Source organism: Mastigoproctus giganteus, chromosome 2 (genome assembly GCF_048544385.1).
Source record: "Mastigoproctus giganteus isolate SK-2022 chromosome 2, ASM4854438v1, whole genome shotgun sequence".
Lineage (NCBI taxonomy): Eukaryota > Metazoa > Arthropoda > Arachnida > Uropygi > Thelyphonidae > Mastigoproctus > Mastigoproctus giganteus.
In genome coordinates this window covers 48266490-48410668 of record NC_143576.1, presented here as the reverse complement: position 1 = coordinate 48410668, position 144179 = coordinate 48266490, and the positions used below count along the sequence as shown (strand labels likewise).

At 38.8% G+C, this 144179-nt stretch overlaps 1 protein-coding gene across 1 annotated transcript; it reads left to right on the top strand.

Moving 5' to 3' along the window:
• Window positions 1-28826: 28826 nt before the first annotated feature.
• On the top strand, window positions 28827-115363 carry LOC150089293 (CAP-Gly domain-containing linker protein 1-like). The gene is made up of 3 exons (XM_090389935.1): window positions 28827-28916; window positions 83956-84065; window positions 115168-115363. The coding sequence occupies exons 1-3, from the start codon at window positions 28827-28829 to the stop codon at window positions 115361-115363; spliced, it is 396 nt and encodes a 131-aa protein (XP_090246061.1).
• The last annotated feature ends 28816 nt before the right edge of the window (window positions 115364-144179 follow it).

The following is a 144179-nucleotide window of genomic DNA, read 5'->3' as shown; positions in this document are numbered from 1 at the left end:
TGTAACAACCTATTAACCTGTCGTTCTAAGCTGACTGGTGGATTTCTCCGGGTAACTCTATATGTGGAACTATCCTGTAGAAGATCTAAGGCTTTTTTTTGAAATATTTCTCTTTATCCATTATCACAGTTGATCTGCCTTTATCGGCAGGTAAGACTATAATTTTGTCATCCTGTCTAAGTTCTATGAGGGCTTTTCTCTGACTGAGGAAGACTTTGTGACATTTGTAAAGCAACAGAGTATAGAAGAGGGTGAGACTATGATATCTTTTGATGTAGTGTCTCCATTTATGTGCATTTCCATTGAACATGGAGTACGATGTGTAAGAATGGCCCTAGAGAAAGATGATACCCTAAGTATCAGAACTCTCCTTAATGTAGAAGATATTTGTAGTGGTGTTGAGCTTTGTTTGTCCAGCACCACTATGGTATTTCAGGATGTTATGTATAAGCAGGTTCACGGCGCAGCAATGGGTTCTCCCATAAGTACCATTGTAGCAAATTTGGCTATGGAAGAATTGGAAACCAGGATTTTTGATGGGTTGGATCCCCCCATGCGCAAATGGAAAAGATATGTCCATGACACGTTTACCATTATTCAGAGGGGGAGAGAGGATGAGGTACTCAGTTTTTTCAATAGCTTCTCCCTGTTCATTCAGTTTACCTCGGAGGTGGAAGTGGATGGTACCCTCCCGTTCCTTGATGTATTGGTCTATAGAGAAGGCCTTAGGTTAAAAACCAGAGTCTATAGGAAGCCTATGTGCTGAGGCCAATACACTCATTATAGTTCGGCACAAACTAACCAACATAAGAATAGTGTCGCTAAAGCACTATTGGATAGGGTTGGGTCCCACTGCAGCACCCCCGGGGACAGAGAAGAGGATTGGTTGGTTTGGTTTTATTGGCGAATTAGCTACTAAGGCTATAATGCGCCCAGAGAAGAGGAAATTAGACGAGTCACAGCAGACCTCAAGAAATGCAGCTACCCCCAGAAGGTCATGGACAGATACATTAGAGGTGTGGAGTATCACAGAGAGCCTTTCACACCAGTTGCCATGGCCTACATTCCCTACTATCCGGCCCTTACTGAGCGCTTAGCACAAGTATTACGGGATTGCCAGACATGTTGTGTGCAGCTTCTGGGATGGAGGCTGCACACAGTGGTGTCCCAGGTTAAGGACCCCATAACAAAAGATTGTAGTAGTGGGGTAGTCTATGAGATTAAGTGCCCGGATTGTGGGGAGTGTTATGTTGGTGAAACAAGGCGCCGGTTCAAGGATCATCTGGGGGAACATATGAATGCTATAAAGACCATGGATTATGCGAAGTCTGCTGAGGCAGAACATTTTTGGGAGAAGCATCATCAGATCTCCCCTGACGAGGCTGTCATCGTCGACTGTGCTCATAGATCTTGTGACCGCAAATGGCGTGAGAGTTTACGAATTTGTTCATCCGAGAACAATACCATTAACAGAGACAGGGGAGTTCGTATGCATCCCCTCCTTGAGGCTGTAGTACTCGGACGGGATGATCGATTCTGCCTAGCACGCTCCCAAGCTATTTCCGGTTCTAGTACGCATGAGGGGAATACCGCCCATGCACCTGTGGAACCACGTGAGCCGTGAACCTGCTATTTAAGGATGTGTTACAATTAAAAATGTATTGTTGAGAAAGGAGGAGGATGCCTCTAAAAGCTTCGGAATCTAGTATTTTAAGTATTTTAACGTATTTTGTTTTAACATATTTTAACATATTTTAACGTTTTATAATACTTATTGCTCTTATTTTATTTTATTTGTATTATATTTTATTGTAAATAGTTTTAATTGTTTTAATAAATATCTATGTTATGTACATTTATTTTGCAGTATTAAATTATTATTTTAATACAAAACGGTTGGTTTGCTTATGAATATGAATTCTCCCGACCTCATAGGCCTATTTGAAGATATAGTTCCTGATCAATGCCGGATTAAGGCACAAGCTAACAGGGTAGTCACCCAGAGCGTCATTCTTACAGGGGCTTCAGAAAAAAAAAGACTTTATTATGGTCTCCCGGGATAGATTACATCTACCCATGTCTTTTTCTCTCTGTAAATTGCATGTGTTGTCTGGTCAATTTGCCTGTTGTTGTTGTTGCTGGATGAAAAACCCCAATTTCTGGGGAAAATACCTTGCAATCTCTACGCCTTAGGCCGACTAACTCAGCCATGGAGTGAAAAAAACCCCATCAAAGTTTCTCGCACCATTAACAGGATTTGAACTCGGGCCTTTTCCGCCCTGTATGCAGAAATAATGATGGCAATACTACTGTGCTACTGTGGAGACAAAGAATAGATAAAAAAAATAAATTATTAAAATAAAATAAATCTACAGCAGTGAGTAACATATAGTAACCCCAGGGGCTCAAATCTGGTGAGTATATGCTTGGTACACCCAGGGGCCTGACCTGGATATCATCATTCTTCTCTTTTTTGGTGATTCCCCTCTCTCTCTCTCTCTCTCTCTCTCTCTCTCTCTCTCTCTCTCTCTCTCTCTCTCTCTCTCTCTCTCTCTCTCTCTCTCTCTCTCTCTCTCTCTCTCTCTCAGGGTAACTTGGGGAATTTTTTTTGGCTGGTGCAACATAAGCTTCAGGCTTCCTTGCACCATATGGCTAATAATATATTATTATTATTACAAACTATACAACATTTGACGATCGCTAACATCATGGACCATTCCTAATTTGTGAATGGCCTATAATGTAAACTGATGAAAACTAGAATAATAAATTATTCACATACATTTAATAATAAAATCACTTATTACAGAATTACTACAAAGATGGCATTGCATTTCGCACAAAGCAAATCAATGCAATTCAGAGGTAAGCATTCATTGTTCACTAAGCACAAAAAAAAAAAAAAAAAAAGACAAGAAAATAGCATTTTGAAATTCATATTATATCTTTCTCTGATCTGTAAATGATCCTTCAGCAAATTTTCAATAAAAAAAAGACAAGAAAATAGCATTTTGAAATTCATATATCTTTCTCTGATCTGTAAATGATCCTTCAGCAAATTTTCAATAAAAAACAATTACTGACATCAGAGTAATAAAGTTAAAAATTGTTCTGTCAAATGGCAACAGAATGCAAAGAATAGTAAAATAAATAAATCTACAGCAATGAGTAACATATACTAGAATCAAAACTAGACAACACCATGGATCATTTATAATTTGTGAATGGCCCACATTCACAAATTATGAATCCACAATTCGTGAACAAAAACTGGAAACTAATTAAAGCTGGAATAATAAATTTACCTACATCTATCACAAGCCTTTCTATCACAAGTTGGAAAAAGAATGGTGGTAATGAGTAAATTATTTCATGTTCTGAGAAACTTAAAAATGTAGAATCACTGCACTTGAAAATGTTCAATCACAGAATGTACATGATGCTTGATAAGAGCTGCAGAACTTTTTCTGCCAAAAAAGCAAAAAGAAAATCTGTGATTGGCTGATTTATTTTTATTTTATTTCCTACTCTCTTTTCCCAAGTTACTCCTTTAATTAACTTTGCAACAAATTTTCCCACCACAAATGAAAACAGAACAGATAGAGTACACATAAAATGGTTATAAAATGTATTATTCATTGCCAGTAACAAAGTCCAGATCTTGTTGGCTGTATAGAAACAGGGCAATAGACAAGGGTAGAATTTTTTGTGAAAACGGCAAATGGACCTCAAAACCATAAGCTTAATGAAACTTAATTATTTGTAGTGACCAAAAAAGAAACTTTACTCTGCCTGGTGATTGCTTATTTCTTCTCTGAACACTACCAGATGAACACTAATAATGGGATGGGTCCCCTCCCAATACACTTTTCAATTCAGAATGCCATATTAGCATTAGCATTAGCATTAGTAGAGGCATTTGATGCAAGAAAGCAAGCTTATGCAGCATCAGCCAAAAAAAAAAAAAAAACCCACTTCCACTTCACCCCTCTGTTCGTTCAAAATGCCTGTCCAGCTGAGCCTTAAACTTATTTAGGCTATCAACCTCCACCACAAGGGATGGCAGTCTGTTCCACCAACCAACCACCCGCTGGCTAAAGGCAAATTTCCGCACGTCTATCCTACATCTGTCCTTCCTCAATTTGAATTTATGCCCTCTCAGGTGATTTTTCTGAGCTAGAGGAAGAATCCCATCAGCATTGAGCATGCTTAAACCATTCAAGGCTTTATACACCTCTATCAGATCACCTCGCCGTTGCCTAGTCTCCAGACACTGTAATTTGCAAAACTTAAGCCTTTCTTCGTAAGAGCACCCCTTTGTTCCATTCACTAATCTTGTTGCCCTTCTCTGTACTCGTTCCAGCAGCTCTACATCCTTCTTGAAATGAGGCCTCCAGACCTGTATACAGTACTCTAAGTGTGGCCTCACCATTGCCTTATACAATGGAATAATAACCTCCTTATTCCTGCTGGAAAAATTCCTGTATATCATTGACAATACTACATGAGCTACTCTTGCAGCCCATCTGCACTGCTCAGAGAACTTCATATCTGCCTGCACAATCACCCCCAAGTCCCTTTCATTCTTTACCACTGTCAGTGTAGTACCACAGAGTTGATACGTTGCTCTGGGGTTGCTTTTTCCCATGTGTAGTACTTTACATTTGTCAATGTTAAACTTCATTTGCCACCTCTCAGCCCATCTGCTCAACCTTTCCAGATCCTGTTGCAGCAGCATAGTGTCAGTAGTGTCCTTGACAACCCTGCCAACCTTTGTATCATCTGCAAACTTGGACATTAAGCTTGATATACCATCATCAATATCATTTATAAATACAGAAAACAATAATGGACCCAACACTGAGCCCTGAGGGACGCCACTAATAACATTAGTCCACGATGAGCAGTGTCCATTGATTACCACTCTCTGTCTTCTCCCCCTCAACCACCCCTTTATCCATAGCAGCAATTTGCCTCCAATGTCACACTGCTCCAATTTGTGTAGCAGTCTTCCATGTGCAACAGTATCAAAAGCCTTTCTAAGATCCAAGTATATAATATCAAAGTTATTCCCTGCATCCAGTTCTTTTGTGACTGCATCGTAGTATCCAATCAAGTTGGTCAGGCAAGACTTCCCCTTAACAAAACCATGCTGTGTCTGAGCTATAACTGAAGTCTTGTCTAAATGATCCTGCAGTGCTTCTTTAACCAGTGCCTCCATTAATTTTCCTGGAACAGAAGTTAAGCTCACAGGTCTATAATTACTTGTGTCAGCCTTTGATCCTCCTTTGTGAATTGGGGTCACATTTGCACATTTCCAGTCTATGGGTACCTCCCCTGAGTCCAAGGAAGCTCTCATAATTATGGCTAAGGGTTTGCTTACTTCCTTTGCTGCCTCCTTTAATATAACTGGATAGATCCCATCCACCCCGGGTGCCTTTCTTGTGTTTATCTTCAACAGTTTCTCCTCCACTTTACTCGCAGTTATTTCAAGATTCTGTAGCTTACTGCTAGAGTTGAATACACCTCTGGCATTCCCCTTGCTGAATAACTCCTCATGTGTGAATGTCGATGCAAAATATTCATTTAGTTTGTTAGCTACCTGAGCAGGATCATCAACAGTTGACCCATCAATATCAAGTGGACCAATCTGATTCATCCCCTTCCTTCTAGAGTTTACATAAGTAAAGAACTCTTTGCTGTTTTTCTTTGCATCCCTTGCCAAGGATTTCTCGTAATCTGCCTTCGCCTGCCTAACCTCCTTTGTAACTTGGTTGCATATCAACTTGTATCTATCATAGGCTTCTGTGTCATGTGTTAATTTGTAAGTATCCCATGCATTTTTCTTCTCTGCCATATGCCTCATTAGTTCATCTGACATCCATTTTGGCCTAAACCTTGAACAATATTTCTTAGTTGGTATGTAAAGCCTAGTAGCTTCCAAGATAAGTTCTTTGAATGCTTCCCATTTTGAATTTGCTGTTGGTAACATCATCAGTTGGTCCCACTGTATAGAATTTAAATACTGTCTCAGTCCATCGTAGTCGCCTTTACGGAAGCAATAACCCTTCCCTTTACCCCTAATGGTAGTTACCTCTTTCAGTAAATCCCACTTCAGCACACTGTGATCACTGCCACCTAGTGGTTCATTTATCTGCAGATTCTTAATGCATGAAGAATCACTGTTGATAATCAAATCAAGAGTATTACTCCCTCTAGTTGCCTCCCGAACATGCTGATGTAGAAAACAATCATCCAATAAATCCACAAAAGCCCTGCTAGTGTGTGAGTAACCAGCCCCCAAATTCCAGTCAATATCTGGGAAATTAAAATCTCCCATTATAAGACTCTCTGATTTACTGGCCCACTCTATTTCCCTGTACAGTTCCTTATTATACTCATCAGAGTCATTAGGCCTATAGCACACTCCTACTCTCAATTTTGATCTCCCAATGCTTATGTCACACCAAACTGACTCAACACTGCACTGTCCAGCGATGTCGACTGGCTTCACTTCCTTGGTTTTTATGTGTTTCTTAACTAATAGCATAACCCCTCCCCCCTTCCTATCCTGTCTATCCTTTCTATAGACGTTGTACTCCCCAAATTGCATTTCTGCATCCCTTATATCTGTGTGACACCACGTCTCTGATATCCCAACAATATCTGCCTTTGATGTTTTGAGCAATACCTCAAATTCATCAAATTTATTTACTAAACTCCTAGCATTGGTGTACACGCAAGTATACCTGCACCTGTTTCTATTCTTAGCTACCCTAACACAACCCATGTGTTTACTTGTACCGCAATGGCTCCCAGCAGTCTCTGAAATACCATGCATCTTGTTTTTCAGGCTTCTGCTCATTCTAATAGAAGCAGTGCAAGAATCTCTTTCACCTCTGCCAGTGGCTACTGTCAATCTATTGGTCTTTGTCTCCCCCCAAGCTAGCAGTTTTCCGACCCACCTAACACTGCCTCGAGGATCAAAGGATCGCCGATTCAGATGTGTCTCTTGTTAGCATAGTAATAACTCATTCCTAGCCTTGCAGTTTTTTCATTTCAGATAAAAAAAAAAGAAAAAAAAGGAAGCCAAATCTAGCGCAAAAGGCATTAAAAATGACAACACTGTTCATAACCAGACTGTTATGCAAAAAATTTGTGTATTGTAAAATAAAGGATCAAAGGATCGCCAGAGGTAGAGGTAGAGGAGATCGTAGAGGTAGCAAGATTATACACTAGCTGATCCGGAAGCTTCCTAGAGAGTTACCAATAGGTTCAGTCTGGTGAACTAACTAGTGGCCGGCCTGCGAATACCGTTTTAGAGCTGTACCCTCGAAATGTTAGGAATATTGGATCTCGCCACGACGTTCATCATAACCTCAAAAGTCATCAATCATACTGCATGATGGAAGAGATGGGGAAGGGTTGACTGGAACTTAGCTCTAGAGACTAAACATGGGTTCCACTACTTCAAGCCTCCAATAAGCAAAGTGGTGGTATTTCACCGGTTGATGAGCGTCATCTACCACCTAGTACTGCCTGGTAACATAGAGGGGCAGCGTTCCTCCATGTGGTGTGGGCGCCACACCTTGACCCCTGCTTACGTTGGTACACACCTGGGTGGTCACCCACCATGTACTTGTGCTTGGAAGTTATACCCAGGATTACTAACAGTGCCACCATCGTGAAGGTACAAGCAGAGGATTTGGCTGTCACAGACCGTCCGGACTTTGCCGAAATTGGGTCCACTTGACTTGAGTGTCACCTGAATATCATTTCCATCAGCGTTTTAGACTCCCAGGTAGCAAGTACAGCTTGTCTGGCATATCTGAGAGAATGTCTATAACAACCTCAAGGACCATGGTGAATATGATGCAAGAAAGCAAGCTTATGCAGAATCAGCCAAAAAAAAAAAAAAAAAAAAACCACTCCAATTTCACCCCTCAGTTTGTTCGAAATACCAGTCCAGCTGAGCCTTAAATTTATTTAGGCTATCAACTTACACAACAAGGGATGGAAGTCTGTCCAAACAACCAACTACCCACTGGCTAAAGGCAAATTTCCGCATATCTATCCTACATCTGTCTTCCTCAGTTTGAATTTAAGCCCTCTCAGGTGATTATTCTGAGCAAGAGCAGGAATCCCATCAGCATTGAGCATGCTCAAACCATTCAAGGCTTTATACAACTCTATCAGATTACCTCGCCGGTGCCTAGTCTCCAGACATTGTAATTTGCAAAACTTAAGCCTTTCTTTGTAAAAGCAACCCTTTGTTCCATTCACTAATCTTGCTGCCCTTCTCTGTACTCATTCCAGCAGCTCTACATCCTTCTTGAAATGAGGCCTCCAGACCTCTATACAGTACTCAAGGTGTGGCCTTACCATTGCCTTATACAAGGGAATAATCACCTCCTTATCCCCGCTAGAAAAATTCCTGTATATCATTGAAAAGACACCATGAGCTACTCTTGCAGCCCATCTGCACTGCTCAGAGAACTTCATATCTGCCTGCACAATTACCCCAGGTCCTTTTCATTCTCTACCACTGTCAGTGCAGTACCACAGAGTTGATACATTGCTCTGGGGTTACTATTTCCCATATGTACTACTTTACATTTGTCAATGTTAAACTTCATTTGCCATCTCTCAGCTCATCTGCTCAACCTTTCCAGATTCTGTTGCAGCAGCATAGCATCAGTAGTGTCCTTAACAACCCTACCAACCTTTGTATTATCTGCAAACTTGGACATTAAGCTTGATATACCATCATCAATATCATTTATAAATACAAAAAACAATAATGGAGCCAACACTGAACCCTGAGGGACTCCACTAATAACATTAGTCCACAATAAGCAGTGTCCATTGATTACCACTCTCTGTCTAAATAGTATCAATAGCAGCAAAGAATTATTACCGGAACATTCTATGGGAGAGTAAAGAACTTAATGGCCAAGAAGAAGCCAAAATATTAAATAATGGACAACTTTGAATTAAAAGCCTAGGCTTATTAGCATTAGCATCAACATTAGTAGAGGCATTTGATGCAAGAAAGCAAGCTTATTCAGCATCAGCAAAAAAAATAAATAAATAAAATAAAAAAAAAAACAAATAAATAAAAAATAACCTCTTCCACTTCACCCCTCTGTTCCTTCGAAATACCTGTCCAACTGAGCCTTAAACTTATTTAGGCTATCAACTTCCACGACAAGGGATGGAAGTCTGTTCTACCAACCAACCACCTGCTGGCTAAAGGCAAATTTCCTCACGTCTATCCTACATCTGTCTTTCCTGAATTTGAATTTAAGCCCTCTGAGGCGATTATTCTGAGCAAGAGGAAGAATCCCATCAGCATTGAGCATGCTCAAACCATTCAAGGCTTTATACACCTCTATCAGATCACCTCCCTGGTGCCTAGTCTCCAGACATTGTAATTTGCAAAATTTAAGCCTTTCTTCGTAGGAGCACCCCTTTGTTCCATTCACCAGTCTTGTTGCCCTTCTCTGTACTCGTTCCAGCATCTCTACATCTTTCTTGAAATGAGGTCTCCAGACCTGTATACAGTACTCTAGGTGTGGCCTGACCATTGCCTTATAGAAGGGAATAATCACCTCCTTATCCCTGCTAGAAAAATTCCTATATATCCTCGACAGTACACCTTGAGCTACTCTTGCCGCCCATCTACACTGCTCAGAAAACTTCATATCTGCTTGCACAACCACACCCAGGTCCCGTTCATTCTCTACCACTGTCAGTGTAGTACCACAGAGTTGATACATTGCTCTGGGGTTGCTGTTCCCCATATGTAGTACTTTACATTTGTCAATGTTAAACTTCATTTGCCAGCTCTCAGCCCATCTGCTGAACCTTTCCAGATCCTGTTGAAGTAGCATACTGTCAGTAGTGTCCTTGACAAACCTGCCAACCTTCGTATCATCTGCAAACTTGGACATTAAGCTTGATATACCATCATCAATATCATTTATAAACACAGAAAACAATAATGGACCCAATACTGAACCCTGAGGGACTCCACTAATAACATTAGTCCACGATGAGCAGTGTCCATTGATTACCACTCTCTGTCTTCTCCCCCTCAACCACCTCTTTATCCATAGCAGCAATTTGCCTCCAATGCCACACTGCTCCAATTTGTGCAGCAGTCTTCCATGTGCAACAGTATCAAAAGCCTTTCTAAGATCCAAGTATATAATATCAAAGTTATTCCCTGCATCCAGTTCTTTTGTGACTGCATCATATTATCCAATCAAATTGGTCAGGCAAGACTTCCCCTTAACAAAACCATGCTGTGTCCGAGCTATAACTGAAGTCTTGTCTAGATGATCCTGCAACGCTTCTTTAACCAGTGCCTCCATTAATTTTCCGGGAACAGAAGTTAAACTAACAGGTCTATAGTTACTTGTGTCGCCCTTTGATCCTCCTTTGTGAATTGTGGTTACATTTGCACATCTCTAGTCCATGGGTACTTCCCCTGAGTCCAAGGAAGTTCTCGTAATTATGGCTAATGGTTTGCTTACTTCCTTTGCTGCCTCCTTTAATATAACTGGATAGATCCCATCCACCCCAGGTGCCTTTCTTGTCTCGGTGATTGTCCAACAATTTCTCCTCCACTTTACTCTCAGTTATTACTAGATTCTCTAGCTTACTGCCAGAGTTGAATACACCTCTGGCATTCCCCTCACTGAATAACTCCTGATGTGTGAATGTCGATGCAAAATATTCATTTAGTTTGTTAGCTACCTGAGCAGGATCATTAACAGTTGACCCATCGATATCAAGTGGACCAATCTGATTCATCCCTTTCCTTCTAGAGTTTACATAAGTAAAGAACTCTTTGATGTTTTTCTTTATATCCCTTGCCAAAGATTTCTTGTAATCTGCCTTCGCCTGCCTAACCTCCTTTGTAACTTGGTTACAGATCAACTTTTATCTATCATAGGCTTCTGTGTCACATGTTAATTTGTATGTATCCCATGCATTTTTCTTCTCTGCCATATGTCTCATTAGTTCATCTGACATCCACTTAGGCCTAAACCCTGAACAATATTTCTTAATTGGTATATAAAGCCTAGTAGCGTCCAAGTTCTTTGAATGCTTCCCATTTTGAATTTGCTGTTGGTAACATCATCAGTTGGTCCCACAGTATAGAATTTAAATACTGTCTCAGTCCATCGTAGTCGCCTTGACAAAAGCAATAACCCTTCCCTTTACCCCTAATGGTAGTTACCTCTTTGAGTAAATCCCACTTCAGCACACTGTGATCACTGCCACCTAGTGGTTCATTTACCTGCAGATTCTTAATGCATGAAGAATCACTACTGATAATCAAATCAAGAGTATTACTCCCTCTAGTTCCCTCCCAAACATGCTGAAGTAGAAAACAATCATCCAATAAATCCACAAAAGCCTTGCTAGTGTGTGAGTGACCAGCCCCCAAATTCCAGTGAATATCTGGGAAATTAAAGTCCCCCATTATAAGACTCTATGATTTACTGGCCCACTCTATTTCCGTGTACAATTTCTTATTATACTCATCAGAGTCATTAGGCCTATAGCACACTCCTACTCCCAATTTTGATCTCCCAATGCTTACGTCACACCAAACTGACTCGACACTGCACTGTCCAGCAATGTCGACTGGCTTCACTTCCTTAGATTTTATGTATTTCTTAACTAATAGCATAACCCCACCTCCCTTCCTATCCTGTGTTTCCCTTCTGTAGACATTGTACTCCCCAAATTCCAGTTCTGCATTCCTTCTTTCTGTGTGACACCACGTCTGTGAAATCCCCACAATATCTGCCTTTGATGTTTTGAGCAATACCTCAAATTCATCAAATTTATTAACTAAACTCCTAGCATTGGTGTACACAAAAGTATACATGCACCTGTTCTTTTTCTTAACTACCCCAACTCTGCGCCAGGCAATGAGTACAAAACCCTGTAAAGATTTATGTAGGTTAGTGAATATTGGTGTGGGAATGTGTTAGTTGTGTTGTTCATCTGGTGCCTAGGGGCCTGTGTTTTAACACCAAATAAATAAATAAACAAACTACCCACTTCATATTTCTATCATTTCTAAACATTTTTAATTCTTCCTTAAATTTATTCAAGTTACTCACTTCCACAAAACCATACGGTACTTTCTTTCAACAATCAACTACACTGGCTGAAAGGAAAAAGTTGTTGGGATTTCAATGTAAATTATGTGTTATGAGGTTACTTTCTTTCAACAATCAACTACACTGGCTGAAAGGAAAAAGTTGTTGGGATTTCAATGTAAATTATGTGTTATGAGGTAGTGTTAGGTTGGTCAGAAAACTGCTAGATTGGGGGGATACAAGGACTAATAGGTTAACAGTAGCCACTGGCAGAGGTGAAAGTGATTCTTGCACTGCTTCTATTGTAATGAACCGCAGCCTGGAAAATAAGATGCAGGATATTTCAGAGACTGCTGGGAATCATTGGGGTACAAGTAAACAGATGGGTTGTGTTAGGGTAGTTAAGAAAAAGAACAGGTGCATGTATACTTGTGTGTACACCAATGCTAGGAGTTTAGTAAATAAATTTGAGGTATTGCTCAAAACATCAAAGACAGATATTGTGGGGATTTCAGAGATGTGGTGTCACACAGATATAAGGAATGCAGAACTGGAATTTGGGGAGAACAATGTCTACAGAAAGGTTAGACAGGATAGGAAGGGAGGAGGGGTTATGCTGTTAGTTGAGAAATACATAAAATCCAAGGAAGTGAAGCCAGTTGACATAACTGTACAGTGCAGTGTCGAGTCAGTTTGGTGTGACATAAGCATTGGGAGATGAAAATTGAGAGTAGGAGTGTGCTATAGGCCTAATGACTCGGATGTGTATAATAAGAAACTGTACCGGGAAATATAGTGTGGCCAGTAAATCAGAGAGTCTTATAATGGGGGATTTTAATTTCCCAGATATTGAATGGAATTTGGAGGTTGGTCACTGACACACTAGCAAGGCTTTTGTGGATTTATTGGACGATTGTTTTCTACATCAGCATGTTCGGGAGGCAACTAGAGGGAGTAATACTCTTAATTTGATTATCAGTAGTGATTCTTCATGCATTAAGAATCTACAGGTAAATGAACCACTAGGTGGCAGTGATCACAGTGTGCTGAAGTGGGATTTACTCAAAGAGGTAACTACCATTAGGGGTAAAGGGAAGGGTTATTGCTTTCGTAAAGGCGACTACGATGGACTGAGACAGTATTTAAATTCTATCCAGTGGGACCAACTGATGATGTTACCAACAGCAAATTCAAAATGGGAAGAATTCAAAGAACTTGGAAGCTACTAGGCTTTACATACCAACTAAGAAATATTGTTCAAGGTTTAGTCCTAAGTGGATGTCAGATGAACTAATGCGACATATGGCAGAGAAGAAAAATCATGGGATACATACAAATTAACACGTGACACAGAAGTCTATGATAGATACAAGTTGATCTGTAACCAAGTTACAAAGGAGGTTAGGCAGGCGAAGGCACATTACGAGAAATCTTTGGCAAGGGATGCAAAGAAAAACAGCAAAGAGTTCTTTACTTATGTGAACTCTAGAAGGAAGGGGATGAATCAGATTGGTCCACTTGATATCGATGGTCCACTGTTGATGATCCTGCTCAGGTAGCTAACAAACTAAATGAATATTTTGCATCGACATTCACACATGAGGAGTTATTCAGCGAGTGGAATACCAGAGGTGTATTCAACTCTGGCAGTAAGCTAGAGAATCTTGTAATAACTGAGTGTAAAGTGGAGGAGAAATTGTTGAAGATAAACACCAGAAAGGCACCTGGGGTGGATGGGATCTATTCAGTTATATTAAAGGAGGCAGCAAAGGAAGTAAGCAAACCCTTAACCATAATTATGAGAGCTTCCTTGGACTCAGGGGAAGTACCCATGGACTGGAGATGTACAAATGTGACCCCAATTCAAAAAGGAGGATCAAAGGGCAACACAAGTAATTATAGACCTGCTAGTTTAATTTCTGTTCCGGGAAAATTAATTGAGGCACTGGTTAAAGAAGCACTGTAGGATCATCTAGACAAGACTTCAGTTATAGCTCGGACACAGAATGGTTTTGTTAAGGGGAGTCTTGCCTGACCAATTTGATTGGAAACTATGATGCAGTCACAAAAGAACTGGATGCAGGGAATAACTTTGATATTATATACTTGGATCTTAGAAAGGCTTTTGATACTGTTGCACATGGAAGACTGCTGCACAAATTGGAACAGTGTGGCATTGGAGGCCAATTGCTGCTAGAGGATAAATGGGTGGTTGAGGGGGAGAAGACAGAGAGTGGTAATCAATGGACACTGCTCATCATGGACTAGAGTTATTAATGGAGTCCCTCAGGGTTCAGTATTGGGTCTATCGTTGTTTTCTGTATTTATAAATGATATTGATGATGGTATATCAAGCTTAATGTCCAAGTTTGCAGATGATACGAAGGTTGGCAGGGTTTCCAAGGACACTACTGACACTATGGTACTTCAACAGGATCTGGAAAGGTTCAGCAGATGGGCTGAGAGGTGGCAAATGAAGTTTAGCATTGACAAATGTAAAGTGCTACATATGGGAAACAGCAACCCCAGAGCAATGTATCAACTCTGTGGTACTGCACTGACAGTGGTAGAGAATGAAAGGGACCTGGGGGTGGTTGTGCAGGCAGATATGAAGTTTTCTGAGCATTGCAGACGGGCTGCAAGGGTAGCTCATGGTGTATTGTCAATGATATATAGGAAATTTTCTAGCAGGGATAAGGAGGTGATTATTCCCTTGTATAAAGCAATGGTCAGGCCACACCTAGAGTACTGTATACAGGTCCGGAGGCCTCATTTCAAGAAGGATGTAGAGATGCTGGAACGAGTACAGAGAAGGGAAACAAGATTAGTGAATGGAACAAAGGGGTGGTCATAGTAGCCAGTTATTGTCGGTGACTATTGTGAGAGAAACAGGAAATATATTGTGCAAAAAGATAGGTGAAATAGGAACAAATGCAGAATTGGAATTTAGGGTGTAAAATGTCTAGAGAAAGGATAGACAAAATTGGAAGGGAGGGTTGTGCTGTTAGTTAAGAAACACATAAAATCTAAGGCTGTCCATCCGGTTTACATGGGTAGACAATGCAATTCTGAGTCAGTTTGGTGTGACATAAGTGCTAGGAAAGCAAAAATGAGAGTAGGTGCTGTAGGCTTAATGACTCTGATGAGTATGGCAAACAACTGTACAGAGAAGTAGATTGGGCCAGTATATTTGAATGTCTTATAATGGTTGATTTTTAACTTCCAACAATCATCCAATAAATTCACAACAGTTTTGTGAATTTATTGGATGATAACAATCATTGTACAGCAGTATGTTCGAGAGGCAACCAAAGAGAGTAATTAAAAAATCAGATTTTTTAATTACTCTCTTTATTCAGAGATTTTTTAATTACTCTCAACCAGAGAGAGTAATTAAAAGATCTCTATATCCCAAAATACACTCTTCCTTTAAAATCAGCTTTGATCAAAATGATTTAGAACTGATGAAATATAAACACAACTTCCCTGATGGGGGTAACAGTTAAGGTCTTTAGGTTTAAAAAGCACAATAAGGATAACAAATATCTTTCCCACATACCTTCTACAACAATTGTAAAAATGCCCCATTTTAATTCCTTTGAGGACATCTACCCTAGTCCTGAAACTTTCATCAATGCCCATCAGAACTGAGTTGGCACCTAATTTCTACACACTGTTTGCACCTAGCACACACAAAGACATCCTCCTTGGCTAGATCATGTCCTGTTCCAGGAAGGCTTGCAAACATTTCACTAGTTGCACAAATTTTTAGGATGTGATGTTTTGGAGAATCACCCCCTTCAGATGTCCCCCTAGCCACAGCACTGCCGCTACTTTGTGCCCATTGCTTTGCTGCTCTGGTCTGGTCTTTCTTCTACAATAAAACCTACTACAATTCCATGCATTTTTCTTCTCTTGGCAGAGAAGAAAAATGCATGGGATACATACAAATTAACAGGTGAAACAGAATTCTATGATAGATACAAGTTGATCTGCAACCAAGTTACAAAGGAGGTTAGGCAGGCGAAGGCAGATTACGAGAAATCTTTGGCAAAGGATGCAAAGAAAAACATCAAAGAGTTCTTTACTTATGTAAACTCTAGAAGGAAGGGGATGAATCAGATTGGTCCAATTGATATCGATGGGTCAACTGTTCATGATCCTGCTCAGGTAGCTAACAAACTAAATGAATATTTTGCATCGACATTCACACATGAGGAGTTATTCAGTGAGGGAATGCCAGAGGTGTATTCAACTGTGGCAGTAATCCAGAGAATCTTGTAATAACTGAGAGTAAAGTGGAGGAGAAATTGTTGGACAATCACCGAGACAAGAAAGGCACCTGGGGTGGATGGGATCTATCCAGTTATATTAAAGGAGGCAGCAAAAAAAGTAAGCAAACTCTTAGCCATAATTATGAGAGCTTCCTTGGACTCAGAGGAGGTACCTACCTACTGGAGACGTGCAAATGTGACAGCAATTCACAAAGGCGGATCAAAGGCTGACACAAGTAATTATAGACCTGTGAGTTTAACTTCTGTTCCAGGAAAATTAATGGAGGCACTTGTTAAAGAAGCACTGCAGGATCATCTAGACAAGACTTCAGTTATAGCTTGGACACAGCATGGTTTTGTTAAGGGGAAATCTTGCCTGACCAATTTGATTGGATACTATGATGCAGTCACAAAAGAACTGGATGCAGGGAATAACTTTGATATTATATACTTGGATCTTAGAAAGGCTTTTGATACTGTTGCACATGGAAGACTGCTGCACAAATTGGAGCAGGGTGACATTGGAGGCAAATTGCTGCTATGGATAAAGGGGTGGTTGAGTTGGAGATGACAGAGAGTGGTAATCAATGGACACTGCTCATCGTGGACTAATGTTATCAGTGGAGTCCCTCAGGGTTCAGTGTTGGGTCCATTATTGTTTTCCGTATTTATAAATGATATTGATGATGGTATATCAAGCTTAATGTCCAAGTTTGCAGATGATACGAAGGTTGGCAGGGTTGTCAAGGACACTACCGACACTATGCTGCTGAAACAGGATCTGGAAAGATTGAGCAGATGGGCTGAGAGGTGGCAAATGAAGTTTAACATTGACAAATGTAAAGTACTACATATGGGAAATAGCAATCCCAGAGCAATGTATCAACTCTGTGGTACTACACTGACAGTTGTAGAGAATGAAAGGGACCTGGGAGTGGTTGTGCAGGCAGATATAAAGTTCTCTGAGCAGTGCAGATGGGCTGCAAGTGTAGCTCATGGTGTATTGTCAATGATATATAGGAATTTTTCTAGCGGGGATAAGGAGGTGATTATTCCCTTGTATAAGGCAATGGTCAGGCCACACTTAGAGTACTGTATGGAGGCCTCATTTCAAGAAGGATGTAGAGCTGCTGGAACAAGTACAGAGAAGGGCAACATTCAAGATTAGTGAATGGAACAAAGTGGTGCTCTTATGAAGAAAGGCCTAAGTTTTGCAAATTACAGTGTTTGGGAGGCTAGGCATCAGCGAGGTAATCTGACAGAGGTGTATAAAGCCTCGAATGGTTTTAGCATGTTCAGTGCCGATGGGATTCCTCCTCTTTGCTCAGAATAATCACCTGAGAGGGCATAAATTCAAATTGAGGAAAGACAGATGTGGGATAAATGTGCGGAAATTTGCCTTTAGCCAGTGGGTGGCTGATTGGTGGAACAGACTTCCTTCCCTTGTTGCGGAAGTTGATAGCCTAAATAAGTTTAAGGCTCAGCTGGACAGATATTTCGAACGAACAGAGGGGTGAAGAGGAATGGGTTTTTTTTTTTTTTTTTGGGTGATACTGCATAAGCTTGCTTTCTTGCATCAAATGCCTCTACTAATGCTAATAAAACTGGCCTTGGAATTGTAGATAATAACCAGACTAAACAGCAATTAATTGATAAAAATACATAGGGCAGATAGAAAGAGAAAGGAATTTTCATTAACATATACCTCCAAAACTGTAGAAGTATCATTGAAAAGTTCAATAAACTTAAAAAAGAGGAAAGCCAATCTGGCTTTGATATTTGGCTCCTTATAGAGACCTGTCTTACTCCTGACATCTTATACTCAGAAGTTTGTCCCCCAAATTTTCAAATAATTAGAAGAGATAGGGTAAACAAAAAAAGGGAGAACTAATGATATTACTCCACTGAGAAATAGCCATCTCAGATATCATCCCCTTAGATGATATTGAAGGCATTTATTATCAGAGCAAAAATTGGTAACATAACAGTGCAATTCGTAGGAATCTACCTGCCACCCCCAGTCAAAAAGACAACCTTAAAAAAACTTGAGCAGGGTCTTGAATCCATACTTATTTCCTCCAGAGTGATGTTAAACAATAGTGCTAGGTGATTTTAATATACACTATGATTATGAAATGGGAAAGAAAAACTCTAACAACAAAAATACCTATTTATTGCAGTTTCTGAAAGATATGTTCCTTAGACTGATAATTTAAAACAAAAATGCAAACTCTCTACCAGAAAAGATAAACTCCTTGACCTAGTATTCACAAATTTCGAAATAAATATAAATTATGTTACCAGTTACTTCTAATCGGATCATCAAACATTACTGCTCGACTTTGATCTCAAAATTTGAATGAATAAACGAGGAAGATGAAAAATTGGTGCTGTGAGTTTTAAGTTGGACAGTAAATGGATGTTGGCTGGTGGCGGCACATGTTTGGAGACTGTTTTGAAAGTGAGAGTGGGAATTATAGAAGCCAATTCAGAAGAACAGTGCTCATGGAAGTATCTGTAGAAAAGGCATGCAGCAGAAACAGAACGTTGAGGAAAGACAGACAGAGAGTGGAGAAACTCTGTTAGAAATCAGTCATTAATTAACCTAATTGCCCTCTTCTGAATGGAATCTGGAAGCCTGAGAGAAGTTTTGAGATCACCACCCCAGATGTGAGAACGATATTCCATGGTAGGGCAGATTTGCAATTTGTACAGAGTGAACAGCTGTTTGGAAGAAAAGTAATGCCGAGAGCCAAAGAGAAAACCAAGTTTTTTAGATGCTGAGGAAGCAATATTTGTAATGTGCCAAGAGATTTTTGAAGTCGGGGTAATCCCCAAAGGAGATATATCATCTTGTGTAGAAATCAGAGTGTCACCAAAGATAAGCATAGGAGCAGAAGAATACTTTTTGCGAGATATAAGACAGAATTGAGTGTTAGAAGGATTGAAATCAACTAAGTTGTCTTTGCTCCACTGGAGAATTAGCTGGATATCAGCATCTAAGGAATTGGTAGTGGATATTTGTGAAGTTGAAGCTGATTGAGCAGGGTGAGGTTTCTCAAACTGGAAAGTGGAATGCAGTGTGCTATCATCAGCAAAACTATGAATAGGATTTCTGGTCAATGGAAGAAGGCCATTAATATACAAGAGGAAAAGAGTGGGGGAAAGGACTGAACCTTGGGGGACACCAGCATTAGTGGTAAAGTTAGAAGACAGAGAGCCACCTTCAGTGAGCGAGTGGTCAGAGAAAACTGGATAATCAATTACAAAAACAGTTGGCAAACCATAAGTTGGAACCTTGTTTAGAAGTCATTTATGCCAAACACAATTGAAAGCCTTTGAGGTGTCAAGAGCAACTGCTTGTGTTTCACCAAAATTTTTCATAGAATTTGTAAATAAATGGGGTAACATAAGCCAGAATACCACCAGTGGATTGACACTGACGGAATCCATACAGGCGATCGTTGATGCGATGAAAGGTTTCTAGGTAGTTTAAGAGTTAGTGGTTAATTGATTTCTCCATTACTTCTTGTAGAGTAGAAGTAAAGGCCGCCGTAGCCTAGTGGTCAGGCGCGCGGGTGCATAAGTAGACGTGCCTTGAGTGACCGGGGTTCAAGTCCGTGACTGCTGAATACGGTGCTGTTTCTTGTATTCTCTCTATCTTGTGAACTCCTCTGACCATTTGGTCATACCGGAGTATAAACAGAAAATTAATTTTATTTATTAATTGCAATGGGACGATAATTGGATGAGAGTGATTTGTCATCCTTTTTAGGAACTGTTTGTATATGAGAAAATTTCCAAGCAGATGGAAAAACACCTTTGGAATAAGAAAGTGAAAAAAGGCGGCAAAGAACAGGAGTAAGTTCAGGAGCACAGATTTTGAGAACAAGTGGAGAAACACCATCAGGACCTGGAGCTTTCTTAGCATCAAGATTCATCAATATCTTTCTGACATCCTTTTGATGGAAGACCACAGGAGGCATTGAATGGAGCGTGTTGGGAATGATGGGATGTGTTTTACCAAGATCATTAATACATGAGCTGGAAGAAAAATGGGATGCTAGCGGGTCAGCTTTATCCTTGGCTGAAGTGACAATAGAACCATCTGGTTTTGACAGAGGTGAGCAAAAATTGTAGCTAACAGTATTTGGTAAGAGACAAGAATGCTTGGCAACCATTAGGGCAAGAAGCGAGTTTTATACTCTTAGCCTGTTCAAAATCTAGTTTGGACTGATTAATTGCTGCTTTGCAATTGTTGCAAGCTTTGGTGTAATCAGAAAATGAAACTGAAGAATTGGAAACAAGCCAATTGCAATATGCGACGTTCTTCTCTTGAACAGCATTAGCACATTTACTGGAAAACCAAGGTTTAGATAAAGGATGAGATTTTAAAGTGGAGTGTGGAATAAAGGATTCCATTCCTACAAGAATAATTTCACTGACACGATCTGAGGAAACATTGATATCAGAAGTTTTGAAACAGTAATCCAAACAAGGAAAAGAAGAAAAGAAATCTAGCAGGCCATCCCATCTTGCATTCTTTAAAGATAAACAACACAGGGTTGGGAATGGCCATGAAATAAAGGCTCCATTGGAGAAGAGACAATCACCAAGTTTTGATCTGAGGTGCCTAAATGACCACTCACATTGACCATGTACTTAGAAGGGTTGTTTGTGTGAAAAAGATCGTGTGTTGGCTGTATGGTTAGGATTGTCCGTTATTCTGGTAGTTGAACAATCTGTGTGAGGTCATTAGTAATTGCAAAAGCCTCAGCACCTCGACCAGCTGGGTCTGTGTGACTACAGAACAGAAGCAAGCTGGAGTTGTGAACATTAAAATCACCAAGGAAAATTACCTCACTGTTAGGAAAGTTGGACTGGAGAAAGTCAAGTTGCAAAGAGAAGAAGTCAAAGAGCTCCAAGTGATCAGTGGAGTTAGGAGAATGATAGAGATAACAGATGAATTCAATAAAATGAGGTAGAGAAAATCAAAAAGTGGAGATTACAAATTACCAAGTCTCTCACATTGAACTATGCACAAGTAAAGGTATCATACAGCGAACAATTTTGGCTACTGAGATGAGCAGTGGTTTAATCAACCATAACTGAGATTCTGTCAGAAAAAGTATATAGGATTTGTCAGACTGTATGTGGAAATGAACATCGTTGAATTTAGAATTGAGACCACGTAAATTTGTGAAATGAACTAGGAAGTGTTTGAGAGGTTAAATCTTTTCGTTAAATAATTAAATTTAGCAAAAATTTCTGGATATGTCGTACACATGGTAAGAACATACATAGATCCTTGACATAATGTGGTCTCGACAATGCCCCCCCCACATACACACTACTCGGACTCCCTCCAGTCACTATCTGGCAGAGTAAAGGTAGCGAGATTATACTCTAGCTGATCCGGAAGCCTCCTAGAGAGTTACCAATAGGTTCGGTCCAGTGTACTACCTAGAGGCCGGCTTGCAAACTGTTTTAGAGCTGTACCCTCGAAATGTAAGGAAGTTTGGATCTTGGTATGGTGTTCATCATAACCTCAAAACACATCAGTCATACTGCATGATGGAAGAGATGAAGAAGGGTTGACCGGAACTTAGCTCTGGAGACTAAACATGGGTTCCGCCACTTCAAGCCTACGATAAGCGAAGTGGTGGTATTGCACTGGTTGATGAGAGTCATCTACCACCTAGTATTGCCTGGTAACACAGAGGAGCTGCATTCCTGTTCTACATCTCCTCTGTCAGGAGATGTAGAAGCTGTTCCTGTGAAATTTCTCATAATCCATTTTGGAAAAGTGGTTCTCTTTTCAGACTTATACTGTAGTAACATCTGCTTTTATCACATCAAGACATGTGTATCACTTGTCATACCATGCACACAGTAGAGTTAATTTATACAGTGACTCTAAGTAGTATATCCATACACACCCTGGTTTTATTTTTGCAACTTTTTTTGTGCAGAAATTAAATATTTGAATGGTCTAGAGCAGCGGTTCCCACAAGAAATATTTTTTTGGCCACAGTTGTTCAAATTTCTATAATTTTACTATAAATCAACCTATAGTTATTTTTAAAACTGAATTCATTTGATGATAAACCTAAAAAAAGTAATAGATGATTGATATTAATCCATTAACTAAACAAAAATTATAGTGAAAGCAATCATTTATATACCCTGTAGTACATACTTCTCAAGCAGTAACATATAATTCCTAACTATTTGCATTTTAATTTAAATTTTGCAAAATTATTCTTAAAAGTGTTTCAGAAAATAAATGAATATTTTTTAATGAGGCAATGATATTTTTCACATTTATATTTCTTATTTAATAAGAAATATAAATGTGAAAAATATGTTATATGTTAAGATTTTAAACATAATTGAAAATATCTAAATATTACAATGGTTAATCATACAAGAAATACCACATTAAAAAAATGTTTTATTACAATATTATTATTATCAGCCATATGGTGCTAGGAAGCCTCAGGCTTATACTACACCAGCCAAAAAAAAAAATTCCCCAGTTACTTGTGAAAGGAAAATTAGACACACTTCTCTCTTCTAAAGCATGATACATTGCTGACTGTAGGTTTTGATCAGTAATTTTATTTCTGAATTTGTTTTTTTATGGTATGAACTGTGCTAAATGGTCTTTCGCACATAACTGTTGTTGGAAATACACTTAAAATTAATACAGAAATAAGAGCAACTTCTTTATAATGCTCTGAGTGTTGATACAGATCATGCCAAAAACTTACTACTGTGGTAATTTTATGATGAAAAAAAGTATACATTTGTTTGTCTCTGCGAAGTTCCATCAGTGTAAACTTTATGTTGCTCCAATTGGTTCCTATTCCATGTAAGGATGAAAGTCTGTTTTGCATTTCTAGGAAATTATGATTAATCTTTTGAAATGGTGACAGGGTAACAGTGTATGGTATTTGTGAAAAACTCTTCAAATGTATTTTCCAATTCATCACACAATATTTCAAGATGCATTATTATTTTGTTTTATTTAAGTCTTAATGGCTAGTGATTTATCTGAAAGGAACTCAGTAACTTTTAAAAAATTGTAGAGATCATCAACTATTTTTATTTGAGTAAATATGTCAGCAGAAGCATTTTTGAATCTCTTGATTACTGAAAGTGCATCAATAATTGTCTATTTTGAAGTTGACAATTTATGGAACTAAGATTTTGTAAAATGTCTCTTAAAAGTAGGATGAAACCACAAATGGAGGTTTGTCGCAATTCTAGCACAATTTTTTGGAGTCAACTATACTACACTGGTCAACACATAAAATGTTATGAAAATGAAATACACAAATCTTGACTAATTTTATGCTGCTGAACATGAAAATTACATTAAAATTTGTTGATTGGCTCTTGTTTTTGAATTAAAGTTGGGGTCTCATATTAGTGAGTTACTCTACATTATATCTCTAACTATGGCTCTTGGCAAAATGCATGTTAACACTGCAGTTTCAGTATCACGACACTCTTATCACGTGATTGGCAAATGTTGCCTCGCTCTGCATCATGTGATAAGTTGTCGCCTCAAATGTGTCTTCAACTTTGTTGCAGTAATCCACGAATACGGCTTGGTATTGGGTGATTTGTTCTCAGTTAATGGTTGTTCTCTATGAGATTCCTACTTTTTGCCCAGTATTTGTGTCACGTAAGATTAATATGCCCTATAATTGTGTGAATAGTCCGATGACTTCTGTTACGTAGGTGGAGAACTCACGTTAGTTTCAAGAAAGCGTCCCTTAACTCAAGCCTTAAAAAAGTCCTACTTTTGGTGTAAAGTAGGTGACAAGGACAAGAATTGGGCTCCACACATATGCTGCTCTACCTTTTCATCAAAACTCAACATGTGGTGAATGAAGAGGGATGTATTATGCCTTTTGCAGTGCCCATGATATGTTGGGAGCCAACAAATCAATTCACAGAGTGTTACTTCTGTATGGTAACTCCTATTAGCTTTGTTTGTTTGTTATTTGGTTTTTAGGAGCATTAGCAACTAAGGCCATATTGCTCCGTGAATATACGGTGGTCATTCCTGACCTTTCCGTATCCTCCGTATTTGGTGGTGACGGGCTCGAACCCCGGTCTAATCAAGAAGCGTGTGCTATGCACTGCTGCTCCTTCCCACCTGGCTACGGAGGCGCCCTCCTATTAGCATTAGCATTAGTAGAGGCATATGATGCAAGAAAGTAAGCTTATGCAGCATCAGCCAAAAAAAAAAAAAAAAAAAAAACAGTCCCATTTCACCTCTTCGTTCATTCCAAATACCTGTCCAGCTCAGCCTTAAATTTATTTAGGCTATTAACTTACACAACAAAGGATGGATGTCTGTTCCACCAACCAACTACCTACTGGATAAAGGCAAACTTCTGCACATCTATCCTACATCTATCTTTCCTCAATTTGAATTTATGCCCTCTCAGATGATTATTCTGAGCAAGAGGAAGAATCCCATCAGCATTGAGCATGCTCAAACCATTCAAGACTTTATACACCTCAATCAGATCACCTCATAGATGCCTAGTCTCCAGACACTGTAATTTGCAAAACTTAAGTCTTTCTTTGTAAGAGCAACCCTTTGTTCCATTCACTAATCTTGTTGCCCTTCTCTGTACTCGTTCCAACACTCTAAACCAATTAAAATGAGGCCTCCAGACCTGTATACAGTACTCAAGGTGTGGCCTGACCATTGCCTTATACAAGGGGATAATCACCTCCTTATCCCTGCTAGAAAAATTCGTGTATGTCATTGACAAGATACCATGAGCTACTCTTGCAGACTGTCTGCACTGGTCAGAAAACTTCATATCTGCCTGCACAATTACCCCCGGGTCCTTTTCGTTTTCTACCACACTCAGTGTAGTACCACAGAGTTGATACATTACTCTGGAGTTGCTGCTTCCCATATGTAGTACTTTACATTTGTCAATGTTAAACTTCATTCGCCACCTCTCAGCCCATCTGCTCAACTTTCTAGATCCTGTTGCAGCACATCTGCAACAGGATCTAGCTAGAAAACTAGCTAGATCCTAGAAAACTAGCTAGATCTAACAGGATCCTGCTAGAAAAATTCGTGTATGTCATTGACAAGATACCATGAGCTACTCTTGCAGACTGTCTGCACTGGTCAGAAAACTTCATATCTGCCTGCACAATTACCCCCGGGTCCTTTTCGTTTTCTACCACACTCAGTGTAGTACCACAGAGTTGATACATTACTCTGGAGTTGCTGCTTCCCATATGTAGTACTTTACATTTGTCAATGTTAAACTTCATTCGCCACCTCTCAGCCCATCTGCTCAACTTTCTAGATCCTGTTGCAGCACAGTACTGTCCTTAACAATCCTGCCAACCTTCGTATCATCTGCAAACTTGAACATTAAGCTTGATATATCATCATCAATATCATTTATAAATACAGAAAACACAATGGACCCAACACCGAACCCTGAGGGACTCCACTAATAACAGTAGTCCACGATGAGCAGTGTCCATTGATTACCACACCCTGTCTTCTTCCACTCAACCATCCCTTTATACATAGCAGTAATTTGCCTCCAATGCCTCACTGCTCCAATTTGTTCAGCAGTCTTCCATGTGCAACAGTATCAAAAGCCTTTCTAAGATCCAAATATATGATATCAAAGTTATTCCTTGCATCCAGTTCCTTTGTGACCACATCGTAGGATCCAATCAAATTGTTCAGGCAAGACTTTCCCTTAACAAAACCATGCTGTGTCCGAGCTATAACTGAAGTCTTGTCTAGATGATCCTGCACTGCTTCTTTAACCAGTACCTCCATTAATTTTCCTGGAACTGAAGTTAAACTAACAGATCTATAATTACTTGTGTCGCTCTTTGATCCTCCTTTGTGAATTGGGGTCACATTTGCACATCTCCAGTCCATCGGTACCTCCCCTGACTCCAAAGAAGCTCTCATAATTATGGCTAAGGGTTTGCTTACTTTCTTTGCTACCTCCTTTAATATAACTAAATAGATCCCATCCACCCTGGGTGCCTTTTTTATGTTTATCTTCAACAATTTCTCCTCCACATTCCTCTCAGTTATTACAAAATCATTTAGCTCACTGCCAGAGTTTATTTCACCTCTGACATTTCCTTGTCTGAATAACTTCTCATGTGTGGATGTAGATGCGAAATAGAAAGGCAAGTTTGTTAGCCAATTAAATGAGTTAGCCAACTATTAGAAAAGGGATGACAATGAAGAAAAAGTGGATGGTGACATAGCCAAATATACCATCCTGAATTCATTCCATGCCTCACAGTGAAGTACTACCCAACCGTTTTTCTGCACACTGATGAAAATGAAGACACTGATGAACATCAACTTGATATAAACGAAGAAGTATGGCAGCCATCTACTTCAAGGAATGCACCATTTTGTCCATACATAAGATCACAGAAAGTGTGCTTAATCACCTCATCAGGGATCTCAAACTGCCAAAGAATAATGCAGAGCTTTTGGCTTTGAGGCTACTGCAGTGGAATTTTCTAGATCATTCTGTGAAAGTGACAACATTTCATAGTTGAAATAAAGACTGCGATAAATTCTATCAAAAAGAAGATGAACTCACTGTTTGTAAGGATGTTGATGGTTTAATGGCAGCAATGAACATGAGTCACATTCCTGAAGAATGACGACTATTTATGTTGCCTTAAGGATGAGCAGTGAAGGCAACATATTTCCATTGTGTTATTACACAATGGAAATATGTTACCTTCAATACCTTATGCATATGCTGTCTACAAACAAGAAAATACACAAACATGGAGAACATCTTCTTAGGTATACACTATCAGAAGTATGACTAGGATATGTGGTAATCAGCATTTTATTAGGATTACAAAAGGATTACACTACGTATTGTTGCTTTCTTTGCAAGTGGGATAGTTATGTCCAGGATATGCTCTGGTAGATCCAAATAAAGTTTTGCTGTCACCACACCGCATCAAACTGGGGCTCATGAAATATTTTGTGAAGGTTCAAGAAGTGAACAGTCCTGCATTTTCATATACTTTCAAGAGAAATTCCCAAGACTTTGTACAGAGAAGATTAAGGCATTTTCATTGGTCCACAAATAAGGCAACCTTTCAAAGAAGAACAGTTCAAATGTGACTTTAATGATAGCGAGAAATCAGCATGGAAAGTCTTTCAAAATGTTTTGATTGGTTTTCTAGGAAATGTTAAAGTTGGTAACTACAGGCAGCTTGTGGAAGATCTCATCAGTTCTTATGAAAAATTGGGGTGCAACACGTAATTGAAGATGCATTTCTTGCTCGCACACCTAGATTTTTTCCCGTCAAACAGTGGTGCTGTCAGCAATGAACATGGTGAGTGCTTTCACCAAGACAATTGCAGCGATGGAGCAAAGATACAAAAGCAGGAGTGCCACCACGTTAGCTGATTATTGTTGGATGGTGAAAAGGGATGCTCCCAAAGCTGAATACAATTGAAAGGCAAAAAGGCCTTGTGCCTGATACAGGTATGTGTAGCTACATTTTAGTGCCATATAAATAAAAATAAAAATATAAATATAAATATAAAAAACTACTTTTTTCAAAAACAAGAGCAAATCCACTATTTCCATGTTTGGCACCCCAAAATCTAATAAGTAAACTTTCATAACAAGATATGACCCAAAATTTGTTGTTCAGTGTTATCATAAAGCTCACACAGTCTCTGCACACTTGAATCAAAATTTAACCAGCAGATATGGTTGTAGTTTAGAAGTATTTTATGCCTTACAATCAGTCGTTGTTAGTTGTTTGTTATTTTGGTTTTTAGGAGCATTAGCAACTAAGGCCATATTGCTCCCGGATATGCGGTGGTCATTCCCTGACCTTTCGCATCCTCCGTATTTGGTGATGACGGGCTCGAACCCCGGTCTAATCAAGAAGCGTGTGCTACGCACTGCTGCTCCTTCCCACCTGGCTACAGAGGCGCCCTACATCAGACGTGTTACATAAGGATTGAGTATTATTTCTAAGAATGCTGGTAGTATTTATCACATTAATAATGTTTTTTACTGTTGGTTTTATATTGTCCATTGATTTTTAATAGATTGCAAATCTATTAAAAATAGATTTGCAATCTATTGCAAATTTATTGATTTTATTGATTGCAAATCAAGCAATTCTTGATGGACAAAACAATGTAGATAAAATATCAAACTTTGACAGTCATTGTTAAGGAGGCTCAGTACATTGCTTCTTTGGCTCTTCATCACATTTTTTTTTGGGTGACGTTTTTATATGGCACTGTTTTGGTACAGCACCACAATCTTTTAAATTTAGATGTAGTAAAGTAAAAATCTAAAAAACTAAAGTGTGCTTTTTTTTTTAATTATGAAGTTATGCTGAAACTATAATGGAGAATAATTCTCTTCAAGTAAAGATAAAAGAAATAGAAACTCAGAATGATGAAAATATAAAAGAAATGGCAAAGTACGAACAAGAGGTAAGATTTAGTTGATATTACAGCAGATATATTGGCAAGGTTCCATTAAAAATACTAGTGTCATTATTATTAATGTTCTCATGCTGTTACTTTATTTGAAATCAGGTTCTTAACATGGGAGGCTCATCTGCTGAAGAGAGGGGAGATAGGGATTTAGATCAGATGGGAAGGCTCCCCAAAATGCATCTTTTTTTTTTTTTTTTTTTCTTTTTGCTTCTTTCTCAAGTTCTCAAATTTGAAAGTCACATTATAATGTGACATTCAAAGCTGAACTTCCTAAGTATGTATTTACAATTCTTGAAACTAGAATAAGGTGGTAGGGAAATACTGGAAGAGAATCCTGTCTAAACAAGAGAATTTTAACATTTTTTCAATGCAGAAACATTTTTGCAAACACAAATTTTCTTTAAAACTGCAGCATTATACTAGGAATCTCCACCTCTAAATAATGGAGACACTGTTTAAAGAAGTAATGTAGGAGCTCCAGACAAGGCTGCAATTGTACTTCAGACAATATTTCCATTTAACTGTATGTTACAGTACACTGGGGGTATTGTCTGACCAATGTGATTGAATACTATGATGTGGGCACAAAGGAACTGAATGCAAAAATTAATTTTGATATCATATACTTGGATTTCAGAAAAGCTTTCGATACTGTTGCACATGGAGGACTACTGAACAAATTGGAGCAGTATGGCATTAAGGACAAATTACTGCTGTGGATAAGGGGATGGTTGAGTGGGAGAAGACAGGGAGTGGTAATCAATGGACACTGCTCTTCATGGACCAAAGTTATTAGTGGGTTTTGTGCTGGGTCTGTTGGTGTTTTCTGTATTTATCAATGATACTGATGAACGCATATCAGGCTTAATGTTGGAAGGGTGGGTAATGGGAGTAGTGATGGTATGCTACCAACAGGATCTAGAAACATTAAGTAGATGGGTAGAGAAATGGCAATTGAAGCCAAAAATTGACAAATGTTAGGCTTCAGTTAGCAGTAACCCCAGAGTAACATTCCAACTGTGTTGTCCTGCACTCAGGTTAGTTGAAAATGAAAAATACCTGGGGGTAATTAATTGTTCAATCAGGTATGGAGTTCTCTGAGTAATGGGACAGGATGCCAGGGCAGTTCATTTGATTTTGTCAATAGTATACAAGAATTTTGCTAGCAGGTGATTATTATATTGTATAAGGCAATTGTTGGGTCATATCTTGAGTACTGCATATAGATCTGGAAACTTCATTTTAGGAAGGATATAGAGCTGCTGAAATGTATACTATGAGATTGGTGTGTGGAACAAACAAGAAAGGCTTCATTTCTGGAAATTGCAGAATCTGGGGACTAGGCACTTGCAAGGTGTTTAAGGATTGAGGTGTTTAAGGCATTGAATGGAATCTCAATGCCGATGGAATTCTTTCTCTTGTTCAGACTTGCTCAATTTGAATTTGTGCTCCTGTGAGGGACACAAATTCAATCTGAGGAAGGACAGTTGCACAATAGATGTAGAGAAGTTTGACTTTAGCCAACGGGTGGTTGACTTTTGTAAAAAATTTCCATCTGTTGTTATTGTTGTGGAAGTTGATAGCTTAAATGAATTCAAAGAAGTAACTATTAGAGGTGACGGAAATGGGAGTTTTGTTTTGTTTTTTTGCTTATGCTATATAAGTTTGCTTTCTTGCATTTGCCTCTACTAATGGTAATGCTAATTTTTATGCATAGAGTTTGAAAATAATTCTTAAAATTTGATACAGCATTACAATTTCTACAGGTTCCCTAGGATCCAAAGATGCTGTCATAATTATGGCTAAGAGTTTGCTTACCTCCTTTGCTGCCTCCCTTAATATATTTGGATAGATCAAATCCGCTCCAGGTGCCTCTTTTACCTTTACACAAATTCAACAAGTTTAACAATTTCTCTTCCACTTTCCTTCCAGTTTTCACAAAATCACCCACTTCCCTTTAGAATTCCTCAATTTGTCAGCAAGCTACTAGGATCTTCAGCAGTTAAACCATTCATATCAAGTGGATTAATATGTTTCATCTCATTCCTTCTAGTGTTGATATAAGTAAATAATTCTTTGCATCTTCTAACATTTACATAATAAATAAATCTTTGCACCCTTGACAAAAACTTCTCATAATCTTCCATAACTTGCCTGACCTCCTTTGTGAATTAATTGCAGGCCAGTTTATATCTATCACAGGCTTCCATATCATCTGCTAATTTATACACATCCCACGAATTTTTCTTCTCTGCCATGAGTCACCTTTAGAAAACCAAAAGCCCTTCTCTTTACCAGTGACAGTAGTAATGTCTTTATGTAAATCCCACATCAGACACTGTGATTACTGTGTGCCCAGTCAATCTTTTATCTGAAATTCTTATTGCATGAATAATTATTGCTGATAACACTAGCCAACACAATTTTTACTTCCAAGAACTTAAGTGCTGTTTTTAACCAATTTTTATGCATAGATTTTGAAAATCACCATGATAGTTTCACATCACATCACAGTTAATAAATATAGTGGGAGTTACATTTTACAAAAATATGCCAATTTTGCATAATCTAACCAATAAGGCCCCGAGTGCCAAGCATTAGTGTCCAAGCGATTTTTCCTGAGAAATAAACAGAGTGATTTTCCCAGAGACTTCATTCTGTTTAATTTCTAGTGCTTTTCAAACTCTCAGTTTATTATAAGTGGTTCTGTACTTTACAGATATTGAGTAAGAAACCCAGAAAGGGAAATCACCTTTCTTTTTCTTATTATATATATTAATTTTTCACTAAAAAAATAATTTCTCCAGCCTTTTGGTCACTAGGTGACACCACTCCTGCCTCCACATTGGCAGGGCCGATAACCTTCATGGCAAAAAGGAGTAACCATGGATATAAATGACTATCTACCTCTACAGCCTTCAAGCTCAAGGCCAGTAACATCCAATGATAATGAGTTGAATCAACCCAAAAGACTTCGAAGAGAAGCACAGTGTCCTACCCTACCTAATTTTCTGGTAATACACTCTCTGTCTACTCAGCATGTGGGAAAGTTATCACCATTTATGATCCAAAAATACTTGGAATCAATTGCAGTATCATCCAAAATGGTGAAGAGACTTCAATCAGGAGACTTCCTTGTTGAAACAGCCACAACCAAACATTCTGAGTGGCTATTAAAGACAACTACATTTGGTAGGCTGCCAGTATCTGTTACTTCCCATAATACATCGAAAATACCTTAATTCATCAAAAGGCATCATCACCTACTTGTAGTGTCTGAAGAGGAATTAGTCCAAGAACTTTTAGTAATCAGAAGGTAGTCAGTGCAAAGTGAATAATGATTAAAAAAGATGGAAATCTCGTCCCAACTCGATCCATCATTTTAACCTTCAGCACTCCTGATTTGCCATCCTCGGTAAAAGCTGGCTATTTAAACTGCCAAATTCGGCCATACATCCCGAATCCTCATCGCTGTTTTAAATGCCAAAAATATGGCCACTCTCAGCAGGCATGCAAAGGTAATGCCATCTGTCCTATACGTGGCTCTAAGGATCATACACAAGCAGATTGCTCAGCCTCAACTCCCTTGGATCCCAACTGCAAAGGAAGTCATGATTTTGAAAAAGCGTTTGAAAAAGATTTTTCAAAATCATGTGATATGTGGAAAATTGTAAAGAAAATTCAAAGATACAAAATAGAACATAAAGTGATTGAGTGAGTGATGGGGGTTTAATGGCGCACGAGCTGCTGGGGCTATAGTGCACCTATATATTGGATAAAAATCAAATTTCAGATATAATCAATTTATGGTTTATTAGAGTGATGTTTTAGAATTTATGATACATTCCAATTTTTTTCAAAAAGGAGAAGAATTCATTGATGTTTGCATCTTGACCAATAATATGTTTTAATGTCTTTGGTTCCGAAAGATTTTTTAGGGAAAGGAAGATGGATATTCTGTCCTGATCATAGTGAGGGCAGTCAACAAGAATGTGTTTGGACTGATAAGTGCGAGGAACAGTGTGGACATTGAGGAGGATCCTCTCCTGTAAGTAGATGAAGGTGAGTCAGATATGTATGTCCTATCCATGCACGTGCAAGCACTACTTCTTCTCTTCGTACTGTTTTGGTGCTAGAGCGCCAAAGCTGTGGATCCTGTTTCAACTGATAAAGTTTATTATTGGTTTGGGTGTGCCATAACTCTTTCCACATTGCAAGACATGTTGTTTGTATGATATGATCATAATCATAGATTGGAATAGGAGCAAGCGTTAAATCATAAGTTGATGGATTTTTGGCAGTTTTGTCAGCCAGTTCATTCCCTTTTATCCCTGAATGGGCTGGGATCCAGCAAAAGGTCACTGATTGATGACGTTCCTCAATTTTTAATAATAGGCTTCTGATTTGGTTTAATATAGGATGAACATTGTAAGAAAAGTTTTGTATTGCTGTAATTGAGCTTGTAGAGTCAGTGTATACAATATATTTTAGAGATGGGTAGAGATTCAGGTTTTCTAAAGCTAACTTTATTGCATTAAGTTCTGCAGAGAAGCTGCGATACTGAGGTGGAAGGGAAGCAGAAATGATTGTAGAGGGAAATACTGCTGCTGCTCCAATGGCTGAATGTGATTTGGAGCCATCAGTATATATTGGCAATAAACTAGCATATTTCTGAATATGGCTTGCATGGAGTTGTTTCACGTTGAGTGGCGGTAGAAGATTCTTTCCCCATTTTTGAAGATAAGCATCACAAGTTAATTGTGGAGGAGGTGTCCAAGGTGGGTGAGAGCATTTCACTACGTCTAGCCTGTTGACATTAGGAATATTCCAACTCTGTGTTATTTCAATTAGGTGTAAGCCTGCCAGTCTTATTTTACTGGGTTTATTTCTATAAAAGTTTTGCAGTGGTGGATTAAAGAGATATGGCCCAATAGGATGCTGACAGCAACTTTGTATTCGGGCTGCATACTTAAGAAGTAGTGTTTTCCTGCGGAGACAAAGAGGGGGCTCGTGCTTCAATATATAAACTATGGGTAGGGGATGTCCTGAATGCGGCAAGGGCAATCCACAGTGCACTATGCTGTATAGGGTACAACCAACGTAGTGTACTCTTTAGGGCAGAATCGTAGATTGGAGCACCATAATCCAAATGGGATCTGATCAATGCCCTATTGCAGATAAAGCTCTGAGTATGTTCAGTTTCTTGAGGCAGGAAGTACGCAGCGATTTAATGTGCTTAAAGAAATTTAGTTTTCTGTCAAGGATTAATCCCAAGAATCTGATATTGTTGGTCACTGGAATGGTAAAATTTGACATCTGAAGTTCAGGATCTGTATGCATTTTTCGTTGATTACAAAAGTGGACTGCAACAGTTTTCTGCTGAGATACACGATAGCCATCGACTCCTGCCCACCTTTGCACCTTATTCAAGGATAACTGCAGTTGCCGTTCAATGGATCTCATATTCTGAGAATGGCAAGAAATGGAGAGATCATCCGCATAAAGATAGGTCTGAACTGTATTTGGAAGTTCTTTTGTTATAGAATCAATTTTAAGGGTGAAGAGGGTTGCACTCAATACAAAACCTTGTGGCACTTCTTCTTCCTGTAAAAATGTCATAGAAAGCGAGTTGTGGTATCGAACTTGGAACGAACGATTCTGGAGAAAGTTTCTGATGAATATAGGAAGGTTGCCTCGAAGAGAATTAGGGTTGAATTTGAAAGTGTCTGCAATTCTGCCCAGACACGATAGGAGGGAGTATATGATGAGAGCCTTGTCGATCATTTCGGCCCTGGAAAGATTGTGCAAGGCTCAAGGGGTAGAATTTTTTTCAGCCTGGACTGTACTTGTTAACAGGAGAGATTGCTTCTACAAGGATGGGATACACTTAAATAGAAAGGGTGCAAGAATATTTGCTGATGCTATCGAGGCAGTGTTAGGTGGGTCGCAAAACTGCTAGCTTGGGGGGAGACAAAGACCAATAGATTGACAGTAGCCACTGGAAGAGGTGAAAGAGATTCTTGCACTGCTTCTATTAGAATGAGCAGAAGCCTGGAAAACAAGATGCATGGTATTTCAGAGACTGCTGGGAGCCATTGCAGTACAAGTAAACACATGGGTTGTGTTAGGGTAGCTAAGAATAGAAACAGGTGCAGGTATACTTGCGTGTACACCAATGCTAGGAGTTTAGTAAATAAATTTGATGAATTTGAGGTTTTGCTCAAAACATCAAAGGCAGATATTGTTGGGATATCAGAGATGTGGTGTCACACAGATATAAGGGATGCAGAACTGCAATTTGGGGAGTACAACGTCTACAGAAAGGATAGACAGGATAGGAAGGGGGGAGGGGTTATGCTATTAGTTAAGAAACACATAAAAACCAAGGAAGTGAAGCCAGTCGACATCGCCGGACAGTGCAGTGTTGAGTCAGTTTGGTGTGACATAAGCATTGGGAGATCAAAATTGAGAGTAGGAGTGTGCTATAGGCCTAATGACTCTGATGAGTATAATAAGGAACTGTACAGGGAAATAGAGTGGGCCAGTAAATCAGAGAGTCTTATAATGGGAGATTTTAATTTCCCAGATATTGACTGGAATTTGGGGGCTGGTTACTCACACACTAGCAGGGCTTTTGTGGATTTATTGGAAGATTGTTTTCTACATCAGCATGTTCGGGAGGCAACTAGAGGGAGTAATACTCTTGATTTGATTATCAGCAGTGATTCTTCATGCATTAAGAATCTGCAGATAAACGAACCACTAGGTGGCAGTGATCACAGTGTGCTGAAGTGGGATTTACTCAAAGAGGTAACTACCATTAGGGGTAAAGGGAAGGGTTATTGCTTCCGTAAAGGCGACTACGATGGACTGAGACAGTATTTAAATTCTATACAGTGGGACCAACTGATGATGTTACCAACAGCAAATTCAAAATGGGAAGAATTCAAAGAACTTATCTTGGAAGCTACTAGGCTTTACATACCAACTAAGAAATATTGTTCAAGGTTTAGGCCAAAATGGATGTCAGATGAACTAATGAGGCATATGGCAGAGAAGAAAAATGCATGGGATACTTACAAATTAACACATGACACAGAAGCCTATGATAGATACAAGTTGATATGCAACCAAGTTACAAAGGAGGTTAGGCAGGCAAAGGCAGATTACGAGAAATCCTTGGCAAGGGATGCAAAGAGAAACAGCAAAGGGTTCTTTACTTATGTTAACTCTAGAAGGAAGGGGATGAATCAGATTGGTCCACTTGATATTGATGGGTCAACTGTTGATTATCCTGCTCAGGTAGCTAACAAACTAAATGAATATTTTGCATCGACATTCACACATCAGGAGTTATTCAGCAAGGGGAATGCCAGAGGTGTATTCAACTCTAGCAGTAAGCTACAGAATCTTGAAATAACTGGGAGTAAAGTGGAGGAGAAACTGTTGAAGATAAACACAAGAAAGGCACCTGGGGTGGATGGGATCTATCCGGTTATATTAAAGGAGGCAGCAAAGGAAGTAAGCAAACCCTTAGCCATAATTAGGAGAGCATCCTTGGACTCAGGGGAGGTCCCCATAGACTGGAAATGTGCAAATGTGACCCCAATTCACAAAGGAGGATCAAAGGCTGACACAAGTAATTATAGACCTGTGAGCTTAACTTCTGTTCCAGGAAAATTACTGGAGGCACTGGTTAAAGAAGCACTGCAGGATCATTTAGACAAGACTTCAGTTATAGCTCAGACACAGCATGGTTTTGTTAAGGGGAAGTCTTGCCTGACCAACTTGATTGGATATTATGATGCAGTCACAAAAGAACTGGATGCAGGGAATAACTTTGATATTATATACTTGGATCTTAGAAAGGCTTTTGATACTGTTGCACATGGAAGACTGTTACACAAATTGGAGCAGTGTGACATTGGAGGCAAATTGCTGCTATGGATAAAGGGGTGGTTGAGGGGGAGAAGACAGAGAGTGGTAATCAATGGACACTGCTCATCGTGGACTAATGTTATTATTAGTGGAGTCCCTCAGGGCTCAGTGTTGGGTCCATTATTGTTTTCTGTATTTATAAATGATATTGATGATGGTATATCAAGCTTAATGTCCAAGTTTGCAGACAATACAAAGGTTGGCAGGGTTGTCAAGGACACTACTGACACTATGCTGCTGCAACAGGATCTGGAAAGGTTGAGCAGATGGGCTGAGAGGTGGCAAATGAAGTTTAACATTGACAAATGTAGAGTACTACACATGGGAAACAGCAACCCCAGAGCAACGTATCAACTCTGTGGTACTACACTGACAGTGGTAGAGAATGAAAGGTACTTGGGGGTGGTTGTGCAGGCAGATATGAAGTTCTCTGAGCAGTGCAGATGGGCTGCAAGAGTAGCTCATGGAGTATTGTCAATGATATACAGGAATTTTTCCAGCACGGATAAGGAGGTGATTATTCCATTGTATAAGGCAATGGTCAGGCCACACCTAGAGTACTGTATACAGGTCTGGAGGCCTCATTTCAAGAAGGATGTAGAGCTGCTGGAACGAGTACAGAGAAGGGCAACAAGATTAGTGAATGGAACAAAGGGGTGCTCTTACGAAGAAAGGCTTAAGTTTTGCAAATTACAGTGTCTGGAGACTAGGCACCAGCGAGGTGATCTGATAGAGGTGTATAAAGCCTTGAATGGTTTAAGCATGCTCAATGCTGATGGGATTCTTCCTCTAGCTCAGAAAAATCACCTGAGAGGGCATAAATTCAAATTGAGGAAAGACAGATGTAGGATAGACGTGAGGAAATTTGCCTTTAGCCAGCGGGTGGTTGGTTGGTGGAACAGACTTTCATCCCTTGTGGTGGAGGTTGATAGCCTAAATAAGTTTAAGGCTCAGCTGGACAGGTATTTGGAACGAACAGAGGGGTGAAGTGGAAGTGGGTTTTTTTTTTTTTTTTGGCTGATGCTGCATAAGCTTGCTTTCTTGCATCAAATGCCTCTACTAATGCTAATGCTAATGCTAATGCTAATGTCCGCTAGGCAGAAGCTGCAAACACGTTAAAACCAATGGAGTTGTGTTGGGGAATTTGAAAATGTCCGTTATAGAGAGATGTCCATTAACGAGAGGTGTCCGTTAGGAGAAGTTTCACTGTATGTGATGTACAGATGAGATAGGATCTCAGCCATTCTCCTGTAGTCTCCTGCAGCCATTCTAGTTAATTCTAACATTCCATCTAAGCCAATCCAGTTATGAACCAATCTAGAAGCTGTGGCTGTTCGTATTACATTTGGTATATCAGTTACCCTTGTTTCTGTTTATATACCACCATCTCTACCTCTTCCCTGTTCAGAACTACTTGACAACCTCATTATGCAACTCCAATTTGTCTCTTCGGTGACTTTAATGGACATCACCCATTGTGAGGGTCCACTACAATGGACAGCAGAAGCAAATTGATTGAAGAATTTATGAATAATAATGATCTTAATTTAGTGAACTCTAGATCTCCTACATACATACACCTACCTACAGGATAGGTGTATGTATGTAGGAGACTTCTGCAGTTGACTTGTCAATTTGTTCACCATCCATCTTTCCAATTATGACATGGTCTGCATTATACGATTCCTTTTACAGCGATCACTTTCCAATCGTCTGTTCAATACAAACAATGGTATCTCAAAATCCCAATCAACAATCCAATTGGAAGTTTAATAAGGCAAATCGGGATGGCCTTTCTTCCAAAAGACTGTTAGACAAAAGTTATGTTCAATAGAAACCTATTGATGATATAAATAATTATATAACCAATCAGATTCTGAGTTTAGCTAATATTTCCATTCCAACATCCAAGAAACATCTCTCCCACCGAAATCACTGGTGGAATATGGAGTGGCAATGCTAAACAGGAGAAAAACCGAGCTTGGAATAATTTCCGCAAGTCTCCTACCACCGTAACTGAATTGCATATAAAAGAAGACAAATCAAATGTAAAGCGAAATGCGATTCGTGGATTGCTTTTTCATCAACCATCACAAAAGACACTGACACACTGATCATCTGGAGAAGGACACTGACACACTGATCATAACCAAAATAGAATCTTGGACTTTGCGGAACAGTTACATGCTTTCAGAAAAGAAATTCACTGCCACTCAGTTTTGCAAGAAACAAGCTCTCCACCCTGAACCTGAACTACAAAGGAAACAGACGCTAAATGGCAAATTTGTTCGGCTGCCCTCTCCGATACTTCATTAGAAAGGGAAAGACGTTTCTGCTCCTGAAGAAATTACAAATGCACTAGCAGAATCGATTTCTAGAATCTCTGCCTCCTATGCATCCTCCTTTCAGAACATCAAAGCAGGTACAGAAGGGCATAAAATCAACTTCTTTATGCAGCACTCCTTCCCATACAAACATTCATTTAAAGTTATAGAACTCAAAGAATCATTAAATAGATCTTCCAACAGTGCTGCAGGCCCAGATGGCGTTCATTACATTATGCTGAAGCATTTACGTGAAAAGGACTTGGGTACCCTGTTGATTTTCTACAATCGGATCTTCTCTGAAAATGCCTTCTTCTTGGCACCATTCTTTCATTATCGCCATACCAAAACCAGGCAAAGATCCTTCCCTTGTTCAAATTTATAGGCCAATATCTCTTATGAGCGGCAAAGGAAAAATTTTCAAAAGGATGGTTCATACAAGGCTCACTTACATCCTGGAGTCACAGAATCTCCTTCCACATCATCAATATGGCTTTCAGAAGAATAGATCAATGCTAGACATGCTTATTAAAGCTAAATCTCATATTCGCAATGCCTTTGTCATGAAACAACATCTAGTCATGGTCAACTTAGATCTTGAAAAGGCATTTCACACTACATGGCGTCATGGTATTATTATGGACCTTCACCATCTGGGGCTTTGGGGCCATTTCCTGGAAATAATTCAAAATTTCCTGAAATTGTGTTCTTTTCAAGTCCGATCTAAAAAGTACTCTCTGCACCTCACATTCCGAAGAATGTCCCACAGGGATCAATACTTAGTCCAACACTATTTTCAATCCAAGTTAGCATCATGACACAAGATATCCCAAAAAACTGTTGAAACTTTCATGTACACCAATGACCATTTCCTGTCATTCTCAAAGTGTGAATACAATGGAATGGCAGCTCCAAATTGCCATAACCAAAATAGAATCCTGAACTTTGTGGAACAGTTACATGCTATCAGAAAAGAAATGCACTGCCACTCACTTTTGCAAGAAACAAGCTCTCCACCCCGAACCTGAATTACAAATAAACAATACTCCAATCCCGCTTGTTAATTCCGTTAAATTTCTTGGACTAATATTAGACAGGAAACTAAATTTCCAGGCTCACATCACTCATTTAAGAACTATGTGTCTAAAGCATTTGAATATACTTCGATCAGTCTCATCTATGGGGAGCTGATCGGTATACTTTACTACATCTGTATAGAACTTTAATCCATTCACGGCTAGATTACGGTTGTCTAGTGTATGACTCTGCCAGGAGAACTACTTTACAACGTTTAAATGTCATCCAGCACAGTGCTCTCAGGACTGCATTGGGCGCTTTCAGGACTTCTCCAATCCAAAGTCTTTATATCGAAGTGCATGATCCTCCATTACATCTTCGTAGGAAATCAATACTGCTCCATTACGCTGCTAAGATCCAGAGTCTTCCATCACACCCCAGTTGGGAGTATCTTTATAATACTAGGTGGGATTTGTTCTATGAGAGCAAGCCAAATGAAAATAGACCTGCTTCACTCAGGATTAAAGAGTGTGTTCAGAGCTGGAATGTCAATTTAAATTAAATTTTTCAGGACACAACTGCACCTGTTCCACCTTGGACTTATGTGTCTGTCTCTCAAGATACACACTTTCTCCAGTGGGGAAAAAATATTATACCACCCTGCAATATCAGACAGTTACATTCAGCTCGTGCTACTGTGAACAACCATGCCTGTAAAATTCATACTGATAGTTCCAAAACTGACAAAACAGTAGGTACTGCTGCAGTTTTTCCTTCATGTACAATTTCAGCCACACTACCGCTAGCTTGCAGTTTCATCACAGCTGAATTATATGCCATTAATTTAGCGCTTAGTAAGATTATTGAGCTTTCCATCTCACCTGCCATAATTTACACACACTCCTTCAGTGTTGTGTCTGCTATAAGGAAGAATTTCTCATCTTCCCATCCAGTCTAGAAATACATTCATTCTCAGTTAATCTCCTGCATGTCCAATCAGTCTGTCAGTTTTTGCTGGATACCTGGTCATTCTGGCATTCCAGGAAATGAAAGTGCTGACTGTGCTGCTAAACATCCTCAACCCTTCCTCTCACAACATCCTCAGGTTTCTTACAGTGACTATAAGCCTATCATTCGCAAAGCATGCTATGACAACTGGTCACAGATCTGGAAAAGTAACACCAACAATATACTTTACTAGATAAAGCAAGAACCAATGCTGTAGCTGTCTGGCTTCCGACAAAACAGATGACAGGAGGTGGTACTGACAACACTCAGAATTGGACACACTCATCTCTATCTGTTATTGGGAGAAAACCCTCCTCATTGCTCATCATGTCAACTTATGGTCCATCACTTTCTGGTTGATTTGTCCCTTACATTCAACCATGGTACCTCTGTAGCCAGGGTGGGCCGGAGCAGCAGTGTGTAGTACACGCTTCTTGATTAGACTGGGGTTCGAGCCTGTGACCACCAAATACGGAGGATGTGGAAAGGTCAGGGAATGACCACCGCATATCTCCCGAGCAATACGTTGTTGTCATTTGGTTTTTAGGAGCATTAGCAACTAAGGCCATATTGCTCTGGGAATATGCGGTGGTCATTTCCTGACCTTTCCGCATCCTCTGTATTTGGTGGTGACGGGCTCGAACCCCGGTCTAATCAAGAAGCGTGTGCTAGCACTGCTGCTCCTTCCCACCTGGCTATGGAAGCGCCGTGCCCGAGCAATATGGCCTTAGTTGCTAATGTTCCTAAAAAAAACCAAATAAATAACATTCAAACATCTGATCAAACACTTTCCACGTTCTTGCTTCATAGGAAATGAAGCAAATATAGCATAATTTTTGTTGTATCTAAAATATATTGTCCTATACAGGAATATATAAATAATTAACATCTATATCAATATGATTAAAATAAGTAAACTATGAGCAGACACAATTTGGCCTCAGTAGCCCAATACTAACAACATAAAGAGAGCACACTTAGCGTTTTTGGTGAGGATTTTGTAGGCTGTGCCAAGGTTTTCCAAGAATTAACTGATCATGATATGTTCTCAGGGTTGTAAATCCATCCTCCAAACATAAAAAGCCCCTCGAGAGTAGGAGGATGCGGCCTGCAACACTTCATGAGTTATAGATGAATTTGAATAATTTCTGGCTCTACCTGCCGATTCAGTGTTTTCACACAAGTAGAACAAGTAAGTTGCCACAGCTGTTTACTGTGTAGTGATAAAAATTGAATTTGTGTTGTTTTTATATTGTAATGTTCAAAACTGAATTTATGTTTTCAGAAATTCATTTAGTGCTACAATGAATAAGCAGGCACAGAGGAAGTGTATCAATCATCCAGACAATTTTTCTTATGTTTGTGGAGAGTGTACCCCAAAGCTCAAAGAAGAAGTATCTGTGGCATTACAAAACTTTTGTATTCTTTTTATTTTGGATGTAAAATTAGTGATGGGCACTAATGGGCACTTCAAACCTTGGGCACTTCACAAGTGTTGTATTACCTGAACATCAAGCCTTAGAGGTGGTTACGTGGCAAATTCAAAGCATTACCTTTTGAAGTCCTTTATCGTTTGGCGAGAACCATCTAACCACAATTATGATTTCTGCTTCTGTATGATATATCTGGTAGGTATAAAAAAAGCAAACATGCTATAATATATCCAAATATGCCTTCTGCAATTCAGCCCATTCCACACAGCGACAACTTAGCATTAGCATTAGTAGAGGCATACGATGCAAGAAAGCAAGCTTATGCAGCATTAGCCGAAAAAAAAAAATTCCCATTTCACTCCTCCATTTGTTACAAATGGCTGTTCAGCTCAGACTTAAATTTATATAGGCTATCAACTTGGACAACAATAGATGGAAGTCTCTTCCACCAATCAATTAACCGCTGGCTAAAGGCAAATTTCCATGCATCTATTCTACAACTGTCTTTCCTCGATTTGAATCTATTCTCCCTCAGGTTCTTAATCTGACCAAGAGGAAGAATCCCATCAGCATTCAGCTTGCTCAACCCATTCAAGGCCTTATACACCTCAATCAGATCACCTCACATGTGCCTACTCTCCGGGCACTGCAATTTTCAGAACTGAAGCCTTACTTGGTAAGAGCACCCCTTTGTTCCCCCTCACCAATCTTGATGCCCTTCACTGTACTAGTTCTAGCAACTCTACATCCTTCCTAAAATGAGACCTACAGACCTGTACACAGTTCTCAAGGTGTGGTCTGACCATTGCCTTGTACAGTGGGATAATCACCTCCCTGTAACTGCTAGCAAAATTCCTATATATTGACAAGACTCCATGACCTCTCCTGGCAGCCCATCTGCACTGGTCAGTGAACTTCATATCTGACTGCACAATTACCCCCAGGTCTCTTTCACTTTCCACTTCATTGAGTGTAGTACCAGTCTTGGGTTATTCCTACCCATATGCAGTATTTTTGCATTTGCCAATGTTAAAAACTTCAGCTGCCACTTCTCAGCCCATTTGCCCAACTTATTTAGATCCAGTTGGAGTACCACGCTGTCTTACTTTTGTTAATAACCCTGCCAACTTTTGTATCATCTGAAAACTTGGACATTAAGCCTGATATACCTTCATCAATATCATTGATGAATACACAAAACAACAATGGGCCCAGCAATAAAACCCAGGGGAACTCCACTAGTAAAGTTCATCCAAGAGGAGCAGTGTCCATTGATTACCACTCTCTGTCTTCTCCCACTCAATCATCCCTTTATCCAACATAGCAACTTACCCTTAATGCCATACTGCTCCAATTTGTACAGCAGTCTTCCATGTGCAACAGCAACAAAAGCTTTCCTGAAATTGAAGGTATGTGATATCAAAATTATTTTTTTGCATCCAGTTCATTTGTGACCTCATCATAGTATCCAATCAAATTGGTCAAAGAAGACCTCCTTTTAACAGACCTATGCTGTGTCTTAAGTATTACTGCAGTCTTGTTTAGATGATCTTGCAGTGCTTCTTTAACCAGTGACTCCATTATTTTCCCCGGAACCGAAGTTAAACTAACAGATCTATAGTTAATTGTGTCACCTGTTGAACCCCCTTTGTGAATCGGTGATACATTTGCACTCCTCTACTCCATTGGGACCTCCCTGAGTCCAAAGAAGCTCTCATAATTATGGCTAAAGGTTTGATATCCTTTACTATAACTGGATAGATCCCGTCCACCCGAAGTGCCTTCTTTATGTTTAACTTCAGCAATTTCTCCTCCACTTTGCTCTCAGTTATTACAAAATCACTTACCTCCCAGTTAAAGTTTGATAAACTTCTGGAATTCCCTTCCTTGAATCATTACATATTGCATCTACATTCATTGCATTTACATTCACACAGTACATGTGTGAATGTAGATGCAGAATACTCATTCAGTTTATCAGCTACATGAGCTTGATCATCAGTAGTCAATCCATCTATTGTAAGTGGTCGAATTTGATTGATCCCTTTCCTTTTAGAGTGTACATAAATAAAGATCTCTTTGCTGTTTTTCTTTTTTTTTTTTTTTTTTTTTTATGAGAACCCCAAACACGAGAGGAATTATAACCTATAGTACTTAGTACCATGCTTGGGTTGGAGGTTGAGAAGATGAAAGAAGATATTTGTTGATATTGGACTTGAACTTCTGTAGATTGTAATTTTTAGGAAATACGTATGAAGGAAGGTTCCAGAAAACAGCAGTTGAATGAATAAATGAGGAAGATGAAAAGTTGGTTCTGTGAGTTTGAAGTTGGACAGTAAATGGATGTTGACTGGTGGCGGCACATGTTCGGACTGTTTTGAAAGAGAGAGCGGGAATTATAGAAGCCAATTCAGAAGAACAGTGCCCATGGAAGTATCTGTAGAAGAGGCATGCAGCAGAAACAGTGCGTCTATGAGAAAGCGAGTGGAGAGACTCTGTTAGAGATGAATCATTAATTAACCTAACTGCCCTCTTCTGAATGGAATCAAGAAGCCTGAGAGAGGTTTTGGGGGCACCACCCCAGATGTGGGAACAATATTCCATGGCAGAGCGGATTTGCGATTTATACAGAGTGAGCAGCTGTTTGGGAGAAAAGTAACGCCTAGAGCGAAAGAGACAACCAAGTTTTTTAGATGCAGAGGAAGCAATATTTGTAATGTGCTTGTGCCAAGAGAGATTAGAAGTCAGGGTAATCCCCAAAAGAGATATATCATTTTGCCTAGAAATCGGAGTGTCACTAAAGATAAGCATAGGAGCAGAAGAATCCTTTTTGCGAGTTATAAGACAAGATTGAGTTTTAGAAGGGTTGAAATCAACTAAGTTGTCTTTGCCCCACTGGAGAATTACCTGAAGATCAGCATTTAAGGAATTGGCAGCAGATTTTCGAGAACTTGAAGCTGATTGAGCTGGACAAGGTTTCTCAAAATGGAAAGTTGAATGCAATGTGCTATCATCGGCAAAACTATGGATAGGATTTCCAGTCAATGGAAGAAGGTCATTGATATACAAGAGGAAAAGAGTGGGGGAAAGAACTGAACCTTGGGGGACACCGGCATTAGTGGAGAAGTTAGAAGACAGAGAGCCATCTACCATCACCCTCAGTGAGCGATCAGAGAGAAAACTGGATAACCAATTACTAAAAACAGTTGGCAAACCATAAGATGGAAGCTTGTTTAGAAGACCTTTATGCCAAACACGATCAAAAGCCTTTGAGATGTCAAGAGCAACTACTTGTGTTTCACTGAACCTTTCCATTGAATTAGTCCATAAATGGGTAACATAAGCCAGAATATCACCAGTGGATCGACACTGACGGAATCCATACTGGCGATCGTTGATCAGACGGAAGGTTTCTAGGTAGTTTAAGAGTTGGCGGTTAATTGATTTCTCCATTACTTTAGAAAGAGTAGAAGTAATTGCAATGGGACGATAATTGGATGGGAGGGATTTGTCACCCTTTTTAGGAACTGGCTGGATATGAGCAAATTTCCAAGCAGAAGGAAAAACACCTTTGGAATAAGAAAGTGAAAAAAGGCGGCAAAGAATAGGAGTAAGTTCAGGAGCACAGGTTTTGAGAACAAGTGGAGAAATACCTTCAGGACCTGGAGCTTTCTTAGCATCAAGATTCATCAAAATCCTTCTGATATCCTTTTGACGGAAGACCACAGGAGGCACTGAATGGAGCGTGTTAGGAATGGTGGGAGGTGTTTTACCAAGATCATTAATACAGGAGCTCGAAGAAAAATGGGATGCTAGCAGGTCAGCTTTATCCTTGGCTGAAGTGACAACAGAACCATCTGGTTTGGACAGAGGTGGGAGCAGAGATGGGCAAAAGTTGCGGCCAATAGCTTTGGCAAGAGACCAGAATGCTCGGCTACCATTAGGGCAAGAAGCAAGTTTTCTACTCTTAGCCTGTTCAAACTCTAGTTTGGACTGATTAATAACTGCTTTACAATTGTTGCGAGCTTTGGTGTAGGCAGAAAATGAAACTGAAGAATTAGAAACAAGCCAATTACGATATGCAACGTTCTTCTCTTTGACAGCCTTAGCACATTTATTGGAAAACCAAGGTTTAGATAAAGGACGAGATTTTAAAGTGGAGTGTGGGATAAAGGATTCCATTCCTGCAAGAATAATTTCACTGACACGATCTGAGCAAACGTTGACATCAGAAGTTTTGAAACAGTAATCAGACCAAGGAAAAGAAGAAAAGAAGTCTCGCAGGTCATCCCATTTTGCATTCTTGTAATGCCAAACAATACGAGGTTGGGAATAGTCATGAGATAAAGGTTCCATTGGAGAAGAGACAATCACCAAGTTGTGATCTGAAGTGCCTAAAGGATCTCTCACTTCAACCTTGTACTTAGAAGGGTTGTTTGTGAGAAAAAGATCAAGCGTATTGGCTGTATTCTTGTAGGTAAATGAACAGTCTGTGCTAGGTCATTAGTAATTGCAAAAGCCTCAGCATCTCGACCTGCTGGGTCAGTGTGACTAGAAAACGGAAGCCAGCTGGAGTTGTGAACGTTAAAATCACCAAGGAAAATTACCTCACTGTTAGGAAAGTTGGACTGGAGAAAGTCAAGTTGCAAAGAGAGGAAGTCAAAGAGCTCCAAGTGATTAGTGGTGTTGGGAGAACGGTAGAGACAACAGATGAATTTTACACAATGAGGTAGAGAGATTTTAAGCCAGAGAAGATCAAAGAGAGGAGATTCCAAATTGCCAAGTCTCTGACAGGGAATATCAGAATGAACATATGCACAAGTACCACCTTTGAGTCTTTGCATCCTTTGTCAAAGATTTCTTGTAATCAGCCTTCGCCTGCCTAGCCTCCTTTGTGACTTGATTACATACTAGCTTATATCTGCCGTAGTCTTCAATGTCGCCTGATAATTTATGTGCATTCCATACATTTTTCTTTTCTGACATGAGCCTCATTAATTCATCTGACGTCCATTTAGGCCTAAACCTTGAATAGTATTTTTTATTTGGAATGAAACACCTAGTAGCCTCCAAGTTTAAGTCCCTGAAGGCTTCACATTTAGCATTCAATACTGATAAGATCATCAGTTAATCCCACTGTAATAACTGGCTGAGGCCCCTGTAGTCACCTTTATGAAAGCAAACGCCCTTTCCTTTACCCTTGATGATAGTTACATCTTTAAATAAGTCCCTCATCAGTACATTGTGATCACTGTCACCCAGTGGTTTATTTATCTACAAATACTTAATGCATGAATATTCACTTCTGAATATCAGATGAAGAGGGTTACCTCTCGAACATGTTGATGCAGAAAACAGTCATCCAATAAATCCACAAAAGTCTTGCTAATGTGTGAGTGACCAACCCACAAGTTCCAGTCAATATCTGGAAAGTCAAAATCCCCCATTATAAGACATTCTGATTTACTAGCCCACTCAACCCTAACAATTGCTCATTATATTTATCAAATTCATTAGGCCTATAACACACCTACTCTCATTTTCCATTTCCCAGTGCTTATGTCACACCACACTGACTCAACATTGCATTGTCCTCCAACTTAAATTGGATGCACTTCCTTAGATTTTATGTGTTTCTTAACTAACAGCATAACCCCTCCTTCCTCCCTCCCTGTCCTGTCTATCCTTTCTGTACATATTATACTCCCCAAATTCCAATTCTGCACTGCTTATATCTGTATGACGCCACATCTCTGATATTCCAACAATATCTGCCTTTGATGCCTTGATCAACACTTCAAACTCATGAGATTTATTAACTATACTTCTAGCATTGGTGTACATGCAAGTATACATGCACGTGTTTCTACTCTTAGTTACCCTAACACAGCCCAAGTATTTACTTGTTCCACTATGACTCCCAGCAGTCCTGGAAATCTCCAGCACCTTGCTTTCCAGGCTGCTCATTCTAATAGAAGCAGTGCAAGAATCACTTTTGCCTCTGTCTGCCACCCCTGGTAACTTTTTAGTCTGTGTATCTCCCCAAGCTAGGAGTTTTTCGACTCATCTAACACTGCCTCTATAGCATCAGCAAATATTCTTCACCCTTTCTATTTAAGTGTACCCCATCCCTGTAGAAGCAGTCTTTCCTGTCAACAAGCACAGATCAGGCTGAAAAATTTTCTACCCCTTGAACTTTGCACATTCTCTCCAGTGCCGAATTAATCGACAAGGCTCTCATCATATACTCCCTCCTATCGTGTCTTGGCAGAATTACAGACACTTTCACATTCAAACGTAACTCACGACTTTTTTTCAACATTGAAATGTACTTGTTGAGTAAACTGTAGATCTCTTACTGTTAATGTCATTAGTTCCCGCAGGTACAACCATATCACCTTTTGTGCCCTTAAAAGATATCTGCTCTACGATGTAGTAGTAGTAGCAGTAATAGTAATAGTAATAGTGGCATGTGATGCAAGAAAGCAAGAGTATGAGCTTATGCAGCATCAGCCAAAAAAAAAAAAAAAAAAATTAACACAACCATTCCCTCTTAATGTTTGTCCAGATCCTCCTTAACTTTATTTAACCTATCAACTTCCACAATGACAAATGGAAGTTTGTTCCAGCAATTAACCACCCGCTGGCTGAAGGCAAATTTCCCACATCTATTCTACATCTGTTTTTCCTCAATTGGAATTTATGCCCCCTTAGGTTCGTAATCTGAACAAGTGGAAGAATCCCATCAGAATTCAGCATACTCAACCCATTCAAGGCCTTATACGTCTCAATCAGATCACCTCGCAGGTGCCTAGTCTCCAGCTGGTGCAAATTGCAGAACTTAAGCCTCTCTTGGTAAGAGGATCCCTTCATTCCCCTCACCAAACTTGTTGCCCTTCTCTGTACACGCTCAAGCAAATCTACATCCTTCCTAAAATGAGGCCTCCATACCTGTATGCCGTACTCAATGTGTGGCCTGACCATTGCCTTATACAGAGTCACAATCACCTCCTTTTCCCTGCTAGAAAAATTCCTGTATATCATTGACAAAACCCCATGACCTGCCATGGCGGCCTGTCTGCATTACTCAGAAAACTTCATATCTGATTGCACAATTACTCCCAGGTCTTTTTCATTTTCTACCATCTTAAGTGTAGTAACACACAGTTGGTACGTTCCTTTTGGGTTACTTCTATCCATATGCAGTACTTTGCATTTATCAATGTTAAACTTCAGTTGCCACTTCTCAGCCCATCTTCCCAAATTTTCTAGATACTGCTGCAGTAGTACACTGCCATTACTGTCACTACCAACCCTGCCAACCTTTGTATCATCTGCAAACTTACACTAACCCTGATATACCTTCATCAATATCATTGATAAATATACAAAACAACAGTGGACCCAACACCCTGTGGGACTCCACTAATAACATTAGTCCACGAAGAGCAGCACCTATTGATTACCACCCTCTGTTTGCTCCCACTCAACTCTCCTTTTATCCATTGTAGCAACTTACCCTTAATACCATCATCATCAGCCATTTTCAATCCACTGAAGGATGAAGGCCTCTCCAGCACCCTTGCAGTTCCTTCTGCTTTGTGCAATGGACATCCACTTACTACCCACAAACTCATGAATTTCATCTGTCCATCTCCGTCATTGTCTTCCAATTTTTCTTCTAGCTCCTCTTAAGTACCATTCTGTTATTCTCTTAGTCCAACTGTCATCATGTATTCGAGCTATGTGTCCTGTACAAGACCATTTTAGTTCTTTAGTTTTTATAAGAATGTCCTTTACTTAAGTTTGCTGCCTAATCCATGTGTTTTTCTTCTTATCTAACAGTCTGATTCCCGATATAATTTCTTCCATTCTTCACTGTGTAGTTCTCAGCTTCTCTTCCATTCTTTTGGTGAGTGCCCAAGTTTCACTTCCAAAAGTCATGATGGGCAGTATACATTGGTTCATTATTTTACATTTCAGACAAATGTAAAATAATGTGGGATATTGCTCCTCAGTATGTAAATGGGATATTGCTCCTCAGTATGTGACCATATTTCCTGAATGCTATCCATCCAAAATTTATTCTTCTCTTGACTTCCAGCCATTTATCATTATTACAGCTAATGACTTGTCCCAGATATGACTGTATATGACTGCACCTTTTCAAATACTGCTCCTTCAATCATTATTTCCCTTTCTATGGCATACTTGTTCATCATTACTTTTGTTTTAGCCATATTCATCTTTAGTCCAAAATCCTTACTAACTGTGCATAACTGATTAAGATTTTCCTCTAATTCTTTGGGATCATTGCTTATGACCACAATGTCATCTGCAAATCGTAAATGGTTTATATACTCTCCATTCACATTGACTCCTTTCTGTGACCAAGTCTATTCTTTTGAAAGTTTCCTCAAGGACAGCAGTAAACAACTTCGCAGTTATTGTGTCTCCTTGTCGAACTCCTTTCTCAATTTTAAATTTGCTACTATCTTTGTCTAGTCTAATAAAGGAAGTAGCATTCTTATTTATATTTTCTTCAAAATCATAATATATGGGGTATCTATGCCTTGTCTTTCCAGTGCCCGAAACATTGCCTTATGCTGTATGGAGTTAAATGACTTTTCATAATCCACAAATACCGGGCATAATGGTGTTTTGTATTTATTTTCTTTCTCTATTAGGTGTAATATTATGTGAAGATGATCCCTAGTTGAGAATTCTGTCATAAAGCCAGCTTGTTCTTTTTGTTGATTCTCATCAAGCATTCTTTCTAATCTGTTAGTAATGATCCTTGTGAACAACTTGTAGATGTGGGATAACAAGCTAAATGGTCTGTAATTTCCAATTTCCGATTTATCTCCTTTCTTATGAAGCAAAACTATGAATACACTTATATAAAAATTTAAGTGTATTCTATGAATACACTTAAATAGAAATTTACACTTAAATAGAAATTTACACTTAAATATAAAGGGTGCAAAAATATTTGGTGATGCTATCGAGGCAGTGTTAGGTGTGTCGGAAAACTGCTAGCTTGGGGGGATACAAAGTCTAATAGATTAACTTTCACTTTCACCTCTGCCAGTGGCAGAGGTAAAAGTGATTATTGCACTGCTTCTATTAGATTGAGCAGCAGCCTGGAAAACAAGATGCAAGGTACTTTCAAGACTGCTGGGAGTCATTGCAGTAAAAGTAAACACATGGGTTGCGTTAGGGTAGCTAAGAATAGGAACGGTGCATATATACTTGCGTATACACCAATGCCAGGAGTTTGGTAAATAAATTTGATGAATTTCAGGTATTGCTCAAAACATCAAAGGCAGATATTCTTGGGATATCAGAGACGTGGTGTCACACAGACATAAGAAATGCAGAACTGGAATTTGGGAAGGACAATGTGTACAGGGAGGATAGACAGAATAGGAAGGGAGGAGGGGTTATGCTATTACTTAAGAAACAAATAAAATCCAAGGAAGTGAAGTCAGTCCACATCACTGGACAGTGCAGTGTCCAATCAGTTTGGTGTGACAGCAGCATTGGGAGATCAAAATTGAGAGTAGGAGTGTGTTATAGGCCTAATGACTCTGATGACTATAATAAGAAATTGTACAGGGAAATAGAGTGGGCCAGTAAATCAGAGCATCTTATCATGAGGGATCTTAGGGTTGAATTTGAAAGTGTCTGCAATTCTGCCCAGACACGATAGGAGGGAGTATATGGTGAGAGCCCTGTCAATCAATTCGGCCCTGGAAAGATTGTGCAAGGCTCAAGGCATAGAATTTTTTTCAACCTGGTCTGTACTTGTTAACAGGAGAGATTGCTTCTACAGGGATGGGATACACTTAAATAGAAAGGGTGCAAGAATGTTTGCTGATGCTATCGAGCCAGTGTAAGGTGGGTCGGAAAAATTGCTAGATAGGGGTATACAAGGACTAATAGATTAACAGTAGCCACTGGCAGAGGTGAAAGTGATTCTTCACTGCTTCTATTCGAATGAGCAGCAGCTTGGAAAATAAAATGAATGATATTTCAGAGACTCCTGGGAGTCATTGAGGTACAAGTAAACATATGGGTTGTGTTAGGGTAGCTAAGAAAAAGAAAAGGTGTATACTTGCATGTACACCAATGCTAGGAGTTTGGTAAATAAATTTGATGAATTTGAGGTATTGCTCAAAACATCAAAGGCAGATATTGTTGGGATATCAGAGATGTGGTGTCACACAGATATAAGGAATGCAAAACTGGAATTTGAGTAGTACAATGTCTACAGAAAGGATAGACAGGATAGGAAGGGAGGAGGGGTTATACATTTAGTTAAGAAATACATAAAATCCAAGGAAGTGAAGCCAGTCGACATTGCTGGACAGTGCAGTGTCGAGTCAGTTTGGTGTGACATAAGCATTGAGAGATCAAAATTGAGAGTAGGAGTGTGCTATAGGCCTAATGACTCTGATGCGTATAATAAGAAATTGTACAGGGAAATAGAGTGGGCCAGTAAATCAGAGAGTCTTATAATGGGGGATTTTAATTTCCCAAATATTGAATGGAATTTGTGGGTTGGTCACTCACACACTAGCAAGGCTTTTGTGGATTTATTGGATGACTGTTTTCTAAATCAGCATGTTCGGGAGGCAACTAGAGGGAGTAATACTCTTGATTTGATTATCAGTAGCGATTCTTCATGCATTAAGAATCTGCAGATACAGGAACCACTAGGTAGTAGTGTTTCCTGTATCTGCAGGAAAAGGAACCACTAGGTAGCAGTGATCACAGTGTGCTGAAGTGGGATTTACTCAAGGAGGTAACTACCATCAGGGGTAAAGTGAAGGGTTATTGTTTTCGTAAAGGCAACTACGATGGTCTGAGACAGTATTTAAATTCTATCCAGTGGGACCAACTGATGATGTTACGAACAGCAAACTCAAAATGGGAAGCATTCAAAGAACTTATCTTGGAAGCTACTAGGCTTTACATACCAACTAAGAAATATTGTTCAACGTTCAGGCCTAAATGGATGTCAAATGAACTAATTAGATATGTAACAGAGAAGAAAAATGCATGGGATACATATAAATTAACATGTAACACAGAAGCCTATAATAGATATAAGTTGATCTGTAACCAAGTTACAAAGGAGGTTAGGCAGGCGAAGGCAGATTACGAGAAATCTTTGGCAAGGGATGCAAAGAAAAACAGCATGGAGTTCTTTACTTATGTAAACTCTAGAAGGAAGGGGATGAATCAGATTGGTCCACTTGATATCGATGGTTCAACTGTTCATGATCCTGCTCAGGTAGCTAACAAACTAAATCAATATTTTGCATCTACCTTCATACATAAGGAGTTATTCAGGAAGGGGAATGCCATAGATGAAGTAAACACTGGCAGTGAGCCAGATGATCTTGTAATAATTGAGAGTAAAGTGGAGGAGAAATTGTTGAAGATAAATACAAGAAAGGCACCTGGGGTGGATGGGATCTATCCAGTTATATTAAAGGAGGCAGCAAAGGAAGTAAGCAATCCGTTAGCCATAATTATGAGAGCTTCCTTGTACTCAGTGGAGGTACCCACAGACTGGAGATGTGCAAATGTAACCCCAATTCACAAAGGAGGATCAAATGCTGACACAAGTAATTGTAGACCTGTGAGTTTCACTTCTGTTCCAGAAAAATTAATGGAAGCAGTGGTTAAAGAAGCACTGCAGGATCGTCTTGACAAGAATTCAGTTATAGCTCAGACACAGCATGGTTTTGTTAAAACAAGGTCTTGCCTGACCAATTTTATTGGATTCTATGATGTAGTCACAAAAGAATTGGATGCATGGAATAACTTTGATATTATATATTTGGATCTTAGAAAGGCTTTTGATACTGTTGCACATGGAAGACTGTTGAACAATTTGGAGCAGTGTGGCATTGGTGGCAAATTGTTGGTAAGGATAAAGGGATGGATGAGTGGCAGAAGACAGAGAGTGGTAATTAATGGACACTGTTCATTGTGGACTAATGTTATTAGTGGAGTTCCTCAGGGTTCAGTGTTGGGTCCATTGTTGTTTTCTGTATTTATAAATAATATTGATGATGGTATATCAAGCTTAATGTCCAAGTTTGTAGATGATACAAAGGTTGGCAGGGTTGTTAAGGACACTACGGACGCTATGCTGCTGCAATAGGATCTGGAAATGTTGAGCAGATGGGCTGAGAGGTGGCAAATAAAGTTTAACATTGACAAATGTAAAGTACTACATATGTGAAAAAGCAACCCCAGAGCAACGTATCAACTCTGTGGTGCTACACTGACAGTGGTAGAGAATGAAAGGGACCTGGGAGTAATTGTGCAGGCAGATATTAAGTTCTCTTAGCAGTGCAGACGAGCTGCAAGAGTAGCTCATGGTGTCTTATCAATGATATACATGAATTTTTCTAGCAGGGATAGGGAGATAATTATTTCCTTGTATAAGACAATGGGCAGGTCGCACCTTGAGTACTGTATACAGGTCTGGAGGCCTCATTTCAAGAAATATGTAGAAGTACTGGAACAAGTACAGAGAAGGGCAACAAGGTTAGTGAACAGAACAAAGGGTTGCTCTTACGAAGAAAGGCTTAAGTTTTGCAAATTACAGTGTCTGGAGGCTAGGCACCGGCCAGGTGATCTGATAGAGGTGTACAAAGCCTTGAATGGTTTGAGCATGCTCAATGCTGATGGGATATTGCCTCTTGCTCAGAATAATCACCTGAGAGGGCATAAATTCAAATTGGGGAAAGATAGATGTAGGATAGATTTGCGGAAATTTGCCTTTACCCAGCGTGTAGTTGTTTGGTGGAACAGACAACAGACTTCCATCCCTTGTTGTGGAAGTTGATAGCCTAAATAAATTTACGGCTCAGCTGGACAGGTATTTCGAACGAACGGAGGGGTGAAGTGGAAGGGTTTTTTTTTTTTTTTTTTTTTTGCTGATGCTGCATGAGCTTGCTTTCTTGCATCATATGGCTCTACTAATTCTAATGCTAATGTTAATTTCCCAGATATCTGGAATTTGTGGGTTGGTCACTCACGCACTAGAAAGGCTTTTGTGGATTTACTGGATGATTGTTTTCTACATCAGCATATTCGGGAGGCAACTAGAGGGGGTAATACTCTTGATGTGATTATCAGTAGTGGTTCTTCATGCATTAAAGGAACCGCTAGGTGGCAGTGATCATAGTGTGCTGAAGTGGGATTTACTCAACAAGGTAGCTACCATCAGGGGCAAAGGGAAGGATTTTTGCTTTAGTAAAAGCGACTACGGTGGTCGGAGATCATATTGAAATTCTATACGGTGGAACCAACTGATGATGTTACCAACAGCAAATTCAAAATGGGAAGCATTCAAAGAATTTATCTTGGAAGCTACTAGGCTTTACATTCCAAGTAAGAATTATTGTTCAAGTTTTAGGCCTAAATGGATATCAGATGAAATAATGAGACATATGGCAGAGAAGAAAAATGCTTGGGATACATATAAATTAACAAGTGACACCAAAGCCTGTGATAGATATAAACTGGTCTGTAACCAAGTAACAAATGACATTAGGCAGGCAAAGGTAGATTATGAGAAATCCTTGGCAAAGGATGCAAAGAAAACCAGCAAAGAGTTTTTTAACTATGTAAACTCTAAAAGGAAAGGGATGAATCAGATTGGTCCACTGGATATTGATGGTACAACTGTGCATGATCCTGCTGAGGTGGCTAACACACTAAGTGAGTATTTTGCATCTACATTCACACATGAGGAGTTATTCAGGGATGGGAATGCCAGAGGTGAATTAAACTCTGGCAGTGAGCTAGATAATTTTGTAATAACTGAAAGGAAAGTGGAGGAGAAATTGTTGAAGATTAACATAGAAAAGGCTCCAGGGGTGGATGGGATCGATCTAGTTATATTAAAGTATGGAAGCAAAGGAGGTAAGCAAACTCTTAGCCATAATTATGAGAGCTTCGTTGGACTCAGGGGAGGTACCCATGGACTGGAGATGTGGAAATGTGACTCCAATTCACAAAGGAGGATCAAAGCCTGACACAAGTAATTATAGACCTGTTAGTTTAACTTCTGTTCCAGGAAAATTAATGGAGGCACTGGTTTTTATGGGCCTATATGAGAGCTTGAAGGACAGGGTGGATGCCCTCAAAAGAACTAAATTGAGGGGCCCGTCAAGCTCTCAGCTGCCCACATCAACGGCAGAGCTTGCACTTGGTCATCACGCAACACAACGGCAACCCCCAAGGCAGAATGCGCTGGTCCCAAAGGAACTAGTAGTTGTTGGTGACTCTATTGTCAGGGAAACGGGGTACATGCTTTGTAAAAAGGATAGGTGTAACAGGACCAGGGTATGTCTGCCAGGGGCAAAGGTTGATGACGTTGTAGAGCGGATATCATATTTTAAGGGCGCAAAAGGTGATATAGTTGTTCACGTTGGCACTAATGATATCAAGAGAAGGAGACTGGCAGAATTGCTTAATAAGTACAGGTCACTGTTGAAAAAAAGCCGTGAAATAGGGTTGAATTTGAAAGTGTCTGCAATTCTGCCCAGACATGATAGGAGGGAGTATATGATGAGAGCCTTGTCGATCAATTCGGCCCTGGAAAGATTGTGCAAGGCTCAAGGGGCTGAATTTTTTTCAGCCTGGATTGTACTTGTTAACAGGAGAGGTTGCTTCTACAGGGATGGGATACACTTAAATAGAAAGGGTGCAAGAATATATGCTGATGCTATCAAGGCAGTGTTAGGTGGGTCGGAAAACTGCTAGCTTGGGGGGAGAGAAAGACGAATAGATTAACAGTAGCCACTGGCAGAGGTGAAAGAGATTCTTGCACTGCTTCTATTGGAATGAGCAGAAGCCTGAAAAACAAGTTGCAGGATATTTCAGAGACTGCCGGGAGTCATGCGGTACAAGTAAACACATGGGTTGTGTTAGGGTAGCTAAGAATAGAAATAGGTGCATGTATACTTGCGTGTACACCAATTCTAGGAGTTTAGAAGATAAATTCGATGAATTTGAGGTATTGCTCAAAACATCAAAGGTAGGTATTGTTGGGATATCACAGACGTGGTGTCACACAGAAATAAGGAATGCAGAACTGGAATTTGGGGAGTACAACATCTACAGAAAGGATAGACTGGATAGGAAGGGAGGAGGGGTTATATTATTAGTTAAGAAATACATAAAATCCAAGGAAGTGAAGCCAGTGGACATCGCTGGACAGTGCAGTGTCAAGTTAGTTTGGTGTGACATAAGCATTGAGAGATCAAAATTGAGAGTAGGAGTGTGCTATAGGCCTAATGACTCTGATGAGTATAATAAGGAACTGTACAGGGAAATAGAGTGGGCCAGTAAATCAGAGAGTCTTATAATGGGAGATTTTAATTTCCCAGATATTGCCTGGAATTTGGGGGTGGTCACTCACACACTAGCAAGGCTTTTGTGGATTTATTGGATGATTGTTTTCTACGTCAGCATGTTCGGGGGGGGGGGGGGCAACTAGAGGGAGGAATACTCTTGATTTGATTATTAGCAGTGATTCTTCATGCATTAAGAATCTGCAGATAAATGAACCACTAGGTGGCAGTGATCACAGTGTGCTGAAGTGGGATTTACTCAAAGAGGTAACTACCATTAGGGATAAAGGGAAGGGTTATTGCTTTCGTAAAGGCGACTATGATGGACTGAGACAGTATTTAAATTCTATACAGTGGGACCAACTGATGATGTTACCGACAGCAAGTGCAAAATGGGAAGCATTCAAAGAACTTATCTTGGAAGCTACCAGGCTTTACATACCAACCAAGAAATATTGTTCAAGGTTTCGGCCTAAATGGATGTCAGATGAACTGATGAGGCATATGGCAGAGAAGAAACATGCATGGGATACATACAAATTAACACATGACACAGAAGCCTATGATAGATACAAGTTGATCTGTAACCAAGTTACAGAGGAGGTTAGGAAGGCAGATTACGAGAATTCTTTGGCAAGGGATGCAAAGAAAAACAGCAAAGAGTTCTTTACTTATGTAAACTCTAGAAGGAAGGGGATGAATCAGATTGGTCCACTTGATATCGATGGGTCAACTGTTGATGATCCTGCTCAGGTAGCTAACAAACTAAATGAATATTTTGCATTGACATTCACACATGAGGAGTTATTTATCGAGGGGAAACCAGAGGTGTATTCAACTCTAGCAGTAAGCTAGAGAATCTTGTAATAACTGAGAGTAAAGTGGAGGAGAAATTGTTGAAGATAAACACAAGAAAGGCACCCGGGGTGGATGGGATCTATATAGTTATATTAAAGGAGGCAGCAAAGGAAGTAAGCAAACCCTTAGCCATAATTATGAGGGCTTCCTTGGACTCAGGGGAGGTACCCACAGACTGGAGATGTGCAAATGTCACCCGAATTCACAAAAGAGGATCAAAGGCTGACACAAGTAATTATAGACCTGTGAGTTTAACTTCTGTTCCAAAAAAATTAATGGAGGCACTAGTTAAAGAAGCACTGCAGGATCATTTAGACAAGACTTCAGCTATAGCTCGGTCACAGCATGGTTTTGTTAAGGGGATGTCATGCCTGACCAATTTGATTGGATACTATAATGCAGTCACAAAGGAACTGGAGATACTGTTTGATACTGTTGCACATGGAAGACTGCTGCACAAATTGGAGCAGTGTGGCATTGGAGGCAAATTGCTGCTGTGGATAAAGGGGTGGCTGAGGGGGCGAAGACAGAGAGTGGTAATCAATGGACACTGGTCGTCGTGGACTAATGTTATTAGTGGAGTCCCTCAGGGCTCAGTGTTGGGTCCGTTATTGTTTTTTGTATTCATAAATGATATTGATGAGGGTATATCAAGCTTAATGTCGAAGTTTGCAGATGATACAAAGGTAGGCAGGGTTGTCAAGGACACTACTGACACTATGCTGCTGCAAAAGGATCTGGAAAGGTTGAGCAGATGGGTTGAGGGGTGGCAAATGAAGTTTAACATTGACAAATGTAAAGTACTACACATGGGAAACAGCAACCCCAGAGCAACGTATCAACTCTGTGGTACTACACTGACAGTGGTAGAGAATGAAAGGGACCTGGGAGTAATTGTGCAGGCAGATATGAAGTTCTCTGAGCAGTGCAGACCGGCTGCAAGAGTAGCTCATGGAGTATTGTCAATGATATATAGAAATTTTTCTAACAGGGATAGGGAAGTGATTATTCCCTTGTATAAGACAATGGTCAGGCCACACCTAGAGTACTGTATACAGGTCTGGAGGCCTCATTTCAAGAAGGATGTGGAGCTGCTGGAACGAGTACAGAGAAGGGCAACAAGATTAGTGAATGGAACAAAGGGATGCTCTTACGAAGAAAGGCTTAAGTTTTGCAAATTACAGTGTCTGGAGACTAGGCACCAGCGAGGTGATCTGATAGAGGTGTATAAGGCCTTGAATGGTTTGAGCATGCTCAATGCTGATGGGATTCTTCCTCTCGCTCAGAATAATCACCTGAGAGGGCATAAATTCAAATTGAGGAAAGACAGATGTAGGATAGACGTGCGGAAATTTGCCTTTAGCCAGCGGGTGGTTGGTTGGTGGAACAGATTTCCAGCCCTTGTCATGGAAGTTGATAGCCTAAATAAGTTTAAGGCTCAGCTGGACAGGTATTTTGAACGAACAGAGGGGTGAAGTGGAAGTGGTTTTTTTTTTTTTTTTTTTTGGCTGATGCTGCATAAGCTTGCTTTCTTGCATCAAATGCCTCTACTAATGCTAATGCTAATGCTAATGCTAAAGAACCAGTGCACGATCACCTAGAGAAGACTTCAGTTATAGCTCGGACACAGGATGGTTTTGTTAAGGGAAAATCTTGCCTGACGAATTTGATTGGATACTATGATGCAGTATATAAAAGAAATGGATGCAGGGAATAACTTTGATATTATATACTGTGGTACCTCGGTATACGTCCACTTTGGAGTAAGTCCTACTTGATATATGTCCTGTTTGGATGCAAAAAATTTTGTTTGGTATACGACTTGTGTGTGTCAAAATGAGTCACGACACCGCGCGCTACCCTTGTTTACCTCTCTCGAGACAAGGCCACGACTCAGAGATTCCAGATCTTACCCCCCTCTCCAAAAACTGAATAAAAACTCACCAAGGAAGGACACTAGCAAAGTACGAGCGCCCGTCCTCATTCGGCTTTCCGAATGAAACCGACCGAGGACGTATGCGTGCATGGTGCGCGCTTATGTTCTCGATTGACTGAATTTGGTTTTTGGAGAGGGGGTAAGATCTGGTATCCCTGCCACGACTGCCCACGAGCGTCATTACGACAGTTTTTACCATTCAGTGAACAACCCGCACTATAACTCTCTGTGAATTTTCACGTAATTTTGTGTTTTTTCGCATAAATGTTTTGTAAATTTATTAACCATGAGTTCTAAGAAAGTTAACGAGAAGAGCCAAGCAACGAAGAAAATGGTTAGGATCACCACGGAACGTGAAAAATGTGATTGTTGAAAAGTATGAAGGTGTCATGCGTATCCAGGACTTGGCTGCTGCCTACCGTATGCCGAGAACGATGGTATCTATGATTGTGAAAAACAAAGATGTTATTAAATCTGCTAACGTTGCGAAGGAGGTGAAATTGATTACCAAACAAAGATCAGGGATGTTAGAACATGTTGAGAAATTGCTTTTGATTTGGATAACAGAAAAACAATGTGCTGGCGATAGCAAATCGGAGGCAGTGATTTGAAAAAAGGCAAAACTGATGCATGCCAATCTTTTGAAAAACAAGGCAGGAACGAGCCAAGAAAGTGAAGTGTTTAAAGCCAGCCATGGCTGGTTTGATAATTTTAAGAAGAGGACTGGCATTCACAGTGTTTTGAGGCATGGAGAGGGAGCCAGTGCTGATAAAGATGCCACCAATGATTCTGTTACAGAGTTTGGGGAATTTGTGGAGGCTGAGGGTTTTGTTCCCCAACAAGTTTTTAAATGTGACGAAACAGGCCTGTTTTGGAATAAAATGCCTAATAGGACCTATATTACACAAGAGGAGAGGGCATTGCCAGGGCACAAGCCAATGAAGGGCAGGCTAACTCTCTTGTTCTGTGGCAATGCAAGTGGGGATTGAAAACTGAAGCCTCTACTGATCTACCACTCTGAAAACCCGAGGGCATTTAAGAATAATGGATAATGCTCCAGCTCACCCTCCAAGCTTGCAGGACTATGTGCTTCTGGAGTTTGACTTCATCACTGTAAAGTTCCTCCCCCCTAACACGACTCTCATTCAGCCCATGGACCAGCAGGTCATCAGTAATTTCAAGAAATTCTACACTAAAGCACTATTCCAGAGGTGCTTTGAAGTGACCTCTGACACAGAATTAACCCTGAGAGAGTTTTGGAAAGATCACTTTACTATCGTCCATTGCATATCTCTCATTGACAAAGCCTGGCAGGAAATTTCCTACAGAACAATGAACTCTGCTTGAAGGAATTTGTGGCCAGAAGCAGTGACTGAAAGGGACTTTGAGGCTGTGCCTGTAGTGGAGGATATTATCTCTCTGGGCAGGTCCATGGATCTGAATGTGAGTGATGGTGATGTGGAGGAGTTAGTGGAAGGGCACAGGGAAGAGCTGACTGCTGAGGAACCACTGTATTTGGATCTTAGAAAGGCTTTTGATACTGCTGCACGTGGAAGACTGTTGCACAAATTGGAGCAGGGTGACATTGGAGGCAAATTGCTGCTATGTATAAAGGGATGGCTGAGGGGGAAAAGACAGAGAGTGGTAATCAGTGGACACTGCTCATCATGGACTAATGTTATTAGTGGAGTTGTTCGGTGTTCGGTCCATTGTTGTTTTCTGTATGTATAAATGATATTGATGATGGTATATCAGGCTTAATGAACAAGTTTGCAGATGATACAAAGGTTGGCATGGTTGTTAAGGATGCTATGCTGCTGCAACAGGATCTGGAAAGGTTGAACAGATGGGCTGAGAGGTGGCAAATGAAATTTAACATTCACAAATGTAAAGTACTACATATGGGAAACAGTAACCCCAGAGCAACGTATCAACTCTGTGGTACTACACTGACAGTGATAGAGAATGAAAAGGACCTGGGGGTAATTGTGCAGGCAGATATGAAGTTCTCTGAGCAGTGCAGACGGGCTGCAAGAGTAGCTCATGGTGTCTTGTCAATGATATACAGGAATTTTTCTAGCAGGGATAAGGACGTGATTATTCCCTTGAAGACAATGGTCAGGCCACACCTAGAGTACTGTATACAGGTCTGGAGGCCTCATTTCAAGAAGGATGTAGAGCTGCTGGAACGAGTACAGAGAAGGGCAACAAGATTAGTGAATGGAACAAAGGGTTGCTCTTATGAAAAAAGGCTTAAGTTTTGCAAATTACAGTGTCTGGAGACTAGGCACCAGCGAGGTGATCTGATAGAGGTGTATAAAGCCTTGAATGGTTTGAGCATGCTCAATGCCGATGGAATTCTTCCTCTTTCTCAGAATAATCACTTGAGTGGGCATAAATTCAAATTGTGGAAAGACAGATATAGGATAGATGTGCGGAAATTTGCCTTTAGCCAGCGGGTAGTTGGTAGAACAGACTTCCATCCCTTGTTGTGGAAGTTGATAGCCTAAATAAATTTAAGGCTCAGCTGGACAGGTATTTGGAATGAACGAAGAGGTGAAATGGGAGTGGTTTTTTTTTTTTTTTTGGCTGATGCTGCATAAGCTTGCTTTCTTGCATCATATGCCTCTACTAATGCTAATTCTAATATACAAATCCTGTGTGCCTTATGTCTGACTGATGTGATGACACCATGTCTGCATGTAATGACATAACCTTTACTTAAGTTCATGAGATTTATTTACTACATGATAACCAGGCCTCTGTAGCCTAGTGGTCAGGAGCAGGAGTGCAGTAGCACACACTCTTGAGTAGAGTAGGGTTCAATCCCCCGACTGCTAAATACAGTCGATCTGCCAACCCGCACTGGATCAGCATGGCAGATTATGGTCCATTTCCGTCTGCATGAATTGTTGAGGAGGCTTCCATCCTGCAGTGGGTTGACAATGGCTGCAGTTTACCTTTTTAATACATATTATCATGTAGTAAATAATATCAAACATATTATCACGTAGTAAATAATATCGTGAATAGTATCATACATATGATATTTGAATTTGATTTTTCATTAAGTTACTAAAATTTCAATGGAGATGTGACAGAGACAATTTTGGTATTTTTGGAATCAGTGGATCAGTTTTCTTTAGAATCTGGAACTTTTGATCCACAGGTTTAAAAAATATATATATTTTTGTTATTGAACAGCATTAATCATGATAGCATGTTGGGTATATGGAAAAGGCTATATCTAAGTGACATTGAGCCAATGTACTGTGCACTATGCAATCTTCAACTTCATTATATAATTTAGTTTACTTGATAAACTAAATTATATAATGATTTTTCCCGGCAGCAATCCCACCCCACTAGTTACAAATAGAGTTGTGTGGCACCTAACAGGTGACTGAATTTCTTTTTCATTCCTGGAAAAAGCTTCTTTTTTTTGTTATCTTCTTGCAGTATACCATTTCTTGACATTTTGTTAATGTGAAGAATATTGCCATATCCAAAATGGATTGTGTTAAAAAATTTAAAATTTTAAAAATCTATTTTTACACATCATATTTTCATAAAATAAAACTTTTATTAAACCTGAGACCACTTTCAGATGATAAAAAAGATATCTTCAAGTTTTATTTTATTCACTAACCAGAAAATGTGTGTGCTGCAGTAGATGGCAGCATAATTGCAAAACTGTAATCTGGGTAGAATTTACCAACAAAATTCCATTCTCTTGGTTATGTTGTCAGCTTCTATATGAGCTGTAACTTGTATGGTTTCATCCTTAGACAGCAACATAACATGTTACCCACTATTGACCTTGACTTGTTAAGCAGATATGTTATACGGATTTCCTTGGGCTTCTGGTGAAACCTTACAGAACCAGCTCCACTGTGCCCTCACTGACTCATATTCAGCTACTTTTGTTCACCACCTTGGCCAGGATGATCGAGAAAACAGGCATGCCCAAAATATCCAAAATTTACGCATAACAGTAGTGGTAGATTACAGATTGTTGAACAAAAGTACTTACTGCATATTTCCAGTGTAAGTTATCAGACATTTATTTCTTTACAATGTAAAGAAATAAACATAAGTACAGAGTATAGTGAACAGAAAGAAATGGAAAAATATATGTATCATTTCATAGTGACAATGTCATATGTGTCTAATGTTTATTTGCACCTTTTAACATAGATCATGCTCTTCCTCTGAGTTATGCTCATGCAATCATGTTGTTCAAAAATGAAATATATTTTCTGGAAGTGAAATAGCAAAAAAATATGATTGTGGAAGTACAAAATCAATAGGCATTGTTACTGAAATTGCATGGATAGGGAAAGAAGAGGTAGCGATGGATCTGAAAATTGAGCCATCCTTGATTGTCACAGATAGTAATAATGTGATTCCAAGTAATATCCTATTGTGACGACTTTTTTGTAATAATAATAATAATTATGAACCTCTCATCCAAAAAGCATGCCAGAATCAATGGAAGAAGTTATGGTAATCTCAGACAAACAGTAGATTGTTGCAGCTTGGACATGGGTCGCACCTGTAGAGCTCTGGATTTTGGAGGGGTTAACTTCTTCTTATTATTATTATTATTAGCAGCCATATGGTGCAAGGAAGCCTGAGGCTTGTGCTGTACTGGCTAGGGCAAAAATTTCCCAAGTTACCGAGAGAGAGGGGGGGGGGGCAGGAGCAGATTAAGGTCAGTTGAGGCCCCAGGCGCAGAAGAAAATATTGGGCCCCTTAAAAAAAAGAGAGAAACAGGGAAAATAAAAATATATGTTAACCATATTTTTAAATAAATAAAAAATATTATGTACTATTAATGTTTTATTTCCAATAAAATTTGAATATAATATATGTATAATAGCATAATAATAATCAAAGTTTTGAACTAATATGTTCAACTAATTTGTTGGGGTTTTGCGTGGGCCCTTCAGAAGTTGGGGCCCAGGGCGCATGCCTGGTGCACCTGCCGTTAAATCCGCCTCTGGGAGGGGGGGGAGGTGGATGTTGTTTGTTTGTTATTTAGTTTTTAGGAGCATTAGCAACTAAGGCCATATTGCTCCGGGAATATGCAGTGGTCATTCCCTGACCTTTCTGCATCCTCCGTATTTGGTGGTGATGGGCTCGAACCCCAGTCTAATCAAGAAGCTGTTTGTTTGTTATTTGGTTTTTAGGAGCATTAGCAGCTAGGCCATATTGCTCCAGGGAGATATGCGGTGGTCGTTCCCTGACCTTTCCACAGGCTCGAACCCCAGTCTAATCAAGAAGTGTGTGCTACACACTGCTGCTCCTTCCCACCTAGCTATGGAGGCACCAGGGGGGGAGGTGGAAGGGAATTCACAAAGAAAGAGAAAAATGATGATTTTGATTTCTTGGTGATTCCTTTCTACTTCTCTCTCTCTCTCTCTCTCTCTCTCTCTCTCTCTCTCTCTCTCTCTCTCGCAGGGTAACTTAGGGAATTTTTGTTTTGGCTGGTGCGGCATGAGTGTCAGGCTTCCTTGCACCATATGGCTAATGATAATAATGGGAATGGTTTTTTCATGTTAATTTTTCCAAGGACTGGAGTTCCACAGGTGTGGCCCGTGTTTGGGTTGTGACAGTTTGCTGTTTGTCTGAGATTACCATCGATTGTTGCATGCTGCTTGTTGGATGAGAGGTTTATGATGTAAATGCGGGATCTGTGCTTGTGTACAGTGTTGGCTGACTGGGTGTTTGGCATCTTCATTTGCATTTTTTTTTTTTTTTTCTAGAACATGGATTAGCCACATTCACCTGGCACATCTCATTCTGCTTGCAGGGGAAAATCCTTCACAGTATGAGCACTACCATACTTTGTTAATGGTAAAACACATCCTTGTAGACTGCAGTATTCAAAAGGTGATGACATGCAGTAAGCATCGAAGTGACTAAGCCTATGAAGCATCTCAGTATATTGTGTCTGTAATAGTATGATAATATGCACTCTTTGGTTAGTTTGCCTGTTTTCTGAGAGATGAAATCATGAAACCCTTGCCAGACACCCACTAACTCGGCCACATTGTGAAAAAAAGTGATAAAAGGTTTTCTGTTGAGACAGATTTGAAACCAGGGCATTTAGAATATTCAGAAGACCTGTGCCAGTCCCTTTTTTCTTTTTTTTTTTCTTTTTGTGATTCCTTAACATTGTGCTATTGAGGAAAGTTATTTTCTTTTAACATACACCTCACAGAAGGGCTAAATCACATAGCAGTTTCTATACTCAAAGTGATTTTGCAAATAGCAACTAATTGCAAATTAGCTCGTTTGGAATTTTTAATTTTGTTATAGAACAGAAAATCTTCTGAACAAAATAGGAATCTAGTGACCAACATGACTAGTAATGAATAGGATTGTTTTTTAATGTAAAATGTATTTTGATTTTTTATGTTTCTGTAGTTAATATTTTCGTATATATGAAAATATCAGGTTTCATATGAAACCTGATAATTTTGCCTGAATTAGGATTTTTGTATTCCCACAGTTAACTGATTGTATTTTTGGTTGAAGTAAAATTATCACATATAGATTTTTATGTGATTTTTATTTCATAACACTATGTTATGAAATAATATTAGCATTGGTAATATTTTTTAGGGTATCCTGAAAAAAGCCAGGCAGTAAAAATTACATTTTCTGGCTTTTTTAGAAGGGTACTGGAAATGTCTCAATTTTTATTCTTCAGAGTGTGTTTTATCTCAAATTTTTCATCTGAAGAATTTGTTTTGCTCAAATTTTCACCTCTGAATATCTAGTCACCCTACACATGCCCAGTAATTATGAAGTTGGTGGTGAAGAGTGCATTAAACCATTAAGATTAATTATGCAGGCATCATTGGACTTGGAAGAGATTCTCTGGATTGGGAATCTCTTCCAAGTCCAATAACAGGGTATCACCATGGATTGATGCCTTATCATGTTGGGAGTGTTTTTGTGTGTCAATAAAGCAGAGAACTATGTCATTGGGAGTGTCAGGGAAAAGTCAGGGAAGAGTGTCAGGGAGTGTCAGATCAAAGCTAAGACACCAGACCAAATTGATCCAAAATCTGCCAACCTGCAGTGGACCAACATGGCAGATTATGGTCCATTCCCTTAACATGGCTTCACAACAAAATAAACAGCCCTCATTCTCCAGAGGCCTGCGAGCTACTTTACTAAGTGGAAGAATTTTATGAATATGTATTGCACCCTTACAAGCACGATGACTACCACTATAAAATTGTAATGATAGATTCCAGTGCGAGAATTGGTAAGATTTAAAATGGGGAAAGATCTGTCAGCTCATGTGGAACTGTAAAAAGAGATAATAGAGGCAGTCTACTAATTTAATTTGCAGAGAAACAAAATTTGTTAATCGAAACTCTTTCTTCAAGAACAAAGCCTAAAAAAATGGACATGGAAGAGTCCTCTTGGAAATACTACTGGAATTGACTTTATACTGATATGACAAACAATAAAACTATATTCACTGACTGCTCAGTCTTGAACCATTTTAATGCTGAAAGCAACCATCAGTTACTGAGAGCAAAAATCAAAATTGATTGCAAGAAAGAACAAAAGAAATTAGTCAAGTCAATTAAAGTGAAAAGATTGACATCAACTATCGTTGATGTCAATCTTTTCACTTTAATCATTTCAATCATTTTTATGTGCTGCAAGACCTTCCTGACACATATTTCGGAAATTGTAGCAGGGTGCTTAATGATTTTTTAATAACTGAGAGCAAAGTGGAGGAGAAATTGTTGAAGTTAAACATAAGAAAGACACCTGGTGTGGATGGGGTCTATCCAGTTATATTAAAGAAGGCGGCAAAGGAACTAAGCAAACTCTTAGCCATATTATGAGAGCATCCTTGGACTCAGGTGAAGTCCCCACGGACTGGAGATGTGCCAATGTATCCTCAATTCACAAACGGGGTTCAAAAGGTGACACAAGTAACTATAGACCTGTTAGTTTAACTTCTGTTCCTGGTAAAATAATGGAGCCACTGGTTAAAGATGCATTGCAGGATCATCTAGACAAGACTGCAGCAATAATTCAGACACAGCATGGGTTTGTTAAGGGAAAGTCTTTTCTGACAAATTTGATTGGATATTATGATGTGGTTACAAAGGAACTGGATGCAAAAAATAATTTTGATATCATATACTTGGATTTCAGGAAAGCTTTTGACACTGTTGCACATGGAAGACTACTGTATAAATTGGAGCAGAATGGTATAAGGAGTAAGTTGCTACAATGGATAAAAGGGTGGTTGAGTGGGAGAAGACATAGGGTGGTAATCAATGGGTGTTGCTCTTCATGGACTAATGTTATTAGTGGAGTTCCACTGGGTTCGGTGTTGGGCCCACTGTTGTTTTGTATATCTATCAGTGATATTGATTAGGGTATATCAGGCTTAGTGTCGAAGTTTACAGATGGTACAAACATTGGCAGGGTTGTTAATGATCCTGTTGCAGTGGCAGTGTGCTACTGCAACAGGATCTAGATAAGTTGGGCAAATGGAATGAGAAGTGGCAACTGAAGTTTAACATTGACAAATGCAATGGGTAGAAGTAACCCCAGAGGGACGTACCAACTTTGTGGTACTACGCTTAGGGTGGTAGAAAATGAAAAAGACCTGGGAGTAATTGTGGCATCAGGTATGAAGTTTTCTGAGTAATGCAGACAGGCTGCTAGGGCAGGTCATGGGGGTTTTGTCAATGATATAAAGGAATTTTGCTAGCAGGGAAAAGGAGGTGATTGTATTTATACCATTGCCTCTGTATAAGGCAATGGTCAGGCCACACCTTGAGTACGGTATACAGGTATGGAGGCCTCGTTTTAGGAAGGATGTAGATTTGCTTGAGTGTGTACAGAGAAGGGCAACAAGATTGGTGAGGGGAATGAAGGGATCCTCTTACCAAGAGAGGCTTAAGTTCTGCTAATTGCAGCGGCTGCAGGCTAGGCACCTGCGAGGTGATCTGATTGGGACATATAAGGTCTTAAATGGGTTGAGCATGCTGAATTCTGATGGGATTCTTCCACTTGCTCAGATTACGAACCTAAGGGGGCATAAATTCAAATTGAGAAAACGCAGTTGTAGAATAGATGTACTGAAATTTGCCTTTAGCTAGCTGGTGGTTAATTGCTGGAACAAACTGCCATCTGTCGTTGTGGAAGTTGATAGCTTAAATAAATTCAAGGAGGAACTGGAAAACATTTAGAGGGAATGGTTGTGTGATTTTTTTTTTTTTTTTTTTTTTTGGCTAATGCTACATAAGCTCATACCCTTGCTTTCTTGCATCACATGCCTCTATTACTATTCAACTGACAATGACAAAACCATTGAGACTATTATGAGAAACTACTTCTACAGGGATGGATACATTTAAATAAAAAGAGTGCAAGAATATTTGCTGATGCTATCGAGGCAGTGTTAGGTGGGTCGAAAAATTGCTGGATTGGGGGGGGTATACACAGAATAATAGATTAACAATAGCCACTGGCATGGTTGAGTGGGAGAAGAGAGAGAGAGTGGTAATCACTGGATACTACCATACTAATGTTATTAGTGGAGTCCCTCAGAGTTCACTGTTGGATCCATTGTTGTTTTCTGTATTTATAAATGATATTGATGATGGTATATCAGGCTTAATGTCCAAGTTTTCAGATGATATGAAGGTTGGTAGAGTTGTTAATGACACTATGCTGCTGCAACAGGATCTAGAAAACTTGGGTAAGTGGGCTGAGAGGTGGCAAATGAAGTTTAACATTGTTAAATGTAAAGTACTACATATGGGAAGCAGTAACTCCAGAGTAACGTATCAACTCTGTGGTACTACACTGACAGTGGAAGAGAATGAAAAGGACCTGGGGGTAATTGTGCAGGCAGAGGCCACCGTAGCCTAGTGGTCAGGCGTGCAGGTGCAATAAGTACACGTGCCTTGAGTGACCGTGGTTCAAGCCTGTAACTGCTGAATACGGTGCTGTTTCTTGTATTCTGTGTATCTTGTAAACTCCTATGACCGTTTGGTCGTCCCGGAGTGTAAATAGAAAATTTATTTTATTTTATATGAAGTTTTCCGAGCAGTGCAGACGGTTTGCAAGAGTAGCTCATGGTGTCTTGTCAATGATATACAGGAATTTTTCTAGCAGGGATAAGGAAGTGACTATCCCCTTGTATAAGGCGATGGTCAGGCCACACATTGAGTACTGTATACAGGACTGGAGGCCTCATTTTAAGAAGGATGTAGAGATGTTGGAACGAGTACAGAGAAGGGCAACAAGAGTAGTGAATGGAACAAAGGCTTGCTCTTATGAAGAAAGGCTAAAGTTTTGCAAATTACAGTGTTTGGAGACTAGGCACCTCTGAGACAAGCACCTCTTGAGGTGTATAAAGCCTTGAATAGTTTGAGCATGCTCAATACTGATGGCATTCTTCCTCTTGCTCAGAATAATCATCTGTGAGGGCATAAATTCAAATTGAGGAAAGACAGTTATAGGATAGATGTGCGAAGTTTGGCTTTAGCCAGCGGGTAGTTGATTGGTGGAACAGACTTCCATCTTTTGTTAAATTTAAGTCTGAGCTGTACAGGTATTTGGAATGAATGGAGGGCTGAAATCCGAGTTTTTTTTGGCTGATGCTGCATAAGCTTGCTTTCTTGCATCGTGTGCCTGTACTAAAGCTAATGCTAATGCAATAATAAAAAAAAGGATCAAATTGAGAGCAGGTTTCCCTCAGTGCTAGAATTAGGTGGTCACTCTAGAAGCAAGAATATTAAAAGGGGAGACTGAGTGCTTGGTGGTAATGGGCTGGTTTTGCCATCTAATTAATATTTGTGCTGAAAAGGGAGATGCATACCTTCCTATGAAAGTGGTTGAATAATACTTGGTGAACATTTACTTCCATTTAGAAAGAAGTACTAAAAGGAAAGATAGGTCCAAACAATTTAAACTGATGCAACCCGTAAAGTAAAAAAAAAAGATTTAGCATTAGCATTAGTAGAGGCATATGATGCAAGAAAGCAAGCTTATGCAGCATCAGCCAAAAAAAAAAAAAAAAACCACTTCCACTTCATACCTCCGTTTGTTCAAAATACCCGTCCAGCTGAGCCTTAAATTTATTTAGGCTATCAACTTTCATCATGACAAGGGATGGAAGTCTGTTCCACCAAACCTAAACTACCCGCTGGCTAAAGGCAAATTTCCGCACGTCTATCCTACATCTGTCTTTCCTCAATTTGAATTTATGCCCTCTCAGGTGATTCCTCTAAACAAGAGGAAGAATCCCATCAGCATTGAGCATGCTCAAACCATTCAAGGCTTTATACACCTCTATCAGATCACCTCGCTGGTGCCTAGTCTCCAGACACTGTAATTTGCAAAACTTAAGCCTTTCTTCGTAAGGCTTAATTTTGAAGAATATGTGTGTGTACAAATTAGTGATCTGTTTAAACAAGAGGTTAGAAGTGGTTTGAGGAAAAGCAAAATGAGGCATGTTTCAAAGTTGCAAAATTGAAAAGTAAAACCAGTGATCATTAGTGAGTGCCACTGACTCATATCCAAATCCAGTTCATGATTGAAAAGAAGTTTTTTTAAAAAAAGACAAATTAATGAATTCTCCAAGAAAAAAGAACTTCTGAAGTAAAAACCACTGAAAGGCAATCCTAAACAGGCCAAGTAATCTGATGATTCTAGGTAGATTAATCTTGCTAATTTAGAAAGTCTCTTCCTATTTCTCTCCTTTGGCTTTAAAAAAGTAATTTGCCTGTCAACTTTTGAAAATCCAAACTTAACTCTTCAATCCGCATCCATATTCTGAATCATTAGCCCTTTTATATTTTTAAGACTATTTCGTGCAAATTTATGTTACCCGTGGTTTTCTAGTCCTCCACTTCCATTTTGGAAATTAATTCCCATAGCACACTAAACCAAAATAATGATTCTGTCTTAGTTATGGGCATTTCTGCTGCGAAATCTGTGGAGGATCTAAAACAAGAATATTATGTTCTTTTGCTCAGTGAGAAAGTACTTTATGGCTACATGGTGCACAAGTACCTTCCCACTTAAAAATGATGCTCTTGCTGTTGTTGTTGTCAAATTTAATGACACATAGGCTACCACAGCCATATTGTGTCTTTCTGATGGTGAATATGAAATATCAGCTTCATTAATATAATTATATTTTATGATATATTCCTAAAAGCCTTGTGGATTAACTCAAGATTTGAAGGACTCTGCAAGGCGGGAAATTTCTATCAGCATGGCCCACACTTGTAGGTAGAAGGAATTTGTTTTGTAGAGATGAGATACACTTAAACAAACGTGGTGCAAAAAGTTTTTGCCAGTATTATTGAGGATATCTTAAAGGTTCAGGGAACTGCTAGTTAGGGGGGATGTGAGTAATACTGACACGTGTTTATCTGATAATATTGGTCAAAGTAACTCTTGCACATACCTCAAGAGTTCTTATCTGTTACCCCAACTGGATATATTATCTAGATGTTCTGGGGGCAGAAACGTTTCAAGTGAGCGGGTAGCTAATGCCTGGGAAGCGAGCCTGAAAAACTTCAAGGGTTGTGTTAGGGTAGTTAAATATATAAGAACAGTAAGTCTTAATTGTTTATACAGTAATGTTAGATGTGTAGTCATTAAAATGAGCGAATTCGAACTGCTGGTTAAAACAAGTTACGCAGACATATAGGGCTTACGGAGACGTGGTGCCACCTGGAAATAGGGGATGATGAGTTTCAGTATGGCTTGTATAATGTATTTAGGAAGGATAGGGTAGATAGAAGGGGTGGTGGGGTAATGCTTCTTATCAGAAGCAGCCTGAGTGCGATGATAGCTTTCCCGGATTCAGACGTTTCACATGGTAGTATAGAATCTGTATGGTGTGAGATAGTTGGAAACAAAGGTATAATGCGAGTAGGAGTAATCTATAGACCAGGTGATTGTGAAGATTATGACGAAAGCCTCTACATGCAAATGGAATGGGCAAGTAAGTGCCAATGTCTTATTATGGGTGATTTCAATTTGCCTCTAATTGACTGGAGTAAATGTGAAGGAAACTCGACATGGGGAACAAAATTTTTAAATCAACTACCTGACTGTTATTTGTATCAACATGTCAGGGAAAGTACTAGAGAAAAGAATATCCTAGACCTCATCATCACCCGTGAATCAGATGACATAACAGGTCTGACAGTAGAGGAACCAGTAGCAGGAAGTGATCACGGAGTTCTACAGTGGATGATGATGAGAGAAGTAGCAGTAGTAAAAGGCAAAGGAATGGGTTTTAATTTCAGAAAAGGAAATTATGATGCCTTAAGGTACTACATGGCCTCTATTAACTGGGTAGATATCACACAGAGAATGAATATAATTGAACTGTGGTATCCTTTTAAAACATTAATCACAGATGCCTTGAATGATTATTTACCATTAAAAAAATACTCCACGAGGAAGGTTCCAAGTTGGATGAATAGTGAAGTTGCCACATTACTTGAGCAGAAAAAGGTGGCATGGAAAGGTTACAGAGCAATAAAAAGTACTGAAGCCTATAACAGCTACAAGATGATGTGTAATAGAGCCACAGAAAAGGTTCGACAGGCAAAGGCAGTTTATGAGAAATCACTAGCAAACAGAGCAAAGAGGGGGGATAAAGAATTCTTCACATATATAAATGTCAAGAAGAGAAGGACAAACCAGATCGAACCTTTATGTAAGGGAAAGGGGATAGTATTAAATACACCAACTGCTGTTGCAGATGAACTCAACAGTTATTTTGCATCGATATTTACAAATGAAAAACCTTTTGTGGCAATGGGAAATTGTGGGAGCGAAGTTGAAAAATATGTAATTAATCATATTGAAATTTCGCAAGATTATTTAATGAAAAAACTTTCGAGCCTACAGGCCAGTAATGCTCCTGGAGTTGATGAAATATACCCTATAATCTTAAGGGAGGCGGCAAGTGAGTGCATTGAACCATTGAGGCTAATTATGTGAGCATCACTAGACTCTGGGGAGATTCCCTTGGATTGGAAAAGTGCCAATGTATCTCCCATACATAAGGGTGGCTCTAAGAGTGATGTGTGGGGAAATTATCGACCTGTCAGTCTGACTTCAGTGGTAGGAAAAATCATGGAGGCAATGTTCGAGGGTGGAATTCAGGATCATTTGGATCGAATTGAAATTCTCAAGGATACTCAGCATGGTTTTGTAAAGGGAAAATCATGTTTAATAAATCTGGTTTGCTATTTTGAAAGGGTCACTCACGAGCTGAATTTAGGGAATAATTTCGACATTGTTTATTTAAATTTCAGCAAAGCTTTTGACTGAGTCGCACATGAGTGGTTGCTTTATAAGCTGGAACAGGTTGGAATCACTGGGAAAATCCTTAGATGGATAGAAGGATGGCTTCAGGGTAGAGGGTTGTGATAAATGGCTATTCCTCAGATTGGGTTGATGTAAGAAGTGGGGTTCCCCAAGGATCAGTATTAGGACCACTGTTGTTTTTAATTTTCATAAACGACATCGATGAAGGGATAGAGGGCATGATGTCTAAATTTGCAGATGATGTTAAAATTGGTAGAGTAGTTAATGATCACTGTCAAGCTGAGCTTCTTCAGAGAGACCTAGATAGACTTCAGGAATGGTCAGAAAAATGGCAGCTATGCTTTAATCCAGCAAAGTGTATGGTATTACACGTGGGAAACAGTAATCCCAAAATAACTTATTCATTTGGTGGAGTTCAACTAAACCCAGTACTGGAGGAAAGAGACCTGGGTGTTACGATACAGTCAGACATGAAATTCTCTGAGCATTGTAAACAGGTTGCAAGGAAGGCCCATGGTGTCCTATCGATGATCTATCGAATTTTTGCAAGTAGGGATAGGGACGTGATAATCCCATTATATAAGACTTTTGTTAGACCACACTTGGAATACTGTGTTCAAGTATGGAGACCACACCTAAAGAAAGACATTGAGCTTCTTGAAAGGGTGCAAAGACTCGCCTTGTGAGATTGGCAAAAGGGCGTCCTTGTGAAGAAAGACTTCGAATATGTGGGTTGCAGAGTTTGGAAACTAGACACCTTAGAGGAGATTTGATTGAGGTTTTTAAGACTCTGAGAGGCATCAGTAAAATGAATGAGGACAAAATTTTTAAGATTATAAATGATGCTAAGAACTAAATGAAGCACACAAAAGATGTCTTTTGTGTGCTTGATGTAAGAAGTTTGAGGATGTTAGGTGGCAACTCAGCCTTGTTATGGGCCTTTATGAGAACTTTAAGAACAGGATGAATGCCCTCAGAGGATTTTAATTGGGGCCCATTAAGCTCTCAGCTGCCCACATCAAAGACTTTGAACTTGATCATCAGGCAACACAGTGGAAATCCCCAAGACAGAATGCGCTAGTCCCACAGGAGCTAGTTGTTGTCAGTAGCTGTTGTTAGACAAACGGGAAATATATTGTGCAAAAAGGATAGGTGGAATAGGACCAGGTATGTCTCTCAGGGGCAAATGTTGATGACATTGTAGAGCAGAGTAGATATGTAGAGCAGATATAATATTTTAAGGGCACAAAAGATGATATTGTTGTACACGGCACTAATGACACAAGTTCCAGAACAAGTGCAAATAAACATATTTGACATAAAATTTTACTATGAATATAAGTGCTTTTATAAATTAATATATACTACAATACATTTAATCTCAAAGATAATATGAAAGATAATAAAATACAAATAATAGAAATAAATAAAAAACACTTTGTACCTCAATTAGCACGATGGTTTTTATATATGAGGGGATGATCATTTAATTTGTGGACTGGTTATCTTCCTTATCTTAATTGTCGTCATCTGAATCTGCTGCTCCTTCTCAAAATACTCTCTCTTGAACTTTACACACTTTTGCTCCTGTTGTACCCACAAATTAAATGCTTCTTGCAAGCCATTTTTCAAAAGACTGTGAAGTGCTTCCAATGTGGCTCTGCAAGCATCATTGTTGGATGCGAAACGCTTGACTTTCAGAGCTTTTTTCTGATGTCGAAACAGGAAAAAATCACATGGGGCTAAGTTTGGTGAATAAAGGGGATGTGGCAGAACCTCGGCACCTATGGCAGTGATCACTGCCTGCACAATATTAGCTGTATGGGGCTTGGCATTGTCTTGATGAAGAAACCACTTCACACCGGCAAGTTCTTGACGTTTCTCACCAATGGCATGGCAAAGTTTGACTTTGAGAACCTCAACACATCCTTCCTTATACATAGTTGTTCAACAAGGCACAAAATGTGTATTAAGAATGCCTTTTATGTCAAAAACACCAGAGCCATTTGTTTGTCAGCCAAACGAGAAGCTCAAAACTTCTTAGGTCTTGGTGAATCAGAATGCTTCCATTCGCTCAACTGTTGTTTTGTCTCTATATCATAGTGAAAAATACAAGTTTTGTCACAAGTCACTGTTTGATTTAAGAAATTTTTACTCTGTGTTTCAAAATGACCAAGCATTTATTTGCACAAGTCTATTCTTTGCTGTGTTTGTTCTGGAGTCAAAGTGTGGGGACACTTTGGGAACTTCTGCTTTAGTCATAATTATAACACTGTCTTTGGATTCAGGAGAGGTCTCTATCCACTGGAAATGTGCTAATGACCAATTCACAAAGGGGTATCAAAAGGCGACATTGAATAATCACAAACCTTTTAAGTTAACAAGTCTGTAATTACTCATATATCTATACATATATCTGTAAATCAAAGTCCCAGGGAATAGACAGCAATCAAAGTTCAAGGAAAAATGATGGCGTTAACAGATAAAGACATAATGCAGGACAATCTAGACAGGACTGCAGTTATACTGCAGTCACAGCATGAATTTTTTTAAGAGGCAATCTTGTCTGACCATTCTGATTGGATACTATGATGCAGTAATAAAGGAACCACAGGCAAAAAATAATTTTGATACCATATTCTAAACTCAATTTTTGATACTGTTGTACACAAAAGACTACTATATAAATTGGAGCAGTGTGGCATTAAGGGTAAGTTACTGCTATGGTTTGAAGAGATATTTGAGTAGGAGAAGACAGAGTACTTATTAATGGACACCGCTTTATGTAGATAATGTTATTAGTGAAGTCTACCAGGATTCAGTAATGGGTTCATTGTTATTTTTCATATTTATTAATGATATTGATGAGGTATATTAGTCTTTATGTCTAAGTTTGCAGATGATACAAAGATTAGCGGGGTAATTAATGACAAAATCAAAGTCAGCTACTCCAACAAGATCTAGAAAAATTAGGTAGGTGGGCTCAATGAAGTTTAATGTTGACAAATATAAGTTATGCATATTGGTTCAAGTAATCACAGATTAATGTACAAACTGTGTGGTACTATATTCAGGGTAGTGGAAAATGAAAAAGGGATGGGACAATTGTGACATCAGATATGAAATTCTCTGAGCACTTCAGACAGGCTGCCAAGACAGCCTGTGTGGTTTTTTTGTCAATGATACACAGAAATTTTTCTAGCAGGGATAAGGAGGTGATTATATCACTGTACAAAGCAGTGGTTAGGCCACATCGTGGATATTGCATACAAGTCTGGAGGCCTCATTTTAGGAAGGATGTAGATCTGCTGGAATGGGTACAGAGAATGGCAATGAGATTTCTGTAGGTAACAAAAGGTGGTTTTACCAAAAAAGGCTTCAGTTCTGAAAATTGTAGCATCTGGCACCTATGCACCTACAAGTTGATTTGATTGAGGTGTTTAAGGCTTTGTATGGATTAAGCAAGCTCAATGCTGATGCCATTCTTCTTCTTCTTCTGGCTAAGACACAGGAGAGGGCTTAAATTCAATTTGAGGAAGGACAGTTGAAAGATAGATGCAGAAGTTTGTCTTCAGCCAGTGGATGGTTGGTTGTTGGAACAGTCTTCCATCTCTTGTTGTGGAAGTGAGTAATTTGAATAAATTCAAGGAAAAACTAGACAAATTACTGGAGGCTGGATGGTCAGGTGATGCAGGAAGATTTTTTTTTTATTGGTTGATCTTTATAAGCTTGCTTTCTTGCACCATATGTCACTACTACTACTAATAATATGAAAGGTAATATATGAAGGATAATAGACCCAGAAGCAGACTGAAGTAATCAAGCAATCATCATAAAAAGAAGTCTTACTCTGAGTACAGCTAAAAACTTAATCCGAAATAGGATGGCATGGAAAAATATAGTCTGGATTGAGTCCAGGACCGATTTACACTAGCTTAATGACCTATACACCCACTGAGTATGAGAGGTTTAGATATTAATAATGATGAGATAATATATATATAGGGATGCATTAAGTGGAAACTAAAATTATTTTTTTTATCAATAGCTGGCAGTTCATTTTTCAGACAAATTTCCATTGTAGTTTTAGGCACTTATCCCATTTTTATATAAAAGTCATTTCGTTGCTTTGGCTATTATTGTTTAATGGCTTCCTTCACTTCATCATCCATATATAATTAACATCTGGCAGATCATTTTTCAAGGAATGATGTCATGTACTAATCTTCCCTTTGAAGACGTTTTATTTGATGATAACTGTGTCAGCTTGTAGTAGTAGTAGTAGTAGTAGTAGTAGTAGTAGTGGCATGTAGCTAAGAATAGAAACAGGTGCAGGTATACTTGCGTGTACACGAATGCTAGGAGTTTAGTAAATAAATTTGATGAATTTGAGGTATTGTTCAAAACATCAAAGGCAGATATTGTTGGGATATCAGAGACGTGGTGTCACACAGATATAAGGGATGCAGAACTGGAATTTGGGGAGTACAATGTCTACAGAAAGGATAGACAGGATAGGAAGGGGGGAGGGGTTATGCTATTAGTTAAGAAACACATAAAAACCAAGGAAGTGAAGCCAGTCGACATCGCTGGACAGTGCAGTGTTCAGTCAGTTTGGTGTGACATAAGCATTGGGAGATCAAAATTGAGAGTAGGAGTGGCCTAATGACTCTGATGAGTATAATAAGAAACTGTACAGGGAAATAGAGTGGGCCAGTAAATCAGAGAGTCTTATAATGGGCGATTTTAATTTCCCAGATATTGACTGGAATTTGGGTGCTGGTCACTCACACACTAGCAGGGCTTTTGTGGATTTATTGGATGATTGTTTTCTACATCAGCATGTTCGGGAGGCAACTAGAGGGAGTAATACTCTTGATTTGATTATCAGCAGTGATTCTTCATGCATTAAGAATCTGCAGATAAATGTGATCACTGCCACCACTAGGTGGCAGTGATCACAATGTGCTGAAGTGGGATTTACTCAAAGAGGTAACTACCATTAGGGGTAAAGGGAAGGGTTATTGCTTCCGTAAAGGCGACTACAATGGACAGAGACAGTATTTAAATTCTATACAGTGGGCCCAACTGATGATGTTACCAACAGCAAATTCAAAATGGGAAGCATTCAAAGAATTAATCTTGGAAGCTACTAGGCTTTACATACCAACTAAGAAATATTGTTCAAGGTTTAGGCCAAAATGGATGTCAGATGAACTAATGAGGCATATGGCAGAGAAGAAAAATGCATGGGATACTTACAAATTAACACATGACACAGAAGCCTATGATAGATACAAGTTGATATGCAACCAAGTTACAAAGGAGGTTAGGCAGGCGAAGGCAGATTACGAGAAATCCTTGGCAAGGGATACAAAGAAAAACAGCAAAGAGTTCTTTACTTATGTAAACTCTAGAAGGAAGGGGATGAATCAGATTGGTCCACTTGATATTGATGGGTCAACTGTTGATGACCCTGCTCAGGTAGCTAACAAACTAAATGAATATTTTGCATCGACATTCACACATGAGGAGTTATTCAGCGAGGGGAATGCCAGAGGTGTATTCAACTCCAGCAGTAAGCTACAGAATCTTGAAATAACTGGGCGTAAAGTGGAGGAGAAACTGTTGAAGATAAACACAAGAAAGGCACCTGGGCTGGATGGGATCTATCCAGTTATATTAAAGGAGGCAGCAAAGGAAGTAAGCAAACCCTTAGCCATAATTATGAGAGCTTCCTTGGACTCAGGGGAGGTACCCATAGACTGGAAATGTGCAAATGTGACCCCAATTCACAAAGGAGGATCAAAGGCTGACACAAATAATTTTAGACCTGTGAGCTTAACTTCTGTTCCAGGAAAATTAATGGAGGCACTGGTTAAAGATGCACTGCAGGATCATTTAGACAAGACTTCAGTTATAGCTCAGACACAGCATGGTTTTATTAAGGGGAAGTCTTGCCTGACCAATTTGATTGGATATTATGATGCAGTCACAAAAGAACTGGATGCAGGGAATAGCTTTGATATTATATACTTGGATCTTAGAAAGGCTTTTGATACTGTTGCACATGGAAGACTGCTACACAAATTGGAGCAGTGTGACATTGGAGGCAAATTGCTGCTATGGATAAAGGGGTGGTTGAGGGGGAGAAGACAGAGAGTGGTAATCAATGGACACTGCTCATCGTGGACTTATGTTATTAGTGGAGTCCCTCAGGGCTCAGTGTTGGGTCCATTATTGTTTTCTGTATTTATAAATGATATTGATGATGGTATATCAAGCTTAATGTCCAAGTTTGCAGACAATACAAAGGTTGGCAGGGTTGTCAAGGACACTACTGACACTATGCTGCTGCAACAGGATCTGGAAAGGTTGAGCAGATGGGCTGAGAGGTGGCAAATGAAGTTTAACATTGACAAATGTAAAGTACTACACACGGGAAACAGCAACCCCAGAGCAACGTATCAACTCTGTGGTACTACACTGACAGTGGTAGAGAATGAAAGGGACTTGGGGGGTGGTTGTGCAGGCAGATATGAAGTTCTCTGAGCAGTGCAGACCGGCTGCAAGAGTAGCTCATGGAGTATTGTCAATGATATACAGGAATTTTTCCAGCAGGGATAAGGAGGTGATTATTCCCTTGTATAAGTCAGGCCACACCTAGAGTACTGTATACAGGTCTGGAGGCCTCATTTCAAGAAGGATGTTGAGCTGCTGGAACGAGTACAGAGAAGGGCAACAAGATTAGTGAATGGAACAAAGGGGTGCTCTTACGAAGAAAGGCTTAAGTTTTGCAAATTACAGTGTCTGGAGACTAGGCACCAGCGAAGTGATCTGATAGAGGTGTATAAAGCCTTGAATGGTTTGAGCATGCTCAATGCTGATAGGATTCTTCCTCTAGCTCAGAATAATCACCTGAGAGGGCATAAATTCAAATTGAGGAAATCAGATGTAGGATAGACGTGCGGAAATTTGCCTTTAGCCAGCGGGTGGTTGGTTGGTGGAACAGACTTCCATCCCTTGTGGTGGAGGTTGATAGCCTAAATAAGTTTAAGGCTCAGCTGGACAGGTATTTTGAACGAACAGAGGGGTGAAGTGGAGGTGGGTTTTTTTTTTTTTTTTTTTGGCTGATGCTGCATAAACTTGCTTTCTTGCATCAAAGGCCTCTACTAATGCTGATGCTAATGTGATGCAAGAAATCAAATGTATGAGCTTATGCAGCATCAGCCAAAAAAAAAAAAATAAATAATCACACCATTCCCTCCAAATGCCTGTCCAGTTCCTCCTTAAATTTATTCAACCTATCAACTTCCACAACGACAGATGGAAGTTTGTTCCAGCAATTAACCACCCGCTGGCTAAAGGCAAATTTCCACACATCTATTCTACATCTGTCCTTTCTTAATTTGAATTTATTCCACCTTAGGTTCGTAATCTGAAAGTGGAAGGATCTAATCAGAATTCAGCGTGCTGAACCCATTCAAGGCCTTATACACCTCAATCAGATCACCGCGCAGGTGCCTAGTCTCCAGCCACTGCAATTTGCAGAACTTAAGCCTTTCTTGATAAGAGGATCCCTTCATTCCCCTCACCAATCTTGTTGCCCTTCTCTGTACATGCTCAAGTAAATCTACATCCTTCCTAAAATGAGGCCTCCAGACCTGTACGCAGTACTCAAGCCGTGGCCTGACCATTGCCTTATACAGAGGGATAATCACCTTCTTTTTCCTGCTAGCAAAATTCCTATATATCATTGACAAAACCCCATGACCTGCCCTGGCAGCCTGTCTGCATTGCTCAGAAAACTTCATATCTAACTGCACAATTACTCCCAGTTCTTTTTCATTTTCTACCACCTTAAGTGTAGTACCACACAGTTGGTACGTTTCTCTGGGGGTTACTTCTACCCATATGCAGTACTTTGCGTTTGTCAAGGTTAAACTTCAGTTGCCACTTCTTAGCCCATCTGCCCAAATTATCTAGATCCTGTTGCAGTAGCACACTGCCATTACTGTCATTAACAACCCTGCCAACCTTTGTATCATCTGAAAACTTCAACACTAAGCCTGATATACCTTCATCAATATCATTGATAAATATACAAAACAACAGTGGACCCAACACCGAACCCTGTGGGACTCCACTAATAACATTAGTCCAAGAAGAGCAGCACCCATTGATTACCACCCTCTGTCTTCTCGCACTTAACCATCCTTTTATCCATTGTAGCAACTTACCCTTAATACCATTCTGCTCCAATTTGTACAATAGTCTTCCATGCACAACAGTGTCCTGAGTAATGGTCATCCTGCTGAGTTTTCCATTCTTCTCGGTAATGATGTTACCCCCTTTGTATGCTCACAAAAATGACATACAAATGTACATTGACAAATTTATGTTTCCATTTTCCATATGACAGAGAATTTCTACTGAAGTTGTTGCCCTCTGCTATAAAAAAACTGGATATCACTGTTTCACTAGTTTGAATGTGCTCATCACTGTAAATGCCATGTTGTCTGTGCCAATTACTGTCACATAGACATGACAGTAAATAGACATAGCCAATATGCCCTCATATTCAGTACAAATCTAATATACCAGTGGCAGCATATGATTTTAAATATAGACAATCTGAATTTTATTTTCATTTGATTCATAATTTACCTATTGCCATTCTCGCAGCTTTCTTCAATTGTCATTACCTTTTTCTCTTGATCTTAGCATTTCATTAAGTGATTGTACTAATAATGCGTTAATTTTACTTTTCTTTTTGTGAAGGTAAACTTTTTGAATACTGTCATTGTGGATATGCAGAGGAAGAATGATGAATTAAAATGCCGATTAGACATCATGGAAAATCATGTATTCTTGGATAATAGATTTGACATGTAAGTAGAAATTTCAGCTTAAAACATTTTCAGCGCTTCTTGTTTTTTTTTTTTTTTTTTTTTTTATGTAAACCCCAAACACGAGAGGTATTAGAACCTATAGTACTTAGTACCGTGCTTGGGTTGGAGATTGAGAAGACGAAAGAAGATATTTGTTGACATTGGACTTGAACTTCTGTAGAATAATTTTCAGAAAATACGTATGAAGCAAGGTTGTTCCAGAAAACAGCAGTTGAATAAATAAACGAGGAAGATGAAAAGTTGGTTCTGTGAGTTTGAAGTTGGACAGTAAATGGATGTTGGCTGGTGGCGGCACGTGTTCAGACTGTTTTGAAAGAGAGAGAGGGAATTATAGAAGCCAATTCAGAAGAACAGTGCCCATGGAAGTATCTGTAGAAGAGGCATGCAGCAGAAACAGTACGTCTATGAGACGGCGAGTGGAGAGACTCTGTTAGAGATGAATCATTAATTAACCTAACTGCCCACTTCTGAATGGAATCAAGCAGCCTGAGAGAGGTTTTGGGGGCACCACCCCCGTTGTGGGAATAATATTCCACGGCAGGGCGAATTTGCAATTTATACAGAGTGAGCAGCTGTTTGGAAGAAATGTAACGCCGAGAGCGAAAGAGAAAACCAAGTTTTTTAGATTCAGAAGAAGCAATATTTGTAATGTGCTTGTGCCAAGAGAGATTAGAAGTCAGGGTAATCCCAAAAAGAGATATATCATTTTGCCTATAAATCGGAGTGTCACTAAAGATAAGGATAGGAGCAGAAGAATCCTTTTTTCGAGATATAATACAAGCCTGAGTTTTAGAAGGGTTGAAATCGACTAAGTTGTCTTTGCTCCACTGGAGAATTACCTGAAGATCGGCATTTAAGCAATTGGTAGCAGATGTTCGAGAACTTGAAGCTGATTGAGCAGGACAAGGTTTCTCAAAATTAAAAAGTGGAATGCAATGTGCTATCATCGGCAAACCTACGGATAGGATTTCCATTCAATGGAAGAAGGTCATTAATATACAAGAGGAAAAGAGTGGGGGAAAGAACTGAACCTTGGGGGACACCGGCATTAGTGGAGAAGTTAGAAGACAGTGAGCCATCTACCATCACCCTCAGTGAGCGATCAGAGAGAAAACTGGATAACCAATTACTAAAAACAGTTGGCAAACCATAAGATAGAAGCTTGTTTAGAAGACCTTTCTGCCAAATACGATCAAAAGCCTTTGAGATGTAAAGAGCAACTACTTGTGTTTCACTGAACCTTTCAATTGAATTAGTCCATAAATGGGTAACGTAAGCCAGAATATCACCAGTGGATCGACACTGACGGAATCTATACTGGCGGTCGTTGATCAGAGGGAAGGTTTCTAGGTAGTTTAAGAGTTGTCGGTTAATTGATTTCTCCATTACTTTAGAAAGAGTAGAAGTAATTGCAATGGGACGATAATTGGATGGGAGGGATTTGTCACCCTTTTTAAGAACTGGCTGGATATGAGCAAATTTCCAAGCAGAGGGAAAAACACCTTTGGAATAAGAAAGTGGAAAAAGGTGGCAAAGAATAGGAGTAAGTTCAGGAGCACAGGTTTTGAGAACAAGTGGAGAAATACCATCAGGACCTGGAGCTTTCTTAGCATCAAGATTTGTCAAAATCCTTCTGACATCCTTTTGACGGAAGACCACAGGAGGCATTGAATGGAGCGTGTTGGGAATGGTGGGAGGTGTTTTACCAAGATCATTAATACATGAATTGGAAGAAAAATGAGATGCTATCAGGTCAGCTTTATCCTTGGCTGAAGGGACAACAGAACCATCTGGTTTCGACAGAGGTGGGAGCAGAGATGGGCAAAAGTTGCGGCCAATAGCTTTGGCAAGAGACCAGAATGCTCGGCTACCATTATGGCAAGAAGCAAGTTTTCTACTCTTAGCCTGTTCAAACTCTAGTTTGGACTGATTAATAACTGCTTTACAATTGTTGCGAGCTTTGGTGTAGGCAGAAAATGAAACTGAAGAATTAGAAACAACCAATTAGAATATGCAACATTATTCTCTTGAACAGCCTTAGCACATTTATTGGAAAACCAAGGTTTATATAAACGACAAGATTTTAAAGTGGAGTGTGGGATAAAGGATTCCATTCCTGCAAGAATAATTTCACTGACATGACCTGACCAAACGTTGACAGAAGTTTTGAAACAGTAATCCGACCAAGGAAAAGAAGAAAAGAAGTCTCACAGGTCATCCCATTTTGCATTCTTGTAATGCCAAACAACACGAGGTTGGGAATAGCCATGAGATAAAGGTTCCATTGGAGAAGAGATAATCACCAAGTTGTGATCTGAAGTGCCTAAAGGACCTCTCACTTCAACCGTGTACTTAGAAGGGTTGTTTGTGACAAAAAGATCAAGCGTATTGGCTGTATGGTTAGGATTGTTCTGTATTCTTGTAGGTAAATGAACAATCTGTGCAAGGTCATTAGTAATTGCAAATGCCTCATCATCTCGACCAGCTGGGTCGGTGTGACTAGAAAATGGAAGCCAGCTGGAGTTGTGAACATTAAAATCACTGTTAGCAAAGTTGGACTGGAGAAAGTAAAGTTGCAAAGAGAGGAAGTCAAAGAGCTCCAAGTGATTAGTGGAGTTGGGAGAACGGTAGAGACAACAGATGAATTTGACACAATGAGGTAGAGAGATTTTAAGCCAGAGAAGATCAAAGAGAGGAGATTCCAAATTGCCAAGTCTCTGACAGGGAATATCAGAACAGACATAAGTACCACCTTTGAGGCGAAAGGAATCATACAGCGAATAATTTGGGCATATGAGATGAGCAGTAGTTGAATCAACCAATAATTGGGATTCTGTCAGGAAAAGTACATGGGGTTTGGCAGACTGCAAGTGGAAATGGACATCATTGAGATTACAATTGAGACCACATATATTTCTGAAATGAATTAGGAAGTGCTTGGGAGGTTTAGATCTTTTCGTAGATAAGTTTGCTCTATTAGTTTGACAATTAATGGTGTATTCAATAGTAGGAAAAAGTGAATGGGACATGCTGTATGAAGTAATGAAATTTTTGGATATGGTGTACACATGGTAAGAATATACCCAGATCCTTGACATAATGTGGCCTCGACAATGCTCCCCGCACACACACACTACTCGGACTCCCTCCAGTCACTATCTGTCAGAGTAGAGGTAGCAAGATTATACACTAGCTGATCTGGAAGCCTCCTAGAGAGTTACCAATAGGTTCAGTCCGGTGTACTAACTAGCGGCCGGCCTGCGAACACCGTTTTATAGCTGTACCCTCGAAATGTAAAGAATATTGGATCCCGCCACGATGTTTATCGTAACCTCAAAAGTCATCAATCATACTGCATGATGGAAGAGACAGGGAAGGGTTGCCTGGAACTTAGCTCTAGAGACTAAACATGGGTTCCACCACTTCAATCCTCTAATAAGTAAAGTGGTGGTATTGCACCGGTTGATGAGAGTCATCTACCACCTAGCAATGCCTGGTAACATAGAGGGGCAGCATTCCTCCATGTGGTGTGGGCACCACACCTCGACCCCTGCTTACGTTGGTTCACACCTGGGTGGTCACTCACCATGTACTTGTGCATGGAGGTTATACCCAGGATTACTAACAGTCCCAGCCTCGTGAAGGTGCAAGCAGAGGATCTGGCTGTCACAGACCATCCGGACTTCGCCAAAATTGGGTCCACTTGACTTGAGTGTCACCCGAATATCAGTTCCATCAGCGTTTTAGACTCCCAGGTAGCAAGTACAGCTTGTCTGACCTATCTGAGAGAATGTCTGTGACAACCTCAAGGACCATATTGTGTAATAGTTTAAGGCTGCCTCTGGCCTCAGCTGTATATAACGTATATGCAGTAAACTCTTTAAAATGAGGCATCCCCATCACCTTGTCTGAAACTGCTAAATGTTTCTTGAACAGTTTTAAATGAGCAGATTTCAGTACCTGTCAAGCACCAACAACTGAACTTATTTACATCTGTAAACATTTATAATGACTACTTACTTTCATCTGTTTTTTCAGGCAGAGGGATTAAAAGTACATAGAAATAACTCATGGGAGTCATCATGGAACAAGGAAATACAGCATTACTTCACTTAGCATGGCTTCAAACAGCACGGGTTTCACTATAACACAGTTTTCAATTAAGTTTAATCAAAAATTTACTGTACATATTAAAACTCATTCAATAGCCTAGACACATACTTTACATATATGCTGTGTTGTTGTAGCCTAGGTATGCATACATATATGATGAGGTGCCAACTCTATTGTGATAGCTTTTCAAATTTTTCATTTCACAATTTATTTTTTACCCCTTTAAATACGATGAAAACTATATTTGCATCTTGGCTAGAAATCACTGCCAACAATATACGTTCTTTATGCCAGCATTTTTTGCCCAATTTGGCAAATGATTTCACTTTTTTTGAATCGCCAATTCAGACAATTTCCGAAGACATTGTGAAGATTGGAAAAGACTTGGGATTCGAAACTTTGGACACTGCCAATGTACGTGACTGCATTGACTTACATGCAAATGACTTGGATGATGCAGCTCTCTGAAATTGAAGAGCAAACTGCATATGAAGAAGAGGAAAACAATTCTGAAGTGGATAACACTAAAGTGGAACCAATGGAATTTTCAATAGAAGAATCGAAGAAAGTTTTTCGGGGGGTTGATATGGTCTGCGAGGTGATTATGAATGGAGATCCGGACGTTGAACATAGCATCAAGATAAGGCAAATTTTACAAGATGGGATTCAATGTTACAAAGACTTGTATGCCAAGAAAAAGAAGAGATGAGTTTACCAGACTTTATTATTGAAATGCCTAAATAAACAAGAGAGCTTTTTTCTTATCTCTCATGATGTTACCTTTTCATTAATAAAATTTTTGCAATATTTTTTATTTCAAATCCTTTTAATTGGCTATCAGGTGCAAATTGGTTACAGATTTATTATAATTTGTTTACAGACTGTTTCTCTGGTATGCATTCAATTAAAACCCATTATAATTATACCTAAATCAGCATGGCTTCACATAATACTGAACAGTTTCAGTATCAGTTATCAGTGCTATGCAGGGTATTGCTGTACACGGGCTGTGTTTGGGTAACTAAGAGTAAACACAGGTGCATGTACCTTTGTATGTACACCAATGCTATGAGTATAGTAAATAAATTTGATGAATTTGAAGTGCTGGTCAAAGGTGAATATTGTTAGGATGTCAGAGACATGGTGTCACACAGATATAAGGAATACAGAATTTGAATTTGGGGAGTACAATGGGGAGTGCCGAAAGGACAAATGTCAAATGTGCTGGTGTTGCAGACCCAGGGGTCTGCAACACCATTCGCTGCTTAAGTGCATTTGTAATGAGGCTTTTGCCATGTCTGGTCATACATGTGTACGAGTGTAAGAGTTATGATGTGTTCTGTTGGTGTGTTGTATGACTGGTGTCTGGCATCTTAGCAGGCACAGAGCATCCAACACCTGGTCAGGTGCTCCTTGCCTCCCATCCTTTGCCATGTGACAGCATGACAGGTTGTACACATCTCATACTGGGTCTGCCAGAGGCTGCCTCTGGGAGGGCCCTGTGAAGGAAAAGAGGGGGAATAGTGGGAGAAGTATGTATGAGGGAGGGGAAAAGGTAATTGTAAAGATAAGGTATAAGTAGGAGCTCCCCATGGAAAAGGAATTTAGTAGGAGAAGAATGGAAAATAGGACAGCACAATCTCACCCTGAGTGGCCCTCAGGGTCAGCTGTGATCTCACTGAAGGGGGTCAACAATGGGCATCTCATCCTGGTACTCAGGTAACGTGGTAGTGACACAATCTTGCCTCAAGATGAGGCCCTCATTGATCCCACCCTGCATAGCAGAGTCAGCTAGTCATATTGGTTGTGTAGTCAAGTCCGGGATGTCTTCCTAGTTGAGAGTGTTCTTTTCATCTTTTAGTTTCCTGTTTGGGGAAGATTGTCTGGTTTCGGATAGATAGTTAGTTTTGGCTGGTCAAATCCTGTGTTGTCACGTTATTTTATTTTCTTCTGTGTACCTAGGTGTTGTGTTGTAATATTATTGTGGTTCACATTTTAAATGCTTGAGCTACAAAGTTGTAGAATGCCTCATGGTTTTCCCTTTTCTGTACTAGTTTTTAAAATACAGATACAAATACTAATATCTGTATTTAAAATAGTGATGGATGATCTCCAAGTGAATAGGAAGTTTTCCTTTTAGGACCTGCAGGGCTGGGGTAGATACCATTTTGCAGGCTCTTGATGGCTTTTTGTGCCTGGTTAAGCTGGTTGATGATGATATACTTGTTGGTCCTCCACCCCCAAGCAGCATAGGTCATAATGGATAGAAAGACTGCATGATAGTATTATGCAGCCTTTCAGGGTTCTAGGTTTTAAACCCCATTCCTTCTTTGCTGTTATGACAGTTAGTCATGGGCACGTGGGTGCATAAGTACACGTGCCTTGAGTGACCGGGGTTCAAGCCCGTGACTACTGAATACGGTGCTGTTTCTTGTATTCTGTCTATCTTGTGAACTCCTCTGACTGTTTGGTCGTCCCGGAGTATAAACAGAAAATTTATTTATTTATTTATTTTTTAATTTTCTCTTTGAGATGTCTGGAAAGATTAGCAAAGGAGAGTCTGTCATCTATAATGACACCGAGGTTATTGCAGTTGGTTGCTGATTTAATTTTTTTTTTCGTTATCTTTTATAAGTGGAGGTCTATTTCTGTCAGCCCTCTTTTGTCAGGTTCTCTCAGTGAGCTATTTCTGAGCCTATTTCTGTATTCAGATACTAGTAGAATATTCAGATACTTTTAGTAGTATCTGAATAGAAAACTAGGCTCAGAAATATTCCAGATTCAGATACTACTTTTAGTAGTATGGGAATTGTTTTCTTGGTTGATACTGTTAATTTGTGGTTTTGAATCCATTCAGGATAGGAAGGGAGGAGGAAACACAAAATCTAAGGCACTTGACATAGGTAGCCAGCGCAATGTTGTGCCAGTTTTGTGACATAAGCATTGGGAAAACAAAAATTAGAGGAGTGTATTATAGGCCTAACGACTCTGATGAGTACAACGAACAACTGGCAAATAGAGGGAGTAATATTCTTAATCTGATTATCAGCAGTGATTATTCATGCATTAAGAATCTGCAGATAAAGGAACCACTAGGTGGTAGTGATAACATTATTCTGATGTGGGATTTACTTAAAGCTGTAACTACCATCGGGGGTAAAGGGAAGGGTTTTTGCTTTCAAAAAGGTGACTGGTGGTCTCAGACAGTTTTAAAATTGTACACAATGGGACCAACTAATGATGTTACCAACAGAAAATTCTAAATGGGAAGCATTCAAGGAGATTGGATGTGACAGTACAAGTGAACAGGCGAAGTTTTTATGGCTCCATCTAATAGAGAAGTTTTTGCTTTTTTATTGACTTAAAATTGGTATATTAATTTATTTTCCAGAGTCATTTCATATTCCTAGTAACGATACTTTAGTTTAATTTGAACTTAGATAGAGATTTTGTAGGTTATTACTTAGTATTGGTAAGGGTATCAAATACACGTGTTGAATTAGTTTTGCAGTTCCCATGAATGCTAAGTTTTTAATTATATTTAGCCGCTTTACTGACTTAATTGTTAGATTAAATTATTTTCTATAAGTATAGAAAATAATTTAATCTAATTTAATCTAATTTAATCTAATCAAATTTATTTTCTATAGTAAATAAATTTGATGAATTTGAAGTGCTGGTCAAAGGTGAATATTGTTAGGATGTTTATAGACCTAGTCAAGCTCCATGGTTTATTTTGAATTTTGATAGCACGATTTGGAAAGTAAATAATATCTTGTTTTCATAGATTTACCATTCATAACTTGCCGCAATTGTTATACGATACAAAGTGTGCACTGAACTAGATAGTGTAAGGTTTAACGGAAAACTAGATAGTGAGTATAATAGTATCAATTAATCAGTAAAATTTATTAATCTTATTAAATTTAATCGCCAATTGAATTGTACTTTTTTTCACTAAATAAATATAGGGACCTAGTTTTTACAAACATAAATTATCATAAATTAAAACATATAAGTTGACAGGGGATAAGAAAGTCAATAACGTAACTCAGAGATAATATTTCATACTGAAATATATATATACTGTATAGTGTTATAAACCCAGGGGCTCACATTTGGTGAGTATGAGATTGGCACACCCAGGGTCCTGAGCTGGATATCATCATTCTTCTCTTTCTTAGTGATTCCCTTCTACTTCTCTCTCAGGCTAACTCGGAAATTTTTTTTTGGCTGGTGCAGCATAAGCCTCAGGCTTTCTTGCACTATATGGCTAGTAATAATAATAAAATAATAACTGCATTGGGATATAGGTTTAGGGTTATATTTTGTATTGGAATTTTATTGAACTTGAATAGAAATCATGACTCAGACCAGAGCAACAAAGCAAAAGGCTCAAACTAGTGGAAGTGCTGTGGCTCAGGGGAGAACTGAGGGGGTCGGTTGGCCTCTGAATCATAGTCTATTGAAATGCACTGCTTGTTTGATGTTTGTGGAGCAATCATTAATGGGACATGATATTGCCAAGGGGAATGTCTTTGTGTTTTTTTTTTTTTTTTTTATGTAAACCCCAAACACGAGAGGTATTAGAACCTATAGTACTTAGTACTGTGCTTGGGTTGGAGGTTGAGAAGACAAAAGAAGATATTTGTTGACATTGGACTTGAACTTTTGGAGACTGTAATTTTCAGGAAATACGAATGAAGGAAGGTTGTTCCAGAAAACGGCAGTTGAAGGAATAAATGAGGAAGATGAAAAGTTGGTTCTGTGAGTTTGAAGTTGGACAGTAAATGGATATTAGCTGATGGCTACATGTGTTTGGACTGTTTTGAAAGAGAGAGCAGGAATTATAGAAGCCAATTCAGAAGAACAGTGCCCATGGAAGTACCTGTAGATGTTTGTTGTTTGTTTGTTATTTGGATTTTAGGAGCATTAGCATCTAAGGCCATATTGCTCCGGGATATGCGGTGGTCATTCCCTGACCTTCCCGCGTCCTCCGTATTTGGTGGTGACGGGCTCGAACCCCGGTCTAATCAAGAAGCGTGTGCTAGGCACTGCTGCTCCTTCCCACCTGGCTACGGAGGTGCCTGAAGAAGAGGCATGCAGCAGAAACAGTACGTCTATGAGACAGCGAGTGGAGAGACTCTGTTAGAGATGAATCATTAATTAGCTAACTGCCCTCTTCTGAATGGAATCAAGCAGCCTGAGAGAGGTTTTGGGGGCACCACCTCAGATGTGGGAACAATATTCCATGGCAGGGCAGATTTGCGATTTTTACAGAGTGAGCAGCTGTTTGGAAGAAAAGTGACACCGAGAGCGAAAGAGAAAACCAAGTTTTTTAGATTCAGAAGAAGCAATATTTGTAGTGTGCTTGTGCCAAGACAGATTAGAAGTCAGGGTAATTCCCAAAAGAGATATATCATTTTGCCTAGAAATCGGAGTGTCACTAAAGATAAGCATAGGAGCAGAGGATCCTTTTTGCAAGATATAAGACAAGACTGAGTTTTAGAAGAATTTAAATCAACTAAGTTGCCATTGCTCCGCTGGAAAATTACACGAAGATCAGCATTTAAGGAATGGGTAGCAGATTTTCGAGAAGTTGAAGCTGATTGAGCAGGAGAAGGTTTCTCAAAATGAAAAGTGGAATGCAATGTGCTATCATCGGCAAAACTACGGATAGGATTTCCAGTCAATGGAAGAAGGTCATTAATATACAAGAGGAAAAGAGTGGGTGAAAGAACTGAACCTTGGGGGACACCGGCATTGGTGGAGAAGTTAGAAGACAAAGAGCCATCTACCATCACCCTCAGTGAGCAATCAGAGAGAAAACTGGATAAACAATTACTAAAAACAGTTGGCAAACCATAAGATAGAAGCTTGTTTAGAAAACCTTTATGCCAAACACGATCAAAAGCCTTTGAGATGTAAAGAGCAACTACTTGTGTTTCACCGAACCTTTCCATTGAATTAGTCCATAAATGGGTAACGTAAGCCAGAATATTGCCAGTGGATGAACACTGACGGAATCCATACTGGCGATTTGGCTGTCCGAACTTCACTGAAATTGGGTCCACTTGACTTCAGTGTCACCCGAATATCAGTTCCATCACCGTTTTAGACGCCCAAGTAGCAAGTACAGCTTGTCTGGCATATATGAGAGAATATCTGTGACAACTTCAAGGACAAGTGTGTGCATGATGTAAGGAGGGTGAGGAAATCAGGCCCCAATTCATCATTGTTATGGGTTTATATGAGAGCTTGAAGGACAGGATGGTTGCCCTCGAGGGATTTAAATTGAGGGGCCCATCAAGCTTTAAGCTGCCCACAGCAATGCCAGAGCTTGCACTTTAACATCACAGTGGCAATCCCCAAGGCTGAATGTGCTGGCCCCAAAGGAACTAGTTGTTGCAGTGACTCTATTGTCAGGAAAACGGGGATCATATTTAAAGGCTAGATGAAACAGAACCAGAGTAGGTCTGCCAGGGGCCAAGGTTGATGACGTTGTAGAGCTGATATCATCTTATAAGGGCACAAAGGGTGATACTGTTGTACCCTTTGGTACTAATGATATTAAGAGTAGGAGACCGGCGGAATTACTTAACAAGTATACAGTCAATGTTTAAAAAAAGCTGTGAGTTAGCATTGAATTTGAAAGAGTCTGCAATTCTGCCCAGACACAATAGGAGGGAGTATATGATGAGAGCCTTGTCGATCAAGTCTGCCCTGGATAGATTGTGAAAGGCTGAAGGAGTACAATTTTTCTCAGCCTGGTGGGCACTTGTTAACAGGGGAGACTGCATCTACAGGGATGGGGTAAATTTAAATACAAAGGGTGCAAGAATATTTCCTGATGCTATCATGGCAGAGTTAGGTGGGTCGGAAAACTGCTTGCTTGGGGGATACACAAAGTAACAGATTAACAGTAGCCGCTGGCAGAGGTGAAAGTGATTCTTGCACTGCTTCTATTGAAATGCAATTGAGCAGCAGCAGCAGCCTGGAAAGCAAGGCAATTGGGATTTCCAGGACTTCTAGAAGTCATAGTTGAACAAGTAAATACATGGGCTGTGTTAGGGTAACTAAGAGTAGAAACAGGTGCAGATACACCAATGTTAATAATTTCGATGAGCTTGAAGTGCTAGTCACGACATCAAAGGCAGATATTGTTGAGATATCAGAGACTTGGTGTCACACAGACTTAAGGAGTGCAGAATTGGAATATGGGGAGTACAATGTGTACAGAAAGGATAGACAGGAGAGGACAGGAAGGGAGGATGGGTTATGCTGTTGATTAAGAAACAAATAAAATCTAAGGAAGTGCATCCAATTGATGTTGGTGGACAATCCAATGTTGAGTCTGTTTGGTTTGACATAAGCACTGGGAAAGGAAAAATGAGAGTAGGTGTGTGTTAGAGGCCAAATGAATCTGATGAGTATAATGAGCAATTGTGCAGAGAAATAGAATGTGCCAGTAAATCAGAGTATCTTATAATGGGGCATTTTGGGTTGGTCACTCACACACTAGCGAGGCTTTAATGGATTTATTGGTTGATTGTTTTCTACAGCAGCATGTTCTGGAGCTAACTAGAGGAAGTAATACTCTTGATCTGATTATCCGTAGTGATTCTTCATGCATCAAGAATCTGCAGATTAAGTAACCTCTAGGTGGCAGTGCTCACAGTGTGCTGAAGTGGGTTTTACTCAATCCCACTACCATCAATGGTAAAGGGAAGGGTTTTTGCTTTCGTAAAGGTGACTACTGTGCTCTGAGGCAGTATTTAAATTCTATACAATGGGACCAAGTGATGATGTTACCAACAGCAAATTCAAAATGGGAAGCGTTCAAAGAATTAATCATGGAAGCTTCTTGGCTTTTCATATCAACAAAGAAATATTATTCAAGATACAGGTCTAAACGGATGTCAAATGAACTAATTAGATATGTAACAGAGAAGAAAAATGCATGGGATACATATAAATTAACATGTGACACAGAAGCCTATGATAGATATAAGCTGGTCTGTAACCAAGTCACAAAGGAGGTTAGGCAGACGAAGGCAGATTACTAGAAATCTTTGGCAAAGGATGCGAAGAAAAATGGCAAATAGTTCTTTACTTAGGTAAACTCTAGAAGGAAGGGGATGAATCAGATTAGTCCACTTGATATCTATGGTTCAACTGTTGATGATCCTGCTCAGGTAGTTAACAAACTAAATGAATATTTTGCATCTACATTCACACATCAGGAGTTATTCAGGGAGGGGAATGCCAGAGGTGTATTCAACTCTGGCAGTAAGCTAGATAATCTTATAATAACTGAGAATAAAGTGGAGAAGAAATTTTTGAAGATAAAAATAAGAAGAGCACCTGGGGTGGATGGAATCTATCCTGTTATATTAAAGGAGGCGGCAAAGTAAGGAAGCAAACCCTTAGCCATAATTATGAGTGCTTCCCTGGACCCATGCACTGGAGATGTGGAAATGTGACCCCAATCCGCAAAGCAGGATCAAATGGTGATGCAGGTAATTACAGACCTGCTATATTAACTTATGTTCCAGGAAAATTAATGGAGGCACTGATTAAAGAAGCATGTGAGATCATCTAGAGAAGACTTCAGTTATAGCTCGGGCACAGCATGGTTTTGTTAAAGTTTTGTTAATTAGTCTTGTCTAACTAATTTGATTGGATACTATGATGTAGTCACAAAGGAACTGGATGCAAAGAATAACTTTGATATCATATATTTGGATCTTAGAAAGGCCTTTCATGGCTGTTGCACATGGAAGACTACTGCATAAATTGGAGCAATGTGGCATTGGAGGCAAATTGCTGCTATGAATAAAGGGATGGTTGAGTGGGAGAAGATGAAGAAGTGGGAGAAGAATCAATGAACACTGCTTTTTGGGGACTAATGTTATTAGTGGAGTCCCTCAGGGTTCAGTGTTGGTTCCATTGTTGTTTTCTGTATTTATAAATGATATTAATGATGGTATATCAAGCTTAATGTCCAAGTTTGCAGACGATACGAAGGTTGGCAGGGTTATTAATGACACTAATGACAGTACACTGCTGCAACAGGATCTAGAAAAGTTGAGTAGATGGGCTGAGAGGTGGCAAATGAAGTTTAACATTGACAAATGTGAAGTAATACATATGGGAAGCAATAATCCCAGAGTAACATATCAACTCTGTGGTACCACACTGACAGTGATAGAGAATGAAAAGGACTTGGGGGTAATTGTGCAGGCACATATGAAATTTTCTGAGCAGTGCAGATGGTCTATAAGAGTAGCTCATGGTGTCTTGTCCATGATATACAGGAATTTTTCTTGCAGGGATAAGGAGGTGATTATCCCCTTGTATAGTGCCATGGTCAGGCCACACCTTGAGTTGTATACAGGTCTGGAGGCCTAATTTTAAGAAGGATGTAGCGCTGTTCAAAAGAGTACCGAGAAGGGCAACAAGATTTGTGAACAGAACAAAAGGTTGCTCTTATGAAAAAAGGCTTACGTTTTGCAAATTACAGTGTCTGGAGACTAGTCTCCTGCGAGATGATCTGATTGAGGTGTATAAAGCCATGAATGTTTTGAGCATGCTCAATGTTGATGTTATTCTTCCTCTTGCTGAGAATAATCACCCGAGAGGGCATAAATTCAAATTGAGGAAAGATGGTTGTAGGATAGATGTGCGGAAGTATGCCTTTAGTCGGTGGGTGGTGGATTGCTGGAACAAACTTCCATTTGTCATTGTAGAAGTTGATAGTTTAAGTATATTCAAAGCAGAACTTGACAAAAATTTGGAGCGAGGGGATGGGTGAAATAAGGGTTTTTTTTTTTTTTTTTTTTGGCTGGTGCTATCTAAGCTTGCTTTCTTGCATCAGGTGCTCTTGCTAATGCTAATGCTAATATATTTTTTAGAATAATGTGTCTAACAATTTTTCAGTATTGTGGGGAAATGTTTTTGGCTTCAATAATTATGTTACCTGGAAATGGCCATTGCTTCTTCCTCATTTATTGAGAACAAAGGCCATTGTCTGGAACTGCTGTTCGCTTTATCACAAGATCTGGTCTGGATTGGCTGGCTTAGCCAATCCGAAGCTAATCACTTATTCCATGCTTGTGTTAATAATTGTTTGTAATTAATTAATTCACTTTGTTAGGAGATTCATTGGTGACGTCATATTTAATGATTATTAATAGAGATCATTGATAAAGGATTTAGCTTTGAACATTTTATAAAGACTTTGATTAATGTGGAAATTATGGGTAAGTACTACATGGCCGCTAAAGAATAGCGGCCATGTAGTACTTTAGCTGAAACAGGGATGGCTTCCCATGTTGAGTCCTCACATCCGATCCTGGCCTCACCAGTTTCTCACATTCTTGCTCCATCTTCTGCTCCAGCAACTTCTGCCACAGCACCCGGAGCTCCTCTTTTTCCCTCTGCCCTGAATCAACTGATTGCTTCAGGCCTTACAGCTTCTAGTGGACTTGCTATCCCTGATACTGCTTCAGTCCCTGGGCTGGACTCCAGTGATGCAGTCTCACTTCACCAGATCATCTCCATGCTGCATAAGGGCCTGGCAAACTTTCTGAACCAGGAAACACACAGATTCACCAGATCTGCTGCTAACTCCATTCAGTAAATGTGGGACAACTTAGTCAATAGCTACAGCACTCCGTACTGAAAATGCTGAGCTCAAGACTGCTAATGAGGAACTTTCCTCCCATATGGCTATCCTGGAGCAAGTCATTGGTACCATCTCCAAGCTACCCTTGCCCTCAAGTGACGGCCCATATTCCGTCAAGATGATCAAGGAGAAACAAATTGGACTTCGACCAAAATCCTATGCTTCTGTCCTAGGGTCAGCACACCCATCCCCCGTCAGTCAGCAACCACAGGCAGTCGTCCAGCGGACACAAGCCACTAAAAAGGACCAACACATCCTCCTGATGTGTTGGTCCTGCATCTGAAGGCTCCCAAATTAAGACAAGCGAGGAGATCAAAGATTTGGTCCAATCCACCCTAAAGAAAGACTTTAAATCTCTAAAAGTTAAATCGCTACATGTCATTCGCAACCAAGGAGTCCTCCTGGAAGCCACCAACAAGGTAGATCTGACCTCAATCTCCATGGCACCTGCACTGCAGCCAGCTGGCCTGCCCAGCAACCCACCTAAATGCACTGATCCATCAGTCCTTGTTTATGATGTGTCCAATACCACGGATACAGAAGTCCTGGATGACTTGTTTAACAAAAACCTAGACAAGTTTGACATCTCTTTTGAAGAGATTAAACCCCCGGGGGCTCACATCTGGTGAGTATGGGCTTGGCACACCCAGGGTCCTGAGCTGGATATCATCATTCTTCTCTTTCTTGGTGATCCCCTTCTACTTTTGTCTCTCTCTCTCTCTCTCTCTCTCTCTCTCTCTCTCTCTCTCTCTCTCTCTCTCTCTCTCTCTCTCTCTCTCAGGGTAACTCGGGAGTTTTTTTTTTTCCTGGTGCAGCATAAGCCTCAGGCTTTCTTGCATCATATGGCTAATAATAATAATAAGATGGTGATCAGGTTCTCTGTGAAGGCTTGCTCATCTGGGGCATCACACCACATCATTACAGTGTCTCCTAGGCTCTTCAAGTACATCATGTCGCATGACAGTATCTTCCTAGGCAATAGTGCTCACCGATTCAGACCCTTCACAGTGCTAGCAAATTGTTTCTTGTGCCTTGGCTTTGGGCATACAGCACAACATTACACCACTCCTCTCCTACGTGTGTACACTGTGCCTGCAGTGGACGTGTGATTCCTGAATGTCCACACAGGGATGAAAGCATTTTGTGTGCTAATTGCAAAAGGAGAAAGAAAGAAAGAGCATGGCCACTCAGTCAGAGTTGCAGCCTGCCCAGAATATCAAAGAGCCCTGGACGACCTGGCAAGACTAAGGATCGTTGATGGATGAACCTGTTCTAACCCTCCTACAGCCAGTCAGATGATGATAGGCCACCACAACCACTCCCAATATATTCAGCCTTAGCAAAATCTAGGAACAAGAATCCCTCTACAAAACTTAGAATAATGCAAATAAACGGTCATCGGTCTCTGGCAGTTGCTAACGAAATTAGAAGGGCAGCAGAAGAACACACAATAGATATAATCTCCGACCAAGAGCCCTATGCCTCCAGAACTATTATCTCATAATATTATCCCTAAGATTATGGGATAATCCATACAAGCAAAAGTCATCCAATCTACTACAAAGGACCCAAAATCCTGTGTTGTGGTGCATAATAGAAACCTTAATGTACTGGTGATCCATGGATTATGCACAAAATTTGCGACCTGTATTCAGATAACATTCTACTCACACTGATTCTATCTAATATCTCTATACTGCCCACCATCTATGGATATTGAAGAGTCACTCCACTATATTGAGCATGCATTGGACCTTCTTGGCTCTAAAGCTGTCTTCATCACCTCAGATGTTAATGCAAAATCCCCACTCTGGCACTCCCCGTCTTCGGACCCTCGAGGACTTCTCCTGGAAGATTTGATCCCGTCTAGGAATCTTACTATCCACAATCAGCCCAGCCAGCTAACAACCTTCTGCAGCCCATCAGGGTAGTCCAACATTGACATTATAGTCTCGACCAAGGATCTTAGGACAGCAGTCAGCGAATGGACTGTCATTCCAGACTGGACACTCAGTGACCATAGAGTGATCCTATTCAACCTCTGCCTGAACTTGAAAGACTCAACATCCATGAACCGCACCCCAGACTTTGCTAGATTCTCCATGAAAACAGTCAACTGGACCACTTTTGATGACACCATCCAGAATGCCTTCCCTGAGTCGAACATCCAGGCCCTGGAGCACGACTCAGCAGTTGAACTAGAACATAAGATTCAAAATTATATATCGAAAGCAGCGTACAAGTCTGCTAGGAAAAAGATTATCGTGCTAAGACCCTGTGCCTGGTGAACAGCTGAACTAAACAAACTCAGGAAAGACACCCACAGTGCCAGGAGGGAATACCAACGACATCGAGACTGGCCTCCATCTGATGTCGAACATCTTCATGCTGCCTACCTGACAAATAAGAATGAATATACCAAGGCTAGGGCTTCTCACAAAAGGGAAACCTGGACTGGATTTGTCAGAGACTCAGGTAATACTAACCCATGGGGCCTCCTGTACAAAATCACGAGGGACACACCTTTGTCCCAGAAATCTATGGAACGGTTACCACTGCTATGAGGGAAACCACCAACTGGAAAGACTCAGTCAATGAGATTCTAGATAAGCTCTTTCCTCCAGATGACGTATCAGCAGATATGCCAGAACACACGACAATCAGAAGAAACAATGCTAAATGCATTCAACAGTACTAACCCTTTAACCCCACAAGAACTTGACACAGCTATGATGAAAATTAATCAAAAAAAATGTCAGGCCCCGACTTGATTGAGCATATGTTTATACAAAGATTTTATAAATTAAAACCCAACCTACTGCTACTCCTGTTTAACAAATGCCTCCTGGAGTCAAAATTTCCAAAGTACTGGAAGGAAGCTCTTCTCAGCCTTATACCCAAACCAAACAAGCCACCAATGGACCCAGATCCCTTAGGCCAGTTGCACTTTTGGCTAACTTAGGCAAAATCCTGGAACGCCTCATGGCCCTGAGGATTGTCATCTTATTTCAATCACAGGATCTTATTTCCCCAGCACAATACGATTTCACGCCTGGCCGCTCCTGCGAAGATGCCCTCTTCGACCTGGTTCTTCATCTAGAAACATCTAAGCCAAAATATGAGCTTGCTGTTTGTGTTGACTTTGAAGGGGCATTTGACAAAGTTTGGTGAGAGAGTGCACTGGAGCGTCTACGATCAGCCAACTGCTCCTCATAACTCTACTGGCTGACCAGAAACTACTTTTCTGGAAGGTCAGTTATGGTGAAAACAAAGCATTGGCACATCACCAGACAAGTCTTTCTGGGCTGCCCCCCGATCTGGAACAGTGTTTTACAAGAGTAGGTGAGCAGATCATTTGGACGCACCAAGGTCATTGCATTTGCTAATGACCTTACCTTGTTGTCTCCGGACTCTCAAGACTTGTTCTGGAAGATACTGTTAACCTAGTACTAACTAACATTACCAACTGGACTAAGACTAACAAACTGCACATCAATCCTCACAAGACAAATATGATAAACTTTAAAACTAAACTTGATCTTCGGCGGCTCCCTCAGGTCAAGATAGATGGAATATGACTCACCCTGGTGACACAGACCAAGGTCCTTGGGGTCGTTATTGATCACTGACTATCCTTCTGGCAAACAGTACCTTCACTATACTCAATCAGCCAAATAACCCCACCACCTTTTCCAGCACAATGTGGGAAGCCACAATTGACATTACACTCACCTCAAGGTCTCTGGCTGGTCACCTCTCGGGATGGATGGTCAGGGAAAGCTGGACCACATCGGACCACAGGGTCATAACCTTCACTCTTCAACGCACCATAGACAGACAACAACCAACCCGACAAATCCAACATAGATACGCCATACAGAAGGCAGACTGGTCTCTCTTCCAGACTACCTTAAGAGAAGCAGCACAAACCCTCCAAATAGAGGGGCTGAGCCCGGACCAGCACCAAACCGCCGTGGTGGATCTCATCACCGCCGCTGCAAACTGCTCAATTAAAAGGAAAAACCCAACTCCAGGGGCCGTCCCCTGGTGGTCCCCGGAACTACAACAGCTCAGACGCGAGGTGAACACAAGGAGAAGACTATTCCAGAGAGCACGACTTTCCTGGCCAGCAGCAGAAATAGACCAACTCCGCGACCAATATCGCACCGCAAGAAATGAGTACACGGCTCTAATCCGACTCAGAAAACAGCGCTCATGGGAGCAACTTGTTTCTACAACCGGAAACGAGCACCCCTGGGGGGTTGTCTACAGAATAACGACAAACAAACTCCCCAGGGGAGAAGTCATCCCTGCAACAAAGACGCCGCTAGGCACTTATACCAAGACCTGGCAGGATAATGTCAACAACATCCTGGACAGCATGTTTCCTGGACATATTACTCCCACTACACCAGAACAGCAAAAATTATGTCAAGACAATGATACCTATACTACCACCAATAAGGAAGAACCACTTACCATCACCGAACTTCATACTGCTGCAGCAAAACTGCGCAACAAGAAATCACCGGGTATCGACTTACTGGAGCCTGAAATCGTCAAGAAGACCACCGAGACAATTCCAGAGGTAATACTCACCCTCTTTAATCACTGCTTTAATGAGGGATGCTTTCCACAAGCTTGGAGGACTGCCAAATTGCGCTTAATCCTGAAAAGTCCAAACAAGCAACAGGACCTTCCGGAGTCATACCGACCAATAGCCCTTCTCTCTGTACTAAGTAAACTCTTTGAACACCTCCTCAAAGTTAGAATCGAAACTTGCTACATGGCTGCAGGCCTACAATCACAGAATCAATTTGGCTTTAGGAGGGGCTGCTCCACTCTGGATGCCTTGGAAAACATTACCAGAGCTGCTGAAACAACAAACGATAAATATCTACTTGTAATCGCAATAGATTTTGCCGGGGCATTTGACACCCTGTGGTGGCCAAGCGTCCTCGGCAGGCTCCGGAAGGCCAACGTCCCGGCCAATCTATACCAATGCGTCAAAACATATTTTGACAACAGAATGGTTGTTGTAGAAACTCCATATCATTCTATTTCCAGACAGATCTTCAGAGGCTGCCCACAGGGCTCAATCTTGGGCCCGCTCTTCTGGAACATGGTTCTCGACGGTTTTCTAAATCTAGACCTAGGTCGTGTGGCAACTCAGGCATACGCGGACGACTTGACCCTGGTACTGCGAGAGGACAGCAGAGCCAGGCTAGAAACTTCTGCTACTCGCGCCATTGACACCCTACAGAAGTGGACCGACGAAAACAATCTCCGCATATCCTCAACCAAGACCAGCTCAATACTGTTAAAAGGTAACCTGGACATCAGGAGACCACCACAAATCCGCATCCAAGGAACTACAATTAAGCTGACAAAGGAACTAAAACACTTTGGAGTTGTCCTAGATAATAACCTCTCATTCACCCCTCATCTGACCTACATACAGAAAAAGATCAGAAGATACTCTGCTCTGTTCATGAGGGTCTCCCGCAAGGATTGGGGCCTGCGGAGGAGAACCCTCAAGCTATTCTATAAAGCCGTATTCCTGCCTGCCATAACGTATGCCGCTGGCGTGTGGTACCGGAAGGCTACCACGGCTGTCAACAGAAGAAAACTGGACACCACGCAATGGTATATATTACTTATAATAACAAGAGCCTGCAATACTGTAAGCACACACGCCCTCCAGGCCCTGACAGGGACTCTTCCCCTAGACCTTGAAATAGTCTTCCGCGGCCTAATATATCAACTCTCCAAGGGACGTGAGGCTAACCATCTGAACTTCACTTTGGACCCTGAAACTGACCACAAATTGGAACGCAAACGTCTCCTCACACATCTCAACCAGAGCTGGCAAACCCGCTGGCAGACATCAACCAAAGGTGAAATAACTAAAAAATTTATTCCTGATCTACAACTGGTGTACCCAAACTATCCACCTTGGCTTTCTCCTGGACTACTCGCCACCTACCTGTTGACCGGCCATGGCGCCATAAGAGGAAATCTCCATGGATTCGGATTGAGTGACACCCCCCTATGCCACTGCGGACTACGCGAGACATGGGGGCACTTGATGTACGACTGTCCACTGTACGAGTATCTCCGCTGCCGATTTATAACCACCACCCAAATAATGCTAAGAGACCAGGAATATCTGATACTAACTGAAAAAGATACTTATAGTGCCTTCACTCAATATGCGCAAGACCTCTTCACAAGAAGGCGGACTCTCCCGCATCCACCACCACAACAACAACCATGAAATGATATGTGGACCTCCTTTGGACAGGACACAGCCTCACGAGTGACTTTCTATTCAGCTGAATTCCAACCAGCCCAATGAGACCGCAGAGCTTTCTGCATATGCTAGCCATAATGGCAATCGGTGCCGGCGCTCTTGCTGGACCCATCTTTCTTTCCCCCTCCCTCGGCGGTAGGGGAGGAGACAGGAGGTTTTTCCTTCCTGCCTTCTCCCCTACTCGCCAACCCAGATTTCCTCCTGGTGGGGCATGGGCATGCCCCACTGACGTATAATGGGGTCGCCTCCTCTATCGACCCCATTTATTCTGTCTTTCTCCCCCCAGTCTTCAGTCTCCTCTCCCTCTCTACCTGCTCGCCAGCGTATATCCCACAGGTCAAAATTTAATAGCTCCAAATTAAGTTCGCTCACATTTCGGTCTTTCAATCTAGCGATCAACCCACGCAAACGGTTTTTTTTTTTTTTTTTTTTTTAAGGTCCTTGCCACTGAAATCTCAGGAAACTAGGTGGCAGGGCCTGCCAGAGTAAATAACTGTAATACTAGTGTACCTGGTCTGCCTCCACGGGGCGAAGTGTGGGCAACGTCGGGCCTCAGCTGGGGTCCGGCGGCTAAATGGCCAGAAGAACAACGGTACACAACATCACACACCTCAAGATCCATATAATTTTAAATCTCTGGCCTTTACAGTGAACTGTATCACACCACAATGTAAACTACGCGGAGATGGGGGAAACCCCTGGTGCCGTTTGACCCTAAACACACTTTACACTTTACACTTTTATCCTTCTTACCACGTCTGGGCGGTAGCACAGTGGTACCGTCACCGTCCTCCCCACACCGGGTGGAAAAGGACTGGGTTCGAATCCCGTCGATGACGCGAGGAACTTTAATGGGCTTTTTTCACTCCGTGGCTGAGTTAGTTGGTCTCAGGCGTAGATAGCAATGTTTTTCTCCCCAGTAACGGGTTTTTTCGTCCAGCAAAACAGGCAAATCAACGATAGAACATACGCAATTTACAGTCACAAATACGGGTTAATGTATTTAATTACGGGCAACCCTAAAATAATAATAAAATATCCTTCTTACCACGTCTGGGCGGTAGCACAGTGGTACCGTCACCGTCCTCCCCACACAGGGTGGAAAAGGCCTGGGTTCGAATCCCGTCGATGACGAGGAACTTTAATGGGCTTTTTTCACTCCGTGGCTGAGTTAGTTGTTCTCAGGCGTAGATAGCAAGGGTTTTCGCCCCAGTAACTGGGGTTTTTTCGTCCAGCAAAACAGGCAAATCAACCATAGAACATTCGCAATTTACAGACACAAATACAGGTTAATGTATTTAATTACGGGTCACCGTCCTCCCCACACCGGGTGGAAAAGGCCTGGGTTCCAATCCCGTCGATGACGCGAGGAACTTTAATGGGCTTTTTTCACTCCGTGGCTGAGTTAGTTGGTCTCAGGCATAGATAGCAAGGTTTTTCTCCCCAGTAACTGGGGTTTTTTCGTCCAGCAAAACAGGCAAATCAACCATAGAACATACGCAATTTACAGACACAAATACGGGTTAATGTATTTAATTACGGGCAACCCTAAAAAAAATAATAAAAATATCCTTCTTACCATACTTGAAACAATTATATGCCAAAATCAGAAAATTCTCTGCGTCAGTTGTCAGAATCTACAGAAGCGACTGGGGTCTCTTATAGTACACCTTACAGTTATACTATAAAGCTGTTTTCTTACCTATCACCACCTATGCTGCAGGAGCATGGTTTCACCGAGCGACTGATTACAAAATCAAACAGAAGCTTAACTCCATCCAGAGAAGCATTATTCTTGCTACATCGCACTTGTAGAACAGTGTAAACTCAGCATTGCAAGTAATATCTGGAAACACCTCCCCCCCTGGAATCTCTTCCTCATCCATACAGGACTTGCATACCGCCTAAAGAAAAGAATGCCAACTGAAATACTGGATATTGAACTCAACGTGGACAGTGATACCAAACAGCAAAGAGCTCGTTGCTATAACGATCTAATCAATTTTTGGCAGACAAGATGGGACCACAAGAGGTGTTGTTACGAGAACATTTATACCGGATGTCACATTCGCAACCAGCAAAGTGGTCAACAAGTGGTTCTCAATCAGCATGGAAATCTCCTTTCTGGTCATTGAACACGGATCCCTCAAACAGAAACTCCACCAACTAAATACCGATCACTGTTTCTGTGGGTCTGTCGAGAGTTGGGAACATCTACTCTTTGAATGTACTATCTACGAGGACTATAGACAACTCCAGGCTGCAATTTTGGGATTTTTTCCTGACCAAGTAGAACTCCTGGTACAATCCCAAAGGAACTTAGGTACATTACAGCACTTTACGGCAGAGGTATTCAAGCGTAGAAGGAGGATCATCCTAGCAGCTTCTGCAAATGCATTAGCATAAGCATTAGCATTAGTAGAGGCATATGATGCAAGAAAGCGAGCTTATGCAGCATCAGCCAAAATAAAAAAAAAAAAAAACGCTCCCATTTCTCCTTTCTGGTCATTGAACACGGATCCCTCAAACAGAAACTCCACCAACTAAATACCGATCACTGTTTCTGTGGGTCTGTCGAGAGTTGGGAACATCTACTCTTTGACTGTACTATCTACGAGGACTATAGACAACAACTCCAGGCTGCAATTTTGGGATTTTTTCCTGACCAAGTAGAACTCCTGGTACAATCCCAAAGGAACTTAGGTACATTACAGCACTTTACGGCAGAGGTATTCAAGCGTAGAAGGAGGATCATCCTAGCAGCTTCTGCAAATGCATTAGCATAAGCATTAGCATTAGTAGAGGCATATGATGCAAGAAAGCGAGCTTATGCAGCATCAGCCAAAATAAAAAAAAAAAAAAACGCTCCCATTTCACCCATCAATTCGTTCCAAATACCTGTGCAGCTCAGCCTTAAATTTATTTAGGCTATCAACTTTTACAACAAAGGATGGAAGTCTGTTCGACCAACCAACTATCCGCTGGCTAAAGGAAAACTTCTGCACATTTATTCTACAACTTATTTAAACTCTTCAGTTTAAATCTATGCCCTCTCAGGTTCTGAGTTTCAGAAAAGTGGAAGTATCCCATTAGCATTGAGCTTGCTCAAACCATTCAGGGCCTTGTACTTTAATCAGATCACCTCGCAAGTGACTAGTCTCCAGAAGCTGCAACTGACAGAATTTAGGCCTCTTGTGATAAGCGAACCCATTTGTTCCTCTCACCAATCTTGTTGCACCTTTCAGTATGCGTTCTAGAAACTTTACATCCTTCCTAAAATGAGGCCTCCAGACTTGTATGCAGTACTTAAGGTGTGGCCCAACCATTGCCTTATACAAAGGTATAATCATCTCCTTGTCTCTGCTAGCAAAATTTCTATATATCATTGACAAAACTCCATGGCCTGCTCTGGCATCTCATCTACTCAGAGAACTTCATATCCGACTGCAAAATTAAGCCCTGGTCTTTTTCATTCTCCAACTCCCTGAGTGTAGTACCACACAGTTGGTACATTTCTCTTGGATTACTGCTACCCATATACAGTACTTTGCATTTGTCAATATTAAACTTCAGTTACTACTTCTCAACCCATTGACCTAACTTTTCTAGATCCTGTTGCAGTAGAATACTGTCTTTACTATCATTAACAACCCTGCCAACTTTTGTATCATCCGCAAACTTAATGTATCAAGCTTAATGTCCAATTAAGCTTGATACACATACATCGATATCATTAATAATTACACAAAACAACAATAGACCCAGAACTGAACCCTGAGGGACTCCACTAATAACATTAGTCCACGTAGAATAGTGTCCATTTATTACCACTCTCTGCCGTCTCCCACTCAACCATCCCCAGCAACTTGCCCTTAATGTCATACCGCTCCAATTTGCACAGCAGTCTTCCATGTGCAATAGTATCAAAAGCTTTCCTGAAATCCAAGTATATGATATCAAAATTATTTTATGCATCCAGTTTCTCAGTGACCACATCGTAGTATCCACTCAATTTGGTCAGACAAGATTTCCCCTTAACAAACCCATGCGGTGTCTGAATTATTACTGCAGTATTGTCTAGGTGATCCTGCATTACTTCTTTAACCAGTGACTCCATTATTTTCTGCTGAACCTCAGTTAAAGTAACAGGTCTATAATTAAATAATTATAGAGCTGTTAAAGATTTGCATCACCCTTTGAACTCCCTTTGTGAATTGGGGATACATTTGCACATGTCCAGTCAATGCGGCCTCCCCTGAATCTAAGGATGCTTTCATAATTATAGCTAAGGGTTTGCTTACTTTACTCACTGCATTCTTCAATATAACTGGATAGATTTTATCTGCCCCAGGTGCTTTTTTATGTTTAACTTCAACAATTTATCCTCCACTTTGCTCTCCGTTATTACAGAATCATTTAGCTTCCTGTTAGAGTTTAGTAAAACTTCTGTCCTCCCCTTCTTTACAGAATTCCTCATGTGTGAATTTAGATGCAGAATACTCATTCAGTTTGTCAGCTATCTGAGCAGGATCATCAACAGTCAAACTACCAACATGAAGTGGACCAATCTGATTCATCCCTTTCCTTGTAGAGTTTACATAAGTAAAGAAGTCTTTGTGGGTTTTTTTTGCATCCTTTACCAAGGATTTCTCATAATCAGCCTTCACTTGCCTAACCTGCTTTTATATCCTTAACTTTATCTTTTTCCATCCAAGAAACAAACACTGAAGGCGTTTTTTTTTTTTTTTGGGTTTTCCTACATCTCGGTGCTTTTTCGTTGTCTGGAGCTTTCTTTTTCTTCACAGGAGCCACTAACTCTGATCTGGAAGATGAATTCCCAGCATCAGGATCTCTAGTTAAAATTTTTTCCAAGACTGTATCCATGTTTATCAGTGAATGTATTAGATAAGAAAACAAAGACCATAGTCACAAATAAATAATCTTATAGCTGGTAAAAAGAGACTGTTGAGCATGCCCCGAATCTGCTGTTAAACCTGTCTTTCTTTCTAACCTCCTGGAAGGTTGCCAACGTCAAGCTTATTCTGAAAAATCCTTCAAAGCCACTTCAACAACTTGAATCTTCAAGACCATTAGCCCTACTCTCTGTGGCAAGCAACTTTTTGAATGTCTATTGTATGGTCGACTACAACAACATTATGACTCAGTAGGCCTAACAACACCTAACCAGTTTGGCTTTAGGCGGGGTCTTCCAGCAGTTGAAGCCCACCAGCACCTCCTGCAACAGTTGGAAGAATGTGACAAGAAATACTTTCTAGTAATTTCAGTGGACTTTGCCAGGGTGTTTGACACCCTATGGAGGCCGAGTGTTCTGGCAAGACTCAGGGTCGCTGGAAACTTCTTCCAGACCATTAACAACTACCTATCGTATAGATCTATAACCGTTACAGCACTGTACCAGTTTCTCTCAAGAAAAAATTGCCGGGGTTATCCATGTGGTTCGGTTCTGCGAACCCTTCTATGGAACATTGTTCTGAACAGTTTCCCGGTCTTGGACCTCGGTGAAGTACAATCTCAAGCCTTTGCCGATGACTTTATCTTTACGGTCTCGGCAATTTCCAGGACACAGCTGGAAGAGCTAGCTAATCAGACCTTAGACCGACTACAAGACTGGGCAGAGACGAAGCCACTTAAATATCTCACAGGGAAAAACTAACAATCCTACTGAAAGGGAAACTGTACTTGCATCGACCACCTCCGATCAAATAAATCAGACGACGATAAGTTGCTCAAAACAACTGAAGTACTTAGGAGTCATCCTAGACCAAAATCTATCCTTCAAAGACCATCTTCAATACCTCCGCTCTAAGACCAGGAGATACACCGCCCTGGTTGCCAGGATCACCAGAATGGACTGGGGCCTCAGCTGGCCCACTTCATTTCTATTATAAACCCATTATCTCATATGCCTCTGCTGTGTGGTACAACAGAGCGACCACAGCAGTTAACTGGCGAATCATTGACTCGACCAAAAGAATGATTCTACTTACCATCACCCGTGCCTGCAGCACGGTGAATACCCATGCCCTTCGGTTCCTAGCCGGGTTCCTTCATCTGGACTGGGAGATCGTGTGTAGAGGTCTGCTGCACCATCTGGCAAAGGGTACCACCAAAACATGCCTTGGATACACGACTGACCCTAAAAACAGCCGAGCTGCTGAGGGGAAAAAGCTTCAGGACCACCTGCTGCAGGTGTGGCAGGACAGTTGGACAAACTCCCACACCGTGGAGATTACCAGGAAGTTTATCCCAGATGTCGGTCGAGTATACCCTAGAATCTTAGGGGCTCGTATCTGGTGAGTATGGGTTTGGCATACCCAGAGTCCTGATCTGGATACCATCATTCTTCTCTTCCTTGGTGATTCCCTTCTACTTCTCCTCTTCTCTCTTTCAGGGTAACTCAGAAATTTTTTTTTGGCTGGTTCAACAAAATCCTCAGTCTTCATTGCACCATATGGCTAATGGTAATAATAATAATAATAATAACCCCGACTTGCTTCTCACTGGGCCTACAAGCAGCATACCTGTTCACCAGACATGGTGCCATCAATGCCAAGCTTTCCTTACTTTGAATCGAAGAAGATCCTTCTTGTGTCTGCGGCGGATTAAAGAGCTGGCAGCATCTAATGTACGATTGCCAGCTCTATGACGACCTCCGCAGCATATTAACAACAAAGATAATGTATTCTTCAAGAGGACAAGAAGCTACATACTAGACACAAAAGAAGAATATCAATCCTTCACCTCCTATGCCAAAGAGCCCTTCACAAGAAGACGAATACCCATCGCGATGGAGTGCCACTGATCTTGTGCCACCGCACAACTCACAAATGGCCTGACAAGAAAATGACAAAGTTGCAGATAGCAGATTTCGAGAACTCGACTGCACAGCACTACGGCCATCCCAATTGGTGGAACCCGAACTTCAAGTGACAACAAATACGGACTTGACAAACTTTATATCAACCACTGATCAAAACTATTAACGACTTACCAATGGACTCACCAGGATTTGACATTAACCACCGATCAAGACAAGATGCAGACTGCTACCAACTCACCATTAGGCGACCTGCACCGCGCCCTCTTGTGTGGTGCCTTTACTCACTCTCCCCTTGTGGGATGGGAGACAAGCCTCTGTCTCTCCCCTCAATGCTTCCCCCTCTTCTCCTGATTGGACTCTGGTGACTCCACTGACTTTTCTGGGAATGAATCATGGAGGACTCCACTAATAACGTTAGTCCAAGAAGAGAAGCATCCATTGATTACCACTTATTGTCTTCTCCCACTCAACCACCCTTTTATCCATTTTAACAACTTGGTCTTAATACCATGCTACTCCAATTTATAGAGTAGTCCAAGCGCAACAGTATCAAAAGCTTTCCTGAAATCCAAGTATATGATATCAAAATTATTTTTTGCACCCAGTTCCTTTGTGACCCTATTTCGTAGTATCTAATCAAATTGGTCAGACAAGATTTCCACTTTACAAACTGCTGTGCCTGAACTGTAACTGCAGTCTTGTCTAGATGATCCTGTACTGCTTCTTTAACCAGTGACTAAATTATTTTCTTCAGAACAGAAATAAAACTACAGGTCTGTAATTACTTGTGTCACCTTTGATATCCCCACCCCTTTTGAATTGGGTGATACATTTGCACATCTCCAGTCCGGGGAGGCTTCCACTATGTTCAATGATGCTTTCATAATTATGGCTAAAGGTTTACTTACTTACTTTGCCTCTTTCTTTAATATAACTGGATAGATCCCGTCCACCCCAGGTACATTTATTATGTTTAACTTCAACAACTTCTCCTCCACTTTGCTCCTAGTTATTAAAAAATCATTAAGCTCCATGTTAGAATTTGATAAACTTCCAGCCTCTACTTCCCTACAGAATTTTTCATGTGTGAATGTAGATGCTAAATACTCATTCAGTTTGTCAGCTACCTCAACAGGATCATCAACAGTCAAACTATTGATGTCAATTGGAGCAATCTGACTTCCCCTTCCTTCTAGAGTTTCCATAAATAAAGAAGCAAAGCCTTTGCTGTTTTTCTTTGCATTATTTTCCAAAGATTTCTTGTAATCTGCCTTTGCTTGCCTAACCGCCTTTGTGACTTGATTATAGATAAGCCTATTGATTTATAGAAGCAAGCTTTATAGAAGCTTCCACAAGCTTCTATAAAGCTTGCGGAAGTTATCTGAAATTTTCTAATGCACAAATAATCACTGCTGATAACAAGTTCAAGTTCAAGTGTAATACTCTATCTGGTTACTGCGAACATGCTGCTGCAGAAAACAATAATCGAAGAAATCCACAAAAGTCTTGCTAGTATGGAATTGATCAATCCACAAATTTCCACTTAATATCTGGGAAGTTAAAATCTTCCGTTATAAGAAATTCTGATTTACTGGCCCATCCTCTTTTTTTGTTCAATTGTTCTTTGTGCTCGTTGGAGTCATTAGGCCTATAACACGCTCCTACTCTCATTTTTATTTTCCCAGTGCTTATGTTACACCAAACTGATGCACCATTGCATTGATCATCTGTGTCAACTGGATGCACTTCCTCAGATTTCCTGTTTCTGAACTAACAGCATAACCGATCCTCCTTTCCTATCATGTTTATCCTTCCTGTACACATTGTACTTGCCAAAATGCAATTCTGCACCGCTTATATCTGTGTGGCTCCACGTCTCTGATATACCAACAATATCCTCTTTTCATTTCTTGACCAGCAATTCAGTTTCATCAAATTTATTTACTGTATTCCTTGCATTGGTGTACATGCAATATACATGCAGCTCTTGTTAATCTTAGCTACTCTATCACAGCCCATGTATTTATTTGTTCCATGATGACTCCCAGCAGTCTTTAAAATCTTCCAACACCTTTTCAGGCTGCTGCTCATTCCAATAGAAGTAGTGCAACAATCACTTTCAACCCTGCCTGTGGCTACTGTTAATCTTTTAGTCTCTGAATCCCCCCAAACTATCAGTTTTCTGACCCACTTAACACTGCCTCGTGGTGCCACATGAGCAGTGTTAGGAGGGTAAGAAAATAGGAATATGAACGCATAAGGAATACAGAATTTGAATATGGGGAGTGCAATGTGTACAGAAAGGATAGACAGGATAGGAAGGGAGGGGGGATTATACTGTTAGTTATAATACTGTTAGAAATACATAAACTCTTAGGAAGTGCATCCAGTTGACATGGGTGGTCAGTGCAATGTTTAGTCAGTTTGGTGACATTAGAAGTGGGAAAAGAAAATGAAGAGTAGGAGTGTGTTATAGGCCCAATGACTCTGAGGAGTACAACGAACAACTATACAGAGAAATAGAGCCAACCAGTAAACCAGAATATCTTATAATGGGAAATTTTAGCTTTCCAGTATTGATGGGAACTTCTTGCTTGGTCACTCGCACACTAACATAAATATTCTATGCTCCTATTTTAACTTTAGAATATTCACCTAATTTTGAAAAGGAGGTGAACATTTTTATCTGTAACATGTCTACTGCATTGTTGCAGCCTCTTACAACACTAGTGTTTTGAGTCAGAACTTTTCAAACAGATCATATATAATATAATTGTATTTTATTAAGGTTTCTGATATAAATAAACAAATCTATAAATGTACATATGTTGTATCAATTACGGATTTATATACATCAGAAGTAGTATGAATATAGATTGCAATACTCTGCCCATATTGCTGATGGAAAATAATTTCGATAACTAATAATAGTAATAACTAAGATACACTTGCTTATTATTCAGTAGATGCCTCTTCTTCACATTTACAGCATTCTTCACAATACCGCAAAATGAAAATCATGTTTACCAGCGTTTATTTATTATTATATATTTTTTGTCATTTATTGAATTCCTTTTCATACAGAAACGTTATTTACAGCATATGTAATTTTTCTCCCTCTCCCCAGAATGACTACCTCAAGTCCTGCAGTTTTCAGTGGTGGAAGTGATTTAATAAATAAATGTTCCATACTAAATCATCACAGAAATAACGGAACTCAGAGCCAATCAAGTTTGTGGAGGAAGACCCGTCCATCATTTTGTGTTATCTGTTTATCACCTGGACATTCCACAGCACAATGCATCGATAAAGATGGAATATAATTTCTTACAGCTTGTATAATAATTGTTTGCAAATGATATCCAATATATATAATTTTGCTATGCAATTGAGTATACCAAGAAAATATACAGAAAATATGATATAGACAGTTACCCTCAAAACACATGAAAGAATGATAAAATGACTAGGACATTAAGAATACCAATTAGACACTGCTATAACCAAAGACACTCATGTCTAACATATAGGTTAGTGCAAAAGCATCATTTTAACGTATCCACCTATCAAATTAGTTAAATTAATTAATAAAATTGGCATCGATTTGGTTATCTTTCATATTGTGAAGGCCTTCACAATGAGTTACCACGGTATTGTACGACCTAAAATATGTAACACTTCACAAGTGGAGAAGACAGTTACTTATGCACAGCAGAGACTACCACCCAGAGGGCACCGTTTCAAAGCTTATTGGCTTTAACTCAGTGGCGGGCAGGAACCCTCGTGTTGAAATAGTGACAACACACTTAAGAAGTATAACTTCACAATATGAGAGATGGCTGATGATGTGCTGATAGTAACATGGACGATAAAACTTTGAAGGCAAATGCCTCATGCTATGAGGTAGAATGACTAAAATATCAAACCCATCATTTTAACGAAGCAATCTAGGAAAGTAGTTAAATAAATTAATTAAATTGGCATCGTTTTGGTTATATAATTTAAATTGATATTTAAATTGAGAAATGTGATTAATCAATTTAAATAGTTTAAGTGAGTTTTTCCAGAATAATTCATTCCAAATGCTTTGCTATGGGAATCCTCCCAATGCTTTACTATGGGAGTCAAATGACATGTCGATTAACTTACTTCATATGAACGAATTCGATAAAAACGAGGTCCGTCACACTATATCTGTGTGAATGAAGTAAACTACACCATTTTTTAAAGAAAGATAAGAAATTAAATGAGTTTTTCCAAAAAAATCACCCTTACGCATCACTATGGGAATCTGACCCCATGTGGAATATCTTTTGTAGTTTCAGGAATTTCGATAAAAACGATGTGTTTTCTATTAATTCTTGGTTAGATACGTTAACTGTTTAATTTTTGAAGAGATATAATGGAAATTAAGTGAGTTGTTGAGTAAAGAATTATATTCAATGCTTCCCTGTAATACACAAAACGACTTCAGAAAAGTAAGGAATTTCATTCATTATAGAACGAAAATCTTTGATTTTGCAAGTTTTGACACTAAACCCATCTTAAATAATACTAAAGGATTTCGATTATAAAACTCATTAAACATGTAATATAGCTTATTTATAGGTATATTAACAAATTATCATCAAGTTTTCAGCAGAAATTAATTTTAAAAAAGAAACCGATTTCGCATTGTCTCCTATGGGAGTCAAATGCCATGTCGATAAACTTATTTCATATGTACGAATTCGATAAAAACGAGGTCCCTCACTCTATATCTGCGTGAATCAAGTAAACTACACCCTTTTTTCAAAGAAAGAGCAGAAATTAAATGAGTTTTTCCAAAAAAATCACCCCTATGGGAATATGACCCCATAGGAATATCTTTTTTAATTTCAGGGATTTCGATAAAAACGAAGTGATTCCCAGTATATCTAAGGGAAGAAAGTAAATTTGCCAAGTTTGGAAAAGAACAAACTGTAATTAAGTGCGTTTTTCCAGAATAATTCACCACTATGCTTTTCTATGGGAATCCTCCCAATGCTTTATTATGGGAGTCAAATGACATTTCGATTAACTTATTTCATTTGAACAAATTCGATAAAAACGAGGTCCTTCACACTACATCTGCGTGAATGAAGTAAACTACACACTTTTTTTAAAGAAAGACCAGAAATTAAAAAAGTTTTTCCAAAAAAAATCAAAATATGGGAATCTGACCCGATGTGGGATATCTTTTTTAGTTTCAGGAATTTCCATAAAAGCGATCCGTTTTCTATTAATTCTTGGTTAGATAGGTTAACTGGCTAATATTTGTAGAAATATAATGGAAATAAAGTGAGTTGTTGAGGAAAGAATTATCTTCAATGCTTCCCTGTAATACACAAAACGACCTCAGAAAGGTATGGAATTTATGGGAATCCTATGGGAATGATTCCCATAGTAAAGCATAGGGGAGATTTTTTTTTGGAAAAACTCATTTAATTTCTGGTCTTTCTTTAAAAAAAGGGTCTAGTTTACTTCATTTACGCACATATAGTGTGGTGGATCTCGTTTTTATCGAATTCGTTCATATGGAATAAGTTAATCGACAAGTGATTTGACTCCCATAGTAAAGCAATGGGAGGTTTCCCATAGGAGACAATGGGAAATCAGTTTCTTTTTTTAATTAATTTCTGCTGAAAACTTGATGATAATATGTTAATATACCTACAAATAAGCTATATTACACGTGTAATTAGTTTTATAATCGAAATTCTTGAGTATTATTTAAGATGGGTTTAGTGTCAAAAGATTTTTCTTCTAAAGTGAACGAAATTCCTGACTTTTGTATAGCCGTTTTGTGTATTACAGGGAAGCACTGAAGATAATTCTTTCCTCAACAACTCACTTAATTTCCATTATATCTCTACAAAATTAGCCAGTTAACGTAACTAACCAAGAAATAATAGAAAACACATCGTTTTTATGGAAATTTCTGAAACTACAAAAGATATTCCACATGGGGTCATATTCCATAGTAATGCATCGGGGTGATTTTTTTTGGAAAAACTAATTTAATTTCTGGTCTTTCTTTAAAAAAAGGGTGCAGTTTACTTCATTGACGCAGATACAGAGTGAAGGACCTCGTTTTTATCGAATTCGTTCATATGAAGTAAGTTAATCGACATGTCATTTGACTCCCATAGTAAAGCATTGGGAGGATTCCCATAGAAAAGCATAGGGACGAATCATTCTGGAAAAATTCACTTAATTACAGTTTGTTCTTTAGCAAACTTGGCAAATTTACTTTATTCACGTTTCCGTAGATATACTGGACAACACTTCGATTTTATCGAAATCCCTGAAATTAAAAAAGATATTCCACATGGGGTCGAATTCCCATAGTAATGCATAGGGGTGATTTTTTTGGAAAAACTCATTTAATTTCTGGTCTTTCTTTAAAAAAAGGGTGCAGTTTAATTCATTTACGCAGATATATAATGTGACGGACCTCGTTTTTATCGAATTCGTTCATATGAAATAAGTTAATCGACATGGCATTTGACTCCCATAGTAAGCATTGGGAGGATTCCCATAGAAAAGCATAGGGCTGAATTATTCTGGATAATCTCACTTAATTACATTTTGTTCTTTACAAAACTTGGTAAATTTTCTTTATTCACGTCGATATACTGGGATACACTTCGACTTTATCGAAATCCGTGAAATTAAAAACGATATTCCACATGGGGTCAGATTCCCATAGTAAAGCATAGGGGAGATTTTTTTTGGAAAAACTCATTTAATTTCTGGTCTTTCTTTAAAAAAAGGGTCTAGTTTACTTTATTTACACACATATAGTGTGGTGGACCTCGGTTTTATCGAATTCTTTCATATGGAATAAGTTAATCGACAAGTGATCGGACTCCCATAGTAAAGCAATGGGAGGATTCCCATAGGAGACAATGGGAAATCAGTTTCTTTTTTAAATTAATTTCTGCTGAAAACTTGATGATAATATGTTAATATACCTACAAATAAGCTATATTACACGTTTAATTAGTTTTATAATCGAAATTCTTGAGTATTATTTAAGATGGGTTTAGTGTCAAAAGATTTTTCTTCTAAAGTGAACGAAATTCCTGACTTTTGTATAGTCGTTTTGTGTATTACAGGGAAGCACTGAAGATAATTCTTTCCTCAACAAATCACTTAATTTCCATTATATCTCTACAAACATTAGCGGGTTAACGTATCTAACCAAGAATTAATTGAAAACACATCGTTTTTATGGAAATTCCTGAAACTAAAAAAGATATTCCACATATGGTAAGATTCCCATAGTAATGCATAGGGGAGATATTTTTTGGAAAAACTCATTTAATTTCTGGTATTTCTTTAAACAAAGGGTGTAGTATACTTCATTTATGCAGATATAGTGTGACGGACCTCGTTTTTATCGAATTCGTTCATATGAAGTAAGTTAATCGACATGTCATTTGACTCCCATAGTAAAGCATTGGGAGGATTCCCATAGAAAAGCATAGGAGTAAATTATTCTGGAAAAATTCACATAATTACGGATTGTCCTATACCAAACTTGGCAAATTTACTTTACTCACTAAAGCACACTGGGGTACACATCGACTTTAACAAAATCCCTGAAATTAAAAAAGATATTCCACATGGGGTCAGATTCCCATAGTAATGCATAGGGGAGATTTTTTTTGGAAAAACTCATTTACTTTCTGGTCTTTCTTTAAATAAAGGGTGTAGTTTACTTCATTTACGCAGATATAATGTGTCGGACCTCGTTTTTATCGAATTCGTTCATATAAAGTAAGTTAATCGACATGTCATTTGACTCCCATAGTAAAGCATGGGGAGGATTCCCATAGAAAAGCATAGGAGTAAATTATTCTAAAAAAAACTCACTTAATTACAGTTTGTTTTTTAGCAAACTTGGCAAATTTACTTGATTCACGTAAATACACTGGGATGCACTTCGACTTTATCGAAATCCCTGAAATTAAAAAAGATATTCCACATGGGGTCAGATTCCCATAGTAAAGCATAGGGGAGATTTTTTTTGGAAAAACTCATTTAATTTGTGGTCTTTCTTTAAAAAAAAGGGTACATATATACGCACATATACTGTGATGGACCTCGTTTTTATCGAATTCGTTCATATGGAATAAGTTAATCGGCAAGTCATTTGACTCCCATAGTAAAGCAATATGAGGATTCCCATAGGAGACATAGGGAAATCAGTTTCTTTTTTAAATTAATTTCTGCTGAAAACTTGATGATAGTATGTTAATATACCTACAAATAAGATATATTACACGTTTAATTAGTTTTATAATCGAAATTCTTGAGTATTATTTAAGATGGGTTTAGTGTCAAAAGTGGCAAAATCAAAGATTTTTCTTCTAAAGTGAACAAAATTCCAAACTGTGCTGTAGCGTTTTCTGTATTACAGGGAAGCACTGAAGATAATTCTTTCCTCAACAACTCACTTCATTTCCATTATATCTGTACAAAAATTAGCCGGTTAACGTATCTAGCCAGGAATGAATAGAAAACACATCGTTTTTATGGAAATTCCTGAAACTATAAAAGATATTCCACATGTGGTCAGATTCCCATTCAAGAATTTTGATTATAAAACTAATTAAACGTGTAATATAGCTTATTGGTAGGTATATTAACATACTATAATCAAGTTTTCAGCAGAAAGTAATTTAAAAAAGAAACTGATTTCCCATTGTCTCCTATGGGAATCCTCCCATTGCTTTACTAGGGGAGTCAAATGACTTGTAGATTAACTTATTCCATATGAACGAATTCGATAAAAACGAGGTCCATCACACTATATGTGCGTAAGTGAAGTAAACTAGACCCTTTTTTTAAAGAAAGACCAGAAATTAAATGGGTTTTTCCAAAAACAAACTTCCCTATGCTTTACTATGGGAATCTGACCCCATGTGGAATATCTTTTTTAATTTCAGGGATTTCGATAAAGTCGAAGTGTATCCCAGTGTCCTTACGTGAATAAAGTAAATTTGCCAAGTTTGCTAAAGAACAAAGAGTAATTATGCGAGTTTTTCCAGAATAATTTACTCCATTGCTTTTCTAGGGGAATCCTCCCAATGCTTTACTATGGGAGTCAAATGACATGTCGATTAACTTACTTCATATGAAAGAATTCGATAAAAACGAGGTCCTTCACACTATAGTTGCGTAAGTGAAGTAAACTACACCCTTTGTTCAAAGAAAGACCAGAAATTAAATGAGGTTTTTCAAAAAAAAATCTCCCCTATGCATTACTAGGGGAATCTGACCCCATGTGGAATATCTTTTTTAATTTCAGGGATTTCGATAAAGTCGAAGTGTATCCCAGTGTGCCTACGTGAGTAAAGTAAATTTGCCAAGTTTGGTAAAGAACAAACTGTAATTAAGTGAGTTTTTCCAGAATAATGTACTCCTATGCTTTCCTATGGGAATCCTCCCCTTGCTTTACTATGGGAGTCAAATGACAACTCGATTAACTTACTTCATATGAACGAATTCGATAAAAACGAGGTCAGTCAAACTATATCTGCGTAAATGAAGTATACTACAACCTTTGTTTAAAGAAAGACCAGAAATTAAATGAGTTTTTCCAAAAACAAAATCTCCCCTATGCATTACTATGGGAATCAGACGGCATGTGGAATATCTTTTTTAATTTCAGGGATTTCGATAAAGTCGAAGTGTATCCTAGTGTGCTTACTTGAATAAAATAAATTTGCCAAGCTTGGTAAAGAACAAACTGTAATTAAGTGAGTTTTTCCTGAATAATTTACTCCTATGCTTTTCTATGGGAATTCTCCCCATGCTTTACTATGGGAGTCAAATGACATCTCGATTAACTTACTTCATATGAACGAATTCAATAAAAACGAGGTACGTCACACTATATCTGCGTAAATGAAGTAAACTACACCCTTTGTTTAAAGAAAGACCAGAAATTAAATGAGTTTTTCCAAACAAAATCTCCCCTATGCATTACTATGGCAATCTGACCACATGTGGAATATCTTTTTTAATTTCAGGGATTTCGATAAAGTCGAAGTGTATCATAGTGTGCTTACGTGAAAAAAGTAAATTTGCCAAGTTTGGTAAAGAACAAACCGTAATTATGTGAGTTTTTCCAGAATAATTTACTCCTATGCTTCTCTATGGGAATCCTCCCAATGCTTTACTATGGGAGTCAAATGACATCTCGATTAACTTACTTCATATGAACGAATTCGATTAAAACGAGGTCCGTCACACTATATCTGCGTAAGTGAAGTAAACTACACTCTTTGTTTAAAGAAAGACCAGAAATTAAATGAGTTTTTCCAAATAAAATCTCCCCTATGCATTACTATGGGAATCTGACCACATGTGGAATATCTTTTATAGTTTCAGGAATTTCCATAAAAACGATGTGTTTTCTATTAACTCTTGGCTAGATACGTTAACTGGCTAATTTTTGTAGAGATATAATGGAAATTAAGTGAGTTGTTGAGGAAAGAATTATCTTCAGTGCTTCCCAGTAATACACAAAACGCTACAGAAAAGTAAGGAATTTAGTGCACTTTAGAAGAAAAATCTTTGATTTTGCCACTTTTGATACTAAACCCATCTTAAATAATACTCAAGAATTTCGATTATAAAACTAATTAAACGTGTAATATAGCTTCTTTGTAGGTATATTAACATACTATAATCAAGTTTTCAGCAGAAATTAATTTAAAAAAGAAACTGATTTCCCATTGTCTCCTATGGGAATCCTCCCATTGCTTTACTATGGGAGTCAAATGACTTGTCGATTAATTTATTCCATATGAACGAATTCGATAAAAACGAGGTCCATCACACTATATGTGCGTAAATGAAGTAAACTAGACCCTTTTTTTAAAGAAAGACCAGAAATAAAATGAGTTTTTCAAAAAAAATCTCCCCTATGCATTACTATGGGAATCTGACCACATGTGGAATATCTTTTTTAATTTCAGGGATTTCGATAAAGTCGAAGTGTATCCCAGTGTGCTTACGTGAATAAAGTAAATTTGCCAAGTTTGGTAAAGAACAAACTGTAATTAAGTGAGTTTTTCCTGAATAATTTACTCCTATGCTTTTCTATGGGAATTCTCCCCATGCTTTACTATGGGAGTCAAATGACATCTCGATTAACTTACTTCATATGAACGAATTCGATAAAAACGAGGTCCGTCACAGTATATCTGCGTAAATGAAGTAAACTACACCCTTTGTTTAAAGAAAGACAAGAAATTAAATGAGTTTTTCAAAAAAAAATCTCCCCTATGCATTACTATGGGAATCTGACCACATGTGGAATATCTTTTTTAATTTCAGGGATTTCGATAAAGTCGAAGTGTATCCCAGTGTGATTACGTGAATAAAGTAAATTTTCCAAGTTTGGTAAAGAACAATCTGTAATTAAGTGAGTTTTTCCTGAATAATTTACTCCTATGCTTTTCTATGGGAATTCTCCCCATGTTTTACTATGGGAGTCAAATGACATCTCGATTAACGTATTTCATATGAACGAATTCAATAAAAACGAGGTCCGTCACACTATATCTGCGTAATTGAAGTAAACTACACCCTTTGTTTAAAGAAATACCAGAAATTAAATGAGTTTTTCCAAAAAAAATCTCCCCTATGCCTTACTATGGGAATCTGACAACATGTGGAATATCTTTTTTAATTTCAGGGATTTCGATAAAGTCGAAGTGTATCCCAGTGTGCTTACGTGAATAAAGTAAATTTGCCAAGTTTGGTAAAGAACAAACTGTAATTAAGTGAGTTTTTCCTGAATAATTTACTCCTATGCTTCTCTATGGGAATTCTCCCCATGCTTTACTATGGGAGTCAAATGACATGTCGATTAACTTACTTCATATGAACGAATTCAATAAAAACGAGGTCCGTCACACTATATCTGCGTAAATGAAGTAAACTACTCCCTTTGTTTAAAGAAATACCAGAAATTAAATGAGTGTTTCCAAATAAAATCTCCCCTATGCATTACTACGGGAATCTGACCACATGTGGAATATCTTTTTTAATTTCAGGGATTTCGATAAAGTCGAAGTGTATCCCAGTGTGCTTACGTGAATAAAGTAAATTTTCCAAGTTTGGTAAAGAACAAACTGTAATTAAGTGAGTTTTTCCTGAATAATTTACTCCTATGCTTCTCTATGGGAATTCTCCCCATGCTTTACTATGGGAGTCAAATGACATCTCGATTAACTTACTTCATATGAACGAATTCGATAAAAACGAGGTCCGTCACACTATATCTGCGTAAATGAAGTAAACTACACCCTTTGTTTAAAGAAAGACAAGAAATTAAATGAGTTTTTCAAAAAAAAATCTCCCCTATGCATTACTATGGGAATCTGACCACATGTGGAATATCTTTTTTAATTTCAGGAATTTCGATAAAGTCGAAGTGTATCCCAGTGGGCTTACGTGAATAAAGGAAATTTGCCAAGTTTGGTAAAAAAAAAAAACCGTAATTATGTGAGTTTTTCCAGAATAATTTACTCCTATGCTTCTCTATGGGAATCCTCCCAATGCTTTACTATGGGAGTCAAATGACATCTCGATTAACTTACTTCATATGAACGAATTCGATAAAAACGAGGTCCGTCACACTATATCTGCGTAAATGAAGTAAACTACACCCTTTGTTTAAAGAAAGACCAGAAATTAAATGAGTTTTTCCAAAAAAAATCTCCCCTATGCATTACTATGGGAATATGACCACATGTGGAATATCTTTTATAGTTTCAGGAATTTCCATAAAGACGATGTGTTTTCTATTAATTCCTGGCTAGATACGTTAACTGGCTAATGTTTGTAGAGATATCATGGAAATTAAGTGAGTTGTTGAGGAAAGAATTATCTTCAGTGCTTCCCTGTAATACACAAAACGCTTCAGAAAAGTTGGGAATTTCGTGCACTTTAGAAGAAAAATCTTTGTTTTGCCACTTTTGACACTAAACCCATCTTAAATAATACTCAAGAATTTCGATTATAAAACTAATTAAACGTGTAATATAGCTTATTTGTAGGTATACTAACATACTATAATCAAGTTTTCAGCAGAAATTAATTTAAAAAAGAAACTGATTTCCCATTGTCTCCTATGGGATTCCTCCAATTGCTTTACTATGGGAGTCAAATGACATGTCGATTAACTTACTTCATATGAAAGAAAAAAAAAAAAAACGAGGTCCGTCACACTATATCTGCGTAAATGAAGTAAACTGCACCCTTTGTTTAAAGAAAGACCAGAAATTAAATGAGTTTTTCCAAATAAAATCTCCCCTATGCATTACTATGGGAATCTGACCACATGTGGAATATCTTTTTTAATTTCAGGGATTTCGATAAAGTCGAAGTGTACCCCAGTGTGCTTACGTGAATAAAGTAAATTTGCCAAGTTTGGTAAAGAACAAACTGTAACTAAGTGAGTTTTTCCTGAATAATTTACTCCTATGCTTCTCTATGGGAATTCTCCCCATGCTTTACTGTGGGAGTCAAATGACACGTCGATTAACTTACTTCATATGAACGAATTCGATAAAAACGAGGTCCGTCACACTATATCTGCGTAAATGAAGTAAACTACACCCTTTGTTTAAAGAAAGACAAGAAATTAAATTAGTTTTTCAAAAAAAAATCTCCCCTTTGCATTACTATGGGAATCTGACCACATGTGGAATATCTTTATTAATTTCAGGGATTTTGACAAAGTCGAAGTGTATCCCAGTGTGCTTACGTGAATAAAGTAAATTTGCCAAGTTTGATAAAGAACAAACTGTAATTAAGTGAGTTTTTCCTGAATAATTTACTCCTATGCTTCTCTATGGGAATTCTCCCCATGCTTTACTATGGGAGTCAAATGACATGTCGATTAACTTACTTCATATGAACGAATTCAATAAAAACGAGGTCCGTCACACTATATCTGCGTAAATGAAGTAAACTACTCCCTTTGTTTAAAGAAATACCAGAAATTAAATGAGTTTTTCCAAATAAAATCTCCCCTATGCATTACTAGGGGAATCTGACCACATGTGGAATATCTTTTTTAATTTCAGGGATTTCGATAAAGTCGAAGTGTATCCCAGTGTGCTTACGTGAAAAAAGTAAATTTGCCAAGGTTGGTAAAGAACAAACTGTAATTAAGTGAGTTTTTCCTGAATAATTTACTCCTATGCTTCTCTATGGGAATTCTCCCCATGCTTTACTATGGGAGTCAAATGACATGTCGATTAACTTACTTCATATGAACGAATTCAATAAAAACGAGGTCCATCACACTATATCTGCGTAAATGAAGTAAACTACACCCTTTGTTTAAAGAAAGACCAGAAATTAAATGAGTTTTTCCAAATAAAATCTCCCCTACGCATTACTATGGGAATCTGACAACATGTGGAATATCTTTTTTAATTTCAGGGATTTCGATAAAGTCGAAGTGTGCCCCAGTGTGCTTACGTGAATAAAGTAAATTTGCCAAGTTTGGTAAAGAACAAACTGTAACTAAGTGAGTTTTTCCAGAATAATTACTCCTATGCTTCTCTATGGGAATCCTCCCAATGCTTTACTATGGGAGTCAAATGACATCTCGATTAACTTACTTCATATGAACGAATTCGATAAAAACGAGGTCCGTCACACTATATCTGCGTAAATGAAGTAAACTACACCCTTTGTTTAAAGAAAGACCAGAAATTAAATGAATTTTTCCAAAAAAAATCTCCCGTATGCATTACTAGGGGAATCTGACCACATGTGGAATATCTTTTATACTTTCAGGAATTTCCATAAAAACGATGTGTTTTCTATTAAATCTTGGCTAGATACGTTAACTGGCTAATGTTTATAGAGATATAATGGAAATTAAGTGAGTTGTTGAGGAAAGAATTATCTTCAGTGCTTCCCTGTAATACCCAAAACGCTTCAGAAAAGTTAGGAATTTCGTGCACTTTAGAAGAAAAATCTTTGATTTTGCCACTTTTGATACTAAACCCATCTTAAATAATACTCAAGAATTCCGATTATAAAACTAATTAAACGTGTAATATAGCTTATTTGTAGGTATACTAACATACTATAATCAAGGTTTCAGCAGAAATTAATTTAAAAAAGAAACTGATTTCCCATTGTCTCCTATGGGAATCCTCCCATTGCTTTACTATGGGAGTCAAATGACTTGTCGATTATCTTATTGCATATAAACGAATTCGATAAAAACGAGGTCCATCACACTATATGTGCGTAAATGAAGTAAACTAGACCCTTTTTTTAAAGAAAGACCAGAAATTAAATGAGATTTTCCAAAAAAAATCTCCCCTATGCATTACTACGGGAATCTGACCACATGTGGAATATCTTTTTTAATTTCAGGGATTTCGATAAAGTCGAAGTGTATCCCAGTGTGCTTACGTGAATAAAGTAAATTTTCCAAGTTTGGTAAAGAACAAACTGTAATTAAGTGAGTTTTTCCTGAATAATTTACTCCTATGCTTCTCTATGGGAATTTCCCCCATGCTTTACTAGGGGAGTCAAATGACATCTCGATTAACTTACTTCATATGAACGAATTCGATAAAAACGAGGTCCGTCACACTATATCTGCGTAAATGAAGTAAACTACACCCTTTGTTTAAAGAAAGACAAGAAATTAAATGAGTTTTTCAAAAAAAAGTCTCCCCTATGCATTACTATGGGAATCTGACCACATGTGGAATATCTTTTTTAATTTCAGGGATTTCGATAAAGTCGAAGTGTATCCCAGTGGGTTTACGTGAATAAAGGAAATTTGCCAAGTTTGGTAAAGAACAAACAGTAATTATGTGAGTTTTTCCAGAATAATTTACTCCTATGCTTCTCTAAGGGAATCCTCCCAATGCTTTACTATGGGAGTCAAATGACATCTCGATTAACTTACTTCATATGAACGAATTCGATAAAAACGAGGTCCGTCACACTATATCTGCGTAAATGAAGTAAACTACATCCTTTGTTTAAAGAAAGACCAGAAATTAAATGAGTTTTTCCAAACAAAATCTCCCCTATGCATTACTATGGCAATCTGACCACATGTGGAATATCTTTTTTAATTTCAGGGATTTCCATAAAGTCGAAGTGTTTCCCAGTGTGCTTACGTGAATAAAGTAAATTTGCCAAGTTTGGTAAAGAACAAACAGTAATTATGTGAGTTTTTCCAGAATAATTTACTCCTATGCTTCTCTATGGGAAATCCTCCCAATGCTTTACTAGGGGAGTGAAATGACATGTCGATTAACTTACTTCATATGAACGAATTCAATAAAAACGAGTGCGTCACACTATATCTGCGTAAATGAAGTAAACTACACCCTTTGTTTAAAGAAAGACAAGAAATTAAATGAGTTTTTCCAAAAAAAATCTCCCCTATGCATTACTAGGGGAATCTGACCACATGTGGAATATCTTTTTTAATTTCAGGGATTTCGATAAAGTCGAAGTGTATCCCAGTGTGTTTACGTGAATAAAGTAAATTTGACAAGTTTGGTAAAGAACAAACTGTAATTAAGTGAGGTTTTCCTGAATAATTTACTCCTATGCTTTTGTATGGGAATTCTCCCCATGCTTTACTATGGGAGTCAAATGACATCTCGATTAACTTATTTCATATGAACGAATTCAATAAAAACGAGGTCACACTATATCTGCGAAAATGAAGTAAACTACACCCTTTGTTTAAAGAAATACCAGAAATTAAATGAGTTTTTCCAAATAAAATCTCCCCTATGCATTACTATGGGAATCTGACCACATGTGGAATATCTTTTTTAATTTCAGGGATTTCGATAAAGTCGAAGTGTATCCCAGTGTGCTTACGTGAATAAAGTAAATTTTCCAAGTTTGGTAAAGAACAAACTGTAATTAAGTGAGTTTTTCCTGAATAATTTACTCCTATGCTTCTCTATGGGAATCCCCCCATGCTTTACTATGGGAGTCAAATGACATCTCGATTAACTTACTTCATATGAACGAATTCGATAAAAACGAGGTCCGTCACACTATATCTGCGTAAATGAAGTAAACTACACCCTTTGTTTAAAGAAAGACAAGAAATTAAATGAGTTTTTCAAAAAAAAATCTCCCCTATGCATTACTATGGGAATCTGACCACATGTGGAATATCTTTTTTAATTTCAGGGATTTCGATAAAGTCGAAGTGTATCCCAGTGGGCTTACGTGAGTAAAGGAAATTTGCCAAGTTTGGTAAAGAACAAACAGTAATTATGTGAGGTTTTCCAGAATAATTTACTCCTATGCTTCTCTATGGGAATCCTCCCAATGCTTTACTATGGGAGTCAAATGACATCTCGATTAACTTACTTCATATGAACGAATTCGATAAAAACGAGGTCCGTCACACTATATCTGCGTAAATGAAGTAAACTACACCCTTTGTTTAAAGAAAGACCAGAAATTAAATGAGTTTTTCCAAACAAAATCTCCCCTATGCATTACTATGGCAATCTGACCACATGTGGAATATCTTTTTTAATTTCAGGGATTTCCATAAAGTCGAAGTGTTTCCCAGTGTGCTTACGTGAATAAAGTAAATTTGCCAACTTTGGTAAAGAACAAACAGTAATTATGTGAGTTTTTCCAGAATAATTTACTCCTATGCTTCTCTATGGGAAATCCTCCCAATGCTTTACTAGGGGAGTGAAATGACATGTCGATTAACTTACTTCATATGAACGAATTCAATAAAAACGAGGTCCGTCACACTATATCTGCGTAAATGAAGTAAACTACACCCTTTGTTTAAAGAAAGACAAGAAATTAAATGAGTTTTTCCAAAAAAAATCTCCCCTATGCATTACTAGGGGAATCTGACCACATGTGGAATATCTTTTTTAATTTCAGGGATTTCGATAAAGTCGAAGTGTATCCCAGTGTGTTTACGTGAATAAAGTAAATTTGCCAAGTTTGGTAAAGAACAAACTGTAATTAAGTGAGGTTTTCCTGAATAATTTACTCCTATGCTTTTGTATGGGAATTCTCCCCATGCTTTACTATGGGAGTCAAATGACATCTCGATTAACTTATTTCATATGAACGAATTCAATAAAAACGAGGTCACACTATATCTGCGAAAATGAAGTAAACTACACCCTTTGTTTAAAGAAATACCTGAAATTAATGAGTTTTTCGAAATAAAATCTCCCCTATGCATTACTATGGGAATCTGACCACATGTGGAATATCTTTTTTAATTTCAGGGATTTCGATAAAGTCGAAGTGTATCCCAGTGTGCTTACGTGAAAAAAGTAAATTTGCCAAGTTTGGTAAAGAACAAACTGTAATTAAGTGAGATTTTCCTGAATAATTTACTCCTATGCTTCTCTATGGGAATTCTCCCCATGCTTTACTATGGGAGTCAAATGACATGTCGATTAACTTACTTCATATGAACGAATTCAATAAAAACGAGACCCGTCACACTATATCTGCGTAAATGAAGTAAACAACACCCTTTGTTTAAAGTAAGACCAGAAATTAAATGAGTTTTTCCAAATAAAATCTCCCCTACGCATTACTATGGGAATCTGACCACATGTGGAATATCTTTTTTAATTTCAGGGATTTCGATAAAGTCGAAGTGTGCCCCAGTGTGCTTACGTGATTGAAGTAAATTTGCCAAGTTTGGTAAAGAACAAACTGTAACTAAGTGAGTTTTTCCAGAATAATTACTCCTATGCTTCTCTATGGGAATCCTCCCAATGCTTTACTATGGGAGTCAAATGACATCTCGATTAACTTACTTCATATGAACGAATTCGATAAAAACGAGGTCCGTCACACTATATCTGCGTAAATGAAGTAAACTACACCCTTTGTTTAAAGAAAGACCAGAAATTAAATGAGTTTTTCCAAAAAAAATCTCCCCTATGCATTACTATGGGAATCTGACCACATGTGGAATATCTTTTATAGTTTCAGGAATTTCCATAAAAACGATGTGTTTTCTATTAATTCTTGGCTAGATACGTTAACTGGCTAATGTTTGTAGAGATATCATGGAAATTAAGTGAGTTGTTGAGGAAAGAATTATCTTCAGTGCTTCCCTGTAATACACAAAACGCTTCAGAAAAGTTTGGAATTTCGTGCACTTTAGAAGAAAAATCTTTGTTTTGCCACTTTTGACACTAAACCCATCTTAAATAATACTCAAGAATTTCGATTATAAAACTAATTAAACGTGTAATATAGCTTATTTGTAGGTATACTAACATACTATAATCAAGTTTTCAGCAGAAATTAATTTAAAAAAGAAACTGATTTCCCATTGTCTCCTATGGGATTCCTCCAATTGCTTTACTATGGGAGTCAAATGACATGTCGATTAACTTACTTCATATGAAAGAAAAAAAAAAAAAACGAGGTCCGTCACACTATATCTGCGTAAATGAAGTAAACTGCACCCTTTGTTTAAAGAAAGACCAGAAATTAAATGAGTTTTTCCAAATAAAATCTCCCCTATGCATTACTATGGGAATCTGACCACATGTGGAATATCTTTTTTAATTTCAGGGATTTCGATAAAGTCGAAGTGTACCCCAGTGTGCTTACGTGAATAAAGTAAATTTGCCAAGTTTGGTAAAGAAGAAACTGTAACTAAGTGAGTTTTTCCTGAATAATTTACTCCTATGCTTCTCTATGGGAATTCTCCCCATGCTTTACTGTGGGAGTCAAATGACACGTCGATTAACTTACTTCATATGAACGAATTCGATAAAAACGAGGTCCGTCACACTATATCTGCGTAAATGAAGTAAACTACACCCTTTGTTTAAAGAAAGACAAGAAATTAAATTAGTTTTTCAAAAAAAAATCTCCCCTTTGCATTACTGTGGGAATCTGACCACATGTGGAATATCTTTATTAATTTCAGGGATTTTGACAAAGTCGAAGTGTATCCCAGTGTGCTTACGTGAATAAAGTAAATTTGCCAAGTTTGATAAAGAACAAACTGTAATTAAGTGAGTTTTTCCTGAATAATTTACTCCTATGCTTCTCTATGGGAATTCTCCCCATGCTTTACTATGGGAGTCAAATGACATGTCGATTAACTTACTTCATATGAACGAATTCAATAAAAACGAGGTCCGTCACACTATATCTGCGTAAATGAAGTAAACTACTCCCTTTGTTTAAAGAAAGACCAGAAATTAAATGAGGTTTTTCCAAAAAAAATCTCCCCTATGCATTACTAGGGGAATCTGACCCCATGTGGAATATCTTTTTTAATTTCAGGGATTTCGATAAAGTCGAAGTGTATCCCAGTGTGCCTACGTGAGTAAAGTAAATTTGCCAAGTTTGGTAAAGAACAAACTGTAATTAAGTGAGTTTTTCCAGAATAATTTACTCCTATGCTTTCCTATGGGAATCCTCCCCTTGCTTTACTATGGGAGTCAAATGACAACTCGATTAACTTACTTCATATGAACGAATTCGATAAAAACGAGGTCAGTCAAACTATATCTGCGTAAATGAAGTATACTACAACCTTTGTTTAAAGAAAGACCAGAAATTAAATGAGTTTTTCCAAAAACAAAATCTCCCCTATGCATTACTACGGGAATCAGACGGCATGTGGAATATCTTTTTTAATTTCAGGGATTTCGATAAAGTCGAAGTGTATCCTAGTGTGCGTGCTTACTTGAATAAAATAAATTTGCCAAGCTTGGTAAAGAACAAACTGTAATTAAGTGAGTTTTTCCTGAATAATTTACTCCTATGCTTTTCTATGGGAATTCTCCCCATGCTTTACTATCGGAGTCAAATGACATCTCGATTAACTTACTTCATATGAACGAATTCGATAAAAACGAGGTCCGTCACACTATATCTGCGTAAATGAAGTAAACTACACCCTTTGTTTAAAGAAAGACCAGAAATTAAATGAATTTTTCCAAAAAAAATCTCCCGTATGCATTACTAGGGGAATCTGACCACATGTGGAATATCTTTTATACTTTCAGGAATTTCCATAAAAACGATGTGTTTTCTATTAAATCTTGGCTAGATACGTTAACTGGCTAATTTTTATAGAGATATAATGGAAATTAAGTGAGTTGTTGAGGAAAGAATTATCTTCAGTGCTTCCCTGTAATACCCAAAACGCTTCAGAAAAGTTAGGAATTTCGTGCACTTTAGAAGAAAAATCTTTGATTTTGCCACTTTTGATACTAAACCCATCTTAAATAATACTCAAGAATTCCGATTATAAAACTAATTAAACGTGTAATATAGCTTATTTGTAGGTATACTAACATACTATAATCAAGGTTTCAGCAGAAATTAATTTAAAAAAGAAACTGATTTCCCATTGTCTCCTATGGGAATCCTCCCATTGCTTTACTATGGGAGTCAAATGACTTGTCGATTATCTTATTGCATATAAACGAATTCGATAAAAACGAGGTCCATCACACTATATGTGCGTAAATGAAGTAAACTAGACCCTTTTTTTAAAGAAAGACCAGAAATTAAATGAGATTTTCCAAAAAAAATCTCCCCTATGCATTACTACGGGAATCTGACCACATGTGGAATATCTTTTTTAATTTCAGGGATTTCGATAAAGTCGAAGTGTATCCCAGTGTGCTTACGTGAATAAAGTAAATTTTCCAAGTTTGGTAAAGAACAAACTGTAATTAAGTGAGTTTTTCCTGAATAATTTACTCCTATGCTTCTCTATGGGAATTTCCCCCATGCTTTACTATGGGAGTCAAATGACATCTCGATTAACTTACTTCATATGAACGAATTCGATAAAAACGAGGTCCGTCACACTATATCTGCGTAAATGAAGTAAACTACACCCTTTGTTTAAAGAAAGACAAGAAATTAAATGAGTTTTTCAAAAAAAAGTCTCCCCTATGCATTACTATGGGAATCTGACCACATGTGGAATATCTTTTTTAATTTCAGGGATTTCGATAAAGTCGAAGTGTATCCCAGTGGGTTTACGTGAATAAAGGAAATTTGCCAAGTTTGGTAAAGAACAAACAGTAATTATGTGAGTTTTTCCAGAATAATTTACTCCTATGCTTCTCTAAGGGAATCCTCCCAATGCTTTACTATGGGAGTCAAATGACATCTCGATTAACTTACTTCATATGAACGAATTCGATAAAAACGAGGTCCGTCACACTATATCTGCGTAAATGAAGTAAACTACATCCTTTGTTTAAAGAAAGACCAGAAATTAAATGAGTTTTTCCAAACAAAATCTCCCCTATGCATTACTATGGCAATCTGACCACATGTGGAATATCTTTTTTAATTTCAGGGATTTCCATAAAGTCGAAGTGTTTCCCAGTGTGCTTACGTGAATAAAGTAAATTTGCCAAGTTTGGTAAAGAACAAACAGTAATTATGTGAGTTTTTCCAGAATAATTTACTCCTATGCTTCTCTATGGGAAATCCTCCCAATGCTTTACTAGGGGAGTGAAATGACATGTCGATTAACTTACTTCATATGAACGAATTCAATAAAAACGAGTGCGTCACACTATATCTGCGTAAATGAAGTAAACTACACCCTTTGTTTAAAGAAAGACAAGAAATTAAATGAGTTTTTCCAAAAAAAATCTCCCCTATGCATTACTAGGGGAATCTGACCACATGTGGAATATCTTTTTTAATTTCAGGGATTTCGATAAAGTCGAAGTGTATCCCAGTGTGTTTACGTGAATAAAGTAAATTTGACAAGTTTGGTAAAGAACAAACTGTAATTAAGTGAGGTTTTCCTGAATAATTTACTCCTATGCTTTTGTATGGGAATTCTCCCCATGCTTTACTATGGGAGTCAAATGACATCTCGATTAACTTATTTCATATGAACGAATTCAATAAAAACGAGGTCACACTATATCTGCGAAAATGAAGTAAACTACACCCTTTGTTTAAAGAAATACCAGAAATTAAATGAGTTTTTCCAAATAAAATCTCCCCTATGCATTACTATGGGAATCTGACCACATGTGGAATATCTTTTTTAATTTCAGGGATTTCGATAAAGTCGAAGTGTATCCCAGTGTGCTTACGTGAATAAAGTAAATTTTCCAAGTTTGGTAAAGAACAAACTGTAATTAAGTGAGTTTTTCCTGAATAATTTACTCCTATGCTTCTCTATGGGAATCCCCCCATGCTTTACTATGGGAGTCAAATGACATCTCGATTAACTTACTTCATATGAACGAATTCGATAAAAACGAGGTCCGTCACACTATATCTGCGTAAATGAAGTAAACTACACCCTTTGTTTAAAGAAAGACAAGAAATTAAATGAGTTTTTCAAAAAAAAATCTCCCCTATGCATTACTATGGGAATCTGACCACATGTGGAATATCTTTTTTAATTTCAGGGATTTCGATAAAGTCGAAGTGTATCCCAGTGGGCTTACGTGAGTAAAGGAAATTTGCCAAGTTTGGTAAAGAACAAACAGTAATTATGTGAGGTTTTCCAGAATAATTTACTCCTATGCTTCTCTATGGGAATCCTCCCAATGCTTTACTATGGGAGTCAAATGACATCTCGATTAACTTACTTCATATGAACGAATTCGATAAAAACGAGGTCCGTCACACTATATCTGCGTAAATGAAGTAAACTACACCCTTTGTTTAAAGAAAGACCAGAAATTAAATGAGTTTTTCCAAACAAAATCTCCCCTATGCATTACTATGGCAATCTGACCACATGTGGAATATCTTTTTTAATTTCAGGGATTTCCATAAAGTCGAAGTGTTTCCCAGTGTGCTTACGTGAATAAAGTAAATTTGCCAACTTTGGTAAAGAACAAACAGTAATTATGTGAGTTTTTCCAGAATAATTTACTCCTATGCTTCTCTATGGGAAATCCTCCCAATGCTTTACTAGGGGAGTGAAATGACATGTCGATTAACTTACTTCATATGAACGAATTCAATAAAAACGAGGTCCGTCACACTATATCTGCGTAAATGAAGTAAACTACACCCTTTGTTTAAAGAAAGACAAGAAATTAAATGAGTTTTTCCAAAAAAAATCTCCCCTATGCATTACTAGGGGAATCTGACCACATGTGGAATATCTTTTTTAATTTCAGGGATTTCGATAAAGTCGAAGTGTATCCCAGTGTGTTTACGTGAATAAAGTAAATTTGCCAAGTTTGGTAAAGAACAAACTGTAATTAAGTGAGGTTTTCCTGAATAATTTACTCCTATGCTTTTGTATGGGAATTCTCCCCATGCTTTACTATGGGAGTCAAATGACATCTCGATTAACTTATTTCATATGAACGAATTCAATAAAAACGAGGTCACACTATATCTGCGAAAATGAAGTAAACTACACCCTTTGTTTAAAGAAATACCAGAAATTAATGAGTTTTTCCAAATAAAATCTCCCCTATGCATTACTATGGGAATCTGACCACATGTGGAATATCTTTTTTAATTTCAGGGATTTCGATAAAGTCGAAGTGTATCCCAGTGTGCTTACGTGAAAAAAGTAAATTTGCCAAGTTTGGTAAAGAACAAACTGTAATTAAGTGAGATTTTCCTGAATAATTTACTCCTATGCTTCTCTATGGGAATTCTCCCCATGCTTTACTATGGGAGTCAAATGACATGTCGATTAACTTACTTCATATGAACGAATTCAATAAAAACGAGGCCCGTCACACTATATCTGCGTAAATGAAGTAAACTACACCCTTTGTTTAAAGTAAGACCAGAAATTAAATGAGTTTTTCCAAATAAAATCTCCCCTACGCATTACTATGGGAATCTGACCACATGTGGAATATCTTTTTTAATTTCAGGGATTTCGATAAAGTCGAAGTGTGCCCCAGTGTGCTTACGTGATTAAAGTAAATTTGCCAAGTTTGGTAAAGAACAAACTGTAACTAAGTGAGTTTTTCCAGAATAATTACTCCTATGCTTCTCTATGGGAATCCTCCCAATGCTTTACTATGGGAGTCAAATGACATCTCGATTAACTTACTTCATATGAACGAATTCGATAAAAACGAGGTCCGTCACACTATATCTGCGTAAATGAAGTAAACTACACCCTTTGTTTAAAGAAAGACCAGAAATTAAATGAGTTTTTCCAAAAAAAATCTCCCCTATGCATTACTATGGGGAATCTGACCACATGTGGAATATCTTTTATAGTTTCAGGAATTTCCATAAAAACGATGTGTTTTCTATTAATTCTTGGCTAGATACGTTAACTGGCTAATGTTTGTAGAGATATCATGGAAATTAAGTGAGTTGTTGAGGAAAGAATTATCTTCAGTGCTTCCCTGTAATACACAAAACGCTTCAGAAAAGTTAGGAATTTCGTGCACTTTAGAAGAAAAATCTTTGTTTTGCCACTTTTGACACTAAACCCATCTTAAATAATACTCAAGAATTTCGATTATAAAACTAATTAAACGTGTAATATAGCTTATTTGTAGGTATACTAACATACTATAATCAAGTTTTCAGCAGAAATTAATTTAAAAAAGAAACTGATTTCCCATTGTCTCCTATGGGATTCCTCCAATTGCTTTACTATGGGAGTCAAATGACATGTCGATTAACTTACTTCATATGAAAGAAAAAAAAAAAAAACGAGGTCCGTCACACTATATCTGCGTAAATGAAGTAAACTGCACCCTTTGTTTAAAGAAAGACCAGAAATTAAATGAGTTTTTCCAAATAAAATCTCCCCTATGCATTACTATGGGAATCTGACCACATGTGGAATATCTTTTTTAATTTCAGGGATTTCGATAAAGTCGAAGTGTACCCCAGTGTGCTTACGTGAATAAAGTAAATTTACCAAGTTTGGTAAAGAACAAACTGTAACTAAGTGAGTTTTTCCTGAATAATTTACTCCTATGCTTCTCTATGGGAATTCTCCCCATGCTTTACTGTGGGAGTCAAATGACACGTCGATTAACTTACTTCATATGAACGAATTCGATAAAAACGAGGTCCGTCACACTATATCTGCGTAAATGAAGTAAACTACACCCTTTGTTTAAAGAAAGACAAGAAATTAAATTAGTTTTTCAAAAAAAAAATCTCCCCTTTGCATTACTATGGGAATCTGACCACATGTGGAATATCTTTATTAATTTCAGGGATTTTGACAAAGTCGAAGTGTATCCCAGTGTGCTTACGTGAATAAAGTAAATTTGCCAAGTTTGATAAAGAACAAACTGTAATTAAGTGAGTTTTTCCTGAATAATTTACTCCTATGCTTCTCTATGGGAATTCTCCCCATGCTTTACTATGGGAGTCAAATGACACGTCGATTAACTTACTTCATATGAACGAATTCAATAAAAACGAGGTCCGTCACACTATATCTGCGTAAATGAAGTAAACTACTCCCTTTGTTTAAAGAAATACCAGAAATTAAATGAGTTTTTCCAAATAAAATCTCCCCTATGCATTACTAGGGGAATCTGACCACATGTGGAATATCTTTTTTAATTTCAGGGATTTCGATAAAGTCGAAGTGTATCCCAGTGTGCTTACGTGAAAAAAGTAAATTTGCCAAGTTTGGTAAAGAACAAACTGTAATTAAGTGAGTTTTTCCTGAATAATTTACTCCTATGCTTCTCTATGGGAATTCTCCCCATGCTTTACTATGGGAGTCAAATGACATGTCGATTAACTTACTTCATATGAACGAATTCAATAAAAACGAGGTCCATCACACTATATCTGCGTAGATGAAGTAAACTACACCCTTTGTTTAAAGAAAGACCAGAAATTAAATGGGTTTTTCCAAATAAAATCTCCCCTACGCATTACTATGGGAATCTGACAACATGTGGAATATCTTTTTTAATTTCAGGGATTTCGATAAAGTCGAAGTGTGCCCCAGTGTGCTTACGTGAATAAAGTAAATTTGCCAAGTTTGGTAAAGAACAAACTGTAACTAAGTGAGTTTTTCCAGATTAATTACTCCTATGCTTCTCTATGGGAATCCTCCCAATGCTTTACTATGGGAGTCAAATGACATCTCGATTAACTTACTTCATATGAACGAATTCGATAAAAACGAGGTCCGTCACACTATATCTGCGTAAATGAAGTAAACTACACCCTTTGTTTAAAGAAAGACCAGAAATTAAATGAGTTTTTCCAAAAAAAATCTCCCGTATGCATTACTAGGGGAATCTGACCACATGTGGAATATCTTTTATACTTTCAGGAATTTCCATAAAAACGATGTGTTTTCTATTAAATCTTGGCTAGATACGTTAACTGGCTAATTTTTATAGAGATATAATGGAAATTAAGTGAGTTGTTGAGGAAAGAATTATCTTCAGTGCTTCCCTGTAATACCCAAAACGCTTCAGAAAAGTTAGGAATTTCGTGCACTTTAGAAGAAAAATCTTTGATTTTGCCACTTTTGATACTAAACCCATCTTAAATAATACTCAAGAATTCCGATTATAAAACTAATTAAACGTGTAATATAGCTTATTTGTAGGTATACTAACATACTATAATCAAGGTTTCAGCAGAAATTAATTTAAAAAAGAAACTGATTTCCCATTGTCTCCTATGGGAATCCTCCCATTGCTTTACTATGGGAGTCAAATGACTTGTCGATTATCTTATTGCATATGAACGAATTCGATAAAAACGAGGTCCATCACACTATATGTGCGTAAATGAAGTAAACTAGACCCTTTTTTTAAAGAAAGACCAGAAATTAAATGAGATTTTCCAAAAAAAATCTCCCCTATGCATTACTACGGGAATCTGACCACATGTGGAATATCTTTTTTAATTTCAGGGATTTCGATAAAGTCGAAGTGTATCCCAGTGTGCTTACGTGAATAAAGTAAATTTTCCAAGTTTGGTAAAGAACAAACTGTAATTAAGTGAGTTTTTCCTGAATAATTTACTCCTATGCTTCTCTATGGGAATTTCCCCCATGCTTTACTATGGGAGTCAAATGACATCTCGATTAACTTACTTCATATGAACGAATTCGATAAAAACGAGGTCCGTCACACTATATCTGCGTAAATGAAGTAAACTACACCCTTTGTTTAAAGAAAGACAAGAAATTAAATGAGTTTTTCAAAAAAAAGTCTCCCCTATGCATTACTATGGGAATCTGACCACATGTGGAATATCTTTTTTAATTTCAGGGATTTCGATAAAGTCGAAGTGTATCCCAGTGGGTTTACGTGAATAAAGGAAATTTGCCAAGTTTGGTAAAGAACAAACAGTAATTATGTGAGTTTTTCCAGAATAATTTACTCCTATGCTTCTCTAAGGGAATCCTCCCAATGCTTTACTATGGGAGTCAAATGACATCTCGATTAACTTACTTCATATGAACGAATTCGATAAAAACGAGGTCCGTCACACTATATCTGCGTAAATGAAGTAAACTACACCCTTTGTTTAAAGAAAGACCAGAAATTAAATGAGTTTTTCCAAACAAAATCTCCCCTATGCATTACTATGGCAATCTGACCACATGTGGAATATCTTTTTTAATTTCAGGGATTTCCATAAAGTCGAAGTGTTTCCCAGTGTGCTTACGTGAATAAAGTAAATTTGCCAAGTTTGGTAAAGAACAAACAGTAATTATGTGAGTTTTTCCAGAATAATTTACTCCTATGCTTCTCTATGGGAAATCCTCCCAATGCTTTACTAGGGGAGTGAAATGACATGTCGATTAACTTACTTCATATGAACGAATTCAATAAAAACGAGGTCCGTCACACTATATCTGCGTAAATGAAGTAAACTACACCCTTTGTTTAAAGAAAGACAAGAAATTAAATGAGTTTTTCCAAAAAAAATCTCCCCTATGCATTACTAGGGGAATCTGACCACATGTGGAATATCTTTTTTAATTTCAGGGATTTCGATAAAGTCGAAGTGTATCCCAGTGTGTTTACGTGAATAAAGTAAATTTGACAAGTTTGGTAAAGAACAAACTGTAATTAAGTGAGGTTTTCCTGAATAATTTACTCCTATGCTTTTGTATGGGAATTCTCCCCATGCTTTACTATGGGAGTCAAATGACATCTCGATTAACTTATTTCATATGAACGAATTCAATAAAAACGAGGTCACACTATATCTGCGAAAATGAAGTAAACTACACCCTTTGTTTAAAGAAATACCAGAAATTAAATGAGTTTTTCCAAATAAAATCTCCCCTATGCATTACTATGGGAATCTGACAACATGTGGAATATCTTTTTTAATTTCAGGGATTTCGATAAAGTCGAAGTGTATCCCAGTGTGCTTACGTGAAAAAAGTAAATTTGCCAAGTTTGGTAAAGAACAAACTGTAATTAAGTGAGATTTTCCTGAATAATTTACTCCTATGCTTCTCTATGGGAATTCTCCCCATGCTTTACTATGGGAGTCAAATGACATGTCGATTAACTTACTTCATATGAACGAATTCAATAAAAACGAGGCCCGTCACACTATATCTGCGTAAATGAAGTAAACTACACCCTTTGTTTAAAGTAAGACCAGAAATTAAATGAGTTTTTCCAAATAAAATCTCCCCTACGCATTACTATGGGAATCTGACCACATGTGGAATATCTTTTTAATTCAGGGATTTCGATAAAGTCGAAGTGTGCCCCAGTGTGCTTACGTGATTAAAGTAAATTTGCCAAGTTGGTAAAGAACAAACTGTAACTAAGTGAGTTTTTCCAGAATAATTACTCCTATGCTTCTCTATGGGAATCCTCCCATGCTTTACTATGGGAGTCAAATGACATCTCGATTAACTTACTTCATATGAACGAATTCGATAAAAACGAGGTCCGTCACACTATATATATCTGCGTAAATGAAGTAAACTACACCCTTTGTTTAAAGAAAGACCAGAAATTAAATGAGTTTTTCCAAAAAAAATCTCCCCTATGCATTACTATGGGAATCTGACCACATGTGGAATATCTTTTATAGTTTCAGGAATTTCCATAAAAACGATGTGTTTTCTATTAATTCTTGGCTAGATACGTTAACTGGCTAATGTTTGTAGAGATATCATGGAAATTAAGTGAGTTGTTGAGGAAAGAATTATCTTCAGTGCTTCCCTGTAATACACAAAACGCTTCAGAAAAGTTAGGAATTTCGTACACTTTAGAAGAAAAATCTTTGTTTTGCCACTTTTGACACTAAACCCATCTTAAATAATACTCAAGAATTTCGATTATAAAACTAATTAAACGTGTAATATAGCTTATTTGTAGGTAACTAACATACTATAATCAAGTTTTCAGCAGAAATTAATTTAAAAAAGAAACTGATTTCCCATTGTCTCCTATGGGATTCCTCCAATTGCTTTACTATGGGAGTCAAATGACATGTCGATTAACTTACTTCATATGAAAGAAAAAAAAAAAAAAACGAGGTCCGTCACACTATATCTGCGTAAATGAAGTAAACTGCACCCTTTGTTTAAAGAAAGACCAGAAATTAAATGAGTTTTTCCAAATAAAATCTCCCCTATGCATTACTATGGGAATCTGACCACATGTGGAATATCTTTTTTAATTTCAGGGATTTCGATAAAGTCGAAGTGTACCCCAGTGTGCTTACCTGAATAAAGTAAATTTGCCAAGTTTGGTAAAGAACAAACTGTAACTAAGTGAGTTTTTCCTGAATAATTTACTCCTATGCTTCTCTATGGGAATTCTCCCCATGCTTTACTGTGGGAGTCAAATGACACGTCGATTAACTTACTTCATATGAACGAATTCGATAAAAACGAGGTCCGTCACACTATATCTGCGTAAATGAAGTAAACTACACCCTTTGTTTAAAGAAAGACAAGAAATTAAATTAGTTTTTCAAAAAAAAATCTCCCCTTTGCATTACTATGGGAATCTGACCACATGTGGAATATCTTTATTAATTTCAGGGATTTTGACAAAGTCGAAGTGTATCCCAGTGTGCTTACGTGAATAAAGTAAATTTGCCAAGTTTGATAAAGAACAAACTGTAATTAAGTGAGTTTTTCCTGAATAATTTACTCCTATGCTTCTCTATGGGAATTCTCCCCATGCTTTACTATGGGAGTCAAATGACATGTCGATTAACTTACTTCATATGAACGAATTCAATAAAAACGAGGTCCGTCACACTATATCTGCGTAAATGAAGTAAATTACTCCCTTTGTTTAAAGAAATACCAGAAATTAAATGAGTTTTTCCAAATAAAATCTCCCCTATGCATTACTAGGGGAATCTGACCACATGTGGAATATCTTTTTTAATTTCAGGGATTTCGATAAAGTCGAAGTGTATCCCAGTGTGCTTACGTGAAAAAAGTAAATTTGCCAAGTTTGGTAAAGAAAAAACTGTAATTAAGTGAGTTTTTCCTGAATAATTTACTCCTATGCTTCTCTATGGGAAATCCTCCCAATGCTTTACTAGGGGAGTGAAATGACATGTCGATTAACTTACTTCATATGAACGAATTCAATAAAAACGAGGTCCGTCACACTATATCTGCGTAAATGAAGTAAACTACACCCTTTGTTTAAAGAAAGACAAGAAATTAAATGAGTTTTTCCAAAAAAAATCTCCCCTATGCATTACTAGGGGAATCTGACCACATGTGGAATATCTTTTTTAATTTCAGGGATTTCGATAAAGTCGAAGTGTGCCCCAGTGTGCTTACGTGAATAAAGTAAATTTGCCAAGTTTGGTAAAGAACAAACTGTAACTAAGTGAGTTTTTCCAGAATAATTACTCCTATGCTTCTCTATGGGAATCCTCCCAATGCTTTACTATGGGAGTCAAATGACATCTCGATTAACTTACTTCATATGAACGAATTCGATAAAAACGAGGTCCGTCACACTATATCTGCGTAAATGAAGTAAACTACACCCTTTGTTTAAAGAAAGACCAGAAATTAAATGAGTTTTTCCAAAAAAAATCTCCCGTATGCATTACTAGGGGAATCTGACCACATGTGGAATATCTTTTATACTTTCAGGAATTTCCATAAAAACGATGTGTTTTCTATTAAATCTT

Bases quoted from the DNA above. Each gene is read 5' to 3' on its own strand.
- LOC150089293 (XM_090389935.1), top strand. From the start codon at position 28,827: ATGGAGAATAATTCTCTTCAAGTAAAGATAAAAGAAATAGAAACTCAG. The intron at 28,917-83,955 runs GTAAGATTTAGT...CTTTTTGTGAAG, and splicing joins TGGCAAAGTACGAACAAGAG to GTAAACTTTTTGAATACTGT. The intron at 84,066-115,167 runs GTAAGTAGAAAT...CCCTCTCCCCAG, and splicing joins TTGGATAATAGATTTGACAT to AATGACTACCTCAAGTCCTG.